The sequence below is a fragment of the Nuphar pumila genome, chromosome 7 (genome assembly GCF_984573655.1).
Source record: "Nuphar pumila chromosome 7, dmNupPumi1.hap1.1, whole genome shotgun sequence".
Classification (NCBI taxonomy): domain Eukaryota; kingdom Viridiplantae; phylum Streptophyta; class Magnoliopsida; order Nymphaeales; family Nymphaeaceae; genus Nuphar; species Nuphar pumila.
Window position 1 is genome coordinate 130,344,165 of NC_143255.1, and position 144,179 is coordinate 130,488,343.

Genomic DNA, 144,179 nt, shown 5'->3' on the forward strand with positions numbered 1-144,179 from the left:
TAAGCATATTTTAATTTGGTAATGCAAATTTAGTGGGATTTTCGACTCCAACAAGTAGTTTTATTTTAAGTTGCATTAGAAAAGGGTATGTGAAAAGATATAAATTCAATGACTACAAAGTTTTGGGGTAGGAAGACAAAACTACCCGTGAAATAAATTTGTATGTTGATGCATATATGGTGTCGTGTTCAATAAGGTGGTGTGGAAATGTGAATCAAAAGATAAGATGTTCAACAAATAGTACTCTTCTGATGGCTACAATAAGAATTTGTCCATATGAAATAAGAAAAATAGGAGAGCTACACGATTGCGGGGTAGAAAGACAAACCTACCCTTACGTGAGAAAACAACATGATATTCATAATATCATATTGAACAAGATGAAATATGAAACTATGAGTGACAAGATACAATGTTCATTTAGTTATTGTCCTTAAAAATTTAACTATAATGTGTTTCTGGGTTTTCACTAAACTTTAATTATCATTAGCGAACCTAGTGGGTCTCTCGTCTCCAACAAAGACTATACGATTGTCGGGGTAAAAAGGCCAAACTACTTCTGAATTTGATTTCTATGTCGATGTATACATGGTGTTGTGTTCAACAAGAACAAGTTTGAAAATGTGGATGACACAATATGATATTAACCAACAAGAACATTAGTGGTGTAGAAAGACAAACCCACCCTTATGGTGGTGGTGTAAAAAGACAAAACTACCCCTCAAGTAGATATCTATTTCGATGTATACAAGGCATTGTGGTCAACAAGAACAAGTTTGAAAATGTGGATGACACGACATGATGTTAAGCAACACGTACGTTGGTTATGAATATTGTTAGAGATTGATAAGATGAAATGAGAGAAATTGAAAAAGTAAACGGTAGTAGGGTAAAAAGAAAAACCTATCCTTGTATGACAAAACAATAAGAAAGGCATTCATAATCCCATGTAAAACGAGATGAAATCTAGAAGTGTCATTGGCAAGGTACGATGTTCACTTACCTATTACTTGAAACATTAGCAATATAACCCATGTGGGTATTAACCATACTTTAATTTTGATGCGATTATTTTCTATGAGTACTTTTATTGATGGCTAGTTTGCAAAAAGTGATAAATAGCAAGTCTACACACCGGTGGGGTAATAACATAAAACTACCCTCGAACTGAAAAATGATGCTCATGTTTATATGGCGCCATGCTTAACAAGATAATGCCTAAAATTGTGAATGGTAGGAGGTGATGTTCAAGAACAATTATTATGGTGATAGCTGCTCTTAGTGATTAATCAGGCGAAATGAGAGGAATAAGGTGGCTACACGAAGGCGGGGTTGAAAGACAAACCTACCCTTATGTGAGAAAACAATGATAGGGTATTCATGATGCTATCTTTAACAAGCAACAACAACAACAACAACAACTACGCCTTCATCCCAAAACAATTGGGGTCAGCGATATGAACCAAAAAAGAAATTCATTTTGGGTCTTCCACATGAATCCTTTTCCTCCAATCATTTCTATCCAACGCCATGTCCTCGGTGAGGTTCAAAGCATTCATATCCTTTCCTATCATCTCCATCCAAGTCTTCCTAGGCCTACCCCGACCTCTTTTAACTAATATATTTTCCCATTTCTCCAACCTTCTAACTGGAGCATCATTAGGCCTTCGCCGAATATGTCCAAACCACCGTAAACGATTCTCTCGCATCTTATTTTCAATTGGTGCAACACCTACCTTCTTACGTATCTCTTCGTTCCGAATCTTATCTTTTATTGTATTTCCACACATCCATCTAAGCATCCGCATCTCAGCTACACTCATTTTTTGAATATGATGTCTCTTGGCAGCCCAACATTCCGTACCATATAGTAAAGCGGGTCTAATAGTCGTCTTATAAAACTTTCCCTTCAACCGCAATGGCATTCTACGATCGCACAGCACTCCAGTAGCACTTTTCCATTTCATCCACCCAACCTTTATCCTATGATTTACATCTCCATCAATTTCTCCATACTTTTGAATGATGGATCCCAAATATTTGAAATAATCATTCACCGGTATATCTTGCTCACCAAGCTTCACTACACTCCCATCACTACTTCGTTGCTTACTAAACCGACATTCCATATATTCAGTCTTACTCTTACTCAACTTAAAACCTCTAGCTTCCAATGTCTGTCTCCATAATTCTAACTTAGCATTAACCCCAGTTCTAGACTCATCAATCAAAACAATATCATCAGCAAACAACATACACCACGGTACATTTTCTTGGATTGATCTCGTAAGCTCATCCATCACTATCGCAAATAGGAAAGGGCTTAAAGCAGATCCTTGATGTAACCCAACCGTTATCGGAAAATTGGTTGTCACCCCTCCACAAGTGCGGACATTGGTTACTACTCCTTCATACATATCTTTAATTATACTAATGTACTTGAGAGAAACACCTTTCTTCATCATTGTCCACCAGAGAACGTCCCTAGGTACTCTATCGTATGCCTTCTCTAAATCAATAAAAACCATATGCAAATCTTTGTTCCTCTTTCTATATCTTTCAATAAGTTGTCTAAGAAGATGTATAGCTTCCATAGTTGATCTTCCAGGCATAAAACCAAATTGATTCTCCGATATCATGACAACCTTCCTCAACCTAGACTCAATCACCCTCTCCCAAAGTTTCATAGTATGACTCATGAGTTTTATACCACGATAGTTTGTGCAATCTTGTATATCACCCTTATTCTTATATAAAGGCACCAAAGTACTCTTCCTCCACTCATTAGGCATCTTATTTGTTCGCCAAATCAAGTTAAAAAGATTTGTCAACCATTCTAAACCTTTCTCTCCCAAGCATTTCCAAGCCTCGATAGGTATACCATCTGGGCCAACTGCCCTTCTTGATTTCATTTTCTTCAAAGCCTCTGCAATTTCTTTCTTTTGAATCTTGCGCATGAAGTCACGATTTATCTCATGAAAAGGAATGGAGAAGTCTCCAAGATCTTGAGCATGACTATCATTAAATAGCTTATCAAAATAATCTTTCCATCTTTCCTTAATCTCCTCATCTTTGACTAAAACCCTTTGCGTTTCATCTTTGATACATCTAACCATACCCAAATCCTTCGATTTCCTATCTCTCATCTTTGCAAGCCTATAAATATCCTTCTCGCCTTCTTTGGTATCCAACTTGTCATAAACCTCCTTATATACCTTAGCCCTCGCGTTTCGAACAACTTTTTTAGCTTCCTTCTTTGCTATCATATACTTCTCCAAATTCTCATTATCACGACTCTTACTTAGATTTCTATAACACTCTCTTTTAACCTTAATAGCTAATTTGACATCCTCGTTCCACCATGATGTATCCTTACCTAGTGGTGCACCGCCTTTAGACTCACCCAATACCTCCTTAGCTACTTTTCTCATACCACCTGCTATCTTTAACAAGACAAAATATTAAATCGTGTGTGACCAAACACGATGTTCTGTTAATGGAATGTGAAATTGTTTGTAACAAGAAATAATATTCTGTTTGTTATAATCAATGCAACTCTATCAACATAACCCATATTGGTTTTGAGCTTACTTTAATCTGGTAGTGCGAATTGAGTTGGACTTTCGACTTCAACAAGTACTTTTGTAATACTTTAATGAGAAAAGGGTCTAGAGAAAGATATAAATATCACGACTACAAAGTGGAGGGGTAGAAAGACAAAGCTACCCTTAAAATAGATATCTATGCTGATGTATACATGGTGTCGTATTCAACAAGATCATATTGAAGTATGAATCACAAGGTATGATGTTCAACGTTTATTACTCTCGTGATGACTACAATAAGAGGATACAACAACAACTACGCCTTCATCCCAAAACAATTGGGGTCGGCGATATGAACCAAAAAAGAAAATCATTCTGGGTCTTCCACATGAATCCTTCTCCTCCAATCATTTCTATCCAATGCCATGTCCTCGGTGAGGTTCAAAGCATTCATATCCTTTTATATCTCCTCCATCCATGTCTTCCTAGGCCTACCCCGACCTCTTTTAACTAATATATTTTCCCATTTCTCCATCCTTCTAACTGGAGCATCATTAGGCCTTCGCCGAATATGTCCAAACCACCGTAAACGATTCTCTCTCATCTTATTTTCAATGGGTGCAACGCCTACCTTCTTACGTATCTCCTCGTTTCGAATCTTATCTTTTATTGTATTTCCACACATCCATCTCAGCGTACGCATCTCAGCTACACTCATTTTTTGAATATGATGTCTCTTGGCAGCCCAACATTCCGTACCATATAGTAAAGCGGGCCTAATAGTCGTCCTATAAAACTTTTCCTTCAACCGCAATGGCATTCTACGATCGCACAACACTCTAGTTGCACTTTTCCATTTCATCCACCCAACCTTTGTCCTATGATTTACATCTCCATCAATTTCTCTATACTTTTGAATGATAGATCCCAAATATTTGAAACAATCATCCACCAGTATTTCTTGCTCACCAAGCTTCACTACACTCCCATCACTACTTCGTTGCTTACTAAACCGACATTCCATGTATTCTGTCTTACTCTTACTCAACTTAAAACCTCTTGCTTCCAATGTCTGTCTCCATAATTCTAACTTAGCATTAACCCCAGCTCTAGACTCATCAATCAAAACAATATCATCAGCAAACAACATACACCACGACACATTTTCTTGAATTGGTCTCGTAAGCTCATCCATCACTATAGCAAATAGGAAAGGGCTTAAAGCAGATCCTTGATGTAACCCAACCGTTATAGGAAAATTGGTTGTCACCCCTCCACAAGTGCGGACATTGGTTACTACTCCTTCATACATATCTTTAATTATACTAATGTACTTGAGAGAAACACCTTTCTTCATCATTGTCCACCAGAGAACGTCCTTAGGTACTCTATCGTATGCCTTCTCTAAATCAATAAAAACCATATGCAAATCTTTGTTCCTCTCTCTATTTCTCTCAATAAGTTGTCTAAGAAGATGTATAGCTTCCATAGTTGATCTTCCAGGCATAAAACCAAATTGATTCTCCGATATCATGACAATCTTCCTCAACCTAGACTCAATCACCCTCTCCCAAAGTTTCATAGTATGACTTATGGTTTTATACCACGATAGTTTGTGCAATCTTGTATATCACCCTTATTCTTATATAGAGGCACAAAAGTACTCTTCCTACACTCATTAGGCATCTTATTTGTCCACCATATCTTGGTAAAAAGATTTGTCAACCATTCTAAACCTTTCTCTCCCAAGCATTTCCAAGCCTCGATAGGTATACCATCTGGGCCAACTGCCCTTCTTGATTTCATTTTCTTCAAAGCCTCTGCAATTTCTTTCTTTTGAATCTTGCACATGAAGTCACAATTCATCTCATGAAAAGGAATTGAGAAGTCTCCAAGATCTTGAGCATGACTTTCATTAAATAGCTTATCAAAATAATTTTTTCATCTCTCCTTAATCTCCTCATCTTTGACTAAAACCCTTTGCATTTCATCTTTAATACATCTAATCATACCCAGATCCCTCGATTTCCTATCTCTTATCTTTGCAAACCTATAAATATCCTTCGCGCCCTCTTTGGTATCCAACTTGTCATAAACCTCCTTATATACCTTATCCCTCGCGTTTCGAACTATTTTTTTAGCTTCCTTCTTTGCTATCATATACTTCTCCAAATTCTCATGATCACGACTCTTACTTAGATTTCTATAACACTCTCTTTTAACCTTAATAGCTAATTTGACATCCTCGTTCCACCACGATGTATCCTTACCTAGCGGTGCACCGCCTTTAGACTCACCCAATACCTCCTTAGCCACCTTTCTCATGCCACCCGCTATCTTATTCCACATTGATTCTGAATCCTCCTCGAGACACCAATCAACTTCCTTAACTACCTGCTCTACAAACATTCCTTGTTTAGCTTCTTTCAGTGCCCACTACTTAATTCTAGGATCTATCCTATGTCTATCCCTTTTGCGGCATTGTCTAATTCTAAGATCTAAAATTAAGACTCTATGTTGTCTAGCTACACTTTCTCCCGGTATAACCTTACAATCAATGCAACAACCCCTATCTCTCTTTCTAAGCAGGAAAAAATCTATATGACTCGTATTAACCCCACTTTTAAATGTTACTAGGTGAGACTCCCTCTTCCTAAACCAAGTGTTTGCTAAGATCATATCATAGGACAAACCAAAATCTAAAATCCTTTCTCCACTTTCGTTTCTTTCTCCTATACCATAGCCTCCATGGATACTCTCAAATCCATCCCTACTAATGCCTACATGCCCATTAAGGTCACCGCTGATGAAAAACTTTTCTCCATAAGATATCCCTTGTACTACTTCATCTAAATCTTCCCAAAATTGATGCTTAATGGAATAATCTAAACCTACTTGAGGTGCATAAACATTAATAATATTAATAATATCCGAACCTAATACTAATTTAATAAGTAAAATCCTATCACCCTTCCTATGGACCTCAACTACATTATCTATAAACTCACGACTCATAACAATCCCTGCTCCATTCCTATTCCTATTTATTCCTGTATACCAAATCTTATATCCCCAAGGTTCTATCACTTTTGCTTTCTCACCTACCCATTTGGTCTCTTGTAGACATAAAATATCAAATTTTCTCCTACACATAACATCTACTAACTCTACCAACTTACCAGTTAAAGATCCTATGTTCCAAGTGGTTAACCTAATTTTATGGTCTTGGACTAACTTCTTTACCTCCACCCGTCCAACAAAGTGAGGGAACCCTTGCCTATTTGACACTACACCCAGGCGCCGGTGTGACGCGTCGCTTCCCTGCGACGACCTAGCAACCCTTGCCCATTTATCACTTCCTCCGGGCCTATAGAGTACAGCGGGTCGCTCAGTAGGGAGCGCCCCAACGAAATTCTCATATTGGTTCATATTCATAGGGTATGACTAAGTTTTTATGCTGGCTGTCACAGGCCTACCGCAACCCTCCTCCTTTATCCGGGCTTGGGACCGGCAGTGTATAACTAAACAGTTATACACAGGCGGAGTTGACTACAATAAGAGGATGACCATATGAAATAAGAAAAATAAAAGATCGACACGATGGCCGGGTATAAAGACAAACCTACCCTTACGTGAGAAAACAACAATAAGACTTTCATAATTCTATCTTCAACATGATGGAATTTGAAGTTGTGAGTGTCAAGATAGGATGTTCGATTAATTATTATTGCTAAACACATTAACTATATAATGCTTATGGGTTTTCACCGAATTTTAATTATCATTAGTGAACCTGTAGGGTCTCTCGTCTCCAACAAGGACTACACGATGGTCTGCGTAAAAAGATAAAACTACCCCAAAAGTAGATTTCTATTTCGATGTATACATGGTGTTATGGTCAGTAAGAACCAGTTTGAAAATGTTGATGACACGATATAATGTTAAACAACAATTACGTGGTTGTTGGATATTGTTAGAGATTGGCTCCATCAAATTAGAGAAATTGGAAAGCTACATGTTGGCTCGGTAAGAAGACAAACATATCCCGGTGTGATACACAATAACAAAAAGCAACACGTATTGGGTGATGTCATGTTCAATAAGATAAAGCGTAAAAGTGTGAATGATAGGAGATGATGTTCGAAAACAAGTATTATGATGATGGTTGTTGTTAGTGATTGATCGGGCGAAACGAGAGAAATAAGGTGGCTACACAAACCTATCCCTGTATGAAAAAATAATAACGTGCTTTCATATTGCAGTTTACGACAAGATGAAATGCAGATGTCATTGACAATTATGTGACCATATAAAATAAGAAAAATAGGAGAGCTATATGGTGGTGGTGTAAAATGATAAGCCTACCCTTACGTAAGAAAACAACAAGCCACTCGTAATGTCATCTTCAACAATATGAAATATAAAAGTGTGAATGACAGGTTTTGATGTTAAGTTACTTGTTATCCTTGAAACATTATCTATATGATGTTTGTGGGTTTTCACATCATTACCAAACTTAGTGGGTCTCTCGTCTCGAATAAAGTTTACATTACCACGACTACCGAGTTTTGGGGTAGAAAGACAAAACTACCCTTGAAATAAATATGTATGTTGATGCATAGATGGTGTCATGTTCAACAAGATGGTGTGGAAGTGTGAATTAGAAGATCAGATGTTCAATAGCTAGTACTTTCGTGATGGCTACAATAAGAGTTTGTCCATATGAAATAAGTAAAATAGGAGAGCAACACGATGGCGGGGTAGAAAGACGAACCTACCCTTACGTGAGAAAACAACAAGACGTCCATGATACCTTCTTCAACAAGATGGAATATGAAACTGTGAGTGACAAGATACGATGTTCATTTAGTTATTGTCCTTAAAACTTTAACTATATAATAACTGTGGGTTTTGACTAAACTTTAATTATCATTAGCGAATCTAGTGGGTCTCTCGTCTCCAACAAGGATTATACGATGGTTTGTGTAAAAAGACAAAACTATCCCTAAATTTGATTTCTGTGTCGATGTATACATGGTGTTGTGTTCAACAAGAAAAAAGTTTGAAAATGTGGATAACACGATATGATGTTAAGCCACACGTACGTGGGTGATGAATGTTGTTAGGGATTGATCACATGAAATCAGAGAAATTGGAAAAGTACACGATGGCAGGGTAAAAAGTCAAACCTATCCTTGTATGACAAAACGTTAAGGTAGGCATTCATAATCCCATGTACAACAAGATGAAATGTGGAAGTGTCATTGACAAGGTACACTGTTCAGTTACCTATAACTTGAAACTTTAACAATATAACGCATGTGGGTTTTCACGATCCTTTAATTTTTATGCTATCATTTCCAACGAGTACTTTTATTGATGGCTAGTATGCAAAAAGTTATAAATAGCAAGTCTACATACCGTGGGTAATAATACAAAACCGCCCTGAACTGAAAAATGATGGTCATGTTTATATGATGCCATGTTCAACAAGATAAAGCGTAAAAGTGTGAATGGCAGGAGATGATGTTCAAGAACAAGTATTATGGTGATGGCTGCTGTTAGTGATTAATCGGGCGAAATGAGAGAAATAATGTGGCTACACGAGTCTGATGTAGAAAAACAAATGTACCCTTATCTATGAAAACAATGATATGGTATTGATGATATCATCTTCAATAAGACAAAGTGTGAAATTGTGAGTGAAAATACACAATGTTTTATTGACGGAATGTGAAATTGTGTGTGACATGAAACAATGTTCTGTTAGTTATAATCAATAAAACTCTGACAATATAACCCATGTGGGTTTTGAACATACTTTAATCTGGTAGTGCGAATTGAGTGAGACTTTCAACTTCAACAAGTATTTTTATAATAAGTTTTATGAGTAAATGGTCTACATAAAGATATAAATACCACATCTACAAAGTGGAGGGGTAGGAAGTGAAAACTACCCTTGAAATAGATATATATGTTGATATATACATGGTGTCGTGTTCTACAAGATCATGTGGAAATCTGAATCACAGGGTATGATGTTCAATAACTAGAACTCTCATGATGACTACAATAAGATGATGACCATATGAAATAAGAAAAATAAGATATCTACGCGATGGTGGGTTATAAAAACAAACTTACCCTTACATGAGAAAACAACCATAAAACATTCATAATTCTATCTTCAATAAGATGGAATATGAAGCGCTGAGTCTGAAGATAGGATGTTCAATTAGTTATTATCCTTAACACATTAACTATATAATGTTTGTGGGTTTTCACCAAACTTTAATTATCATTAGCAAACCTCCAAGGTCTGTCGTCTTTAACAAGGACTACACGATGGTTTGGGCAAAAAGACGAAACAACCCCAAAAGTAGATTTCTATTTTGATGTATACATGGTGTTGTGGTTAGTAAGAACCATTTTGAAAATGTGGATGACATGATATAATGTTAAACAACAATTATGTGGTTGTTGGATATTGTTATAGATTGACCCGATGAAATTAGAGAAATTGGAAAGCTACATGTTAGCTGGGTAAGAAGACAAACCTATCTCGGTATGACAATACAATAACATGGCAACAAGTATTGGGTGACGTGATGGTCAACAAGGTAATGCGTAAAAGTGTGAATGATAGGAGATGATGTTCGAAAACAAGTATTTTGGTGATGCCGAAACGAGAGAAATAAGGTAGCTACACGAAGGTAGGCTAGAAAGGCAAACATACCCCTGTGTGGGAAAACAATAATAGGGTATTCATGATGTCATCTTCAACAATACGGAATGTGAAATTGTGTGTGACAAGACACGATGTTCTGTTAGTTATAATCAATGAAACTCTAACAACATAAACCATGTGGGTTTTGAGCATACTTTAATTTGGTAATGTGAATTGTGTGTGACTTTCGATTCTTACAAGTACTTTTATAATAAGTTGCATGCGAAAAGGGTCTGCGAAAATATATAAATACCATGACTACAGCGTGGCGGTGTAGGTAGACAAAACTACCCCTGAAATAAATATGTATGTTCATGCATACGTGATGTCGTGTTCAACAAGATCGTGTGGAAGTGTGAATCATAAGATAAGATGTTCATTTGAAGTGTGAATCACAAGATAAGATGTTGAAAGGCTAGTAATTTATTGTTGACTACAATAAGAGCTTGACCATATGAAATAAAAAAATAGGAGAGCTACATGATGGCAGTGTAGAATGACAAACCTACCCTTATGTGAGAAAACAATAAGACATTCATAATGCCATCTTCAACAGGATGAAATATGAAACTGTGAGTGACAATGTTCAGTAAGAGAAATTGAAAACCTACATGATTGGGGATGATGTTCGAGAAGAAATCTTTTGGTGATCACTGTAGTTAGTGATTGACCATGCGAAATAAGAGAAATAAGTTGGCTACACGAAGGCGGGGTAGAAATACAAACGTACCCCTGTGAGAAAACAGTGATAGGGGTATTCATGATGTCATCTTCACCACGACCAAAATTGTTGGCAACAAGAACAATTGTGAAAATGTTGATGACACAATATGATTTTAAGCAACAAGACATTGACAAACCTAACCTTATGGTGGTAGTGTAAAAAGACGAACCTATCCTTATATGAGAAATCAACATAAAGCCATTCATAGTGCCATCTTCAACTAGATGGAATGTGAAAGTGTGAGTGACAAGATACGATGTTCAATTACTTATTATCGGTGTAACTCTAACTATACGATGTTTGTGGGTTTTCACCAACTTTAATTATCATTAGCGAACTAAGCAGGTCTATTGTCTCCAACAAGGACTTCACGATGGTGGGGGTAAAAAGCAAAAATTACCCTTGAAGTAGATATCTATGTCGAGGTATACAAGGCGTTGTGGTCGACAAGAACAAGTTTGAAAATATGGATGGCACAATATGATGTTGACCAACACGTACATTGGTGATGGATATTGTTAGAGTTTGACTGAATCAATTGAGCGAAATTAGAATGGTACATGGTGCCAGGGTAAAAACACAAACCTATCCCTGTATGACAAAACAATAAGAAAGGCATTCATAATGCCATGTACGAGTAGATGAAATATGGAAGTGTCATTGACAAGGTACCATGTTAAGTTACTTATAACTTGAAACTTTAACAATATAACACATGTGGGTATTCATCATACTTTAATTTTGATGCGATCGTTTGCAACGAGTACTCTTATTGTTGACTAGCATGTGAAAAAACATGTAAAAAGTGATAAAGAGCAAGTCTATACATCGATGGGGTAAAAATACAAAACTTCCCCCAAACTGAAAAACGATGCTGATGTTTACATGACTCCATGTTCAACAATATAAAGTGTAAAAGTGTGAATGATAGGAGATGATGTTCGAGAACAAGTATTTTGTTGATGGTTGGTGTTAGTGATTGACCGGGCGAAATGATAGAAATAAAGTGGCTACACGAATGCGGGGTAGAAAGACAAACCTAAACCTACGTAAGAAAACAATGATACGGTATTCATGATATCATCGTCTACACGTAGATTGTGAAATTGTGTGCTACAAGACACGATGTTCTATTGACGGAATATGAAATTGTGTGTGACAAGACACAATGTTTTGTGAGTTATAATCAGTGAAACTCAAACTGCATAATGCATGTGGGTTTTTAACATACTTTAATTTGGTAGTGCCAATTGCGTGGTACTTTCGACTCGAACAACTACTTTTATAATAAGTTGCTTGAGAGAAGGAATTGCAGAAGGATATAAATACCATGATTACATTGTGGTGGGATAGGAACACAAAACTACCCCTGTAATTGTGTGTTAGAAGACATGATGTTCTGTTGACGAAAACTGAAATTGTGACAAAGCACAATGTTCTGTTAGTTATAATCGACGAAACTCTAACAACATAAACCGTGTGGATTTTGTGCATATTTTAATTTGGTAATGCGAATTGAGTGTGACTTTCGACTCCAACAAGTACTTTTATAATAAGTTGTATGAGAAAAGGGTCTGCGAAAAGGTATAAATACCACAACTACAGAGTTGAGGTATAGGAAGACAAAACTACCCCTAAAATAAATATATATGTTGATGCATACATGGTGTCGTGTTCATTAAGATTGTGTGGAAGTGTTAATCACAAGATACAATGTTCAACGACCAATACTCTAGTGATGGCTACAATAAGAAGTTGATCATATGAAATTAAAAAAAATGGAAAGTTACACGATGGCGGGGTAGAAAGACAAACCTATACTTATGTGATAAAACAACAAGACATTCATAATGCCATCTTCAATAAGAAGGAATATGAAACTGTGAGTGACAATGCTCAGTAAGAGAAATTGGAAAACTATATGATATGAGATGTTTGGAAAAAAATCTTTTGGTGATGTCTGCTGTTAGTGATTGACCAGGGGAAATAAGAAAAATAAGTTGGCTACACTAAGGCAGGAAAAAAAAAATGTAACCGTGTGTGAGAAAACAATGATAGAGTATTCATGATGTCATCTTCAACAAGACCGAAGTTGTGGTCAACAAGACCGAAGTATTCATGGATCTGCCCATAGAATCATGGTTTATGTGTTTACATTCGATTTATGCTACGCGTAGGAAGAATCCTACCTGAAACATATTTTTGGAACTACCAAGACCTTCGTCTCCTGTCCTAGCACCTCAAAGCAGCTTCAATGGCTGTTGGAAAAACCCTAAGAAGAAGAAAGAAAGAGAATAAGATAGAGAATTCTAATGAGAATAGGAGATGAAGAGAGAACTAATCTTCTTAATCCTCCTCATGAGAGCCTATATTTATAGATGGGCTTAGGCAAAAGTCCCATCTATAACATAAGAAGTTATTATCTATTAATTTTATTTATTAATAAAACAAGTAAATAAATTATGTGTCTTAATTTATTAGATTTCAAAATTACTTAAGCTATAAAAGAAAAGTGAAAACTTCTTAGCCTCGCTTGGGTTTCAGTGACAAGGTTACCTTTCGGGAGGCCTACAGACCAAAAAATTCAACAGAATTTGATGTTTAAATAGTCGATTTGATAGCCCTCAAAACGTAGATCATTGTGGTGGTCTTAGATTTAATCATATATATACGAATTGACAAGAAAATTTAGTCGACCCTAAAAAATGTTCATTTTTGACGCATAATTAGGCATGAACTTCGGTTGATGACAAAACACTCAAATCAACATCAATATGAAAGTATTGATAGTCGATTTCGATGCCCTCAAAATGAGGAACGTTAAGGTCAATTCTGATTTATTAGGTGATGCATCGATAGGCTAAATTTTTTGTCATAATAATAATGACATTGTTTAGAGTGTCCGACCCTATGGGTATAATCCAATGAGATTGAATCAAAAAATCCTAAGTTATATCCAATTCAATCCATCCCTAATTAGATCCAAATGTCATGAATTATATCCAAATGTCATGAATTATATCCAACCTATTATTGATGGCTAGTATGCGAAAAAACATTTGAAAAGTAATATATAACAAGTCTACACATCGGTGGGGTAAAAAGACAGTCACTCCCGAACTGAAAAAGGATGTTGATGTTTACATGATGCCATGTTCAACAAGATAAAGCGTAAAAGTGTGAATGATAGGAGATGATGTTCGTGAACAAGTATTTTGGTGATTGACTAGGTGAAATGAGAAGAATAAGGTGGCTATATGAATGCGAGGTAGAAAGACAAACATAACCTTATGTGAGAAAACAATGATATGGTATTCATGATGTCATCTTCAACAAGATGGAATGTGAAATTGTGTGTGACAAGACACGGTGTTCTGTTGACTGAATGTGAAATTGTGTGTGACAATACACAATGTTCAGTTACTTATAATCAATGAAATTCTAACAACAATACCTGTGGGGCTATTCACCATGCTTTAATATTGATGGGATCGTTTCAAAGGAGTACTTTTATTGATGGCTATTATGCGAAAAAACATGCGAATAGTAATAAATAGCAAGTCTACGCATCGGTGGGGTAAAAACACAAAACTATCCTCAAACTGAAAAAGGTTGTTGATGTTTATTTGACGTCATGTTCAACAAGATAAAACGTACAAGTGTGAATAGTAGGAGATGATGTTTCATGGCTGATGTTGATGGTTGATCAACCGAAATGAGAGAAATAAGTTGGCTATACGAAGGCGGAGTAGAAAAACAAACATACCCCTTTGTGAGAAAACAATGATAGGGTATTCATGATGTCATCTTCAACAAGACATAATGTAAAATTGTGTGTGACCAGTCAGGATGTTCCGTTGATGGAATGTAAAATTGTGTATGACAAGACACATTGTTCTGTTTGTTATAGTCAATGAAACTCTAACAACGTAACCCATGTGGGTTTTGAGTATACTTTAATCTGGTAGTGCAAATTGAGTGGGGCTTTTGACTCCAAAAGTACTTTGATAATGAGTTGCATGATAAAAGGGTTTGCTAAAAGATATAAATACCACGACGACACAGTGGAGGGGTGGGAAGACAAAACTACCCCTGAAATACATATGTTTTTTGTTGATGTATACTCAGTGTTGTGTTCAACAAGATTGTGAGGAAGTGTGAAACGCTCGATAGGATGTTCAACGACTATTTGTCTGGTCATGTCTACAATAAGAGCTTGACCATGGTTGCCAGTTGAGGAAGCGAGAGCGAGAAGCGATACGGGAAGCGGGAGCAGAAAGCGAGGCACTTTCAAAATTTTAGGAAGCGGGAAGCGTGGGACCACTTAGGAGCGAGTCGAGAATCATATCGGAAGCGAACTAGGAAGTGAGGGGGAAGCGAAAAAAATAAAAATAAAAAATACAAAAAAAAATTAAAAAAATTGGGGAAGCGTGATGGGAAGCGTGCTTCCCATTTAAAAGTGGCGGTTCCTCGCACACTTCGGAAGCGCGACGTTTTGCGATTCCGAAACACGCTTCGAGGAAGCGCGCTTCCCCTTTTACCTAGGCGCTTCCGGTAACTCTGAGCTTGACCATATGAAATAAAAACAATAAGAAAGCTACACGATGGCGGGGTAGAAAGACAAACCTATGCTTACGTGAGAAAACAACAAGACATATCTAATTCTATCTTCAACCATATGGAATATGAAACTGTGAGTGTCAAGATAGGATGTTCAATTAGTTATTGTCCTTAACACTTTAACTATATAATGTTTGTGGGTTTTTACTAAACTTTAATTATCATTCGCGAATCTAACAGGTCTCTCGTCTCCAACTAGGACTATACGATGGTCGGGGTAAAAAGACAAAACTTCTCCTGAATTTGGTTTATGTGTCGATGTATACATGGTGTAGTGGTCAATAAGAACAAATTTGAAATTGTGGATGACATGATATAATGTTAAGCAACAATTTAGTGGTTGATGGATATTGTTAAAGATCGACTTGATGAAATGAGAGAAATTGAAAAGCTACACGTTGGCAGGGTAAGAAGACAAACCTATCCCGGTATGGCAAGACAATAGCAAGCTAACAATTATTAGGTGACGCCATGTTCAACAGGATAAAGCGTAAAAGTGTGAATGATAGGAGTTGATGTTCGAGAACAAGTATTTTGGTGATAATTAAAATTTGTTGAAAACCCACAAACATCGTTTAGTTAAAGTCACAAGGATCATAAGTAATTGATCATCGTATCCTGTCACACATTTTCATATTCTATCTGGTTGGAGATAGCACTATGAATGACTTGTTATTTTTTCATGTAATGATAGGTTGGTCTTTTTACACCACCACATGGAATATGAAAATGTGTGATAAGATACAATATTCAATTACTTATGATCCTTGTAACTCTAACTAAACGATGTTTGTAGGTTTTCACCAAATTTTAATAATCATTAGCGAACTAAGCGGGTCTATCGTCTCTAACTGAGACTTCAAGATAGTGAGGGTAAAAAGTCAAAACTACCTCTAAAGTAGATATTTATTTCGATGTATACAAGGCATGGTGGTCAACAACAACTAGTTTGAAAATCTTGATGACACGATATGATGTTAAGCAAGATGTACGTTGGTGATGAATATTGTTAGAGATTGATGAGATGAACTTAGAGAAATTGGAAAAGTATACGGTGGTAGGGTAAAAAGCCGAACCTATCCCTGTATGACAAAAGAATAAGAAAGTTATTCATAATCCCATGTACAACAAGATGAAATGTGGAAGTGTCATTGACAATGTACGATGTTCAGTTACCTATAACTTGAAACTCTAACAATATAACGCATGTCGGTACTCACCATACTTTAATTTTGATGCGATTGTTTCCAATGAGTACTTTTATTGATGGCTAGTATGCGAAAAAACATGTCAAAAGTAATAAATAACTAGTCTACACATCGGTGGGGTAAAAAGACAAAACCACTCCCGAACTGAAAAAGGATGTTGATGTTTACATGCCGCCATGTTCAACAAGATAAAACATAAAAGTGAATGATAATAGATGATGTTCGTGAACAAGTATTTTGGTGATGGTCCTTTTTGGTGATTGACTAGGTGAAATGAGAAGAATAAGGTGGTTACACGAAGGCGGTGTAGAAAGACAAACATAACCCTATGTGAGAAAACAATGATAGGGTATTCATGATGTCATCTTTAGCAAGATGAAATGTGAAATTGTGTGTGACAAGACACGGTGTTCTGTTGACTGAATGTGAATTTGTGTGTGACAATACACAATATTCAATTGCTTATAATCAATGAAATTCTAACAACAATACCCATGGGGGTATTCACCATACTTTAATTTTGATGGGATCGTTTCGAACTGTTCTTTTATTGATGGCTATTATGCGAAAAAACATGCGAACAGTAATAAATAGCAAGTCTACACATCGGTGGGGTAAAAACACAAAACTACTCTCAAACTGAAAAAGGTTTTTGATGTTTGTTTGACGTCTTGTTCAACAAGATAAAACGTACAAGTGTGGTCGTTGGATATTGTTATAGATTGACCGATGAAATTAGAGAAATTCTAAAGCTACATGTTAGTAGGGTAAGAAGACAAACCTATCCCGGTATGAAAACGCAATAACAAGGCAACAAGTATTGGGTGACGTCATGTTCAACAAGATAAAGCGTAAAAGTGTGAATGATATGAGATGATGTTCGAAAACAAGTATTTTGGTGATGACTGTTGTTAGTGATTAACCGAGCGAAACTAGAGAAATAAGGTGGCTACACGAAGGTAGGCTAGAAAGACAAACGTACCCTGTGTGAGAAAACAATAATAGGGTATTCATGATGTCATCTTCAACAAGACAGAATGTGAAATTGTGTGTGAAAAGACACGATGTTTTGTGGATGAAATCTGAAATTGTGCGACAAGACACAATGTTCTCTTAGTTATAATCAATGAAACTCTAACAACATAAACCATGTGGGTTTTGAGCATATTTTAATTTGGTAATGCGAATTGAGTGTAACTTTCGACTCCAACAAGTACTTTTATGATAAGTTGTATGAGAAAAGGGTCTGCGAAAAGGTATAAATACCACGACTACAGAGTGGCGGTATAGGAAGACAAAACTACCCCTGAAATAAATATGTATGTTGATGCATACATGGTGTCATGTTCAACAAGATCGCGTGGAAGTGTGAATCACAAGATAAGATGTTCGTTGGAAGTGTGAATCACAAGATAAGATGTTGAACGGCTAGTAATTTGGTGATGGCTACAATAAGAGCTTGACCATATGAAATAAAAAAATAGGAGAGCTACACGATGGCAGTGTAGAATGACAAACTTACCCTTATGTGAGAAAACAACAAGACATTCATAATGCCATCTTCAGCAAGATGAAATATGAAATATGAAACTATGAGTGGCAATGTTCTGTAAGAGAAATTGAAAATCTACATGATATGGGATGATGTTCGAGAGCAAATCTTTTGGTGATTGCTGTAGTTAATGATTGACCAGGCGAAATAAGTTGGCTACACGAAGGCGGGGTAGAAATACAAACGTACCCCTGTGTGAGAAAACAATGATAAGGTATTAATGATGTCATCTTCAACAAGACCGAAGTTGTGGTCAACAAGAACAAGTGTGAAAATGTGGATGATACCATAGATTGTTGACCATGAAGTGCATTGGTTGTGGATTTTCTTAGAGATTAAACAAATGAAATGAGGGAAATGGGAGGGCTACACAGCGACATGGTAAAATGACAAACCTATTCCTGTATGAAAAAATAATAATGTGCTTTCATAATGCAGTTTACGACGGGATGAAATGCAAATGCCATTGACAATTATTTGACCATATAAAATAAGAAAAATAGGAGAGCTATACGGTGGTGGTGTAAAATGACAAACCTACTCTTACGTAAGAAAACAACAAGCCACTCGTAATGTCATCTTCAATGATATGAAATATAAAATTGTGAATGAAAAGTTTTGATGTTAAGTTACTTGTTATCCTTGAAACTCTATCTATATGATGTTTGTGAGTTTTCACATCATTACCAAACTTAGTGGGTCTCTCGTCTCGAATAAAGTTTACAATACCACGACTCCAAAGTTTTGGGGTAGGAAGACAAAACTACCCTTGAAATAAATATGTATGTTGATGCATAGATGGTGTCGTGTTCAACAAGATGGTGTGGAAGTGTGAACCAGAAGATAAGATGTTCAATAGCTAGTATTCTCGTGATGGCTACAATAAGAGCTTGTCCATATGAAATAAGAAAAATAGGAGAGCCACACGATGGCGGGGTAGAAAGACGAACCTACCCTTACGTGATAAAACAACAAGACATTCATAATGCCTTCTTCAACAAGATGGAATATTAAACTGAGTGCCAAGATACGATGTTCATTTAGTTATTGTCCTTAAAACTTTAACTATATAATTAATGGGGGTTTGCACAAAACTTTAATTATCATTCGCGAACCTAGCAGGTCTCTCGTCTCCAATAAGGACTATACGATGGTCGGGATAAAAAGACAAAGCTACCTTTGAATTTGATTTATATGTCGATGTATACATGGTGTTGTGGTCAATAAGAACAAGTTTGAAAATGTGGATGACATGATATAATGTTAAGCCACAATTCCGTGGTTCATGGGTATTATTAAAGATCAACCTGATGAAATGTGAGAAATTGGAAAGCTACACGTTGGCAGGGTAAGAAGACAAACCTATGCAGGTATGACAACACAATAACAAGGCAACAATTATTGGGTGACGCCGTGTTCAACAAGATAAAGCGTAAAAGTGTGAATGATAGGAGTTGATATTCGAGACCAAGTATTTTGGTGATGGCTGCTGTTAGTGATTGACTGTGCGAAATGAGTGAAATAAGGTATCTACACGAAGGTGGGGTAGAAAGACAAATGTAGTCTTGTGTGAGAAAACAATGATAGGGTATTCATGATGTCATCTTCAACAAGGCGGAATGTGAAATTGTGTGTGATAAGGCACAATGTTTTGTTGATGGTATGTGAAATTGTATATGCCAAGACATTGTTCTGTTAGTTATAATCAATTGAAGTCTAACAACATTACACGTGGGATTTGAGCATATTTTAATTTGGTAATACAAATTGAGTGGGATTTTCGACTCCAACAAGTACTTTTATTATAAGTTGCATGAGAAAAGGGTCTGCGAAAACATATAAATACCACAATTACATAGTTTTGGGGTAAGAAGACAAAACTACCCTTGAAATAAATATGTATGTGGATGCATAGATGGTGTCATGTTCAACAAGATGGTGTGAATGTGTGAATCAGAAGATATGTTCAACAACTTGTGCTCTCGTGATGGCTACAATAAGAGCTTGTCCATATGATATAAGTAAAATAGGAGAGCTATACGATGGTGGGGTAGAAAGACAAACCTACCCTTACGTGATAAAACAACAAGACATTCATAATGTCTTCTTCAACAAGATGAAATATTAAATTGTGAGTGACAAGATACAATGTTCATTTAGTTATTGTCCTTAAAACTTTAACTATATAATATTTGTGGGTTTTCACTAAACTTTAATTATCATTAGCGAACCTAGCGGGTCTCTCGTCTCCAACAAGGACTATACGATGGTCGGTCTAAAAAGACAGAACTACCCTTGAATTTGATTTCTATGTCGATGTATACATGGTGTTGTGTTCAACAAGAACAAGTTTGAAAATGTGAATGACACAATAAGATATTAACCAACAAGAACATTGGTGGTGTAGAAAGACAAACCTACCCTTATGGTGGTGGTGTAAAAAGACAAACCTATCATTACATGAAAAAATAATAAGTCATTCATAGTGTCATCTTCAACCAGATGAAATATGAAAATGTGTGACAAGATACGATGTTCATTTATTTATTATCCTTGTAACTCTAACAAAATGATGTTTGTAGGTTTTCACCAAATTTTAATAATCATTAGCGAACTAAGGGGTCTATCGTCTCCAACAGGGACTTCACGATAGTGACCGTAAAAAGACAAAACTACCTCTAAAGTAGATATCTATTTCGAAAGGCATTGTGGTCAACAAGAACTAGTTTGAAAATTTGGATGACACGATATGATGTTAATCAAGATTTACGTTGGTGGTTAATTTTGTTAGAGATTGATGGGATGAATTAAGAGAAATTAGAAAAGTATACGGTGGTAGTGTAAAAAGACAAACCTATCCCTGTATGTTAAAACAATAAGAAAGACATTCATAATCCCATGTACAACAAGATAAAATGTGGAAGTGTCATTGACAAGGTACGGTGTTCGGTTACCTATAACTTGAACCTCTAAGAATATAACGCATGTTGGCATTCACCATACTTTAATTTTGATGTGATCGTTTCCATGGAGTACTTTTATTGATGGCCAGTATGCAAAAGTGAGAAATAGAAAGTGTACACACCGGTGGGGTAAAAACACAAAACTACAACCAAACTAAAAAAAGGATGTTGATGTTTATATGAGGCCATGTTTAACAAGATAAAGCGTAAAAGTATGAATGATAGAAGATGATGTTCGAGAACAAGTATTTTCATGATGACAAGAACAAGTTTGAAAATGTTGATGACACAATATAATATTAACCAACAAGAACATTGGTGGTGTAGAAAGACAATCTTACCCTTATGGTGGTGGTGTAAAAGATAAACCTATCATCACTTGAAAAAATAACAAGTCATTCATAGTGCCATCTTCTACCAGATGGAATATGAAATTGTGGGATAAGTTACGATGTTCAGTTACTTATTATCCTTCTAACTCTAACCAAACATTGTTTGTGGATTTTCAGCGAATTTTAATTATCATTAGCGAACACGTACGTTGAATGACACTATCCCTCAGTAGATATCTATTTCGATGTATACACGATATGATGTTAACAAGAACAAGTTTGAAAATGTGGATTACACGATATGATGTTAAGCAACACGTACGTTGGTGATGAATATTGTTAGAGATTGATCACATAAAATCAGAGAAATTGGAAAAGTACACGATGGCAGGGTAAAAAGACAAACCTATCCGTGTATGACAAAACATTAAGGAAGGCATTCATAATCCCATGTACAACGACTATTTTTCTGGTCATGTCTATAATATGAGCTTGACCATAAGAAATAAAAAAAATAAGAGAGCTACACGATCGTGGGGTAGAAAGACATATCTAGTTCTATCTTCAACCATATCGAATATGAAACTATGAGTGTCAAGATATGATGTTCAATTAGTTATTATCGTTAACACTTTAACTATATAATGTTTGTGGGTTTTTACTAAACTTTAATTATAATTCGAGAATCTAGCGGGTCTCTCGTCTTCGACTAAGACTATACGATGGTCGGGGTAAAAAGACAAAACTTCTCGTGAATTTGATTTTTATGTCGATGTATACATGGTGTAGTGGTCAATAAGAAAAAGTTTGAAAATGTGGATGACATGATATAATGTTAAGCAACAATTCCGTGGTTGATGGATATTGTTAAAGATTGATTTGATGAAATGAGAGAAATTGAAAAGCTATACGTTGGTAGGGTAAGAAGACAAACCTATCTCGGTATGACAAGACAATAGCAAGGCAAAAATTATTGGGTGATGCCATGTTCAACAAGATAAAGCGTAAAAGTGTGAATGATAGGAGTTGATGTTCGAGAACAAGTATTTTGGTGATGGTTGCTGTTAGTGATTGACCGGGGGAAACGAGCGAAATAAGGTATCTGCACGAAGGTGGGGTAGAAAGACAAATGTAGTATTGTGTGAGAATACAATGATAGGGTATTTATGATGCCATCTTCAACAAGACGGAATGTGAAATTTGTGTGTGACAAGACACAATGTTTTGTTGATGGAATGTGAAATTATGTATGACAAGACATTGTTGTGTATTTATTATTACTTGAACTCTAACAACATAACACGTGGCTTTTAAAGCATATTTTAATTTCTTAATGTAAATTGAGTGTGGTTTTCGACTCGATGAAGTGCTTTTTTTATAAGTTCCATGACGAAAGGGTCTGCGAAAAAATATGAATACCACGACTACAGAATTTTAGGTTGGAAGACAAAACTACCCTTTAAATAAATATATATGTTGATGCATAGATGGTGTCGTGTTCAATAAGATGGTGTGGATGTGTGAATCAGAAGATAAGGCGTTCAACAGCTAGTACTCTCGTGATGGCTACAATAAGAGCTTGTCCATATGAAATAAGTAAAATAAGAGAGCTACACGATAGCGGGGTAGAAAGACAAACGTACCCTTACGTGGTAAAACAACAAGACAATCATAATGCCTTCTTCAACAAGATGGAATATTAAACTAAGTGACAAGATACGATGTTCATTTAGTTATTGTCCTTAAAACTTTAACTATATAATATTTGTGCGTTTTCAGTAAACTTTAATTATCATTATCGAACCTAGTGGGTCTCTCGTCTCCAACAGGGACTTTACGATAGTGAGGGTAAAAAGACAAAACTACCTCTAATGTAGATATCTATTTCGATGTATACAAGGCATTGTGGTCAACAAGAACAAGTTTGAAAATGTGGATGACACGATGTGATGTTAAGGAAGACGTATGTTGGTGATGAATATTGTTAGAGATTGATCAGATGAAATGAAAGAAATTGGAATAGTATACGGTGCTAGGGTAAAAAGCCAAACCTATCCCTATATGATATAACATCAAGAAAGTTCTTCATAATTCCATGTACAACAAGATGAAATTTGGAAGTGTCATTGACAAGGTACGATGTTCAGTTACCTATAACTTGAAACTCTAACAATATAATGCATGTGGGTATTCACCATACTTTAATTTTGATGCAGTCGTTTCCAACGAGTGCTTTTATTGATGGCTAGTATCCGAAAAAACATGCGAAAAGTAATAAATAACAAGTCTACACATCGGTGGGGTAAAAAGACAAAACCACTCCCGAACTGAAAAAGGATGCTGATGTTTACATAATGCCATGTTCAACAAGATAAAGCGTAAAAGTGTGAATGATAGGGGATGATGTTCGTGAACAAGTATTTTGGTGATGGTCCCTTTTGGTGATTGATCAGGTGAAATGGGAAGAATAAAGTGGCTACACGAAGGCGGGTTGAAAGACAAACGTAACCCTATGCAAGAAAACAATGATAGGGTATTCATGATGTCATCTTCAGCCAGACGGAATGTTAAATTGTGTGTTACAAGGCACGTTGTTCTGTTGACTGGATGTGAAATTGTGTGACAATACACATTGTTCTGTTACTTATAATCATTGAATTTCTAGCGACAATACCCATGGGGGTATTCACCATACTTTAATTTAGATGGGATCGTTTCCAACAAGTACTTTTATTGATGGCTGGTATGGAAAAAACATGTGAAAAGTAATAAATAGCAAGTCTACACATCAATGGGGTAGAAACACAAAACTACCCTCGAACTGAAAATGGATGTTGATGTTTATTTGACACCATATTCAACAAGATAAAACGTTCAAGTGTGAATGGTAGGAGATTGTGTTGGATGGTTGTTGTTGGTGGTTGACCGATCGAAATGGGAGAAATAAAGTGGTTACACGAAGGTAGAGTAGAAAGACAAACATACCCCTTTGTGAGAAAATAATGATAGGGTATTCATGATGCCATCTTCAACAAGATGGAATGTAAAATTGTGTGACAGGTCAGGATGTTCAGATGACGGAATGTGAAATTGTGTATGACAAGACACAATGTTTAGTTAGTTTTAATCAATGAAACTCTAACAACATAACCCATGTGGGTTTTGAGTATACTTTAATCTGGTAGTGAGAATTGAGTTGGGCTTTCGACTCCAAAAGTACTTTTATAATAAGTTTCTCGAGAAAAGGGTCTGCGAAAAGATATAAATATCATGACTACACAGTGGAGGGGTGGGAAGACGAATCTACCCGTGAAATACATATGTATGTTGATGTATACTTGGTGTCGTGTTGAACAGGATTGTGAGGAAGTGTGAATCACTCGATAGGATGTTCAACGACTATTTCTCTGGTCTTGTCTACAATAAGATCTTGACCATGTGAAATAAAAAAAATAAGAGAGCTACACAATGGCGGGGTAGAAAGACAAATCTACCCTTACATGAGAAAAACAACAACAAGACATTCCTAATTCTAATCTTCAAAAAGATGGAATATGAAACTCTCAGTGTCAAGATAGGATGTTCAATTAGTTATTATCCTTAACACTTTAACTATATACTGGTTGTGGGTTTTCACCAAACTTTAATTATTATTAGTGAAACCTCGAGGGTCTCTCATCTCAAACCAGGACTAAACGATTGTTGGTGTAAAATGATAAAACTACCCCTGAAGTAGATTTCTATTTCGATGTATACATCGTGTTGTGGTTAGTAAGAACAAGTCTGAGAATGTGGGTGACACGATAAAATGATAGGAGTTGATGTTCAAGAACAAGTATTTTGGTGATGGGTGTTGTTAGTGATTGACCTAGCGAAACAAGAGAAATAAGGTATCTAAATGAAAGGTGGGGTAGAAAGACAAACATAGCCCTGTGTCAGAAAAGAATGATAGGGCATTCATGATGTCATTTTCAAGAAGACGGAATGTAAAATTGTGTGTGACAAGACACAATGTTTTGTTGACGGAATATGAAATTGGGCATGGCAAGACAATGTTCTAATAGTTATAATCATTGAAACTCTAACAACAAAAAGTTTGAAAATGTCCATGACACGATATGTTGTTAAGCAACACGTACGTTGGTGATGAATATTGTTAGAGATTGATAAGATGAAATGAGAGAAATTTGAAAATATGGATGGCACAATATGATGTTGACCAACACGTACGTTGGTGATGTATATTGTTAGAGTTTGACCGAATCAATTGAGTGAAATTAAAATGGTACATGGTGCCAGGGTAAAAAGACAAACCTATCCTTGTATGACAAAACAATATGAAAGGCATTTATAATCCCATGTACAACAAGATGAAATGTGAAAGTGTCATTGACAAGGTACGATGTTCTGTTACTATAACTTGAAACTCTAACAATATAACGCATGTGGGTATTCTCCATACTTAATTTTGTTGCGATCATTTTCAACGAGTACTTTTATTGATGGCTAATATGCGAAAAAACATGCGAAAAGTAATTAGTAACAAGCCTACACATCGGTGGGGTAGAAACACAGAACCAGCCCCGAACTGAAAAAGGATGTTGATGCTTGCATGATGCCATGCACAACAATATAAAGCGTAAAAGTGTGAATGGTAGGTGATGATGTTCGTGAACAAGTATTTTGGTGATGGTCCCTTTTGGTGATTGACCAGGTGACATGAGAAGAATAAGGTGGTTGCACGAAGGCGGGGTAGACAAACAAACGTACCTCCTTGTGAGAAAACAATGATAGGGTATTCATGATGTGATCTTGAACAAGACGTAATGTTAAATTGTATGTGACAAGATACGATGTTCTGTTTAAAAATGTGAATTTGTGTGTGACGAGACACATTGTTCTGTTAGTTATAATTAATCAAACTCTAACTACTTAACACTTGTGGGTTTTGACCATATTTTAATTTAGTAATGCGAATTTAGTGGGACTTTCGACTCCAACAAGTACTTTTATTATAAGTTGCACGAGAAAAGGGTCTGCGAAAAGATATAAATACCACGACTACACTGTTTTTGGGTAGGAATACAAAACTACCCGTGAAATAAATATTTGTGTTGATGCATAGATGGTGTGTTGAACAAGATGGTGTGGAAGTGTGAATGAAAAGATAAGATGTTCAATAATTAGTACTCTCGTGATGTCTAAAATAAAAGCTTGTCCATATGAAATAAGAAAAATAGGAGAGCAACACGATGATGGTGTAGAAAGACAAACCTACCCTAACGTGAGAAAACAACAAGACATTCATAATGCCATCTTCAACAAGATGGAATATGAAACTGTGAGTGACACGATACGATGTTCATTTAGTTATTGTCCTTAAATCATTAACTATATAATGTTTGTGGGTTTTCACTAAACTTTAATTATCATTTGCAAACCTAACGGGTCTCTCGTCTCCAACAAGGGCTATACGATGGTCGAGGTAAAAAGACAAAACTACCCCTGAATTTGATTTCTTTATTTATGTATACACGGTGTTGTGATCAACAAGAACAAGTTTGAAAATATGGATGACACAATATGATATTAACCAACAAGGCAATTGGTGGTGTAGGTAAACAAACCTACCCTTATGGTGGTGGTGTAAAAAGACAAACCTATCATTACATGAAAAAATAAGAAGTCATTCATAGTGCTATCTCCAATCATATGGAATATGAAAATGTGTGACAGGATACAATGATAAATTACTTATTATCCTTGTGACTTTAACTAAACGATGTTTGTGGGTTTTCACCAAATTTTAATTTTCAATAGGGAACTAGGCGGGTCTATCGTTTCCAACAAGGACTTCACGATAGTGAGTGCAAAAAGACAAAACTATCCCTCAAGTAGATATCTATTTCGATGTATACAAGGCTTTGTTGTCAACAAGAACATGTTTGAAAATGTGGATTACATGATATGATGTTAAGCAACACGTACGTTGGTGATGAATATTGTTAGAGATTGATCACAAGAAATCAGAGAAATTGGAAAAGTACACGATGGCAGGGTAAAAAGACAAACCTATTCGTGTATGACAAAACATTATGGAAGGCATTCATAATCCCATGTACAACAAGATGAAATGTGAAAGTGTCACTGACAAGGTACGATGTTCAGTTACCTATAACTTGAAACTTTAACAATATAATGCATGTGGGTATTCTCGATACTTTAATTTTGATGCGATCATTTCCAACGAGTACTTTTATCGATGACTAGTATGCAAAAAGTGATAAATAACAAGTCTACACACTGGTGGGGTATAAACACAAAACTACCCCCAAAGTCAAAAAGGATGCTGATGTTTATATGATGCCATGTTCAACAAGATAAAGCGTAAAAGTGTGAATGATTGGAGATGAAGTTTGAGAACAAGTATTTTGGTGATGACTGTTGTTAGCGATTGACCAGGCGAAATGAGAGGAATAAGGTGGTTACACGAATGCGGTGTAGAAAGACAAACATACCCTTATATGAGAAAACAATGATAGGGTATTGACGATATGATCTTTAACAAGACAGAATGTTGAATTTTGTGTGACAAGACACGATGTTCTATTGACGAAATGTGAAATTGTGTGACAAGAAACAATGTTCTGTAAGTTATAATCAATAAAACTCTAACAACATAACCTCTGTGGGTTTTGAACATACTTTAATCGGGTTGTGCGAATTGAGTGAGACTTTCGACTTCAACAAGTACTTTTATAATAAGTTTTATTAGTAAACGGTCTGCAGAAAGTTATAAATACCACGACTACAAAGTGGAGGGGTAGGACGACAAAAATACCCTTGAAATAGATATATATGTTGATGTATACATGGTGTTGTGTTCAACAAGATCATGTGGAATTCTTACTCACAAGGTATGATGTTCCACAACTAGTACTCTCATGATGAGTACAATAAGATGATGACCATATGAAATAAAAAAAATAAGAGATCTACATGATGGCCGGGTATACAAATCCTTACATGAGAAAACAACAATAAAACATTCATAATTCTATCTTCAACAAGATGGAATATGAAGCAGTGAGTCTCAAGATAGGATGTTCAATTAGTTATTATCCTTAACACTTTAACTATATAATGTTTGTGGGTTTTCACCAAACTTTAATTATCGTTAGCGAACCTCCAGGGTCTCTCGTCTGTAACAAGGACTACACGATGGTTTGGGCAAAAAGACAAAACTACCCCAAAAGTAGATTTCTATTTTGATGTATACATGGTGTTGTGGTCAGTAAGAACCAGTTTGAAAATGTGGATGACATAATATAATGTTAAACAACAATTACGTGGTTGTTGGATATTGTTAAAGATTGACCCGATGAAATTTGAGAAATTGGAAAGCTACATGTTAGCAGGGTAAGAAGACAAACGTATCCCGGTATGACAACGCAATAACAAGGCAACAAGTATTGGGTGACGTCATGTTCTACAAGATAAAGCGTAAAAGTGTGAATGATAGGAGATGATGTTCGAAAACAAGTATTTTGGTGATGGCTGCTGTTAGTGACTAACCGGGTGAAATGAGAGAAATAAGGTGGCTACTCGAAGGTAGGCTAGAAAGACAAATGTACCCCTGTGTGAGAAAACAATAATAGGGTATTTATGATGTCATCTTCAACAAAACGGAATGTGAAATTGTGTGTGATAAGACACGTTGTTCTGTGGATGAAATCTGAAATTGTGCGACAAGACACATTGTTCTGTTAGTTATAATCAATGAAACTCTAAGAACATAAACCATGTGGGTTGTGAGCATACTTTAATTTGGTAATGCGAATTGTGTGTGACTTTCGATTCTAATAAGTACTTTTATAATAAGTTGCATGAAAAAAGGGTCTGCGGAAATATATAAATACCACGACTACGGAGTGGAGGTATAGGAAGACTAAACTACCCCTGAAATAAATATGTATGTTGATGCATACGTGATGTTGTGTTCAACAAGATCGTGTGGATGTGTGAATCACAAGATAAGATGTTCATTGGAAGTGTGAATCTCATGATAAGATGTTGAGCGACTAGTACTCTGGTGATGGCTACAATAAGAGCTTGACCTTATGAAATAAAAAAAAATAGGAGAGCTACACGAAGGCGGGGTAGAATGACAAACCTACCCTTATGTGAGAAAACAACAAGACATTCATAATGCCATCTTCAACAGGATGAAATATGAAACTGTGAGTGACAATGTTCAGTATGAGAAATTGGAAACCTACATGATCGGGGATGATGTTCGAGAACAAATCTCTTGGTGATCGCTGTAGTTAGTGATTTACCAGGCGAAATAAGATAAATAAGTTGGCTACACGGAGGCGGGGTAGAAATACAAACGTACCCCTGTGTGAGAAAACAATGATAGGGTATTCATGATGTCATCTTCACCACGACCAAAATTGTCTGCAGCAAGAACAATTATGAAAATGCTGATGACACAATATGATTTTAAGCAACAAGACATTGACAAACCTAACCTTATGGTGGTAGTGTAAAAAGACGAACCTATCCTTATATGAGAAATCAACATAAAGCCATTCATAGTGCCATCTTCAACCGGATGGAATTTGAAAGTGTGAGTGACAAGATACGATGTTCAATTACTTATTGTCGTTGTAACTCTAACTATATGATGTTTGTGGGTTTTTACCAACTTTAATTATCATTAGCGAACTAAGCAGGTCTATTGTCTCCAACAAGGACTTCACGTCTATTGTCTCCAACAAGGACTTCACGATGGTGGGGGTAAGAAGAGAAAGTTTCCCTTGAAATAGATATCTATGTTGAGGTATACAAGGCGTTGTGGTCAACAAGAACAAGGTTGAAAATATGGATGGCACGGTATGATATTAACCAACACGTACATGGGTGATCGATATTGTTAGAGATTGACCGAATGAATTGAGCGAAATTAGAATGGTACTCGGTGACAGGGTAAAAACACAAACCTATCCCTGTATGACAAAACAATAAGAAAGGCATTCATAATGCCATGTACGACTAGATGAAATATGGAAGTGTCATTGACCATTCATAATGCCATGTACCATGTTAAGGTCACTTTGTGTTGCGACGTTGCCGGTTCAAAACCCAATGGTATAGTTGTATAACTGGTAGGAGTCTGTCTAACCCCCAACTTGTCTTTAAAAAAAAGTCAGTATCCATCGATTTTCTACTGATATATGATACTTATAATGACAACATTGTGTTTAGGCAGACCCCTTCCAGTTATACAACTATACCAGTGGGTTTTAAACTTGCAACGTCCCAATACAAGGTGACGTGCACTAGCTGCTCCTACCAATAAGCGGAGCCCCCTTGGTCTCTAAGCACACAAATGCTCAGGACCAATGTTGTCAGTATTGGCCCTGAATCGTTTGGCCAACGATTTAGGTGAATCGGCCGGTTCCGTTTCTCAAGTTAATTGTTCTGAATTGGTTAAAATGGCCGATCTTATGAAATAAAAAAGCCTGGTTGCATAAGATAACTTCGCATCTATAGGAGAGTATTTTAACCAACGGATCTCAAGTTAGACATGTGGCTGGTAGCTATTAAAAAAAAGAAAAAATAAAGAAAACGGAAAATTAGTTGTCTGAATCCTTTGGTAGAAGCTATGTGACTAGATTACCAACGGAGTCTCCAGTTGTCTGTTAGGAGCAGTGAGTGCACGTTACCTTTTGTTGGAACGTTGCAAGTTCAAATCCCAATGGTATGGTTGTATAACTGATGGGGCCTGCCTAACCCCAGCTTGCTAAGAAGAAGCCATGAACAAGTTCATGTCTAAACGTCACTTGACAAGCTATGACAAGTAGGAGCATTATTTAGTAAGTTTTAATATACAAAGGCTGAAAGCGCACCAGGTCCAGGCGTATTGTCGAGATCATTTTATTGTGCATTTTGGGATATTATTGGCGAGGAGGTGTCTAAGGTAGTGACAAACTTCTTTCATTCTTGATGAATTCTATTCACATGGTTTCGATTTCAAAAAAGTTGGGTGCTTTTAATTTTAAGAACTTTAGGCCCATTAGTCTGTAATTTTGTTTACAAGTTCATTACCAAAATTATAGTAACTCATATGAAAGCAATTCTTAACAGAATTATTTTTCACAATCAACCTGTTCTTTTAAAATGGCGAAACATTCAATCGATTCTTTAAATTATAAAAAAATCTTCATGTTTCTTGCTTAAGACCAACCTAGCCAATGTCTATGATCCAGTGGATTGGAATTTTGTACAAGGGTTGCTGTTATTTTTTTTTGGCTTTCATGACATACAGGTTCTCATTATGACGTGTTACAACAATCAGTTTCTTAAGACTTGTCAATGTGTAGATAGGAGATATTTTTTATAGTAGTAAGGGCATTCAATGGACCCGTTGTCACCATATGATTTTTCTTATAGTTATGGATAGACTTTCTTATAGTTATGGATAGACTTTCCTGTTACTTTTAGGTGTCACAAAATCATAAAAAAATTATTTTGGGATCCATCAAAAACTTTAGGTAGAGCCATAGTTTTGGGTGATTATGCAATTTTTTAGCAAACATAACTGGAATTCAATCGATTTCCTCGCTTCATAAAAGAGTTTGAGCTCAAATTTGTCCTCCTCGTAAGTGAATTGAAGTCCCTTTTTTCATTTAACGTGATGTCATGAAATTCAGTTTATGGTCATTGTTGAAGACAACTAGGGTTTTACGCAAATCAGAAGAGGGAGAGAGAAAATCGTTAATTTCCATTAGGTCTAATCTCACTTAAATAGAGAGATTAGACAAAAACATACATGTACAAAAATACCCTTAGCTATAATGAGGAAATACGATATACCCAAACTATTAAATAATTATGAGACTACCCCGTACAGTTTCTCAACACTCCCCCTCAAGCTGGAGCATATATAGCAATGATGTTCAGCTTGTCACAACACTTTGAAAAACTTGAACTGGCTAGGGGTTTTGTGAAAACATCAGTAATTTGGTTTTCTTAAGATACGTGCTTGGTACAGATGTTCCCAGTTTGTACCAAGTCACGTACATAGTGAAAATCCACTTCAATGTGCTTTGTCCTCTCATGAAACACTGGGTTATTAGCAATATAAGTAGCAACTCTATTATCACAGATCTTCTCCATAGGTAATGAGACTTTTACATGGAGATCAGTCAACACAGATTTAACCCACATCATTTCTGCAGCAGTCTGAGCCATAGCCCGATACTCTGACTCAGCACTCGACCTAGCAACAACAGTTTGTTTCTTACTTCTCCAAGTAACCAGATTCCCTCAAACAAACACACAGAATCTTGTTGTTGATTTTCTGTCAACAACCGACCCTGCATAATCCGCATCAGAGTAGGCAATAACATCTAGAAAGGGATTTTGTCTAAACCATAGTCCTTTGCCAGGGGATAACTTTAGATATTTAAGGATCATCATTGCAGCCTCCCAATGAGCCTTTGTAGGTTTGTCCATAAACTGACTTATCTTGCTCACGGCTAAAGATATATCCGGTCTAGTTACAGTCACATATAATAGCTTGCCAACTAAGGAACGATAACTGCTATTTTTCACATACTCTGATTTTTCATCAAACAGGTGAGCCTTAGGATCCATAGGAATCCTTGCAGGTTTGGTACCTAACATCCCTGTCTCCTTCAGCAAGTCCAATACATATTTCCGTTGTGACAAAATCAATCCTTCTTTACTCCTTGTAACCTCTATGCCCAAAAAATATCTGAGTTGTCCCAGATCCTTAGTTACAAAGTGTTTCTGCAAGTGGGACTTGGTTTCCGAGATGTCTGTTTCACTGCTACCTGTGAGTATAATATCATCAACATATACTACCATAACCACAATCCTTGTACCAGTCTTTTTAATAAAAAGAGAGTGATCTGAGGCAGATCGAACAAACCCAAATGCTGACATGACCTCAGCCATCTTGGAGAACCACGCACGAGGACTCTGCTTGAGACCATAGATTGCCTTGTTCAACTTGCAAACCTTCTGACACTCCCCCTGAATCTCGAACCCTAGGGGTTGCTGCATGTAAACTGTCTCTTCCAAGTCTCCATATAGAAAGACATTTTTCACATCAAGCTGACAGAGAGACCAACCATGGTGCACGGCGACTGACAAAACAAGATGAATAGTCCCAAGACGAGCAACAGGAGAAAATGTTTCAAAGAAATCCACCCCATAAGTCTGAGTATAGCCTTTTGCAACCAGCCGGGCTTTAAACCTTTCAATCGATCCATATGAGTTATACTTAATAGTATAGACCCATTTACAACCAACAATATCAGCCTCATGCAGAGGATCAATTAAGTCCCATGTTCACCGAGAAAGCAGTGCATCCATTTTTATCCTGCATGGCCTTCACCCATTTGGGATCCAGAAGAGCTTGATGATGATTGAGAGGGACTAAAGTAGCAGATAAGGCTAATACAAAATTCTTCATATTTGCACCGTGTCTGGCCTCAGAAACAAACTGAGAAATAGGATGAAGAGTACATTGCCTTTTCTCTTTTCGAAGAGCAATAGGTAAATCACCATCAACAATAGGCTCGTCAGTAGGGTCAGGAACACTTACCTCTGGAGAAGCAGATGGCAAAGGCACAGAGTTGGGTGGAGCTCGATGTGTGTACACCATAGGAGGATTTTTGTAACGTGATGGAACCGGGCTTGGAACGAGAGGCTCAAGACAGACAAATTCCAGCGAAAATGGAGGGATGGGAAGAGGAAAGGAGTCACCTTGGCTAGCATGTAATCTTGGAGAGGTACTAGAAAAATATGGGATAGACTCAAAAAATGAAACGTCCGCACTGACATACTCTCTCTGGGAAATGGGATCATAACAACGATATCCTTTTTTATGTTTGGGGTACCCAACAAAAACACATTTTATAGATTTGGGTGACAATTTATCTTTGTTGGGATCAAGTTTATGAACGGAGCACACACAACCAAACACCTTTGGAGAGATAGGGAACAGTGGAGCTTCAGGACTAAGAATTTGAATGGGAATACGATCCCCCACAGATGTTGAAGGCATACGATTTATTAGGTATCCCGCAGCTAGAACTGCATCTCCCCAGTAAGGCGCAAGCATATTAGACTGAATCATGAGGCAACGGGCAACGTTTAAAATGTGCCTATGCCTGCGCTCCGCTACTCCATTTTGTTGAGAGGTATGAGGACAGGAAGTTTGAGTTTGGATTCCAAGATTTTTGTAAAATTGTAATAATTCAGAGGATTTGAATTCAAGAGCATTGTCAGTGCGAACTAATTTGACGCAAGAATTAAACTGAGTTTTTATTTCAATAATCAAAGACTTAAGAATAAATGGGGCTTCAGCCGTATCTTTTAACAAGAATACCCAAGATAATCTGGAAAAATCATCGACAATGACTAAATAATAACGACACTTAGAACGACTAGAGATTCTACTTGGACCCCAAACATCCACATGAAGAAGATCAAATAAATTTTGACTTGAAGGACTCTGACTAGAAGAAAATGAACTCCTATGATGCTTTCCAAGCTGACATGCTTCACACAGCAGAGTAGAGGACGGCGAGATATGGGGAATAACTCTACGCAATTTGAGTAATGGAAGATGACCAAGACGATGATGCCAAAGCAGCGGACTAGAGGATGACTCAACTGCCGAATGAACAGAGCCAACAGGTTGGTGTAGATAATAGACTCCACCTTCCTCGTAGCCTCCACCAATCGTCTTCCCCGTCAGCAAGTCCTGAAAAGTGCAACAAGTAGGATCAAATATTACTCTACAATTCAATTATTTTGCAACACGACTAACAGATAACAAATTTTGAGGGAATGAAGGGGCATGAAGAACATTTGATAACTGAAGAGTAGGAGAAATGGAGATATTTCTCTGGCCCACAATGGGAGAAGAACTTCCATCGGCAAGAACTACCTTTTTATGGTTAGCAACACTATTCAAAAATGAAAAATCACATTCATTTCCACACAAATGCCTAGATGCCCCTGAATCAATAATCCACCGACTACCTTGAGAATTTAATCCATCACCTGCAGAACATGCAACATCAGCCACAGAGGAACGATGTGCCATCAAATCATCATACTCAGCACGAGTAAGAGTAACTGAATCACTAGGAGGAACAACGGGAGACTCGGGTTTAGCAACTTGAGCCGTAAGAACAACTTTAGCTGAAGGTGCAGGAGGTCTTCCATTCTTGTCAAAGCATCTATCTTCTAAATGCCCAAATCTCCCGCAGTAGGTACACTGGAGCTTACTTCGTCCTCCTATGCCTCGACCACGTCCACGACCTCGAGTATTAGGAATAAAACCTCTGCCTCGACCATAGGAAACAGACAGAGCAGAAGATTGTGATTCCGATTGGGATGAAGGAAGGGACATGGCAAGCCTACTTAGTCGATTATATGCCTCAGCAAGAGTGGGAACATCTGAGCCTGTCAACATCTGAACTTTAGCAACTGAGAATTCAGCTGACAAGCCAGTAAGAAATCGTGCAACCATGGTGTGCTCCTGATATAGTTTTTGTTTGTCACAGCACAGTGGTCTATGTGCGTTTAGCCTCTCAAAGGCTGCCTTCACAGAGGCATAGTACTGGGCTAGAGTTTGCTCTCCTTGTTGCAATTTATAAATCTCTTGCTCTACTTGAAGAATCCGACTAACATTAGTTTCTAGAGAGTAAGCATCTTGTAAATTATCCCACATTTGTTTTGCGACGGTGTAATAAATAAGCCCATCGGCTATGTGAGGTTGCACACTTTTCATAATCCATGACATGACAATATCATTGTCCTCTTCCCATGTAGCATACTTTCCAGTTTTATCTTTTAGCTCATTTTCCAACAAAATATGTTTTCTACGATGCCTTGATACAGACATCATGAATGTACGAGACCATCTAGCATAGTTGGTCTCATCCAATTTTACCGATGATCCATACGAAAATGGGTTTGCAAAGGCGTTATAATCAGCCACTGTTTCGGACTTCATATCCGACTTCTGTGTTTCAGCCATGGGATAAAATAATGGACTTGATTCAAAACGCAGGTACAATCACACCCGAACACAACCTGCTGAAAGTCCGGATCTGATACACAGCAACAACCAACTAAGAAACCGACTATATCAAGTTTTGACATATTTATTAGACATGAAGCTATAATGACTGAATGCTCATATTACAAAGGCTTTCTGGTAAAAGTCACATGAAAAGAGGAAATGAAAAAAGAAAAGGTTAAAGATTCTAATTTTCTCTTCAATACTGTGACTTACTCCCCTCTCTAATATTGTGAGTTATTGACAAGTCACTTTTCTCAGTTAATCAACCTTCCAGTTATTGATATTTTGGTATTTGATTTTTTATTTTCTAATTATTGCTGTGCATGTGCTATGTTGTATAATCAACAAGAATAATTTTGGATTCCCTCAAAATTTTATTTGCAGCTTTAAGGGCATGTGATGCCTGGACAAGAAATCTAAATTTACAAAATCGTGAAACCCTTGTGTGGTTTCCAACAGGTACATAGGCTATGATATTGAAAGCTTGTTCTTGCAATTACCATATGGATTTCAAGATTGATAACACTTTGATAAACAGGGCACATGAATCAACAATGATGGTGGTCATCATCTGCTTATATTTTATTCACATGCTTATCTTGTAGTTGACTTACATTTGAGATCTGGAAGATTTCCTTGTACCAAGTTCAATGCATCAGATAGTGCAGTTGCTATTCTATTTTTTGAATTGGAATTTGCATGATATGATATTGAGATTGCCTAAACATTGTCATTAATTTCAAAAGAAATTTGGTTACTGATTGTAGTTGTACTAGAAAAAAACATGATCCTGACATGAATGCAAAATGACTATTGAAAAAAATGCTCCCTAAATATATTAGAATTCTATGCAAAGAGCATGAGAATGCATTACAAATATCTGTAAGGTATTTGAAGTTCACAGTTGAGCCTGTTATAGTGTTATTCACTATGTGCATGCACACATGCGCACGGGCAGAGAACCATGCTTCCAAAAACATGCAGACTTTTCAAATTTCTGGGTTGATTTAAACAACGTCTTATGCAAACAGTAGGAGAAATGGCTGAACATCCAATCTCGGGTCTTACATTGAGTGTTGGTTGTAGGTGCAGAAGATAAAAGTAGGGTGTGTCAATGTGTTGGGTTTGATCGAGACAAACCTTGTAAGGTCGTCAAGGTTTGGTGATAAACAAGGTGGTCTGACTAAAATCCGGGTCAAACTCAAAGGGTCCGATTAATACGTGGAGCCGAGTATGATTTGTTAAATTTCATGCCGAACTGGACCCGACCCGAGTTTTGACTTAGGTCTGTAATTTTTTAAGTAAAATAAGTTGAATAAATAAATAAATTTTCCATGTAAACCTTATAGGATCTGGGTATGGTTTCCGGACCAGGCGTCGAGATTCTTCTCGTTCTGTCCGTACCCTTCCCATTGTAAGTGAACCCCGATCCCATCATTTGAAATAGGGTGGGTGGATGGCTAGGATTGAATGTAAATGATGGGATCCGTGTTCCCTCAGGTGAATCGCTGACAAGGAAATTCTCCTTGTCTTCTTTCTCTTCTTCTTGCTGGTTTCGCTCCTCTGTTTCCCTCTCGTTTGATCTCCATTTGTTGAAGCTGAGAATTCCGAGATAACTCGCCGAACAACGGTGTCGCGCAAGGGGAAAAAACGCGGAAAAGAGAGGAAGCGGAGAAAGTTTTTTTCGCTCGATCTCTCGTCGATCTCCTTGCGCTCTTTCGGTTCCCGCCTCTTACCAAAACGAGTCGTCTGAGCGATTTTAGGGCTTCTAACGATTGGTTCTGAGAACGTCGGTCTTCGAACCAAACCCAGAAGAAGAAGAAGAAGAAAACATAGAAGGGAACAAAAAGAGGACGGATTTTTTCCGAAGCGATCTCGCTACGTCCTTGTTCTCCATCATCTCTTATCGATCTTAGGGTTTTGGAATGGATTATCAGAGCGCCGGATCGAGTCCGGGGTTTAGTCTAAACCCTAGCCATGGGGGAAGATACGAGCCGAGTCCCGTGAAGTCCGATTCGTACGAGAACCGGACTCCCGAGACACCGAGGGGCGTATGCTTCATGTGCGGGATGCCGGGGCATTGGTCTCGGGAGTGCCCGACGAGGGCGAAGCAGAGCCCTAGAACGCCCCATCATGGGAACGGAAACGCCTCGGTTCCGGAGAAGCAGTGCCGCTGTGGCAGCGGCCCGTGTTTGGTTCTGACTTCCAAGACGGTCAGAAACCCCTGGAGGAAGTTCTACAGGTGCCCCGTTACGGAGGTGAGTTCTCTGTGTGTGTGTGTGTGTGTGTGTGTGTGTGTGTGTGTGTGTGTGTGTGTGTGTGTGTGTGTGTGTGTGTTCTTGTGCCAATTTTCTATTCGGGCAGCGTTTGGATTCCTTGGCGTTGGGAAGACAGGACGCTGGGGACTTCGACTTCCAACTCCAGGATTTGTAGGGGTTGCGAAGAACGGGGTGTCCATTTGCTGTAGTTTTTGCAGCCATATTAGTTACCAGAAGCTTTTTCAGTCTAACAACTTTAGGTAGTAAGAGTAAGATTAATGGGATAATCTTAACGGTCATTGAGAGATGGCTTGTTGCTGTCAACTCTTGCACATTACCATCGATTGGGACAAGCTTCCCAATTATTGCTCGTCGATTGGCCATGTTCTGCACAAAACCAAGACAATGGTGGTCCTATTGTTCAGTCCCCACAATAGGACCACCATGAAATATCTACCTCTTCGTGTAAGACCCAAAAAATAAAGCGGAGAGAGAGAGATCAGTGCCGTGGTTAAATGGGGGCAAATTTCCTAGTAACATTTATCTCAACAATAATATGAACAAATCGGTCATTTTATTAAATAACCAACCAAGTCCTTGACAACAACTAATTTAGTAATTTTTGTGTAATTTGCTTAACCCGAGTCAAACCTTTCGAGGGTAATTGAAAATCCTCAAAAGTTTGGTGTGCATATGAATTAGACCAAAATGTTTGGTGGGTATTTGAAAATTTCCCTTCATTTTCCTAACGTTAGATTGAGCTTTATTTGTTGTTAGATTCAGTATTTATTTTTTATGTTAGAAAAAAATAGATTTAATTCTTTAAATACATTAATTTTCTGATACAGACTTACCTTTTACCTAAAATCCCATGTGGTGTACTACCTATTCTGAAATGCCTGATATAGTCTCTAGTTTTTCTGACAATGGCCAAAAAAGGATCTTGAGTTAACCTCCCTCACACACAACAAATGAAATGTTTTAGGTTTGTTTTAGTTTGCTGGGCCACATGAGATTCCAAATCAAATTTGATTTGGAGCATAGTCACCTGTATCGTTCAAGGTAATTTCTGGGCGACCGTTTTTCTCGGAGATATTTTCAAAAAGTATTTTTTCTCTAAAAAAAACTTGAAAGCTTTAAAAATTGAAAGAAAAATATAGTGAATAATAATAAAGACAAGAATAGTTGCTTTTGTAGTGTTTTTCTTACAAAAAATATAAAGAAACAACTAGAAAAGTTTTTTATATATAAAAGAAACAAAAAAAATACTTAAAATATAAAAAGAATATGTTTTTGAATATCTCAGGAATATATCGCTATATTTTCAATTATGATGATATTTTGAAAATATCAGAAGTATCTCAGGAAAACATTGGTTGACCTTGAAATACTGAAAATATTGCGATATTTTCTAAATATTGGCGATATCGGTGAGACTGATTTGGAGTCATATGAATCAGAATCACATGAGACTACTTGCGTTCCTGATTCTCATTTAAATGAGAAAGTAACTCTCATCTATAAAAGGCAAATGAGAGGCTATTTCTCGCCACTCATTTTCTGATGTTTGTTTAGCCAATGCCAATGAGATTCATTCTCTCAATTGCATGATAGTTCAAATCTCATGAGACTCAACCGTTTTAAAATTTCTATCTTACCTTTATTCACTAAAAAGGAACATGATCGCCCTTCCTACACTTTTGAACTTACCTCCACCCACCTTTAAATATTTAGAACTTTCTAATAACCAAAATGGGTCGGAGTTCCAGCCCAAATCAAAAATAGATCTTACCCATCCTTTCAGTTTTGGATAGCATATAGATAAATTTATTTAACTAAAGCATTGAAAAATATTTAACTCAATTTGTTTGAGGATAAAGTAAAAGTTTTTTTGTTTGGTATTTTAAAGCACTTAATCAGGTTAGCAGGTGAGTGTAAGAATAAGTACCTAATGTCAAAAAAACTTAGGACCATGTCAGAAATTTCAGAAATGATGGTCACTAACATGGAATTTCAGATAAAAGATGGGTCTGTATCAGGAAGTTACCCTTTTTTTTGAAATTATGTTCTTTGTTTTAGGCATTTAAGCAAAGCACTGGTTTGATGTACTTTTTCAAGAAATTTTTCATTCAAAAAATACTTTTTGAGATTTTAAATTGCCCCCTCATTTTTTAGCATAATTCGAAAATGGTCATAACATTTGAAATAATTTGTAAAAGACACCAAAGTTTTGTTTATGTAGATCAAAATAAACTTAAGTCAAATTAAATGCATTTTACTGCGAACCAATCATGGGTTAGAACTTAGAACAAAGAGATTACTTTGAACCTTCCAAAAACTAGAATATATTCTTTTCTTATGTGCCAACTTGGGTTTTTGAGGCTGATGGATTAGGTGGATTTCTTCATTATTTTTTATTTTATTGTTCTTGATTTATCCTTAGAATGTATTGATTTTAGAGAATCATCGCCCCCGAGTCCGAACAAATTGGATTCAACTTATAGAAAGGAAAAATCCAACTTTAGAGGATAAGAGAGAAAAGGTGATTGCTAAATTCTTAAAATGTATTAATCTTAGATCATCATCATCCGATGTCACAAGAAGTTGGTTCAACTTATAGAAAAGGCATCCACTTTAGAGAAGATGCAAAAAAGTGATTAGATAAATTCTCAAAGGTCATATTTGAGATTTACAAATTTCATGTCAACTTTTTGCCCCCTAATTTAAAAAATGGGCCTTTCTTGATATGGGTCACAAGTTCATGAAAACTGCTAAATCGCAACCTCTGGTAATGTCCATCTCCTAAACTCTTGTTTCTGAATATTCTGATATGTATACAGTAGGTCATTGTTTGGCAGTTTCCAGAAGACCTGAGGCCCATATCAGGAAATTCAGAAATGTGGGGCCTGTTTGTAGAATAAGGGATAAAAATTTGGCCCCTAAATGAAATATTTCCTTTTAAAAAACGTAGGTGTCCTTGGATTATGCTTAAAAAAACATGTGCCAATTTGAAAATTACCTATTTTTCCCTTTTTTGCTCATTAATGATTTTTTTAATACTCTTTTCTCGATTCATGTTTTGCTCATCGTTTCTCATGCCCAACTCTTTGGTTACCTTTTCAATTTTGTTTGAATGAGATAGCTGAATGGTTAGGTCACACTATCATGATAAAGGGATCTTGGGTTCGAATTTCAGGAAAAAAAAAAGAACCCTTGCAACTCTGGACGCAATCTTTGGCTTCAATTCTGATGCACGTATACAACCAAATCCAATCTAGTTGGATGTTGTATAATAATTCGGCGTCAGATTTGGACTTGAATAATCCTTGCTAGGTATGGGTCCAATCAGCCCCATATGAACTAACTGGATGGGGATATGGATTATATGAGATTTAGATCTGTAAAGCATGCTGCATTCACAGTTGCAAAGTTCATGTCTTCAAAGGGTAATGCTCTTTGGATGGAGTTGCAGCTCCTCCTTTATCCGAATAGGAGATAAAGGATCCACAATGCCCAGTGGTTCAATTCCACTTTGTGGCCAAACACCTGGTTGTGTTTTTTATCCATTTCTGTTCTAATTGCTTGTTGGGAAACAGCCTGGTATGAACTGCAGATTCTTTGAGTGGTGTGACTCGCTGTCACCATCCACTTCTAATTTGCCCGATATTAGTCTTTATCCGATGTGTGCATGTGGAGCTGGAAGAGCTAAACTATCCTTCGCGAGGGAAGGCCCAAATGTAGGTCACCGCATCTTCATATGTCCTATCACAAAGGTATATTTTCATTACCCTTCTACTTATTTACTATAATATTTTTTTTCAGTTTCCTGGTTTTGTTAATGTCTTATGATCACTAACCTTATTGAGATCCTGGTTTCTTGGTAGAATTAAGTTTCTGAACTCTAAAAATTCAGATGAGATACTTTTCAAATCATTATGATGCTACCTGATGTAAAAAAATGGAGTCAAAATGAGATTGCTGGATGGTTAAGTTGCACTGTCATAACCAGGGGTCTTGGGTTCAAACCCCATGGATGTTTTCCTCCAACTGGCCCTTCTAAAAAGGAATAAAAAGACAAACGATTGGTGCATAAATTCTATATAATATGGAGATATGCAAGAACTTGTACCTTTAATTCTAGTTGTGCAATCTATTATAATATCTTTGCTGCAGATGGGCTTGTGTTAAGTTGACCCAAGATACAGCATATCTTCAATAATGGATATGGTTCACCTTGAAACAAGCTGTTGAATTGATCAGTGCCTTTGCTGTCCCACTTTTGATTCAGAAATCTATGTTTCTTTATAAGTTTGTTTCATATCCTATCATGTGAAGGATATGACTTTTATAGCAGTTTACCATTTGTCCAGTCAGTTTCTGTGTGGTGAAATTGTAAATAACCATAAAAGCTAAAACTGTTTTTTTTTTTTTCCGCAATGCCCCATGCTTATGCTATTCTTTTTTCGTTTTCTTTATTGCTAACAAGACACTAAACTGCCCATAAGGGCTCCGCTCGTCTGGTAGGGGTGACTTCTGAATGTCACCAAGTTGATGGGACGTCACATGTTTGAAACTCACAGGTGCCTGCCTTGCTGCAAGGTCGAAGCTGGGTGTACTCTTTGGCAGTCTGGGTGGGGGGACCTCAAGGGTTTTACTAAGCTGTCGAATGGTTTTTTTTCCCTTGGATTATCCAAAAAAAAAGCGAGGCATTAAACTCAATAATTTGTAATGAGATATGCGGAAATACAAAAGGGTTCAATAATGAACCAAATAACACAAGCGCTTAATGTGCAAATTACACAAACCCACTATGGGGTGAAAGTCAAAAGGCAAAAGAATATTATTCAAGAAAGAAAAGAAAACTCCTTGCATTTGAGAGGGGGTAGATCCCTTTTTATACAAGAGGGAGGCTAATAAAAGTACACGGTGAAATGACATATTTTAACACCTCTCCTCAAACTTTACTGGGAGAAAATAGAAAGTTTGTTAAGGAAAAACAAAAAGCGAGGAGTTGAAAGCGCTTTGGTGAAGAAGTCGACTAACTGATATTTTGATGTGACATAAGGCAATGAAATTGTCCCTCTCATATATTCATCTTGAACACAGTGACAGTCCATTTCAATATGCTTAGTGCGCTCATGAAATGTATGATTGCTTGCAATGTAGATCGCACTTTTGTTGTCATTAACACATCTTTGATGGAGTTGAGATGATGACCCCCATATCATAAGGAAGACTTCTGAGCCATACAATCTCCATGGTTGTAGTCGCCATGGCTCGATATTCAGCTTCAGTTGACGATAAAGATATTTTTTGCTGCATCTTGCACCTCAAATAAATAAGCGAATTCCTTAAGAAAATACAAAAACCAGTAGTTGAGATTAGATCATTGGGATTACCCCAAATTTACATCAGTATAAGCAGTCAAATCAAAAGAAGATGAGAAAAACCCTTTTGAGATAGTATTCTTGACGTATCACACAATTCTCACGACAACTGCCATATGAACTATCATAGGAGCATGCTGAAACTGGCTTACTGAATGAACGACATGATCAATATTTGGCCGGGTGATAGACAAGTAAGTAAGTAATCCAATTAATTGTCGATAAGGAGTAGGATCATCAAGTAGAACACCATCGTCAAGTCTTAATTTGACATTTATAACTTCAGGAGATTTTACTTTCTTATCATCTGAAATCCCCGACTTAGCACAAATGTCTACTGCCAGCTTCATTTGGGATAAAATATATCCTCGCTGTGAATAGACCACCTCAATACCTAGAAAATATCTTTGAAAACCTAGGTCTGACACATCAAAAGTTTTCTTTAACATAAATTTAATGACATTTACTCTCTCTTTGTCACTTCCTGTGATGATCATATCATCAACATAAAGGAGCAGAATTACAATAGAATCACTTGTTTTCTTAACAAAGAGAGCAATGTCAGTATAACATGAAACAAAACCCAAGTTAATTAAAATATTACTAAACTTGTCGTACCAAGCCTTGGGAGCTTGTTTAAGACCACACAAAGCTTTCTTTAGTTTCAAAACTTTTTCATTTAAACTCATACAAAGAGGAGGATTCATATAAACCTCTTCACTAAGATCTCCGTTTAAAAAAACATTTTTAACATCAAGTTGATAAATATACCATTTTTTGATAGAAGCAATTGCTATAAGAGCTCAGACACTTGTCATTCGAGCAACCGGGGCAAACGTCTCATCATAATCTACCCCATTATATTGTGCATATTCTTTAGCTACCAATCCAGTTTTATATCTTTCTAAAGATCCATTACTTTTCATTTTTACCTTAAAAACCCATCTACATCCTATGGGTTTCTTTCCTTGAGGAGAATCCACAATTTTCCAAGTTTGGGCTTTCTTAAGTGCATTAAGTTCATGTTTTATGGCTTTATTCTAATGTGCATATTGTTTAGCATCATTATAATGAGATGATTCATAAAAGGAGTGAATGGCTAATAGACAAGTTCTAAAATGTGGTGAAAAAGACTCATAAGATACAAACCGATTTGGTGCTTTAGAGATATGATTTGACCTTCTTTGAGATGATTCTTCCAAAGAAATATTTTGAGAAAATTTATCAAAAGCATATAGATGAGTTTTTTCATTTCTCCTAGTATAAACTTGAGTATTGTTTGTTACCCATCTATACTTTCATGAGATTCATTTCTTTCATTGTCAAAAACTTGATCATTTTGATTTTCAACTTCATAGAGAGGTTCAATATTTTCAATTAAATTTGGTTCATCTTGTCGGGGTAGTAAATCAAATAAGAAAGAATAGTCATTGTATTCTCTTGGCTCAAGATTTGCAAAACCATCTTCTTCTTCAAGGAAAGTAACATCTTTTTAGATATAAAGTTTATTATTTGATAGATCAAAGCATTGATATCTTTTTTGTTTTTTACCGTATCCTAAGAAAACACATTCAATAGCCTTCGGAGAAAGCTTATCATTTTTATGGGTAAGTACATAACATTTACAACAAAAAATTCTTTGCCTTTTGAAATCTAGAGATCTATTATAAAGTTTTTCAAAAGGAGAAACATTTTTTAAAAACGACGAAGGAGTTCTATTAATAAGCTATGTTGAAGTTAAAGCGGCTTCGACCCAAAAAGACTTTGGAATATTTTTAAAAATTAGAAAGGTTCTAGGTGTTTCCATAATGTGCCTATGTTTTCTTTCTGCAAGACCATTTTGTTGCGGTGTATTAGGACAAGATCTTTGATAACAAATTTTATTTTGTCACAAATAAGTTTAAAATTCATTTGACATATATTCTCCTCCGGAATCCGATCTTAGAATAGACAAATTACTTAGAAATTGTTTTTTGATCATTGTATGAAAATCTTTAAAGATGAAAAACACATCGGATTTTCTACAAAATCCATGTGTATCTAGTGAAATCATCCACAAAAATTATATAATATAAGAAATGTCCCTTAGATATGTTAGGAGAAGGACCCCAAACATCGGAATGAACTAATTCAAACGGTCGTCTAGAGACAAAGCTTCTTTGAGGAAAAGAAGTGGCTTTTAATTTACCGAAGATGCAATCTTTACGAGATATAACTTTTTCATTAAAAGAGTTTCCCAAAAAGGAAAAGAGCGACATCTTTGAAAAATTCGGATGACCAAGTCTCTTGTGCTAAACATCTATACTTTTGACATTTACAAAATTACAAAATGACTTGGATGGTAGTGACAAAAAATCCATGAAATACGGATCGCTCCTCCTATGGCCTTGCCCAATCAGCTTGCCTGACTGGAGATCCTGCACGGTACAATCTTTAGGTGAGAAAGGCATTCTTGATCAATAATTTGAGAAACAAAAATTAAGTTTAAATTAATTTTTGGAACCACCCTTACTTTTGGAACAAAATTTTTTTGAGAATATTTTAAATCAAGTGTTCCAATGTTTTCAATTTTCAAAGAAGTCCCATCAGCCGTTGAAACATAAGATGTTATGGGAATGGAATGGACATTGGAAATGATGTGTTTATGAGGTGTCATGTGAAAAGAAGCACCGGAGTCCAAAATCCACATACCTGGATGAGACGAGGAGGTTGCGATAGCAGCACCCGAAGTAGAGGAACACTTGAGAAGATGTTGAAGTGCCTTCGAAATTTGATTTAGGGTGTCTTTAATGTCTCCTCCATTGTTGTTCACTTCTTCTTTACTTTGAACATTTTCACCAACCGCAACCACTTTTCCTTTGAGCTTAAGACAAACCGGTTTGATATGACTCAGTTCATTACAATAGTGACAAATGACACCCTTTCTAAAGCTATTATTTTTGGCAAAGTGGGGAGGCCTACAAGGCTTAACATTGGATCCCGGCTTAGTAACGACCAAAATCTCATCACTTTTATGAGTGATGCCAAGACGAGTTTTCTCTTAGCACACTTCGGCAAGGGCATCTTCAATAGGTAAGGCCTTGCTTCTATGAAGAAGGGATTCCATTTACTTGTTCAAATTCCGGTCTAAGACCGTGGAGAAATTGAAAGAAATGTTCTTTCTCAATTTGTTCTCTTCTTAATTTAACATCTTTCGGAGCCACCCACTTGGGCTCAAGAAGTGCAAGCTCATCCCAAAGGGGAGACAAAACACTAAAGTAATCTCGGACACTCATGTATCCTTTTTTATTAGATCAAATTTTTCTTGACAAAAAAATTGTCTAGCTAAATATTTTTTGGTATATACCCTTAAGAAAGGATATGAATGGGAAAATATATTAGTTAAAAGAGGTCGGGGTAGGCGTAAGAAGACTTGGATGGAGATGATAGGAAAGGATATGAATGCTTTGAATCTCACCGAGGACATGGCATTGGATAGAAATGATTGGAGGAGAAGGATTCATGTAGAAGACCCAGAATGATTTTCTTTTTTGGTTCATATCGCCGACCCCAATTGTTTTGGGATGAAGGCGTGATTGTTGTTGTACCCTTAAAAAAGAACCAAGCTTCATTGGCTCTTCTAAACTTAGCAATGTTGGCACAAATTTTTATGTCAACATTGTTCATGAACCACGTCAAAATTTTAGCGTGGTTACTTTCCCAATCTTCTACCTTAGTTTGATGTTCATTGATTGCTTTAATGTGATCTTCACCATCAAGAGCCTTTTCGATGCCACCTTCAATCTTGGTGAGCTTCAACGTTGGTTCAAGAGTTGTCCCCATCATGAAGCCCCATAGCTTTTTGCCACGAAGGTGATTCTCCATAGCCGATGCCCACATCAAATAATTTGATCCTATAAGATTAAAGGAAAGTTCAACTCTTGTGTCATGCTCCATGATGACAAAGAGAGGTAGAGATGAGAAGGGACTTAGAAAAATACTTCCAAGACTGCAAATAACCCAATTGGCTCTGATACCATGTAATGAGATATGCAGAAATACAAAAAGGTCCAATAATGAACCAAATTACACAAGCACTTAATGTGCAAATTACACAAACCACTATGGGGTGAAAGCCAAAAGACAAAAAAATATTATTCAAGAAAGAAAAAAGGAGAAAACTCCTTACATTTGAGAGGGGGGAGACCCCTTTTTATACAAGAGGGAGGCTACAAAAAAGAGGGGGCCATTGGGGCTCCCATAAGGAACATTGGGGAGCCCCAATGGTCGTAAATATGACCGTTGGGGACTCCAACGTTCCATTATGTGGGGCCCCCAATGATTCCTTACAAAAAAAGAATAAATAAAAAAAGAAAAGAATAAAAAAGGAAAAAATAAAAATAAGAAAAAAACCTAAAAATAAAAGTACATGGTGAAATGACCAAAATATCCCTATTAGGTATTTTGGTATAAAAATAGTAAGATTATATAGATAGATAGATATTTTAACATAATTTACTATCAGTTTTTAATTTACTGTTTTTGAGGATATGTTTGCAGCCAATAAGTATGAGTGTTCTTGGCAGTGTTGTGAAAAGCGTTGAGGCGTAGCGAGGTGCTCCACCAAAAACCGAGGCGAGGCGTAAGCCTCAAATTTTTTTGTTGAAAACTTTAAAAAATATCTAAAAATATAAATAAATAAGGAAATGCTTTATTGATGAAATAACAACCAATAAGAAATAGAAAATCTCAAATAAGTACTAAAAAATATGAGATTAACATATAAAAATAACTAAAAACTGATTATATAATTGGAAAATATATGAGATTAACCAAAAAAAGTTAAAATATACTAAGAAACTTATTACATAACTAAAATAATTGGAAAATATATGAGATTAACCTACAAAAGTTAAAATATATGAGATTATTCTAAAAAATATGAGATTAACATATAAAAGTAACTAAAAAAATGATTACATAACTGGAAAATATATGAGATTAACCTACAAAAGTTAAAATATATGAAATTATTCTAAAAAATATGAGATTAACATATAAAAGTAACTAAAAACTGATTACATAACTGAAAATATATGAGATTAACCAACAAAAGTTAAAATATACTAAGAAACTGATTACGTAACTGAAATAACTGAAAATATATGAGATTAAAATATGAGATTATTCTAAAAAATATGAGATTAACATTTAAAAGTAACTAAAAAACTGATTACATAACTGAAAAATATATAAGATTAACCAACAAAAGTTAAAATATATTAAGAAACTAATTACATGACTGAAATAACTGAAAAATATACGAGATTAACCAACAAAAGTTAAAATATAGGAATATACTAAAAAACTGATTACATAACTGAAATAACTGGAAAATATATGAGATTAATCTACAAAAATCTTTTTTATTACTTCTCAGAAGTCTTGTTGTAAATTTTTTTTTCCTTTTTTTTTTTGTGCCTCAGGCTTGCGCCTTGAGGCACAGAGGGCCGCGCCTCAAGGTGAGGCACGCCTTTTGCACCTCAAGGTGCGCTTTTGATAACACTGGTTCTTGGTAAATTGATCAAAATTCATTATTTTATGTGACAGTGCGTACATTTCAACATTTAACATAAACTTTCTGAAATATAGATCCATAGAATATGTCTTCATTAAATCATTGATATGTTAAATTTATCATAAAGAGCGCTATATTGGATAAAAGTTCTAGTATTTTTTTGTAGTTTTCTATGATTTTAATAGCAATTTAAATTCTAGAAATTGAATCCTTCTAGTCTAGATACAAAGGTTTCATGTTTCTCAAGGTCAAGAAATGTATATTTTGAGCTGATCTTGCAAATGTAAATCTGATTTAACTTCTTTACTGATTTGTTTATGGTTGATTGTGCCTCTTTTTTTTTCAATTAGACTTTAGAAAAACTCCTCCATTTAAAAGGTGTGAGTGCTTCTTCGAGGGTATGATGTCAATTTGAATTTTGATACATTGCGTCCAATATAAAAAGGAAAATGATTTCCTGACTATCAAATCATGGTAAAGAAAAGTTGCAAACATTTCTTGCTTGTGCATGTACAGTTGTGTACTTTCCCCAAGGAATCACCTCAGTCTCTCTATAAGTGTCCTGTCTGCCCCTGGACATTGTGGCAAATCTATGCTTAAAATTTTCCACGGTCAGCTTATATGGACTCTCGGCTATATGTCGTCATTTTGGATCGGATGACATCACATTAACAATATTAGCAAGAGTTTGTGACTTTGTCCTCACGTTTAATAACTTTAGTTTGTTGGTGGGGTTCAATTGCTTTGCTTTTCTCGGTTTGTTTTATTTTTACACCTTTATGCATTCATCATTGTGGAAATTCTACTCTTTCAAATCCTCCATTTCCTTCAAATAACTTTTATGGCATGTTTGCAATGCCCTGCTATTCTTGATTTTTCTCAAGATCCTGTTATTGTGATTTTTCTCAAGGTTAGCGAAACATGAGAAAGTTACCACTTGTGATTGTGATTGCCAGTTGTGATTTGTTCTTGCCTGGAATCTTGTGAAAGTTGGTCACATGATTGACCTTGTGAACAACAATCAGTTTATGCTTTCTCAGCTGTGATTGTTCTTTCCGACCTGTGGCCAAAGCAATTAGTTTCATACTAACCCCCCCAATGCCCGTCCACACCTCCACTCTAAGGAGTAGCCTTTTAGCACTAGGTCATTAGTGCTGGCATTGTGGTAATCGACACAATGAATAAGCATGATGATAATTTGTACCAAGTGTGAGCATGTCAACGCATGTCAGAGTGAACAAAAGTATGTCGGGAACATGCACAAACGCAGGGTGCATGCATAGCTGTGAACTCCTAACAACTCTGAGCATGAATCAAGTCAAAACGAGATTGTCAAGCATCTCAAATTCCATCTTATATTGTTGCATTGTGAACCCTGCAGCGCGTTTAGAAATTGCCTTGCATTTGAACATGTGGTCATGTATACAAAAAACTACACACTGCGCACTACACTCTCTATGCTGCATGTTGCTGGACTATTTGGTTTAATACATGCAAAGATTATGTGTGGTAAGCATAATTGCAGATGGCAGTTCTAGGGGTGGGTGGTTGTGTGTGTGTGGGTGTGAAACAGGGAACATACACTAGGAAGGGAACTTCCTTGAACAATAAACAAAAGGTACAAAACTGGCATGCTTTTCTTCCCTCTCTGTACTTGGTGACCAGAACCTTCATGTGCATGCAGGCAGTGTGAGATTTGTTGAATAAGTGACTACTGCATTTCAACCATGTCCATTGACACTTTCCTTAAAGATTATCTGTAGGTAAATATTTTGTCTCTGAATTTTGGTGACAACCGTTCCCTTCCCTTGATGGGATTCATGTATGCTCTGATGAATGTGCTGCTCATATTGCAAATATGGTTTGCCTCTTGAAAGAGTGGGATTCTTCTTGTGAGTTTTGTTGTTTCATATGTTCAGAGAAAATGGAATACGTTGGTTTGATTAATAGGAGCATTGCTTAGCCGCATAAAAGCTGTTTTACTCTTTAGTTTCTATTTTGCCTTATTATTATTATTTTTATTTATAGTGACGCTGTCTCAGCATTATTTGTTATAGTTAGCAATGTTTGGTGTCAAAGGAGAGTTGCATTTTGCAGTTTCCAGTATTATTCACAGTTCACTGCTACTTGTACACACAGATTAGAGACATGACTTGTAAACTCTTCTTTAATCATTCCATACAGGGCCAAGGTGCATGCAATTTCTCCCAGTGGGTTGATGATCCAACCAAGGACCAAGAAAGATCCAAGCCTCCTAGAGAATCTAGCAAACACGTAGGTTCCAGTATTATTCACAGTTCACTGCTATTTATACATATATGACTTGTAAACTCTTCTTTAATCAATCCATACAGGGCCAAAGTTCGTGCAATTTCGCCCAGTTGGTTGATGATCCAACCAAGGACCAAGAAAGATACCAGCCTCCTAGAGAATCTAGCAAACAAGTAGGTTCATCTGGCTCCCAGAGAGGGATTGGAATTGGTATTGCTTTGGAATCTGGGAATGAAGGTCAGAATGACGAGGGTAAGATTGGACCGATACATGGTTCAGATGTAAATGGATCAATGCACATGTTGCCGAGTATCGATTGTCAACCAAGCACCGGACCTAGGTGCGGACAGCAAAGTGAGGGTCCTCATCATACGGCCGTCCGGAAGCTCAATTTTGAAGACGACGCGACGCCTGTTGCCAGTCCTGCCAGTCCTATAAAGATTAGGCCAAGCAACTGCTATAGGTGTGGGAAACCAGGGCACTGGGCTATGGACTGCCTATCACTCATTTGACCGGTGAGTTTGGTAACAGACTCATGATGGTGATGGGGATTACATGGATCTCAGTCCATGGAAGTAAATCATCTAAGGCTGAAGGGTCTCTCTTGGGGTCCATTGTCTTTGTCAATGCTGTACAGAATAGGGACTTGCTGTATGATTATATGAACTATGCTTTTAAGGCTCACATGTGATGCTGGTAGTGTTTCTAAATGTGGGCCACCTTGAATTGAAGGCATGCGGTCGCCTGGTCTGCTCGCCAACGGCCAAAAAGCCCTGGCCCACCTGTGGGTCTGGTACTCTTGTAGACACAATTTTATCTGTTCTCATGTTTATATTACATTTGAGCCTTGAATTTGAATCTCATAGTTCTACGTGCTAGCTTGGGTTTCAAGTAAAAATCTTATATGTATCTACTTGTTTTGTCCTCATTTTATAAAATTAAATCCAAATTAAACAAATCCATTTATATTGTTTTGTTCATATACTCACTATTTAGAGTTTTTTTTTTCATTTCACATATTACTAACTATGGTTTTGAAAGATTTAAGGCTTTTTGGTGAGCGTGGTGATTAACTCTTTTGATTCCATTAGGCTGGCGTGCCCCCTTTCTCTGTGGTGGGTTGACCTGCCTCGGTGGGGCTCGGGATGCAAAGAAGTCGGGCTTCGATTTAGGAGTTACTGAATCTGTTGCTTGGATCTTAACTAGATTTGGATTTAGATGCGGATTAGAGTTGGATGACAATTCCCAGTCTAGATTTGTTGGCTAATCAAATATGTTTTTACACGTATTTGATAACAGTTGACGTACTCATTAAGTGAGTACGTACCCAGTTCTCCGAGAAAGAGTGTCGCGCTAAGTTGAACATAAAAATAAGATTTTTTAAGTCATTAAATTTTGATACATTGTGAGCCGTTGATTTTTAAAGGTCTTAAAAAGCTACGTGTATGCAAACACATGATCCAAAACTTTTTTTCTACTAAATAATACTTGTAGATCATATATATAGGGTCTGATCAATAAAAAAAATTAAATATAAAAAAAAGTGCTAGTAACTAGTCTTATTTTTTTACAATTAATTACGCATCAATGAGCCTTTTTGAACTTAGTAGAAGAATCATTGAAAACTGATAAGAGGAAAAAGAGAAAGCTTGCTTGGAGGAAGAGATGTTTTGAAATTCGAAGCGTACGCGTCCTCTCTCTCTCTTTTCGGTAGTGATTGGTGAATTGAGCTGATTTCTCCTTGCAGTTTAGCTCGATTTGATCTCATGTATTTGGTTTATAGACCGGATTCTGGGTTTTCGCAGGCGAGTTTCCGGCGGATTTGATGCCTTTCGAGAAGGATTCGGATCCATCGTGCCGGAACTTTTCGGTTGTTTTACAGTTCCAGAGGAATTTGGCGGAGATCGCCCCTCTCTTTCTCTCGCTTGAGAATGTATTATTCCTTGATTCACGTGCTGGGGAAAAACGCTACGAGAATTTGGGCTGTATGGTTCGTCCCAGTGTGAGTCGGTTCTGTTTTGGCGTTTTGAAATGGAAATAGGACCATGAATTTCTTGATTACTTGTTCGCTTTTGATCTAGCTTGGTGGGTGTTCTTTCGCTTCCTGAGAAAGGATCCTTTTTTCTCTTTGCGACGAGTTCTGATGTTGGGTTCTCGATCGCTGGCTGAAGATTCAGTGAGTTCGAGATGTTTCGCAGATGCATTTCCGGGCAATTAATGTGATCTTTGCGGAGAATGTCAGGCGCCGGACAGGCTGTTAAGCGTATTGAGCTCTCTAACAAGAAGAAATCGACGTCGGATCATTTGTCTAAATCCGGCACCCAAGGGAAGCCGGTGGAGAAGACTGGTACGGTGTCCATGGAGCACGTGCTTTTGGCATTGAGGGAGACTGAGGAGGAGAGGGAGCTGAGAATTCGGGGTCTCTTCAACTTCTTTGATGTGTCGAACAGCGGATACCTTGACTACTTGCAGATAGAATCGGGTCTTCGGGGGCTTCGGATACCTGCTGAGTATAAGTATGCGAAGGATCTCTTGAAGGTATGCGATGCCAACAGCGATGGGCGTGTTGATTACCAGGAATTCAAGCGCTACATGGATGATAAAGAGCTCGAGCTTTATCGCATTTTTCAAACCATAGATGTCGAGCACAATGGAAGCATTTCGCCAGAAGAGCTCTGGGACGCTCTTGTTGCGGCAGGTATGTTTTACCTTGCATATTATGAAATTCTGGTTGCTCATGGTGATGGTGTCTTCTTTTTCGTTATCTTATTGTTGATTAGTTGAAATTGCTGTTCCAACAGTTAGAATTTTTATGTATTTCATAGTGTGAAATTATGATTGTTCACGGTATTTTCTTCTTGATTTTCTGATTGCATTGTTTCTTGAACAAGTTGGAGTGTTGAAGTATGGTGTTCCAACAGTTTGAATTTTATATGAATCTGTGACTCATGTTAATCTCAATTGTCTCAGTGTTTGATAATACACTTAGTGTTGTTTCTGAAAAGAAGACGAAAAAGAAGAGGAGGAGGAGGCAGTATGAGCCAATTCATTGACAATGTCAAGATTGCTCAGTCTGATTGATCATTAAACAACTGCTTAACAACTCTTCTGATGGGGCATCTGAAAAATTTCCCCTGGAGAAATCATGGGATGTAAGAATTTTCTAAAATACTAGCAACAATTGTTATACCAAAAACCATAAACCTCCCTTCGGAAACTCCAGCTGTCATGTGGGGTTGCCGTTTTAAATAACAAGGTCTATCACCAATAAAATCAGGAAAATTGATCACCATGGTACCTCCCTAGTGTTGAATTAAACAATCCCTATATTGCGAAGAAGAAAAGGCTTAGTGTCTAGTTTAGGCTACCTTGTCTGTATCCCCAGCTTTGCCTAAAATTTATAATAAGTGTATCTATGGTGCATACTATCCTGCTGAAACTTTGAAGCCAAACTAACTGTTCGTAGTCGATTGCTGCCTTCAATCACCTCATACTAACTGTTCTTCCTATAGAGGCAAGAAAAGAAAATTTGATTTAGAATGATTGTAATTAATCTAGCATTTTCCAACTCACCCAAAAAGCAATTTTTTAGGAGATTCTCAATGAAATCTTGCTTAATAATAAAGTAATCCTTTTATTAGTATCTTCCTATGGATTATCGAACACCTGTGATCTCTGTATATAATCACCCAATTCTTGGGACTCTAATGAGGGCTAAGCCATCCTTTTGTTAATTCATGTCATCGTACTGGACGATTATATCTTCTCCTATTTTAACCAAAAGTTTCTTGGAATTCCTTTCCATAGTCATAATTGTAATGAAATATTGCAAATACAAACAAATGCCTTCTATGAGCAAGTACAACATACACAAATGAAGACCACTTATGGGTCAAGATACAATCACATACACAATGCCACTTATGGGCAAGAGAGACAACATAAAAAACATAAAGAATCTATTGAGAAAGTGCTTGAGAACAAGCATAAAAGAACAAGAGGGGGTTCACCCCTGTTTATACATAAGAGACAATTTCAATATAGCTGTTGGACTGTTCCAACAACTATAAATATAGTTGTTGGACTGTTCCAACAGCTCTATTGACTAGTCAACTCTATGTTGACTAGTTATAAAAGAACCCAACATCTCTATTTGGTATTTATCTCTTATATATATATATATATATATATATATATATATATATATATATATATATATATATATATATATATATATATATACAACTTAACACTCCCCCTCAAACTTATGGTATAATCACCGAAAGTTTGTCAAGCAAAAAATGAAACTGGGAAGAAGGGAGAGCTTTTGTAAAGAAGTCGGCCAACTGAAATTTCGATGCTACATCAGGTACTCTTCATGAACACAATGGCAATCCATTTCGATATGTTTAGTGCACTCATAAAGTGTGCGATTGCCGGCTATGTAGATAGTGCTTTTATTGTCACAATATAATCTTGTGGGTGATTGAATATGCACACTCATATCTTCAAGTAATTTTTGCAACCAAACAATCTCTGATAGTGTAGTAGTCATTACACGGTACTCAACTTTAGTGGATGATAATGATATTTTTTGTTGTTTTTTGCATTTTCACGACACCAGAGAATCACCTAAAAACATGTTAAAATAGTATATATATACTATTTATGGCATGTAATATACTTTTTGAGTAAGGGGTATTTTGTTTTTTTCCCCTTGTAATAAAATAATTACTAGGAACTGCGTGTAGCCCCTTTTTATTTTTATTTTTTTTCCTTGACCAAAAGGCCAAGGGCTCTTTGGTCTTTGACCAAAGAGCTGTTGGGAGGCTGACCAAAGAGCTGTTGGGATGCTGCCCAACAGTCGTATTTATGACCGTTGGGAGCTCCCAACAGCTCTTTGGAGCTCCCAAATGATCTCCCCTCAGTTTGGGTTTTGTGTATAAATAGGGGTCAAACCCCTATTATTTCTTCAACGCTTGTGTTAAGCATTTTGATCAATAAAGGATTATATTTTTTATTGTTGTTGCCTTGTTAGGCTTTTGTATTGTCCAATAGTGGACTTGTGCATATGCACTTGTATGATTGTGATATTGTGAGCTCTTGGTAGCTTGTGTTTTGTGATTTCACATATTTCCTTACGTGATATCAGAGCCATAATATTCTTGGGCTTATGGAAGGTTGCCATCAAGTGATTGTGTTCATGACAAAGTTTCCTAAGGGATCATGGTCTCCTCTTCTGATTTCCATTCTCTTCCTCTCCCTCTCTTGCTCACACAATGGAGGCCAAAATTGACCTCTCTTTCAAGCTCAATGGAAAAAATTACATGATATGGGCTTCTGCTATGGAAAACAATTTCAAAGGTGAAAAGCTTTGGGGGTATGTGTTGGGCACTATCTCGAGCCCCAACTTAAGCTCACAAAATGCTAAAAAGAGGTCAAGAGAAAGCCTTAGAGGGAGATGCTCATGCCAAAGCCATTGAAGATCATTATAAACAAGTGGAAGATTGGGAGAATCATGCAAAATTTTTTGCATAGTTCATGAACAATGTCGAGCTTAAGGTATGTGCAAACATTGAAAAATTTTGAAAAGCCAATGAAGTTTGGTTTTTCATGAAGGGTATGTATAACCAAAAGGTTCTTACTAGAGCATATTTCTTGCTAGAAAATGTTAGAACCACCAAGCAAGGTGAAATGGGTATCCAAGGATTTTATAGTGCTTTGAATCCCCTATGGCAAAAACAAATGGAACTAGAGAGATTTTTTCAATTCTTGTATGAGCTTTATCCCGAATTTGAGCAAGTTAAATCTTTTCTCCTACATAGATCCACTCATCTTCTTCTTGAAGATGGTATTGCCGAAATTGTTCAATAAGAAACTCATGTTGGCATGAGTAAAAGTTGTAATGAAGTGTTGGCAGTATCTAAACTTGGCAACCATGTTAAGACCTGCAAGCCTCCACACTTTGAGAAGCAAAATAACTATAGTAATAATAATAATTATAGTGGTGGAAGAAAAATGATTATTTGTCATTGTTGTAATGAGTCGGTTCACATTAAACCCGCTTGCCCTAAGTTGAATGGAACCTTCAAGTATAAGGTTGTTTCCGTTGAAGAATCTATTCCCAAGAAGGAATAAGAAGGCAAAAGTGGAGCGGATCTGAAAGACACACTTGACCAAATTGTTAAAACTGCTTGGGTTGGCAGTTCTATCGTGAATACCAAGAAGGAGGAGTGGGGAAGAGAGGAGAGGGGATTTCCTTGGAATCGGCAGCCACTTCAATTTCAGCGTGCTGCACTAAAACATCATTAATATAGAATAGGTTTACAATAATATTTTACAATGGCAAGATTGCCCCTGGTTAGTAATGTATAATACATTATAACGTATCAACCACGTGAACCTATTCTATATGGATATGGATCCAGTACTGGATCCATATCCGATCTATATTCTAATACAAATATCCATGGCGCTTCAACAAATTCTTAAAGCAACTTCTCCTACATCGGGTGCTGCCATCGCCTCTTCATCTTTACCCAGTATGTATTCTTGGATTCTAGATTGGGGTGCATCTTTCCATATGACTCTTCATGAGAATGTCTTATCTATTATATGCACCAACTCAAACTTGTTTTGTGTTTCTACTACCGATGAAACCATTTTGAAAATTGAGAGTATAGGAACATTAGATTCTAAAGATTTTCAATTTTTTTTTGTTCCAAAAGTTAGAGTTGTTGCCAAACTAAATTTATATGTTTTTTCAGTTTCTCAAATTGTTGACCATGGATGTGAAATATTTTTTTCATCTAAGGGTTGCTTTGTGCATGATCTTCGGTCCCAGAAGCGGATTGGGCATGGCCATACGAAGGGAGATCTTTATTTTATGGATTCATTGTCTCTTCCTTTAAAATCATTTATATTTATGTCCAAGATAAGGGTATTGAAATTTGGCATAAAAGACTTGGACATCCAAGCAATTCTAAAATATATATATATATATATATATATATATATATATATATATATATATATATATTTTTTTTTTTTGGAGGGGACAAATTTCGTAATGAAAAAGATATGACTTGCTAAGATTGTATTCTTGGAAAACTGAAATCTATCCCATTTCCAAACAGAACCTTTGTTTTCACAAGACCTTTTGAATTTTTGCACTCAGATGTATGGGGTCCTTCTCCGGTCATATCCAAAGTTGGTTACTCGTATTATGTGACTTTTATTCATGACCTTACTAGATATGTGTGGGTTTACTTTCTTAATTTTAAGTCGAAACTCTTTTCCTTTAAAGAATTTCACATAAAAATTAAGAATCAATTTCAAAGCAATATATCTATTCTTAGATCGGATTCGGATGGAGAATATCTATCCAATAAATTTCAAAACTATCTAAAAAAAAATGGAGTTTTTCATCAACGATTTTTCCTTAAGCCACGACAACAAAATGAGCTAGCAGAAAGAAAACATAGGCATATAATAGAAACCGTTAGAACTTTACTTATTTCTAAAAATATTCTCAAAAGTTTTTAGGCTGAAGCCGTTTTAACTTCCACCTATTTGTTAAATCGAATGTCAACATTTTTTGTGTTTTTACACAAAAGAGATAAATGTGTTTTGATTGGATATGGTGAAAATAAAAATGATATAGATGCTTTGATTTCAAAAATAATAAACTTTATATTTCAAAAGATGTGACATTCTTAGAAGATGAAAATGATTTTTAAGAGTATGATAAAAGGGAGGAAATAGATTGTATGTTTTTGTATGATCTCTCTCAAAGAGAAGATATACATACTAGTGATGACTCTTTGAATCATCATGAAATTATAGATGATATCAATCATGAATACTCTAATATTAAGATATCACCGAGTAGTGATGATGTCATTAATAGATCTGCTAAAAATATTAAAGTTTATACCCGGCGTAAGCAAAATAATCCTACTAGTGCCTTAGAAAAATTTTCTCAATATAGTGAGCCTATAGAAGAACCTCCTCTTAAAAGATCTAGTAGAGAATTTATTGCACCCTATAGGTTTATCTCTTATGAGTCATTATCTCCCAACTATAGGACTTGCCTAATGGCATTACATTCATACCATGAACCTTCACATTATAATGAAGCTAAAAATGTTTCTCATTGGATTGAAGCCATGAACATAGAATTAGATGCCCTTAAGAAAACAAAAACTTGGGAAGTAGTTGAGTTACCTTCAAACCAAAACCATTGGATGTAGATGGGTCTTTAAAGTTAAAACCAAGAGTAATGAAACTCTAGAAAGATATAAAACTAAGATAGTAACTAAAAGATACTTTCAAGAATATGAAGTTAACTATGAGGAAACTTTTGTACCCGTAGCTAGAATGACTAGTGTTAGGACTCTAATAGTTGTTGCATTAACTAAAAAATGACCTATATATCAATTAGATGTTAAAAATGTTTTTCTTAATGGAGAACCAAATGAAGAAGTTTATATGGATCCTCTGCTAGGATTCGATATTGAAAAAGAAAAATCTCTTAAACTTTTAAAAGCTTTATATGGTCTTAAACAGGCTACTAAGGCCTAATATGATAGATTCAATAATGTTATGATTAATTTGGGTTTTCATTCATGCTACACTGACACTGCTCTCTATGTGAAAAATACAGGTATTGGCATAGTTATGCTTTTACTTTACGTAGATGATATGATAATAACAGAGAATGACAAACAAAAAGTTAGTAATGTTTTAAAAAATAATATTGATATGTCTGACCTAGGATTCTTAAGATGTTTTTTAGGAATTGAAGTTGCATATTCTCTCAAAGGGTACATACTTTCTCAAATAAAACTTGTTGTAGATATATGTGCTAAATCTGGTATTTCAGATGATAAGTGTTAAAAGTAATATTCATAAATCTGGGGTGGTCATACATAATTTAGAACAATTACGTATGCCTACTTGTAAATCTTCTCTTTACTAATCCCTATTTAAATAGGTGATTAGGGTTAATGAAAGTCGTGCTCTCTCTCTCTCTCTCTCTCTCTCTCTCTCTCTCTCTCTCTCTTTCTGTTAACTCTCTCTTGTTTTTCTAAAATAGATAAAAGTCTGGTAGTATCAACATGGTATCAAAGCGGGTCTCCCTTTTGGGATGACGTTGCTGCTGTTGCTCGTGGATGACGCTGCTGCTGCTGATCGTGGTGATGAGGATGCTGCTGGTCGTGAAGGGTGAAGAAGAAGTGGGTGTAGTGGATCGTGATGTGCTCGTGGACCTTAAAAATCAGATCGTGTCTGATCATCGTGAAGCATAAGGAGAAGCACGCTGATCATCGTGATCTGCTCGTGGATAAAAAAAAAATCAGATCGTGTCTGATCATTGTGACGCATAAGGAGAAGCACACAGATCTGAAGACTGCGATTGGATCTGAAATAAAGAGATCTTGGTTCAGATCTGAGTGGTGTCGTCTTGGGTTAAATTTTTTAATGGAGGATGTTAAACTATGTTGCAGTCAACGATCTGACCGAAAAATAGTGATATAAAAAAAATATAGATCGCTGTTGAATGTCTGCGATCAGATCATTACCGTGGAAATTAAATGGTAAGGATTCTAGTCTTGAAGTTGGTAGTCTTGCTGAAAATTCCAGTCTTAAAGTCGATAGTCTTTCCCTATGTCATAGGGATTCGGCTAGCAGGGTGCCGCACCCGCGTCGACGTGATGCGGGTGCGGCACCGGTCAACCCGACCTTGGGTGCGGTCAACACACCCAGGGTGCCAAGAAATTTTTTTTTGCCCTATATGTCACAGAGATTCTCCAACTAGGTGTCGCACCTGCACCCGATGCGGTCAACCTACCCTGGGTGCAGTCAACACACCCAGGGTCATTTATGTCCAACTTTTGGACTTTATATATATATATATATATATATATATATATATATATATATATATATATATATATATATAATTTTTTATATTTTTGCTGCACCCCCGCACCCAGGTTTTTTGAAAGTGCCGCACCCCCGCACCCGCACCCATGTGACATAGGTCTTTCCTTAAAAAAAATATTATATATTATGTGGTTGTGGTGATGATCTGATCACTATTCAGATCTGGAAGCAAATTGCACAGGAGACTCTTTATTGTGCAGAAATATCTGGGTAGTTGGATTTTTTTTTGTCATGTCTAGTTGCTGTCCTTGGTGAGCAAATAAATTTTTTATGGCTGAGTCACATGCTCAAGATAATGACCAAAAAGCAGAGGTCGTTGGTGAATATAAAGCCTTTGCGAATCCATTTTCGTATGGATCTTCAGTTAAGCTAGATGATACTAATTATGCACGATGGTCTCGCACCTTCATGATGTCGGTTTCTGGTCATCAGAAAAAGCATGTCCTGTTGGAATTAGAGCCCATTGAAAGAACCGAAAAATATGTCATCTGGGATGAAGACAATGACATTGTGATGTCATAGATAATGAACAGTGTACAACCTCATATAGTTGATGGACTGATTTATTATACCTCAGCTAAACAAATGTGGGACAATCTCCGTGATACATATTCTCATGAAACCAATGTGAGTCGTATTCTACAAGTTAAGCAGGAAATTTACCAGTTGCAGCAAGGAGGACAGACTTTGGCCCAATACTATGCCTCTATTAAATCTGCCTTTGAGATGCTAAATGCACACAAACCCTTATGTTGCACCAAGCAGAAGACCCATCAGGAGCAGACTATGGTTGCTCGGTTCCTTACAAGGTTATCATCTGATTTTTCAGTTGCCAAAGTTCAAATGCTAACTAGTTCTGATGTTCCTACTCTTGCAGAAGCCTACAATTGTCTGAGTAGGCTTGCCATCACTCTTCCTCAAACCCAATCTGAATCACAGGCATCAGCCCTAGCAATCACCTCAGGTCGTGGAAGAGGTACTTTCTTGAATTTTCGAGGAAGAGGTCGCGGTCGCAGTATAGGAGGAAGAGGAAGACTTCAATGTACGTATTGTGGTAAACTTGGACATCTTGAAGATAGGTGCTGGGATAAGACTGGTCAACCTCCTATCCCATCACCTAAACCGAATGTGTCCAAGGCTCAAGTTGCTAAACTCGAGGTAGAGACTCCCACTACCTCCTCCAGCGATTCAGTTATCCTTAGTCGTGCAGAGTACGATGAATTGTTGTCTCACCGGCTTCCTAGTTCGAGTGCTCCTATGCCTGTTGCTGATGTTGCATGCTCTACAGGTGATAGCCTGAGTTATCAAGGTAGTAGATGGATTATTGATTCAGGTGCCTCTAGACACTTATGTGGGACTCCCCATAATTTTTCAAAGTTAAATCTTATTGCTGAACCTCGCAATGTTATACTTGCTGATGGGAGATCTTCTCCTGTTGTAGGCCAAGGAAACATCTTTATATCCCTCACACTTCAATTGACTAATGTCCTTCATGCTCCTTCATTTCATCAGAATTTACTGTCTGTTAGTCGTATTGCTAAGGAGCATAACTGTAGGGTGATATTTGATCCTGTGTGTTGTATTTTTCAGGACTTGCTGACGGGGAAGAGGATTGGTGGAGGCCATGAAGAGGGTGGTGTCTATTATCTACATCAGCCAGTTGGATCCATGAATTCTGTGTCTGAGCCATCTTCCAGTACCTACCAGTGGCATCTCCGTCTTGGTCATGTTCCTTTGCCAAAGCTTCGTAGACTTATTCCTTAGATTTCTCCGTCTGACTCATTCCAGTGTTACGTCTGTCAATTGGGTAGACATCACAGAAGCTCCTTTCCTTCTAGTCAGAGTCCATCGAGTCAAGGAATGTTTGAGATTTCGCATGCTGATGTATGAGGACCTAGTAGACTTCCTAGTAGATCTTAGTGTCGTTATTACTTAGTTATTGTTGATGATTTTTCTAGATTGTCATGGGTTTTCTTAATAAATAAAAAAGGTCAGAGGTTGCTTCCATTCTTATGTCTTTTGTCATTGAAATAAAGACTCAGTTTCATTCTATTGTCAAGATTATCCGCATTGATAATGCTCTCGAGTTTAAGTCTAATGAATTGTTACAATTTTATCAAAATCGTGACATTCATCCTCAAACCACTTGTGCCCATACATCTCAGCAAAATGGAGTCGCTGAGAGAAAACATAGACATCTTCTAGATATAGCTCGCACCCTTATGTTGCAATCAAATATGCTGCCCTCATACTAGGGGGATGCCATTCTCACTGCTTGTTATCTCATTAATCGTATGCCTTCTTCATCATTGGAAGAACAAATTCCTTTTCAAATTCTTTATCCTAATGCTTCATTTTTCCCGATTTCTCCCAAAGTATTTGGATGCATCTCCTTTGTTTATAAACTTGGACTTAACCGTGATAAATTATCTACCCAAGCCATCAAGTGTGTCTTCATTGGATATCCAAAGAATAAAAAAGGATATCGGTGTTATGATCCCATCTCCTGTCGAGAGTATGTTAGTGCCGGTGTATCTTTCTTTGAATTTGTTCCTTACTTTTCTACTACTGCATACAGACTACATGTTGCACAAGGTGATGCCATATCTCTTCCCGTTCCTCCTTTTCCCTTGGAGTCGTTTTCACATACTATTCCTCATTCTCAGTCTCCCACATTTGCTTGGTATCGTGATCCTCCGCTGGTGTACACTCGTAGATCACTACCTGAATCAGATCCTACATCATCGCCTTCTTTAGAAGTAAGTTTGCCTGAAAATATTGAGATGTCTAATATTGAGGATGACAGACCTATAGCTCTCAGGAAAGGTACAAGACAATACACATTACATCCTATTTCCAAGTTTGTTACTAAAGAAAGGCTTGGGGTTCACATGAAGAATTTTATCTCGGCTTTATCTGCCACATCTGTTCCACTTAACCATCATCAGGCGTTGTTAGATCCTAAGTGGAAGCAAGCGATGCAGGTTGAGATGGATGCCTTGCTCTCATGTGACACATGGGACTTGGTTGTTCCACCTACTGATGCAGATATCGTTGGATGTAAGTGGGTCTACACCATTAAGTATAGCTCGGATGACTCCATTGAAAGATACAAAGCCCGGTTGGTGGCTAAAGGGTATACTCAAACATATGGGGTTGACTTTTTTTAGAATTTTTCTCCAGTCTCCCGTCTTGGGACTATTCGTCTGGTCATATCTGTAGCTATTCATTGTAGGTGGAGTTTATGCTAGTTAGATGTGAAAAATGCCTTCTTGTATGGGGATCTGTCTGAAACTGTGTACATGTAGCAACCTCCCGGGTTTGAGGTTCAGGGGGGAGTGTAGCAAGGTGTGCAAACTAAAGAAGGCCATATATGGCCTAAAACAGAGTCCCTGTGCATGGTTTCAGAAGTTATTTGAAATTATGTCTGCATTTGGCTTCAACAGGTCAGCATCAGATCACTCCTTGTTTATCAAGAAAACCTCTGCTGGTATTGTGGTCATGGTTGTGTATGTGGATGATATTATTCTTACAGGGAGCAGTGCAAAGGACATCTCAGACACAAAAATTCATCTTCAGAAGCACTTTGTCACAAAAGACCTCGGTTCTCTTAGATACTTCTTGGGCATAGAGGTGGCTAGAAACAGTGAAGGGTTAGTTTTATCATAGAGAAAGTATGTACTTGACCTACTGCAGGAAACAAGGATGTTAGGTGCCAAACCAGCCAATATACCAATGGATCTTAAACTTCATATGTATGATGAACAAGCAGAACCAATTGACAGTAGTAGTTTTAGATCCTTGGTTGGTAAACTTTTATATGTTACTGTAACACGGCCAAATATCTCCTGACTGTGAGTAAGATAAGCCAATTCATGGACAAACCAACCCGAGTGCACTGGCAGACACTTATGATGATTCTCAGGTATTTGAAATCCTCTCCTGGAAAGGGATTGCTATATAAACAAAGCTCCAACCTTGATATACTTGCATACTCAGATGTAGACTATGCTGGGGCCATCGATGATAGAAAGTCCACCATAGGGTTCTGCGTGTTTGTAGGATAAAAAACAGACTATGGTAGCTCGTTCGAGTGCTGAATCAGAATATAGAGCTATGACTCAAACAATTGCTGAAATAATGTGGGTTAGGTCCATTCTAAGAGATCTACAAGTGATGATTCCATCCCCAATGTTGATAATGTGTGATAATAGAGTAACCACCCATATAACTAACAATTCAGTTTTTCATGAGAGAACGAAACACATTGAAGTTGATTGCCACTATATACGTGACTTAGTGCAGTTGGGGCATATTTCACTTATGAGGACCAAGTTGCAGATGTCTTCACCAAGCCTATCACAAGTGCAGGTTTTTTTCAAGATGTTGCAGGAAGCTGAGCATGATAGATATATATGCTCCAGCTTGAGGGGGAGTGTTAAAAGCAATATTCATAAATCTAGGGTGGTCATACGTAATTTAGAACAATTACGTATGCCTACTTGTAAATCTTCTCTTTACTAAATCCCTATTTAAATAGATGATTAGGGTTAATGAAAGTCGTGTTATCTCTCTCTCTGTCTTTCTGTTAACTCTCTCTTGTCTTTCTAAAATAGATAAAAGTTTGGTAGTATCAACAATAAGAAAGTAAAACTCCTGAAGTGGTGAATGCTAATTTAAGATTTGAAGATTAGACTCTTCTTGAAGATCCCACACCTTTCAGACAACTAATTGGGTCTCTCACTTATCTGTTTATCACCAGACAGATATAACTTATACAGTTCACTCTGTTAGTCAGTTTCAACATGCTCCAATAACTGTACACATGAGTATTGTACTAAGGATCATCAGATATATCAAGAATATCATAACTAAAGGGCTCTTTCTATCCTCATCCTCATCTTTAGATTTACTTGCTTATATTGATGTTGATTGGGGAGAAAATCCCAATGATAAAATCTCAACTACTGATTTTTGTGTTTTTCTAAGAGATTCTTTGATTGCCTAGAGATGCAAGCAACAGAAGGTCTCATTATCTTCTACTGAAGTAGAATAAAGAGGTATAGCAACAATTGTGGAACTTGTATGGTTAAAAAATCTTCTTAGAGATATGGGTATTGACATCTTCAAACCTTCGAAGATGTGTTGCGATAATAAAAGTGCAATTTACATTGCCAACAACTACACCTTTCATGAGCGCACCATGCACATTGAGATGAACTACCATTATGTTCATCACAAATTCTTGAGAGGAACTATTGAATTACCTTTTGTCACTTCAGAGTTCCAACTTACAGACTTCTTTACTAAAGCTTTTACTGCTCCACGTTTTTTGTTCTTTCTCAACAAACTTTTGGTGTTTAGGGGATGTTAAAATAGTATACATATACTATTTATGACATATAATTTACTTTTTGAGTTAGGGGTAATTTGTTTTTTTTTCTTGTAATAAAATAATCACAAGGGACTGTGTGTAGCCCCTTTTTATTTTTTTTTATTTTTGTTTTTTGTCCTTGACCAAAAGGTCAAGGGCTCTTTGGTCTTTGTTGGGAGGCTGCCCAATGGTCATATTTATGACGGTTGGGAGCTCCCAAAAGGTCTCTCCTCAATCTGGGTTTTGTGTATAAATAGGGGTCGAACCCCTCTTGTTTCTTCAATGCTTGTGTTAAGCATTTTGATCAATAAAGGATGTTGTTGGGTTTCTAAGGTAGAATAATTTTCTATAATGCTTGATTGTCTATCATTTGCACGTCTTCTATATTGAATTACATTAGGTTCTTCTGATTCAATATTCTCACCATCTTGGAGATTGAGTTGAGGCTCTTCATTACTAACATTCTTTAATAAAATCTCATTACTATTTTGAGGTAATATCTCAAATAAAAAAGAATGCTCAGAGTTCTTAGGCACATTTTGAAAGCAACTTTCATTTTCCAAAAAATAAACATTCCTTGAGATATAAAGTTTGTCATTTTCTGAATCAAAACGTCTAAATCCTTTTTCCCTTGCATTATTAGGTGTCTCTTATATAGGTTGAAGCTTAGCTAATTGATCCCAAAGTTTTGAGGGTACTATAATATTTCCTCACTATTTTATCACCTTGTTTACAACTATGGATTTTGTCTTTAAGATCCCATTTGTGAGCAACATCTTTTTGGGTATATGTTTGTCTAATATATTCTCAAGCTTCATCCGCTCTTTCAAATTCAAGAATATGAGAGCATGATTCCTCATGCATATTACCCATAAAGAGATAAAGAAATTTGACATGACCCACTTCCTACTCTTTATAGTTTTTTTTTATAATCAAGCATAACTTTTTAACTCCCTTAAGATTCTCTTCCTTATATTCACCATAGACTCCAACAATCATTCTTGTGAGAATTGTTTGTAGTTTCAATGTGGAACCATAAAAACATTGTTACATATTTTTACCCATGAGGATTCTTTTACCATCGCGGTCCACATATTGTAGTTTTTCCCATCAAATTTGATAGAAACAACCGTTATAATTTCTTTATCAACCATAGCGGAGAAGAAAAAAGATAGAGAGACAAGGAGAAGAAAGAAGATGAGAAGATTGCAAGAAGAAAGGTGTTGAAAAAGTTGCTCCTGAGGCAACAAACCAACAAACCAATGCTCCACTAGTCTCACGATCCTCCTCTTGATCTTCATGTACAAGTTATAACCCAAGAACACCAAAGTTCTGATACCATGTAATGAAATATGGCAAATACAAATAGATGCCTCTTATGGGCAAGTACAACATACACAAATGGAGACCACTTATGGGTCAAGATACAATCACATACACAATGCCACTTATGGGCAAGAGAAACAAAATAAAAAATATAAAGAATCTATTAAGAGAGTGCTTGAGAACAAGCATAAAAGAACAAAAGGGTGTTCATCCCTATTTATACACAAGAGGCAATCTCCGTAGAGTTGTTGGATTGTTCCAGCCAGTGTTGTGAAAAGCGTTGAGGCATAACGAGGCGCTCCACCAAAAATCGAGGCGAGGCTTAAGCCTCGAGGTGTAAAGCGTAAGCCTTAAATATTTTTTATGAAAATTTTAAAAAAATTATAAAAAAATATCTAAAAATATAAATAAATAAAGAAATGCTTTATTGATGAAATAACAACCAATAAGAAATAGAAAATCTTAAATAAGTACTAAAAAATATGAGATTAACATATAAAAGTAACTAAAAACTGATTACATAACTGAAAAATATATGAGATTAACAAAAAAAAGTTAAAATATACTAAGAAACTGATTACATAACTGAAATAACTGGAAAATATATGAGATTAACCTACAAAAGTTAAAATATATGAGATTATTCTAAAAAATATGAGATTAACATATAAAAGTAACTAAAAAAATGATTACATAACTGGAAAATATATGAGTAGTGTTATCAAAAACACGCCTTGAGGCGCGACCCTCTGTGGCGTAAGCCTGAGGTGATTTTTTTTTTTTTACAACAAGACTTCTAAGAAGTAATCAAAAAGATTTTTGTAGGTTAATCTCATATATTTTCCAGTTATTTTAGTTATGTAATCAGTTTTTTAGTATATTACTATGTTTTAACTTTTGTTGGTTAATCTCGTATATTTTTCAGTTATTTCAGTCATGTAATTAGTTTCTTAATATATTTTAACTTTTGTTGGTTAATCTCATATATTTTCCAGTTATGTAATCATTTTTTAGTTACTTTTATATGTTAATCTCATATTTTTTAGAATAATCTCATATATTTTAACTTTTGTAGGTTAATCTCATATATTTTCCAGTTATTTTAGTTATGTAATCAGTTTCTTAGTATATTTTAACTTTTGTTGGTTAATCTCATATATTTTCCAGTTATGTAATCAGTTTTTTAGTTACTTTTATATGTTAATCTCATATTTTTTAGAATAATCTCATATATTTTAACTTTTGTTGGTTAATCTCATATATTTTCTAGTTATGTAAACGGTTTCTTAGTATATTTTTTCTTTTATTGGTTAATCTCATATATTTTCCAGTTATGTAATCATTTTTTTAGTTACTTTTATATGTTAATCTTATATTTTTTAGAATAATCTCATATATTTTAACTTTTGTAGGTTAATCTCATATATTTTCTAGTTATTTCAGTTATGTAATAAGTTTCTTAGTATATTTTAACTTTTTTTGGTTAATCTCATATATTTTCCAATTATATAATCAGTTTTTAGTTACTTTTATATGTTAATCTCATATTTTTTAGTAGTTATTAGAGATTTTCTATTTCTTATTGGTTGTTATTTCATCAATAAAGCATTTCTTTATTTATTTATATTTTTAGATATTTTTTATAAATTTTTTAAAGTTTTCAAAAAAAAAATTGAGCCTTACGCTTTACACCTCGAGGCTTACGCCTTGCCTTGGTTTTTGGTGGAGCGTCTCGCTATGCCTCAACGCTTTTCACAACACTGTATATGAGATTAACCAACAAAAGATAAAATATACTAAGAAATCGATTACATAACTGGAAAATATATGAGATTAACCGACAAAAGTTAAAATATATGAGATTATTCTAAAAAATATGAGATTAACATATAAAAGTAACTAAAAAACTGATTACATAACTGGAAAATATAAGAGATTAACCTACAAAAGTTAAAATATATGAGATTATTCTAAAAAATATGAGATTAACATATAAAAGTAACTAAAAAACTGATTACATAACTAGAAAATATATGAGATTAACCAACAAAAGTTAAAATATACTAAGAAACTGATTACATAACTGAAATAACTGGAAAATATATGAGATTAACCTACAAAAGTTAAAATATATGAGATTATTCTAAAAAATATGAGATTAACATATAAAAGTAGCTAAAAAACTGATTACATAACTGGAAAATATATGAGATTAACCAACAAAAGTTAAAATATATTAAGAAACTAATTACATAACTGAAATATCTGAAAAATATACAAGATTAACCAACAAAAGTTAAAATATAGTAATATACTAAGAAACTGATTACATAACTGAAATAACTGGAAAATATATGAGATTAACCTACAAAACTCTTGTTGATCATGTCTCAGAAATCTTGTTGTAAAAATAAAAAAAATAAAAAGCTTTTTTTTTTTTTGCGCCTCAGACTTGTGCCTTGAGGCACAGAGTGTTAAAATGTAAAACTGTACATATATGTATATATAATAATATTATATTATTATATATATATATAAATACATTTTTAATTTCTTTCTTTTCTGTATTTTTTTTCCTTTATTTTTATTTTTTGTCTTTATGTCATCTAGTTCAGTTTGAACTAGAATGACTGTTGCTAGTCAAGTCCTGTCCAGACTTGACTAGCAATAGAGCTGTTGGACTGACACAGTCCAACAACTCTTAATAGAGCTGTTAGACTGACACATTCCAACAGCTCTAAATAGAGCTGTTGGACTGTGCCCAACAGCTCTATTGAGTCCTCTTTCAGCTGTGTATATAAAGGGGTGCAGCCCCTCTTGTATTTCACTCCAATGCTTCTTAAGCAATTGGTTTTTCATATCAATAAAGAATACATTTTTATTTTTATTTTGTTTCCAGTTATACCCTTTTTAAGGGTTATGCTTTAGTGTCATTCTTGACACTTGCTCTTGTTAATCAAAGCTCGTGTTTCGAAGATCCCCATTTCATTTCATGGTATCAGAGCTGCGGAAGTACTAAATCTTGAGGAAAAGCTGCCTCGGTTTCCGTGCCCGTTTGCAAAACTGTTCGCCACTTGAAGAGAAGTGTTTTATCACTTCATTGGAGAAGATTTCACATCTTGTTGTATTGTTTTTTTTTTTCTTTCTTTCTCATTTTCCTTCTTGTTTCTCTTCTATCCCTATTCTTTCTCTCCTTGTAATCGATGGATGACAATGATAAAGTCACCATCATGCCTATGAAACTAAGCGATACGAACTATGCAACATGGGCTTCAATCATGAAGCACCATATATGGGGAAAAGGCTTATGGGGGATTGTGGATGGTTCCGATTCGGAACCTAAGCTATCTCTTACTAAAAATGAGGGAGATAAAGACGTCCCTCTATCGGAAGAAGAGAAAATCAAGGCTATTGCCTCATACGAGAAGAAATGGAAAGAATGGAGAATATCTCATGCGAAGATAATGTCATGGCTTATCAATAGCGTTGACATTAAAAAATGCTCAAGTCTTGCCAAATTTGATCATGCCGATAAGGCATGGGAATACCTTAAGAATATGTATTCCCTTAAAGATATTGCACACGTGTGCAACCTCCAAGAAAAAGTTCGAATGATGACACAAGGAGACAAAACTATTCGTGAATATTACAATGGGTTGTCCGAACTTAAGAACTTTCCCTTTTAGAACCAAAGTGGCATTGTGCCGAAGACATCGAGCTTCGTCAGAAACAACTCGATGTTGAACATTTTTACCAGTTTATCACTGGATTAAGGCTGGAATTTGAAACCACTAAATCGGCCCTACTTCACCGGGGGAAAATTCCTTCTATTGTTGAAACTATTGAAGAGTTAACAATGGAAGAAAATCGTCTCCGGAAAGGTTCTTTAAAAATTGAAGATGATTCCGTTTTAGCCGTGTCTAGACCAGGGAATCATGTTCGATCATATAGGCCTCCTCACTTTAACCAACAAAATGGTGACTATGATAAGAAGAAAGTTATTTGTCATCACTGTCATGAACCGGGACACTACAGGCCACAATGTCCCAAACTTAAGGAGCTGAGAGAAAAAAGAGCTGCAATTGCTGGATCGGAGCCTAAAGATCAGGATGCACCAGTTTCCCTGGCCCAACTAATGGAGATCCTTCAGCCTCTCATCAAAGGTGCCTCTTCCTCATCTGAAGCTTCAACCGGCGCAGCAGCCTCATCTTTTTCTGATTTAGGTAAAATTTCTTGGCTTCTTGACTCTGGTGCATCTTTTCATATGACCCCAAATAATCAAAGTCTATCCAAATGTGTTAAAAATAAAACAAGTGTGTCAAAGGTCTTTACTGCTGATGGGACTTCTCTTGAAATAGAAGGAATAGGACATTTTGAAAAAATTTATAAAACAAAAAATTTTTTTATTCCAGAAATTAGACATGTTCCCAAATTAAATTTAAATCTTTTATCTGTATCTCAAATTTCTGATTATGGGTGTAATATTTCTTTTTCTTCTCATGGTTGTTGGGTACAGGATCGCCAGTCAGGCAAGCTGATTGGGGAAGGCCATAGAGAAGGAGGACTCTATTACATGGATTTTTTGGAAATGCCGAAGAAAGCTTTTTGTTATAATATTCAAAAAATAGAGTTGGAACTGTGGCATAAGAGACTTGGTCACCCACATATAGCCAAAATCCAACATTTTCCAAATCTAGGGAAATTTTGTAACTCTGAATCATTTGATTGTAAAGATTGTATTCTCGGCAAAATGAAAAGATTACCATTTCAGAACAGAACCTTTTTTTCTTCAAGACCACTTGAATTAATACACTCGGATGTTTGGGGTCCTGCACCAGTAATTTCTAAAGGAGGATTTGTTTACTATGTTATTTTTGTCGATGATTTCTCCCGACATACGTGGATGTACTTTCTCAAACATAAGTTTGAAGTATTTTCATACTTTCAAACTTTTCATAATATGGTTAAAAACAAATTTCAAAATGATATTACTATTTTTCGCACAGATTCAGGGGGAGAGTTTTTATCCACAGATTTTCAAAATTATCTTAAATTGCATGGCATCACACATCAAAGATCTTGTCCTTATACACCTCAACAAAATAGACTGGCAGAACGAAAACATCGCCATATTATAGAAACCACTAGAACTTTATTAATAGCAAATCAAGTCCCTAAAGACTTTTGGGCAGAAGCTGCCTTAACTGCCACCTATCTCATTAATAGGATGCCATCTTCTTCGTTACAAAATATCACTCCCATTGAAAAACTTATGAACATTTCTCCAGACTACTCTAGATTAAGAATATTTGGGTGCAAATGTTTCATATTTACTGACAAAAATGATAAACTTTCCCCTCGTGCGATTCCCTGTGCCTTTTTAGGATATGCTGAAAACCAGAAAGGTTATAGATGTTTTGACTTCAAAAATAATAAACTATATGTGTCTAGAAATGTTTCCTTTCTTGAAAAGGAGAGCTTCTTTACAACAACTACGCCTTCATCCCAAAACAATTGGGGTCAGCGATATGAACCAAAAAAGAAATTCATTTTGGGTCTTCCACATGAATCCTTTTCCTCTTTGATTTTAGAAAATTAAAAGACGTCACTGAGTACTCCTTTTTGCTAGATCTAACATCAACATCTGATGAATATGACCTTGATTGTAACTTTGATGATGATCCAAGAATTATTGATCTTAATGTTGAAAATGAAGAAGTTCATAGAGATACTAGTATTCAATATTCCAGGCGACAAGAGTCTAATACTCCATGTGCACTTGAGAAATATTTTAACATTCCAACTAGACAATCATCCCGAATCTCGAGGCCTCCAGAAAAGTTTGTATCATACGAGTCTTTCTCACCCACATATAGGGCAGTTATTGCATTAATTCACTCATATGAAGAACCATCCACATATTTTCAAGCAAAAAATGATATCAAATGGATAGAAGCCATGAAAGTTGAATTAGATGCACTTGAAAAGGCTTCTACATGGAATATTCAAGATCTTCCTCCAGGGAAGAAAACTATAGGATGTCGATGGGTTTATAAAATTAAAACCAAGAGTGATGGTACTCTTGAAAGATATAAAGCCCGTTTAGTAGCCAAAGGTTATGCCCAAGAATATGGGATTGATTATGAAGAAACCTTTGCTCCGGTGGCTCGTATGACTACTGTCCGAACCTTAATTGCCTTAGCTTCTATCAAAAAATGGTCTATTTTTCAAATGGATGTCAAAAATGCTTTTTTAAATGGAAAGCTAGTTGAAGAAGTATATATGGAACCCCCTCCTGGTCTAAGTATTCCTAAGGGTAAAGTCCTTCGCTTAGAAAAAGCTCTTTATGGACTTAAACAAGCACCAAAAGCTTTGTATGATAGGTTTAGTCGTGTTATGATTGATATTGGTTTTCAATTCTGTTTAACTGACACTGCTTTGTTTATTAAGAATTCTGATGCAGGGATCATTGTGCTTCTTCTCTATGTGGATGATATGATCATCACCGGAAGCGATAAACAGGGAGTTGAAACAATCAAAACACTTCTTAAATCTCATTTTGAAATGACTGATTTGGGCTTGTTGAGATATTTTTTAGGCATTGAAGTTGCTTATTCTCCTAGAGGATATTTATTATCTCAGACTAAATTTGCTTTTGATATTGTTTTCAGGTCTGGTATTACTGATGATAAGAAAGTTGACACTCCAGAAGTTGTTAATGTTAAAATGAAGATTGATGATGGAGAACTTCTTGCAGACCCTACTCCTTACAGACAGCTTGTCGGGGCACTTTCCTATCTATCCATTACCAGACCAGATATAGCACATGCTGTTCATACAGCAAGTCAATTTCAACATGCTCCTACTTCTGTTCATATGGGAGCAGTCATGCGTATTATCAGATACATCAAGTCCTCTCTTTCACGAGGACTTTTCTTATCTTCCTCCTCTTCTCTTGATTTAATTGCATATACTGATGCTGATTGGGGAGGTGATCCCAATAACAGACACTCAACCACTGGCTTTTGTGTCTTTTTAGGGGAATCATTAATCTCGTGGAGGTGTAAAAAGCAGCAGAAGGTATCTCTCTCATCCACCGAAGCTGAATACAGAGCCATGGCAACCACGACCATGGAAGTAGTTTGGCTCCGACGACTGCTTGCTGACATGGGAGTTGAAGCAACAAAGGCTTCACAAATGTGTTGTGACAACAAAAGTGCGATCTACATTGCCAGTAACAGAACATTCCACGAACGCACCAAACACATCGAAATGGATTGTCACTACGTCAGAGAGGAATATCTACACGGGATAATTGATCTGCCATATGTCACTTCAGAATATCAGTTAGCAGACCTCTTTACAAAGCCTCTCGCTGCTCCCCGATTTCACTTTCTCTTAGACAAACTTTCGCTCATTGTACCGTAAGTTTGAGGGGGAGTGTTAAAATGTAAAACTGTACATATATGTATATATAATAATATTATATTATTATTATATATATATAAATACATTTTAATTTCTTTCTTTTCTGTATTTTTTTTCCTTTGTTTTTATTTTTTGTCTTTATGTCATCTAGTTCAGTTTGAACTAGAATGACTGTTGCTAGTCAAGTCCTGTCCAGACTTGACTAGCAATAGAGCTGTTGGACTGACACAGTCCAACAACTCTTAATAGAGCTGTTGGACTGTGCCCAACAGCTCTATTGAGTCCTCTTTCAGCTGTGTATATAAAGGGGTGCAGCCCCTCTTGTATTTCACTCCAATGCTTCTTAAGCAATTGGTTTTTCATATCAATAAAGAATACATTTTTATTTTTATTTTGTTTCCAGTTATACCCTTTTTAAGGGTTATGCTTTAGTGTCATTCTTGACACTTGCTCTTGTTAATCAAAGCTCGTGTTTCGAAGATCCCCATTTCATGAGGGCCGCGCCTCAAGGCCTGTGCTTCAAGGCGAGGCATGCCTTTTGCGCCTCAAGGCGCATTTTTGATAACACTGGTTCCAACAACTTTATTGACTAGTCAACTCTATGTTGACTAGTCAAAAAAGAACTCAATAACTCTATTTGGTATTTGACCAAATAGTCCTTATAAAAACAGAAAAAGAGAAAAAGAAATAAAGTAAAAGTACTGATGTGCCCCTAATGAGTACAGCTTATTACAAGAATTGAAATGACCAAAATACCCCCAATGGGTATATATATACACCTTAACAATAATATTCTAATTGAAATAGCTGGAAATCTTTACCAAGCCATAAAGAACATGTTGTCATCATGAGCAATAGCTGTGTGTATAGCAGAAGAATGTTATCCTTAAATTAGAATGAATGTAGCATTTGGTTGCATTTATAAATAAGCTACTTTTGTTTATGTTTATTTACAATATTTAAACTGTTGTTTGGGTGTGCTCTTTTTATTTATATTTCATAATGATTTAGAAACATAAATAAGGGAGACCTGTTCTTTTTCTAGTTTTATTTATTTTAGAGGAGGTTCTCAGTGGATACCCTTCTCCACATCTACCACCACCACTGCCACTGTCATTGCCTCCACCCCACCTCCCCCCTCTATCATCATCACCACCACCTACACCATACCATGGCACATCTTCCTCACCTCTACCAAAAATAGGGGGAAAGTTTGATTTTTCATTATTTTGATGCACTTTGATCTTTAGCAAGTTAGATGATAAAACATTGTACATGTTGGTCCTGCAGTGGCACATCTGTTTTTGAAAAGTATAAAAGAATCTCTTTGGGCATCTCAAAGATTGTGTGGTTTAAGTGTGTAGATGTAGGCATTCTTTGCATATAATTATATATCATTTTCATCTATGACTTCTAGGATTTTGCCTTTTTTGAATTGCATAAAGGATGTTCAGATATATCTTGTTTATTCTTTGTTTGAGGGTTGCATATGTTCTGAGATTAACAGCCCAATTGGTGGTCAGTCAGGCCTCCTCAAAGAAAGCATGACATCCTTGGTTACCCTTGGATTACAGAAAAACTACAAAAGGAAAGTTCGCCCAGCCCTTTGGAAATCATGGTCTAAGCATCATGACATAATGTGCTGGAGATACAGATTCCTATGAGATTGATCTAAAATAACAAAAACAAGGAATGTAGGATTTCAGAAAGGGGGTATCAGTTATGAGAAGGCCTTATTTTTTAGTTTGCACTAATTTATTACTATGGAAATGTTCTTCATGTTTTCATTTACTTGTAAATTTCAGATAATGCCATTCTTTAGGTATTCTAAGATTTAAGTGTTAAAACTTATTGCAGTTATTGCATTCTTATTTTGTGTTATTTCTGTACTCAACATACTTCAAAGGAACAATTTGTAGCTGGGGGACAGTTCATTTGTTTGCAACTTTTTTTAGAAAATATTGTTCATGGCCAATATCTGAACCTGAGTTCTCCAACCAATCACCCTTTTTGAGTCTTAACTTTCGGTGCATGTTTATGTTATAATTTATGAACCCTTCCATTTGGTGCATCCAAAGTTTTGAGTTCATTCATTATAAGCTATCCCAGTTTCCATTTTGCAGGAATTGAAATTGATGATCAGGAAATAGCCCGATTTGTGGAGCATGTAGATAAGGATAATAATGGCATAATTACTTTTGAAGAATGGAGGGATTTCCTCTTTCTCTATCCTCATGAAGCAACAATCGAGAACATTTATCAGTACTGGGAAAGAGTCTGCCTTGTGGATATTGGGGAACAGGCAGTCATACCAGAGGGCATTAGTAAACATGTAGATGCAAGCAAATATTTGATAGCAGGAGGTGTAGCAGGTGCAACATCTCGTACTGCGACCGCTCCTCTGGATCGCTTAAAAGTGGTGTTGCAAGTACAAACCACACGTGCCCATATTATGCCAGCGATAAGGGAGATCTGGAGAGAAGGTCATTTTTTGGGATTTTTTCGAGGAAATGGCATTAACGTGATAAAGGTATCACCTGAAAGTGCCATAAAATTTTATACTTATGAAATGCTCAAGAATTTCATGGTCGAAGAAAAGGGAGACAATAGAGCTGATATAGGTACTTCTGGGCGCCTTTTTGCTGGTGGAGTTGCAGGTGCAGTTGCACAGACTGCTGTATATCCAATGGATCTTGTAAAAACACGGTTACAAACCTATGCCTGTGAAGGTGGGAGAGTCCCAAAATTGGGAGCATTGTCAAAAGACATATTGGTTCAGGAAGGACCACGCGCTTTCTATAGAGGTGTTTTTCCATCTCTCCTTGGGATCATACCTTATGCAGGCATTGATCTGGCTGCATATGAGACCTTGAAAGAAATGTCAAGAACTTATATTTTACATGATAGTGGTAAGTGCTATTAGATTGTATCATTTCTAGTAATTTCTTAATTCATTTAAGGGACAAGCAGCCTTTTGATCTTTCCAGTAAAATCTGGTTTGCTAGTACCTATCCATATGTGTGTGTGTGTGTGTATGTGTTTGTGGGCTGTGGATTGATTCACTCATCAACTCGTGTATGACTGCATGATCATCTCTGGCTGCCAATTTTCATGGGAGTCTCATTATGTGTCTATTGTTTTATTCAAGACTATGTGTTATCCAAGCATGGCCTGAGTGAATTTCGCTTGTTATTCAAGTCTTCTTTGTTTTCTTTGTTCGACTTGCATGATGTCCACAAATGCTAAAAGATGTTTTCCAAATCCATAATTACATGTGATACAAGTTGAGAAACGCATGATTATTTTGATGTTGTATGCTGTTATTCACTTGATGAGGTTTGCTATCAGATTAGAATGCATATGATTATTATGCCAAGACCATCACACACTATCCATGCAATTTGATGGAAAATGTACTACTAGTGTGATAAATTATTTGCCCTCTGGTTCAGTTCTTGGCAATAAAGAAGTGGTTATAAACTTATGTTTTTTTATAATCTTTACATTATTCTGAGAAATTGCCATCTGAATCTTTATCCTGTAGAGCCAGGTCCTCTTGTGCAACTCGGCTGTGGAACAATTTCAGGAGCCCTTGGAGCAACATGTGTATATCCTCTGCAGGTTATTAGGACCAGGTATGGTTGAGATGGAATTGCTGTTTGTTAGGCCTTACCCTAGTAATATTTGGAAAGTCACATATTGGCTTGACTGGGCCAGAGCAATTTTAGACTCCCTTGCTGCTGGACTTCACCCATATCCTGATGGATTGAATCACTGAACTTCTTGGCTTCAAAGACTGGTACTTGATGATTCTTTTGAAATGCCTAGATATAATAGTACACTAGAACCCCTAATGTGACCACCACCCATCATGCTCACAATTATTAAATCCACTGGTACTACCAGTACATGACTACATGCAGTTTCTACTATCACCTTCATCATGGATGGCTCATGCTGTTCTACTACCAGGACCATTACTATCACCATCACATTAACTGCTAGCAAGCCCACAACTATCGCCCACTACTGCCTTCACCTTCACCAACCCATGGCTCTCATTATCACCTTCTATTCATGTGGAACCGAACCTACTGCCAGTGTGTAATCTCTGCCACTACTATTATCGCCAACAACGATATTCTCAATGTTATTTACTGATCAATGATTATGTAAAAGATTGGAAGAGAGAGAGAGAGAATGGTGGGCCTTGTTTCTTTTGGACAATACTAATTCCTTTGCTGTATATAGCTGTCCTATTGTAATTTGGACCAACACATTCTACAAGATAGTTTTGTCTTGTCAACCATAAGAATGAAATGTCTGACATTAAAATCCAGAATATCCCAATGTCAACGAATTCTTAACTGGTTGATATTCAAGATTATCTGTTTGTACATCCAAATAAGGCCTAAGTACCCTTTTTGTTTGCTGATGTCTGTTAGAAAATATGAGAAAAGAGAGGCAAAGGAGCTAGGGTTCACAAGGAATTCAAAATGGAGAGAAGAAACAAAGTTTCATTCTAATGCAATATCGTGTGAGGGGGTCCTTACTAACATAAGAAGGGTCGACTTATGTACAGTCAGACCTAATAAAGTGACATTACAGATAACTGTAATACATTATATTACATAGACTTTCAATACTCCCCTTCAAACTCAGATGGATGTAAAAGAATCATTCAAAGTTTGGAAAGTAAAGAACTGAAATGCATGGGAGAAAAACTTTTTGTAAACACATCTGCAATCTGATTCTTTGAGCTGACATGCTCCAAAGCTATAATCCCATCCTCATAAGCCCTTTTTGTATAATGACAGTCTATTTCAATGTGCTTGGTGCACTCATGAAACTCTGGATTCTTGGCAATATGAATAGCACTCATATTGCCATAATATAACTGAGTTTTCTTTTCACATAAATTTTTTAATTCATTTAATAGCCGTCGTATCCAAATAATTTCACCCACAACTTGAGTCATAGCTCTGTATTCTGCTTCTGTAGTAGACAAAGCAACCCTCTGTTGCTTCTTGCTCTTCCACGAAATCAAATAGCTTCTAAGGAAAACACAAAACCTTGTAGTCGAAAGTCTATCTTTAGTATAACCTTCAAAATCGACATCACAAAAAGCTTTCAATTTTGTGTCTGATGAAGATGAAAAAAGCATGCCATACTGCATAGAATCTCTGACATACTTGATAATTTTTAGTACAGCTGCCAAGTGAACTGACCTGAGAGCACTCATAAATTGACTGACTACATGAACTGCATGAGTTATGTCTGGTCTAGATATAGTCAAATATATAAGGTTGCCAACTAATTGCCTGTATATTATAGGATCCTCTAGCTCAACACCATTAATAGCCTTCATCTTCAAATTTTGCTCCATGGAGGATTTAACTTCTTTTGAGTCATCAACTAATTTTGCTTTCACAACCAAATCTATAGCATACTTATGCTGAGACAAGTATAGTTCCCTTGGAGAGTAGGCTATTTCAAGCCCGAGAAAATACTTTAAACGCTCCAAATTTTTCATCTTGAACATGTTGGCCAGTTTCTTTTTGGTCTCTTTAATCTTCTTTATGTCATCTCCAGTGACAATCATATGATCTACATAAAGAAGCAATATACATTTTTCAAGAACAAAGGAAGACACAAGTAAAGCAGGATCATGGTAACTCTGCTCAAAATCAAGTGATCTCACTGCTGAACTAAACTTCTCAAACCAAGCTCGAGGTGCTTGTTTGAGTCCATATAACGCTCTGCGAAGCCTGCAAACTCCACCTTCTGGATCTGAGTATCCCTATGGCAGTTTCATATACACTTCTTCTTGCAAATCCCCATTCAAGATTGCATTCTTGACATCTAATTGCCAAAGATCACATTGTTGTATGACAATTACTGCTAGTAGTGTACGAATTGTGGTCATATGAGCCATAAGAGAAAAAGTTTCAGCAAAATCAATTTCAAAACGTTTATTGTATCCCTTAGCTACCAACCCGACTTTATACCTCTTCACCAACCTATCTCTCTTTGTCTTTATCTTGTGCACCCATTTGCTATCAATAATATTTTTTTTGGAAGAGGTTTTAGTAGTTCCCATGCCTGCATTCTTTCAAGTGCATTCATTTCATCAACCATGACTATTTTTCACTCCTTTTTTCTTGCTGCCTCTGCATAGGACTCAGGCTCAACATAAGAATAAATTAAGGCTAAAAATGTACGATGATAATGAGCAAAATACTCATAAGAGTAGGTTTAACCAAACTTATTTTTTCTAGCCAAGACTTGCTCCTCTTTCTCCCCTTGACTCTCCATTGTCTCTCTCCCACCCTTTTCTTCAAAAGGAACAAAAAATGACAAGTCAGCCTCATTTTCTGCCTTTTTCCTATACTGACTAAAATATAGAACACTCATAAAAAACATACCGAGATATTCACACTTTCCTTCCAACAGGATCATAGCACTTGTATCCTTTTTTACCATCAGTGAAACCAAGAAAGCAATACTTGACAACCTTAGGAGATAACTTATCTTTGTATCTGTTAGCTAGCAAAACAAAATATACACAACTAAATACCTTCAACAGATCATAGTTTGAAACTTTTTCATACAGTTTTTGAAAATGATATATGCCTTTAAGTACTCTAGAAGGCATACGATTTATCTGATAAATGCTCAGTTAGACTACATTTGGCCAGAATACTTTAAGTACTTCTCCTTCAAATAGAAGAGCTCTTGATGTCTTCAAGACATGTCAGTTTTTTCTCTCAGCTGTACCATTTTGCTCAGGAGTATAGGGATAGGGTTTTTTATGAACCACACATTTCTCTTGCATGAACCTTTCAAACACGTAGCTAATATATTTACCACTAGAGTCAGTTCGAAGAGTTTTAATCTTAAGTGCAAATTGATTTTCAATCATAGCACAAAAGCTCTTAAATATTTTAAAAAAGGTCACTTCTATTTTTCATAAAATATATGTGTAAATCTTTAATAATCATCTATGAAAGTCACAAAATAGGATGATCTTCCTTTTGACACAACAGAAGAAGGACCCCATACATCTTAATGTACCAGATCAAAAGGACTCTTTGACTCCCTATCACTAGACTTGAATGTTCGAGCATGACTCTTAGCCAATCTACAACTTACACAATCTTTGACATCATTTGATACAACTAACTTAGATTTTTCAAAACCTCCCGAGGACACTAAGCTTTGCAACCTAGAGCTGGAAATATGCGCCAGTCTCTAGTGTCACAAAATAGACTCATCTAAAATTGAAGCTCCATATCTTGTTTCAACTTTTCAAGAAACACTAAAAAACAAATGGAAGACACAAGGCACAAATGGAAGTCACAAAACACTCTCTACATACAAGAGATGCTGAACCAACACAAACACAGCCCAAACTCGGCTGATAGGGGCAGCCGACACTTTGAAATCCTCAAATATAGCTTACCGCAAGCTATAAACACCTCAAAACTTGCTCAAATTTCTTCCAAAACCGCAAAATAGCTGACCCAATCAGTTTCTCTAACCTTTCTGAATAGGATTGATTTGAGCCTCCAAAAACCAAAAACTGAAACTGATTCAATGTTTTCCTCAATCTGGACTGAACTTTTTAAGAAACTCAGAAAATCTAAAAAAAAAACACCAAAAATTCAAAACAACTCCAAATCAAATGGGGTTCGATTTGTAAATCTTCTAAAATCAAACCTTAGCAAGTAGAGGAATCAAACTAACCAAAACTGGTCTGAACAGACCTGTCATTTCTCGCTATATGACGTCAATCCTGTACCGATCTTCTTTCTTCTCCTCCTTCCAGAATCAGCTACTCATCTTCCCTGCACCCTCTAGCTCCGATACCATGTTAGAAAATATGAGAAAAGAGAGGGAAAGGAGCTAGGGTTTACAAGGAGTTCAAAATGGAGAGAAGAAACAAAGTTTCATTCTAATGCAATATCGTGTGAGGGGTCCTCACTAACATAAAAGGGTCGAGCCCTTTAGTGTACAACATAAAGAAGAAGTAAAAAGTCTAATATACCCCCTTTAATAGGGTATGTATAATAAGACCTAATAAAGTGACATTACACATAACTGTAATACATTATATTACATAGACTTTCAATAATGTCTACATTTGTTTTCAGAATGCAAGCACAACGTTCTACCACAACTGCTGGTTACGAAGGGATGTCTGATGTTTTCTGGAGGACACTAAAGCATGAAGGTTTTTCGGGGTTCTACAAAGGAATCTTTCCTAACTTGCTCAAAGTGGTTCCATCTGCTAGCATAACATACCTTGTTTATGAAGCAATGAAGAAGAATCTTGATCTTAAATAAGGTTATGTCTTTATTTTGCTGGCAAGACTAATTATCTCCTCGCTGGCTATTGGATTGATGGTGACAATAACCTAACTGCCATGATTATGACTACACTGATGACGATGATAGTCTCACAGGTCTTTTAATGTCTCAAAACATGGGTAACTGTGAACTTTATTTCAGGCTATCAAACAAATTACAAAGGAGTTCTTATAAACTTGAGAAGCTATATAAGAGCAATCCTTGAACTTAAAAATTTCAATATCTGCATCAAGTTTTTGGGTGAACCATCAGATAAATGCTCATTGGCTGGAGGTCATCCCTCACAAATGGTTAATTACATTTTGCTTAAACTGTGCAAACTATGCCAGCTCAGATTCATTCTTCAGTTTGCAGCATTTCTTAGGGTGGTTGTGCAGGCGAATCCATAAAAATACCAGCACATCAAGGACCAAGACAGTTGTTTTTTTTCCTTGTGTATTCTAGTGTATAACTTGTTATGTTGTGTGAATACGATTCATTAATGAGTTAACATGAAAAACTGGAGTTTCAGCTTTTGGGCTGCAGGTATTTTGGACAGCAAAGGGAAAGTGTAAGTTTCACTTTGGGTATTTGAGCAAGCAAGGTGTGTGTGTGTGTGTGTGTGTGTGTGTGTGTGTGTGTGTGTGTGTGTGTGTGTGTGTGTGTGTGTGTGTGTGCACGATAACTGTCCTGATCAGCTTGAGGATCTAAGTTCAGTAATTTGAAATTCAGCTTCGTGTGTGTGCATGCATGTGTGTGTATGCGTGCACGACGACTGTCCTGATCAGCTTGAGGATCTAAGTTCAGTAATTTAAAATTCAGCTTCGTGCGTGCGTGCGCGTGCATGCATCCTGATCAGCTTGAGGATCTAAGTTCAGTAATTTGACCTCATTGGCTGGAGGTCATCCCTCACAAATGGTTAATTACGTTTTGCTTAAACTGTGCAAACTATGCCAGCTCAGATTCATTCTTCAGTTTGCAGCATTTCTTAGGGTGGTTGTGCAGGTGAATCCATAAAAACACCAGCACATCAAGGACCAAGACAGTTGCTCTTTTATCCTTGTGTATTCTAGGGTGTGACTTGTTATGTTGTGTGAATACGATTCATTAATGAGTTGACATGAAAAACTGGAGTTTCAGCTTTTGGGCTGCAGGTATTTTGGACAGCAAAGGGAAAGTGTAAGTTTCACTTTGGGCATTTGAGCAAGCAAGGTGTGTGCGTGCGTGTGGGCATGCGGGCGTGCACGTGTGTGTGTGTGTGTGGCGACTGTCCTGATCAGCTTGAGGATCTAAGTTCAGTAATTTAAAATTCAGCTTCGCGTGCATGTGTGTGTGTGCATGCGTGCGTGCGTGCGCGATGACTGTCCCGATCAGCTTGATGATCTAAGTTCAGTAATTTGAAATTCATCTTCGCGAGCAAGCGTGCGTGCACGTCCTGATCATCTTGAGGATCTAAGTTCAGTAATTTGAAATTCTGCTTCAGTGAACCTGATATTGTATCCTGGACACAGGTAAATCTTAGGCTTGGTTTCTTTGGCATGACTAGTCATAGCATCCTATCTCCTTCTTGACTTGAAATGGGGAGACTTGGTTCATTCTTCTTGTTTATGCTTAATTGCGAAAAGGTATAATAGATTTGCCAGAATTTTTATGTGCTTATTTGTGTTCTGTAAATTTTTGTTGTTTGACTGCCAAGTTTCGATTGGTTTTAGATAGTGTTGTAGTTCCGTCATGGTAGTTGCAAGTCAGTGCAATGACCAGTTACTGCTGCTTACAATGGATAATAACTTATAAAAAATTTCAAATGTCAATGTATAAATGCCAAGAAGGTGTATAGAGGGGAAGTAGGGAAAATAATGTTACTCATTTTATTAATCACAAGTTATTATGAAAGGCCATTGAGTTGAAATCTCAATGATATGGTAGTGCCATCTACTATATCGTTTATCTTCATTTCTTCTTGAAATTTTTAGTTTGGAAATGGTTGGTTTCCATGAAACTTATCTCCAACTGTTATGTGATCAAACTTTGGTTCATTGAAAGGAATTTCTTGGCGTTCTGATATCTGTAAGCTGGAAGTACTTTGATTCACCTGCTAGGTTAAACCATTTTCCTATGGAAAATTTACATCAAATGGTATAGGGCTGAAATATTGCCTCAAAATCTTCTTTCTATGTCTAGAACTAGATTGTGACATTTGAAGGGCATCCATAAACAAATACGAGTACTACAACATAATGAATTGTGCATAAAGTTTCTGATGAAAATCTCTGAGTTATAGAATGGCATAGTGCAGAAATCTTCATTCCATGTCCACAGTGATTGTGGATAGAAATGATTTAGAAATGATGTGGATTATCCAGTGAATTTCTGTAAGCATCAAGAGTTTACTGTGTTTACCTTTGGGAGTACCTGATCAAGATTATGAAGTTTAACATGTAACATCTTGTTAAAGCTACTTGCTACATTTACTATTGGCAGCATTCAGTATTTGGAATTGTTAACAGAACCAACCATATAGAGGTCTACTTGACACTTTTATGCACTCAGAATAAAAGCTCAGGTCAATAACTTTATTCCAAATTCATAAAATTGTTTCTTGATACACTGGTAGCTTCAAATTCTTGGGACTGGATAAATAATTCATTTCAGAACAAGAATAACTTTTGGCTTTTTCGGTCATCTTGCTTACCTTTTGTTCGGAAAAGGCTGTTTAGTTTACTCATTTTTCGAAAAAGAGGCAAATATGTTTTCTGGGTTTTGTCTGACGAGAGCATTTTTCATAGAAATGTGATCTTTCTCCAGCTCTGCTAACCGCATTCTCATTCTGCTCAACTCAAGCTTAAGTTCTCTGTTTTCTCCTTACTGATGCATAGCTGTCTCTTGGAGAATTTACTGCACTTGAGCCTATGATATTTAGATATATGGAGCCTGTCAAAATGACTTGATCCGATGCATAAATCACGGTCCTCAATTGATTTTCGTAGCCTGATTTGCTCATGATGCAAAATTTGAATTGCCATTTGCACTGGAAGCCGTTCATTCTGTGCTGCACGGGTAGAAGCTTCACGAGACAGCTTCTTGGAGTCAATGATTTTGCAAAGTCTGCAGCGTTCAGATTCTTTAATGCTGTGGTGCACCTGCATGTATTGAGATCAATGTCAGATAATCTTGTTATCGGGAAAATCTTGGCGAGAGGAACTCTCACTATATTTTGAAAAGAATTTAATCTTTTCAGCAAAAATTTCAAGAAAATTTTGGCATATGTAAAAATAAAAAAAAAATATGAAAAATGTAAGAATCTAAAAATATTACAAAATTGTTTTATTGCATTAAGATTGTGGTAAAAATGCGACATACCAATATTAGCAATAATTTGAAAATATCATGTTTTTCTGTGTAATGTATCAGCCGATATTTTCAAAATATCAGTGATGTATGTAACATGGACTGAGTGTGATTGCACATATTATATGCTTAGCAACTAGCAACCACATTCACAGGTAAAAAAACACGATTGCACCTTAGCAGCAAAATGGTACATGTGCCTTAAACTCTCAAAAAAAAAGTACATGGGCTTTAAGCAGGTTAGGAGATGATACCTTCAGAAAGATGTCAATTGCCCGATAAAGTGCGTCATGTAATGTTCGCGCATGGCTCGGCAGCAGTTCAGCCAAGGCCATGAACTTTGACAGAGAAAGATTTGGATCTCCTGCAACCTCTGTGAGATAGTAATCCACCAGCTTTGATACTTTCGTGATGGAGCTGTGTTCTACATCCATGAAGCTGTCAGATTCATCACATAGTTTATTGTTTCCCTCGTCTTCCTCATTCAAACCAAGGAAGATTGTGAAAATCCTTTGAGCGGCATCTGTATCGAACCGCGGTGACTTATTGCTATTAAGATTTGCAGGGATGAGTATGTCATTGAGTATTGCATGTTGTAATTGCATTCCCATTCTTTTTTCTAGATGCATCCTGGATGCAGCAGTTGCATCCATTGCTAGACATGTTTTGAGCAATCCCGACAAGAAACCTACAGGAATCATGTTGGTCCTTGAAGGTGCAGGAAGCAAGCCCACAATGGCTTCAAACAGATTTCTCTGTTTCTGTAACTCTGCCTCACTGAACCTTTCTTTACTGTTAAAGGAAGCTCTGAGGGGAAACAGAGAGCTGTGTGCATAATGCATTAAGATTTTGTTGATTGTGTCTTGTTTTAGTCCCTTGGACTTCATTGTAATTAGAAGTCTTTGAAAGATACCCATGCTAAGTCCTGTGAGGCCCTTTCCCCACCAGTCTGATTGATTGGTAGGAACAGTCATCTGCTTCTCATTCATTTTCTTGGTCAAGCTGTTTCGTTCCAGTTTCGATAATCCTGAGTTTAGCTCTTCTTTACAAGCTTTTGAAGCAATGCTGTTTATGCATCTGCTGATGAGTTTGGCATCATCTGCAGCTGGTAGCAGAGCCTCACATTGATGGAGGACAGTGATAGAAGCTTGTATGCTTGTGACGACAGCCTCATTGATGTACCTCTCAGTTCTTGAATCCAGGTTATCTTTCCCAATTTCTTCTGTCATTTCTAGATATGCCGCCGCACACTTGAGCATTGCTACATTTGATGAAGTGATCTCCAGGCTCACCCCATAGCAGAATTTTGCTGCCAATTCAAATGCATCTGCTCCACCAGGGATGTCTGAGAGATCAATCCTTGATACTTTTGTATCTTTTTGTTGAGCAAGTGCTCTACGAATCCACCCGCTTTGAGATGCAAGTGGAAACTGTCGGAGGATATATTAACACCAATGTTTTGCAAAAATAGACAAAGTAGTTGCATAAACAGGTCAATGTTAACTTGAACTGAAACTACAAATATGGTGTTCTCTCTCTCTTCCCCTGCTTTGAATTCCTTTCATGAAAACCCAAGAGAACTAGTGTTTCAATACTGGGTCACATGGCTAGGGGCTCGTCCTACCTTGACATAACAAGTGGCTGGAGCCACTGTCAAGGCACACCAGGCCTGCCCGTGATCCAGCCTGTTTCGAGGCCTATACTTGCACCAATTCCCAAGTGAGATTACATATAAGCATGGGTTAGGATAATTCACCTTGTGTAGATTGAAGCTTCTTCCCCTTATGTCTACTGCAAGATCGCTTGGAACATCTGTTATGAGCCTGCATACAATAGAAGTGATGAAACATCATAGCTCTACCTGGTCTACCTTTCTTCTGTCGTTATTTGCCAAGAAACTTCAAAGTCATCAGTTAAAATGAAAACATTTGTTTTGTTTTGTTTTCTCTTTTTTGGGTTTTCTGTGCACGTGGAAGTGGAACAGGGTGGGGGAGGAACGTGCTAATGCAATCAATGAATCAAAGTTTCTTTGTTTAAATGGTTGTTTTAGATCTGGCTGCAGACCAGTTAATGCCTTTTGTGCTCCACCTGGGATTCCGGCTCTCAATTGTAAAGATTGTTAAAATCTGGTACCATTAGATGGTGTTTCATATGTCACTATGTTTCTGGAGGTTCATCTTTGACAATCAGAAGGCAGACTATCTATCATTTTGTTAGAGAATGACATGCCATAACAGGACGGTTTCATTACTGATTAGTTAAAGAAAAACGTGAAAAAGAAAAGATTAGCTCAAGAAACTTGAATAAAAATTCCTGGATATAGTCAACTTTAAACCCATCAAACAAATTTGGGGCGTAACTGTCCAACAAAGTTAGACTCCAAGAACTCATAAGCTGATGACTATCCTCATCCATTTAATTCCAACTCCAAAGGCCTAGAATATGCATGGTCTCATGAAGCAAACTTGGGTTGAATTCTGATCCAAAACTGCCTACAGTTTCCTATATTCTCTTCAGAGAACTTGGTGAAGTGGGAGGTGCGCAGCTAAAACTACACAAATCGGCACTGCATGGGAAACTCGGTTATTGATGCTGCATTCAAGCAGGGAAGACAGAAAAGTGGCACAAAAAAGATAAAACCTGCAATAATGCGAGTCTCTGAAACAGTGAAGCAGCTGGTCTCCATGGAGTGTTGTTTATTTCATGGACAGGAAAAACGAAGGAAAACTAACCACTGATTGCTGTGTTTTATGGCAAGGCTTGAATGGGCAGATCGCTTCAATGCAGTTACTGTTATGGCACCCATGCTGTTGCTTTTACCTGTGTTCTAAAGGAGGAGATTGTCATACGTCATCTGTCAAGTTTTCTAAGAGATGACATGAATTATTCCCAACATTGATTTGTCCAATCGAAGTTCTTTGATTTTGCGGGTATAAAATGAAGTAATTCAGATAACGTAGGAATGAATTCACTTAATCAGCCTCTGGACTAAGAAGGAACTACTAGGTTCGGCAAGGAGATGTGGGGTGCCTATGTTTTTCACATAAGATTGATCTGGTTATCTGTCTCAACCCAAGGCATCCATACATGTATATATATGTTTAGACGAAGGCTCTGATGATTAACTATATTTAGTAATCTAGAAGTGCAGTACAGGTTGTTAGTATAATCAACATTACACTGTCGGAATCTCTCATGTCATCATCATTACTATTATGCAAGTGTCAACTAGCTTTTGAAGTGAACTGCTATCTTTCAAACTCACTTTAGATGGCAGGAAGATCCTTTGTACTTGCTTCTGTCCCCTATTTTTTTCCTTCAAATTTCCTCATCTAAGACCAACAGTATGTTTGTCTGGAGAGAGAGAGAGAGAGAGAGAGTTATGAGTTCAAAACACTAATTTATGTGGAATGAATTTTGTAACTTGGGTAGAGAAACTTATGATACAGAAGTATCATTTCTACGTAGACGTTTTGTTTTGGGACTCTATTAAAGTTGCTACTTTTGCATTTTATTTCCTTCCCACTATTAGTAGCTGTTGTTACATAAGAATAAATGAGCATATGATGTGGCAATCCCTGATCCTAGCAGTAGGTCAGTCCCACAGTTAAGTAGATTCCACAATGTCCAGCCTGTATTTTATTGATTCTGGACTCAGACTAGTGGCTTTGAGTATCAATTCATTAAAGGCAGATCAGTAATTTAGTTATCAATTCATTAAGGGCAGATTAGTAATTTAGTAGCCAACAATGTGTTAAAGCAAATGATTAGTTTGTACACCACTAACTTCATCCTAATCTTTCTAAAATGCTAGTGGCTGAAAGAGCTAATAGTTTAAGATTGACAACTGAAAGAACACAACCAGTGGGGGAAAATCATGGAAGTGATGCAGAGCAAGCCCATGTTAATCAAAACTGTTTGCTGTCATGCAACTCTATTTTATGTTTGGCTTTTTGATGACTATCATTTTGTCACAAAGTAAGCGGCATACCACTCATTTTCAACTCGGCCTGGGCCATATCACACCTTGAGTGGGTCTCAGCTTAGACTCAGTTAGTGGCTTCAGTCCTTTATGGGGCTTGGGCCAATATGACCTGCAATCTTAGTCCAGTTAGGCCAATAAACATGGTCTTCCATAGTCGACGACTCAATCATGCTTGACTGAAGTTTCGAGTGTTGAACTTAACCAACTAAACCGACTTCTGCCCATGTTGGAACCATAGTCACAAATTTAATTCTTGTAACTTCTCAGCAGGGAAAATCCCATCATAAATTAAAGTTTTTTTTACTTTGAAGAATATCAAGAAAATGGAAACTTAAAAAAGTTATTTATTATAAAAAGTTCCATTAAACTACTGATAAAAATCACAGCAAAGCAACAACATAGTTAAAAGGACGATGTATTGAATCTATTTTGATATTGTCAAGCTTTTTATAATTTTCAAATTTATTGTGATAAAATTCCATTTTTTAAATATATTTTGAACATGGTTGAAAACCACATCTTTGAGTCCAAGGGCAGCTTCATAAGCAGCCAATGGACTCAAATAAGCAAAGAGGTAGACTCAAGCAAGTTCATTCATGTTGGATGCAAGGAAAATCCTGATTTTTTGGAAATTTTGGGAACTGGCAATTTTAGTAAACGGTAATGACATTATTTTGATAACCATTTCATTGTTAAGTGTTGAACTCTAAATTTTTAGTGTATCATGCCATTAAGCTAATAAACGAGTTAATAGCTCGTAAAAGTCTACTGACTCTGTTTAAACAATATTATGTATAACTTGGAATTTTATGATAAATGTTCCTGTCCATGATTGTAATTTTCTACTATTATGCCATGGTTGTTTTGATGTCATTAATGCATTAACAAAATTTCATTGCTAGAAGCTGTTGGATTATTTGGTTACTGTGCAAAAATGGAAGACAGCAATCAGGTAAACACAACCCAGCTCGAACTCCATGGGACCATGAATTCATGGTCCAATAAGTAGACATGAGCCCAAGTTTGGTCAAGTTGTTCTAGTTGTGAACAGCCATGACCAAGTCTTTGATGATTGATGCAGAGCACGAATAGGACATGACCGGGATCCACAGGGTCCAATTGGATCTAATATTATACTGTGAACATTTTTTATTTTTAGGTCATGGCATGTATTTGGGTATCAAATCTATATTGGATCTATATTTATTTAGAATGTTTATCATATTATAGTGTTTATCAAATTAGGTAGATTTTATCAGTTACTATTGTAGTTCCTCCATCTATAAAAAGATGAGAGGGGGCAGGAGGATGAATCTCGAACGGTGGCAGAGGAGGAGGAACAACGAAGAGGATGAAAAGGGTTTCCAATAAACGGCCTGCGTCAAGGGAGATAACGCACCTGTATTTTCTCACCTTGGCTTGTGTGCAGGTGCTGGGCGCTTATAGCTTTACTTGGAGTAGCCGTTACCTTTTCAGCATAACAAACCCCAAGTTATGGGTTAAGCCCTCAAACAGAAGCCCACTTAGTTCATGCGTGAGACCCTATGATCACAGAAAAACTGGATCCTACACTAGATCCCATTCTTGTACTGAATCCAATATTTGGATCCAACACATAATAGTTCAGATTGGAGCAGTTTATTTTTAGTTTTCTCTTATTTCCTTGTTATTTCCTGTTTTCGTAGATTATCATAAATAATTTAACTTATTAGATGTGCCAGTGTGCTGATTCTTGAGGGGTTCAAGAGCGATCCTCCTGATTACTGCACCAATGATTTTATATGAGTCGAATCAAGCCCTGTTGGTTTTAAATGAGACCAGAAGACTCTCAGCATCAGAGCCGGACCTGTAAAGAGGCCAATGAGGCTTGAGCCTTAGGGCCCTTGGGCCCAAAAAAATTATAGGGGCCCATTGTTTAGGTAGTTTATATAAATATTTTATACATTTTTATTTAATATGATATAAATATTTGAAATATTATATTTGTTTAATGTGAATGCAAATTTTATTGTTATTTTGATTCTTTAAAAAAAATTTGGAGGCGCTGCCCCCGAACTCCTACTATTAATAGGGGGCCCATTTTTTCCCTCGGCCTCAGGCCCCATAAAACACAGGTACGGCTCTGCTCAGCATGATACCGTGAGACAGGATGAATGGCTCCATTTTGGGCCGAGTGTTAACCGTCATACAAGGCCTGACATCGGGACATGAGCCCAAGGATAAGGTTCTGACCTTCAAATGACTGATGACCATAATCACAAATTGTGTTATTGGGATCTTTTAGCCTCAAGGAAAAAAAAAAAACTCATGTTGGGAAATATCAGCAAAATCCATGAACATTTAAAAATAAAAATAAAATGCATCTAAAAATAAAAAAAAAATCACAAAAGCTAACAAATTACAGGAAATGGTGTCTTGTAATTTTTTGATATTTTGAATTTAGCAGAGTGGTTTTCTAGGGATTTTTTATTTATCACAACAATATCATGATAAAGTCATAACAAAAGTTAGGTTTATGATATGGCAGAGTGGATAGTGTCCTTTTTTTTTAGAGAGACAACGAAACAACTCAATATTATTGATTTAAAGCAAGATTACAGAAATTAGGTCGACGAGGCATCGGCCCAATGTTGTCAGTATCAGCAGAAAATCGATATGATACTAACCTGAAAAGCTATGAAAGATAGGCAAAATCCAAATATCATAACCTGTCCTTAAATTGCTTATTCTCCTTAACTTATTTACCATTTGGATGGTGTCATAGTCATCCATCATAAGTTATATCACACTTAGGAAAATTAATTCAATGACTCGTTATGTAAGAACCCAGATCAACTGTCTAATTGAGGACAAGTAAAAATTCAATCCTACTTCATATTGGATCTATCTAGTTGGTTCTTTTAAGACCAACACTATATTTAAATTGGTATGCTCAAGTCATGTTTAGACCGAATTTGGATACTGGTTTTCTCTTTTTAAACTAACACTTATTTTTGAACTATTTTTGTTTAGCAAATTTCATTTTATTGTAATGCAAATATAATCCAAACTTAAGTTACCATTTTAGATCCAACACTGGTTCAAACAAAGTCTACATTTATGCAATACTAACATTCGTGCCCAAATATGAATTAGATTTGTTCGAAGTTTGTTCTAAATGCATGCTAAAAGTTGAGGCTTCAATATAGTGTACCAATATGTAGATCCATTGGTGGACATGAATATAGGTCCAAATATGGATGACATTTGGATTCAAATAGGGATCCTACCCTTACAAAAGGCTGGGCAGTTTGCAGACCAGAAAGGATCCTACCCATCAACATTAGGGATGCAAACGGATCGGATCCGGAAAGCTAAATACATGGGAAAGCGGATCCAGATCGGGCCGGAATAACCAAAAATCATGAAACCTCCATCCTGGATCCGACCCATTTGCATCCCTATACGACATATGATGTCAAATCTTGGCTGTCCAACTGATGCATCTGGACGGCTAAATTAGACCATATTTTAGGCAAGAATGCGGGCTAATCCTAACCATCGGTTAGACAGCTAGGATCGACATATGCTGGAAGACATAATATATCATATGATGGGATCCATGTTCGGCTGCCTGTGATTTAGATCTGGAGTTTTGAGCTGGCCTAGATTAGGCTGCAGCTCATTAACCGCCCCAAGCCAGCCTGTTGTCCACATTAATCTAGCAAGTGCCTGACCCAGATAGGGTTCAATACTGATTCTGGACCTGACCCACTGAAAGTAGGCCTGTCAAAGGGTCGGACATGTGACAGACCCAGGTCTCTCGTGACTCGGTCTGTTAATCAGGTCCTGATAATGGATCCAGGTCCAGTTCCGACCAAGCAGAACCAAACCCAGGTCTGGATATAGATAACATATATCAGACCCAATGAAATTTAAAATAGCGAAATAGCGGATTTAGAAACCAAACCCGATTCCATGCACTAGTCGGTGAAAGAATTTGAGATAGCCAAAGTTCTATCACACGAGAAGAGTAGAGGACACTAAGGAAATAAGAAGTTGCAGCAGAAACCCACGATTCCTCAACCCAGGAATCAGCACATAAGCTTTCATTATATGTTATAACTAATACAAAGTTTAGGGTACTAAAATACCCTTTTACAACATAACTAAGTTACAAGAACACCATTAATGAGAGTGTGTCAGCCCTATACAAAATAACTTAATAAAACACAGGTTGGATCCATACCCGATTTGGACCCAAATATAAACATGACTTCTTTTCACCCTCCCTCAAGTTGTATATGATTTTGAACCATGAACAACTTGTCTTAATTTTAACATCCAAAATCTGTTCTTGGTTGATCCCTTTATGAACAGATCAACAACTGAATCAATAGTTCAAACAAATTCCAGTTCAATCTCCTTCTCTTCTACCTTCGGCCTTACAAAGTGTTGATCAATCTCGATGTATTTGGTACGATTGTGGTAAATAGGATTGAAATGACATATTGATGGCACTTTGATTATCACATAAGAGGAGAGACTGATTCTCCTACCTCTGTCAGTAGGTGCCTAATCCATGTAGCCTCAATAGTGATAGTTGCCATTGATCTATATTCGACCTCTGTACTTGACCTAGCAATTGCTTTTTGTTTCCTACTACTCTAGTATACCAGATTCATCCCAACAAAGACACAATAGACTGAGATTAACCTGCGTTCATCTAGGCCTCCTGCCCAGTTTGCATCAGTGTAAACAATGAGCTCATATACGTTTTGCCCATTCATCCTCTTTTTATACAGAAGACCATCCCCGATGGTTTCCTTCAAATACTAAAGTATTCTTTTAACAACTTCCATATGCCCAACGTGCGGCTCATGCATGAACTAGGATACCTGATTAACTGAGTAAACAATATCAGGCCGAGTGAAAGTGAGATATTGCAGCATGCCGACTATGTTGCGATACCTCGTAGGATCCTCATATAAATCTCCATCTTGGGAATTGAGTTTCTGGTGAAGAACACTTGGAGTTCCTAAAGGTTTGCACTCTTGCATACCTGCCATGCTGAGAACATCAATGGTGTACTTATGCTGAGTGAGGGTCATTCCTTCAGTTGTTCTGTTAACTTCAACTCCAAAAAAATATCGTAGTTTTCCAAGATCCTTCATTTTAAATCTTTGATTCAAGAGCTGCTTGACCTCTTCAATATGATCATTAGAGTTATCTGTAATGATAATATCATCTACATATATCAATAACAGAGTAATTACATATTGGCTTTTGAATATAAACAGAGAGTGGCCAAAAAGGGGTCGACTAAAATCATATTTTTGTATTTTAAGAGAAAAACTATCAAACCAAGAATGGGAAGCCTGTTTCAACTAATATATTGCTCTTCTTAGTCTGCACATGTATTTCTTAGGATCTCCTTTTGCATATCCAGTGGGCTGCTCCATGCATATTTCCTCTTTTAGTTATCTATGTAGAAAAATGTTTTTGACATCAAGTTGACTAAGTGTCCACTGATGTTCAATAGCTAAGAATAATATGACTCTGATTATCTTCATTTCTACAACTGGACTGAAAGTCTCACCATAGTTCTGTCCTTGCTCCTGTGTGAAACCCTTTGTAACAAGTCACTCCTTGTATCGTTCGATAGTATCATCCGGTTTGTATTTTATTTTGTACACCCACTTGGACCCAACTACATTTCTATCACGTGGTCTAGGAATAATATCCTAAGTACCACACTCATGAACGGCCTCCATTTCTTCATTAATCGCTTCAATCCATCTTCTGAAATTTGCGGCTTGATAAAATGTTGTGGGTTGATCTTCCTTACCCAAGGAGGTTAGAAAGAGTTGAAAATCCATCGAAATTTTTTCATAATTGACTCATCTTTTAATCGGATGACAAGAGCGAGTGGATCTTCTAACATCGATGGTTGGGGTAGAAGTAGAAGGGGCATCCATCTCCTGATTAAAAATGGAGGGCAACTCTCTTTCTCGTCACGTATAAACGATACCTTTATATCTTTCTGGTTCCAACGATAGTTCTGATCTCGTACTCTCCTGGGTAGTCAACCTGTCAACAAGCATAGTTCTCCCATCTCTTTGAATACAATATGAAGGACAAACATCATTAGTACTAGAAAAAAGCTCAGAATTCAACCAGGGGTAGTAGACCTCAACTTTAGAGTCTAATTCAAAGAAAGTGGTATATTGATGATCAAAGTTTAGTTCATCAAAGACAATGTTTTTGGATATCTTGATGTGCTTACTCATAGAATCATAACACTTGTATCCCTTATAATCATTTGCATATCCTATAAATCTGCATTTCAAGGCTTTGTCTTGAAACTTATGTCTCATTGAACTGTCAATATGGACATAACATAAACAACCAAACATGCGCAAATCATGATAATCTGGATGAACTCCATATAGAGAAAAATAAGAAGATTTGTTTTCCAAAATAGTCATGGGCAATTGGTTTATCATATGAACTTCCGAATGAAAAGCTTCAGCCCACAAAGCAATTGGAATATTGCTATTATGCACCATATTCATTGCACTTTCGACAATATGGCAATGTGGTGTAAGTTTTATGAAATAGATTTTAAATATGTATTTTTGATAAAACGTTTTGTGAAAGCCAGACACAAAATAATAAAAACCGGCTTACACTAGGGTGAGATCCGGGTCGAACTCAGGGAACGGAATGAACAACTTTATATTCCATAGAATTGTAGTCTTTATTGCCTTAAAAGAAAAACAATTAACTAATTAAAAGGAGTTACCCTCTGCAATGGGCTCAAAAAAAATAAGCAGGCCTTATTACAATTTTGCTTAAAATAAATGGTCCTAAAACTAAAAGAAAAGAAAAGAAAAGAAAAAAATGATCGTCTTTTGCTTGTGATCTAGTCCCTTGCAATGCACTTCTTCAGGTGAATCCAAGAGCTACCGATATTTGATGTTTAAATGTCTTGCATTCATTGACTTACATTTCTAAGGGCTCTTTCTGAAGGGCTCGAGGGGCCTTTTGAAGGGCCTTCACACACGCAAATGCTTTCTTGCAAAACACAAAAAGACAAAGCACAAAACATGCAATAACTATACCAAAATCTAATGTTAGTTATAAGAAAAACAAGAAGAAAGAATTAAAGCTAACAAACTTGTAACAAACTAACTACTTGAAACAAATTTGAAACAAAATAACTAACTAATTGAATTAAAGAAAATAAAACATTAATCTAATGTTAGTTATAAGAAAAACAAGAAGAAAGAATTAACGCTAACAAACTTGTAACAACCTAATGTAACAAACTATTTAACAAACTAACTACTTGAAACAAATTTGAAACAAAATAACTAACTATTTGAATTAAAGAAAAGGAAACATTAGATCAAGCTAAACAAATTAACAAACTCATTAAATCTAACTAATTACAAATCAAACTGATTCTAACTAAATTAAAAGAACGTGGATTCAAAACTAACTAAGCATTTTGTTTACTAATCTAAGAAATCAAACTAGAACTAATTAACAATTCTAATAAACCTATCTACTAATCCTAAAAAAGGAAGTGAATTGAGTTATGACTAATCAACCATAGAAATTAAACAAAAATCTAAAACAACTAATTAGACAAGAACGCTATGATATAAACGACTTGACTAAGCACATAGGATCACACATCAAACTATGCGGGTCTGAAGAGTTATCAGCGTCAATCAGGCCAAACATCAGATCAGTGTGATTGACGCTGATCTCTGGATATGCGTAGGCTAGAAAATATGAGTACTGTGTGAAGCACGCAACGAGTGGACGTTCCAATGTGTGTTTATTCAGTAAAGATGGGTTGTTCTAGCAGGCTTTTATAACAGATCTGGACTGTACTTCACGACTTGCTGAATTAGCAATTGTGTCGTCTCCAGAAGAATGCTATTCAGCGTGTGGATCCGGTTGTTGTTCACTCTAAGATGCAGAAAACAAACTGCGTGATTACAAAAGTCACGCAGATTGCTTTCTGTCTGCGGTTTAATAGAACTTTGATGAATAAATGAGTTCACGCATGCTGCTGCAACATACAGATATCCACGTTGATCTGCATGATGAAGGAAATCACGCATTTAAAATACTCAATCCTAAACTAATTAAAATATGAATAAAAAACTCCTAAACTATTTAAAATACTATAAAACACATAGGAAAGGTTGAAATTGGCATATTTATCTTTATTTTTTTTAAGTAGTTTCTCGAAAAACATTGACAAGAATGAGTTTTTGATGCATTTTTTTTATAGATCATGCATAATATATATATATATATATATATATATATATATATATATATATATATATATAATACAAAAATTATGCGTGATCATGATGCTTTTTTTCAACAATCTCATTTTGTTGAGGTGTATGAGGACAATATACCCTTCTACTGATTCTATTATTTTGGAGAAAATTAATAAAGTCATTTGAAGAGAACTTACCCCCTCCATCACATTGAAAACAAAGAATATTTTCAGAGAAATGGTTATTGACAAAGGAATGAAAATTTTGAAACAACTTGAAAGTCTCAGACTTGCATTTCATAAAGAAAATCCAGGTGTAACGAGAATAACTATTAACAAATATAAAATAATATCTAATTCCAGATCCAGAGGCAATTGAGGCAAGCCCCCAAACATCAGAACAGATAATTTCAAAATGTTTTGAAGCTCTTTTATTAATAGAATGAAAAGATAGAACATGACTCTTACATAAAAGACACCTAGAACATTTTTTGTCATCGACATTTAACCCTAAACTAGACTTGGGAATGAAACTATCTGAGACAAGCTTCTCAATTAAATAATTACCGTAATGACCTAAACGACCATGCTAAAGATTTGGCTTATTACATTCAAAGACACTAAAGATACATTTAAGAATCACTAAAGGAGACGATAAGGAGAGCTTCAAGTTGTGATCAACAGGACGAACACGAGTAGAAGGATCTTTTTGAAAGACATACATATTGCCCTATCGTTTTCCTTTAACGAATATCTCCCTTATGCGAAGATCCTTGACATGAACAAAAAAAGAAGTAAATTGAACTAAAACATTAATATCATCAACAAGCTTAGAAACAAAAATAATATTTTTCTTGATATTAGGAGCATAAAGGACATTTGGAAGACTAAGAGATGACTTTGACATAAGAATAACATAGTTTCCAATATGAGAAATAAAATGGTGCGATCTATCTCCAGTGACAATGCTATTCCTGCCAACATAAGGAACAAGATTTATGAGCTTACCAACATCACCAATAACATGAGTCACTGCTCTGGAGTCAACATACCAAGTACCCTGATCATTCTGTTTTAGATTTAATCCCGCCAAAACTGACAATAGCAACTCATTTACTTCTCCACTGGCCTTTAGACTATCTGTTCATTTCTTCACTTCTGTCTACGATGATTTTCTTCTATTTTGAGGATTGAACCAACAATTAGCCTTGATATGCCTCATTTTATTACACAGAAAATAAGTGAGAATTGACCTTTGTTCCTGTGAATTGAGAGGTATGTTGGGCGTAGGTAATATTCCACGGCCTCCTTGCGCATTCCTTCCTTGACCTCCCCTTCCCCAGAAATCATAACTTCTTCATCCTTGCCTATAAGCTATCCCTGTGGCAAGAACATCTTGTGTGCCTGGGTGTACATGAGACTCTTTAGAGAATCCTTTCAAGGTCATCTAATATTGAAATAGTTTTGTACGCAAATCTTCAAATGTGGGTAGATCAGGTAAACACGATAAAGAGGTAACAATCATGTGATAGTCAGACCCCAACCCGCTCAGAGTTTGTTGCACCATGTCTTTGTCACTTACTATACAACCAACAATGGCTAGTTGATCTGTAATGATTTTCATTTTGTTCAAGTACTCCATGATAGTCATGGAGTCCTTTCTCAACATTTGAAATTTCTTTTTAAGAAACACCACCCTGGCCTGAGAAACCTGTGAATATGTCTGAACCAATCTATCCCACAATTGCATAGCCGAAAAGTCAGCTGGAATTGCCACAAGTATCTCTTGTGACAGTGTAAAAGTGATATAAGCAACCAACACCTGGTCCCTTTTCATCCAGGTTACATACTTTGAATTTCTGACATACACCGTGGTAGATGCTCCTTTACTGTCTTTTTCTTCCTGTGATATAAACTCTAAAGGGATTGGAATATAGCCATCCAAATGTGCAAAAAGACCCTGACTCCTTATGAAAGGAATGATATGTCTCTTCTAAGTCAAGAAATTAGAGTTGTTCAACTTTTCATACATGAGTTAACTAAGAAAACTTGAAGAAAGATCAAACTGGGAAAAGAACGAGTCTATGTTTCAAAGAAAAAGGAATTCAAGAATAGATGAAGAATACGTTCAACACAATTTTTAGTCTCAAAGGAAATTTTGTTGCCTCCTCTTTTTGTTTTTTAATCACTGTCAATACTCAAACTAAATGCAACAAATCAGACGCTACTGTGAAAATAAGTCTAAAAAATAGTTAATCAATATTTTGCACCTCTCCATGTGTTGACACAATGCAACCTTGAATCTCGATGGTGTGTGAAAAAAAACTAAATGGACTAAGAGGAAAATCGATTAAGGAAGAAGGTGTGAGGTCACGATTCCAAGAGAATAAGAATGACAAAACGAGAGAGCAATATTAAATCAATATGAAAAAACCCAAATAGAATAACGAGAAGAACGATTATGAAAAAAAAAAGATGAGATCATGATTTCAAAAGCAGGTCACGATTTCAAGAAAATAACTATGACAAAATTGATTGAAATTTCAGCCTTATCGAAACACAAATCGAAATCAAGAGAAGAAAAGAAAGAGAAGAAAATGTGGACAAAATAGATGAGAAGAAAAAAAGAATAAGAAAGTAAGAATATATATTACCTTAGAAAGAAGCAGAAATATCAATCTCGATGTTTATAAAGAGATCACAATCACCAAACCCTAGATCTTATGGTTTGATACTAATCACCAAACCCTAGATCTTATGTTTTGATACTATGAAAGAACTATCACACAAGAAAAGTAGAGGACACCAAGAAAAGAAGAAGTTACTGAGAAACCCACGATTCCTCAACCCAAGAATCAGGACATAAGCCTTAATAACCAATACAAAGTTTAGGGTACTAAAATACCCTTTTACAACCTACCTAAATTACAAGAAGACCAGAGAGTGTGTCACCCCTGTACAAAATAACTTAATAAAACATGAGTCCGATCCAGACCCGATTTGTACCCAAATATAAACACGACTTCTTTTCAGTCCGGCTTTGTGAATCCGACCTTGAATATGTAATTGGATCCATTTTATTGAATTTAGCCCGAACCCGGTATCAAGAGGGCCCACTGCCCTCCCGCGTACGGCAAACTAGGTCTAAGAGCGGGGAATAAGAACGAACGGCCAAGATCAAAACTGGGCGTGATCGGGCGGATAGGCACCCTCCCTCTTCTTCCTATAAATACCTTTGGAGTTCCCTCTTCTACCCTTCTCCGTTTCGAGAGGGTGGAATTCCTGAGAATTGCGGCAGAAGAAAAACCCTAGGATTTCTGCGATCTCTCGCCTCCCACCCAAAATGGTGCGTTCCCCCCTCTCTCTCTAGAGATTCAATCCTTTCTCTGCGCTATTCGATTCATCGTCTTGATATTTTCCTTCTGTTTTCTCGGTTCTTAGGTGCTCTCAAACGATATCGATTTGCTTCACCCACCGGCGGATTTGGAGAAGAGGAAGCACAAGCTCAAGCGCCTCGTTCAATCTCCGAACTCTTTCTTCATGGTAACGATTTCACTTTGATTTGTCTTTCTTCATTGTTCTTAAAGAATCGGAAAGACAGACGTTGTAAAGATTCTCTGGGGTTTCTTCTATGGAAGAGGAATAAGAGTTTGTTGGGTTTCATTTTTCTCTGATTTTGATTCGATCTTTTGTTGTTGTAGGATGTCAAATGTCAAGGATGCTTCAACATGTAAGTTTTGATCTTCTAGTTTACTGCTTAATTTTACTTACGTTTATCTGGGTTTGTGGTTATTTTTTCCCTTGATTGTATTTTGTGGGTTTTCATGGGATTATGGTGATGTCTTTGGGTTGGAATTGCAGAACGACCGTGTTCAGTCACTCGCAGACTGTCGTGGTATGTGGGAATTGCCAGACGGTGTTGTGTCAGCCGACCGGAGGACGGGCGAGGCTCACAGAAGGATGCTCTTTTAGGAAGAAGGGGGATTGAGACTTGAATATGTAGTTTTTTCTTTTTGTCTTTCCGTAGCCAACCTGAGATAATGCGGGATTTGAAGGAGAAGTTATATGGGTTTGGTTTCGTTTATGTTCTTGTAAGGCGTACTTCTCTTGTTTAGCTTGTGTGTGTGACTCCTATTCCTTTCAACTTTAGGTTTTATAGGTACAGGAACTCTGCTAAGTGTCCATTTCTTATTTTCAGCCATGATTGGAAATTTTCTGCAGCTTATGTGACCGTACTTTCTATATCAAATTTTGGATATTATCATTGCTGTTAACAAGAAATTTTGCATCTTATTCATTTTATGATTATCTTGTCTTCCTGCATGTCGAAATTTTATTAGAACTAATAGGTTGCACATTGTTTGTGGAATGCATCTTTTTGGATGGTGGGACATATTTTTGGAACACCCTCGTTTGATTATTCATTGTTCTAGGTTTTATCTATATTGTTTATGAATGACGTGGGATTTGGCTAATGTCAACATTTTCAAGATTGTACAGAAGATTTTTTGTTGCATTTCTGTTCTTGAGAAGCCTTTGAGAGACTTTTTTTGGGTCAATGGCAGTCATTTTATTGGCTTTGGCATATGAATCCCCATCTGGTAGTAGTGAAGGTACCCTGTTGTCCATTCTTTGGTAATCCCAAGATTGCCTGCTATCCTTTACATCAAATTACACTCGGAAGAAAACATTGTTTTTATGATCTCAGTAGCCTTCTGGAATTTTACAAGATGTCTCACACAAATTGTTTGTTTATTGGTTGAATGAATGAAAAATCATCCAAAAAAATCTAGCTGGCAAGGCATCTTGGTCATGTAGATCACAGTGTAGTTTGTACATCTGCTTACATTGAATTTAGTGTTTGTTTAACATTGTGGTGGAACTTTACATAAAATTGCTACCTGGGGTTAGGTCTTAGTAACATATCCAAACATTATTAGATGATAGCTGATAGTTTCTTTATTATTTAATAAGAGTTTGTTGCAATGTCCAAACATTATAAGATCCTGCATTCCTGCCTGTTGGGCTCTTCGGGTAGTTTTACCCAAACAATGCGTAAATCTTTTTTGCCTCAGGCACAAGCCTGGGTCATTGCCTGCTCATTGAGCTGCTAGACCAGGTAATCAGGCTAGCGTGAGCCAAACCTTGTCATTTTTCTAATCTTTTTGCATCCTGGAGCTGAAGGCTTGCTTCTATCTGATACTGACAGGATTTCTAGCTATTGTCTGTTCCTAATTGTAGTTAAATCACATAAGCAGGTTATGATTTTAGGTTTTATAATTAACGCTTCATTTGGAATCATTGACAAGTGGGCATGGATGTATGCTTATGTCTCTTATCTGGTATTTTCTGGAGTACTATATGATCTTTCCATGCCTATTATTGGCACTTCCTGACATCTAGATGGCAAGAAAATACATATGTTTTTTTTATTGATCTGGAGGAAGTACATGGAAGGATACCATGTTAGCTAGTGTGGTGAGCATTAAGTCTGAATTACATCTGTAATGGAATTTCTAAATTTATTCTGAGCATGTTTTCTAGCTTCAGAGGACTGGAGCTACTGTTAGGACCTGGGATTTGGTGTAAAGTAGCATGCTTCTGTTTATGGTTGGGTCACGTCAAAAGCCTACTCTAGGCATGTCCTTTAATTGATGTAGTTATAGATGAAGTTGCCTCTTTATAATGGAGGTGATTAACTGATGTATATGGCTTGCAAATAAAGGTGCCCAGTGAGGATGGAATGAAAGCGGTATTAACCTTGTCCCTTATGCACAATGTGGTTGCTTTAGGAGTCAAACCTGCATTTCCACACTCACAGCCTCAGCACTTTGCCATTGCACCAAGCATTGGTCCTCATGTTTCCTGAAATAATGTGGTACTTGCTATAGCCAAAATAAGGAAGTGTCTTAACAGGAAATTGTAAATGTAAACCACTAGAAAAAAGTTATAAAAAGCGAATGAATGGAGACCACAAACAAAAGTCTCAGAAAAAAGTCACCAAAGATCCAGGGGCTATGTTATGCAAGCTACAGCCCTTCTGAATGAAAGATGAAAGTAGGGGGAGTTAGAGGGGAGTACTAGTCTAGTAAGATGATAAACAAGGGTGGAGTTATTTTTTGCATATATTACCCTGTACTTCTGCAATTCAGTAAGTTCATATTTTCAATACTTGTCCTATTGTGTAACAAGATGGTTGGCTTGAGGAAGATATCACTAGTAGCTTTGTCGCCGAAAGGAGCCAATCTATAGCTGCATTATGTGATGCTTTTGTAAGACTGCAGTAAGATTTGCACATGATTAAGTAAAGGTTAAAGCAGTTGCAATGCATATGTTATATATATTATATATTGATGATGTCAAAGAACAGTAGAATATTTGTTGTTAGTTCGATGAATCTTGGATGTGATTATGAAAAGTGGCATGGGTTGAGCTATTTGGTTGGAAGGAGCCAATTACAGACTTGACCCAATCATAGGCAGATGAATTTTGTAGATTGACATAGATTTAGCTTTATGTAGGAATAGCTGGTGAAATAAGATCTATGGGATTGCCTAGTTGGAAATAGGCCTCATAATGATGATGATGATGATGGTTATAATGATGATGTTCTTTAAGTTTTTACATGATTTCTTATTTTTAATCATAAAGGAGTTCAATCTTTAAATAGCTTAATGATTGCATAGGTAACATGGCTATTGCTTCTACATTGTCAGTTCTTCAGATCGACAATGATGCCAACAGTTTTTGTTTGGACAAGTGGTGGAGACAACTTCAGAAACTTAGCACCCTAGATCCTTGGTGAAATAAGATTTATGGGATTGCATAGTTGGAAATATGCCTCATGATGCTGATGGTTATAATGATCTTTAAGTTTTTACACAATTTCTTATTTTTAATCATAAAGGAGTTTGATCATTAAATAAGCTTAATGGTTGCATAGGTAATGTGGCTATTGCTTCTACATTCAGTTCAGATCGACAATGATGCCAACAGATTTTTTTTTTGGATAAGTGGTGGAGACAACTTCAGAAACTTAGCACCCTAGATCCTTGGTGGAATGATATTTGTATCCTTGGTTGTTAAGCCTTAGGATAATTACCAGACGGAAACAGAGTTGGACCGCCCTCCCCATGGGAAGTGATTCTGCTGAAAGGGGGGTGGTCGCGTTGATTTTGGGGTTCTCTTTCCGTGAGGAAATGAGCTCTCTGTTTGCATTGCCATGGTGGGGAATGCAGATTCGTGCTTTGTGTTTCCGTGGGAACCCCACTGTTTCTGTGACACAAAAACACATTGTTCGTGAAGAAAAGATGTATTTTCAAAGTTTTATCGAATGTGTTTTGGATATATGGGTAGTGGAAGGTGCTGCCGATTTTTGTCATATTCGTTCCTTGTCTGATCACAGATAAGTACGAGATATTGTGAGAGGTCTTTACCACAGCTCAAGCTGTACAAAAACAAAAAATAGAGAAGAGGGAGATTCACAGTGGCTGACAGAAAATAGAGAAGAGAGAGAGGGAGATGCAGAGTGCCTGGGGCGGCAAAAGTGTATCCACCTCCAAGCCCAGAGTGGCTGGGGCGGCAAAAGTGTTTCCACCTCCAAGCCCTAATCGTTTTATATTAAAACACTTTTACAATGGGGACTGAATTATCACATCACAACTATATTACAGAAATGCCATTATTGAAAAAGATGTCAACAATATAGTTAAAAGGATTGACGTGCGTATGGATTTGGATCCAGACCCATACACATGCTTTATTTTAACGCCCTCCCTCAAGTTGTGCATGGTTTTGGAGCATGTACAACTTGCTCTTCAATAGCCAAAATTGATGTCCTGTGAACCCTTTGGTTAACAAGTCTGCCACTTGATCTTCTGTTCGAACATGACATAGTTTTAGCTCATTCATCTCGACTTTCTGCCGTATAAAATGTTGATCAATCTCAATATGCTTTGTTCTGCTATGACGAATAGGGTTACATGCAATATTTATTGCGCTTTGATTGTCGCATAGAAGAATTGATCGAATAATTATTTCTCCAAGATCACTCAATAAGTGTCTAATCCATGTAACTTCTGCCGTGCCTGCAGTCATCGACCTGTATTCTGCCTCTGTACTCGATTGTGCCATTGCCTTTTGTTTTCTATTGCCCCAAGACACTAAATTGTGTCCAATGTATACACAATATCTAGAGACAAATTGTCTCTCATCTAGATCCTCTGCCCAATCTGCGTCTGTATAAGTGATGAGTTCATGTCCTTTATGTAGGTTATCGTTCTTGCGATAAACAAGTTCGTCTCTTATAGTTTCTTTTAAATAGCGTAGAATATGCTTCACAACTTTCATATGACCTTTCGTTGGAGCATGCATAAACTGAGATACCTGATTGACAACATAAACTATATCAGGTTTGGTAAAAGTCAAATATTGCAACATGCCTACAAGATTTTGATACGTTGTAGGGTTGACACAAAGGTGACCATCTTCAGAGCTCAGCCTTTGATGTAACACACTCGGAGTGTTGACTCGTTTGCAATTCGTCATCCTGGCTCTTTCCAGAAGATCAAGAGTGTACTTCTGTTGCATGAGTGTCAATATGTCTTTTTGTCTGTCAACCTCCACACTAAGGAAGTACCTCAACTCCCCTAAATCTTTTATCATGAAAGTTTTCATAAAAATCGCTTCAGTTCTTGCATATGATTGTCTGAACTCCCAGTGATCACAATATCATCAACATATATAAGAAGTGTAACGATGTCCGTCTTCTGGTAAATAAAGAGCGAGTGGTCCAGAGAGCATCTTCTAAAACCATAGCCTTGAATTTGCATGGAGAAACTTTCAAACCAAGAGCGAGACACCTGTTTTAACCCATATAGAGATTTTCTTAGCTTGCACACCCATGCAGTATGATACTTCTTGGCATACCCAGGAGGTTGCTCCATATATACTTTCTCCTTTAAAACCCCATGCAAGAATGCATTTTTAACATCCATCTGGCTAAGCTTCCATCCTCGATCGATTGCTAAGGATATGATGACACGAATTGTGCTCATTTTGACTACCGGACTAAATGTTTCATCGTAATCTTCACCATATTGTTGCGTGAATCCCCGAGCAACAAGTCGTGCCTTATATCTGTCAATACTTTCTTCGAGCTTATATTTTGTTTTATAAACCCATTTTGAGCCAACTACATTCTTTCCTTCTGGTCGAGGTACTATTTCCCAAGTTTGGCACTCATGAAGAGCTTCCATTTCTTCATTCATAGTCTCAATCCAATGACGGGATTGAAGAGCTTGATTAAAGCAAGTGAGTTTATTCTGCTTTGTGAGCTGAGACATAAACAACTGAAAATCAAGAGAAAAGGTCTCATGATTCACCCGTCGTTGAATATGATGCCTGATGCGTGACGATCTTTGAGCCAGATCACTAGAGATGATTTTCACATCCCTCGGCATTGTATTTCTGTCCCTTCTAGTGTAGATCTGTCCAGAGAAGCGTTCAACTGAAGGTGGCTCAACTGAAGATGGCTCGACATGCATCTGTGAGTCACTCAACTCCCTACTCAAGTCGAGGGAAGGACAAGTCGCCTGACATGTCTCTCCTGTATTAGCAAAAAGATCTGCGCTCATCCATGGATCATATACCTCTACTTCTCGAGATGACAACTTTTCAGAGTCATTGATCTGAAAATTCTGTTAATAAAAAACAACATTCTTGGAGGTCCTAATACGTTTTGTAGCAGAGTTATAACATCGATAGCCTTTGTATTCATCTACATACCCAACAAATCTGCACTTAACGGCCTTGTCCTAAAACTTATTTCGCAAAGATGAATCAATATGCACATAACATACACAAAAAAAAACACGCAGCCCATCATAAGAGGGATGTTGCCCAAATAAAGTATAATAAGAGGATTTTTGATCCAGAAGTGCCATAGGAAGACGATTTATGACATGAATAGATATGTGAAAACTTCTGTCCAGAGACTAATGGGCACGTTGCTGTCATGTAACATACTCATCACACTTTCAACAATATGCCTGTGTTTCCTGCCCGCAACCCCATTTTGTTGAGGGGTACGAGGGCAAGAAACCTGTCGACTTATTCCTTTATTCCGAAGAAAGGCAATAAACTCATTCAATGAATACTCTCTTCCACCATCACATTGTAAATGCACAATATCACAGGAAAACTTTGTTTTGACCATCGAATGAAATGATCAAAATATTTGGAAAACTTCGTGCTTATGTTTCAAAAAATATATCCAAGTATAGCGGGAATAGGAATCAATAAATATAACATAGTAACGACTGGCAGAGAGAAGGAATACGTGCGGTTCTCCAAACATCGGAACAAACAATCTTAAATGGCTTTGAAGCTCTTTTATTAATAATATGAAAAGGAAGAACATGGTTTTTGCAGAGTTCACAAGATGAACATTTTTTATTCTCTAAAAAGGAACATAAACTAGACTCTGGAAGAAGACCATCATATACAAGATTTTCAATGAAACACTGACTACAATGTCCCAAGCGACTGTGCCAGATATCTGGCTTATTGCAATGAGATTAATCAAAAACTTCCAATGGAATGAAAGACAGACTCTGAAGACGAAGACACTGAAGAATGCTTGGACGACTCCAACTGGAGAACTGAAATTGAGGGAATCTCCTTGAAGATGTACATGTTTTCTTGTCGCTCTCCATTAGCGAACGTCTCCTTCGTTTGTAGATCCTTAATATAAACAGATAAAGGAGTAAATTCGACTGAAGAATTCATATCCTCAACAAGTTTAGCCATAGAGACAATGTTCTTTTTAATATTAGTAGCAAGAAGGACATTCGACAAGTGAAGTGAGGACATTGACATAGAAATATGTGCACTGTCGATATGACTAATGGAGGGATAAGTTTCATCTTCCGTAACTATACTACGTTTTTCAAGATAAGGCAATAAGTGAGATAACTTACCCGCATTACCCGTGGCATGTGTGGTAGCACCAAAATCAACATATAATGCGGATAACAAAAGTTGTTGCACATCTGCAGATGGCGCTTTCGTGTCTGCTTATTCTCAATTTTGTTTATTTTTTCTTTGTCTGCCGTAATCAAAGTTGTTTAACAAAAGTTGTTGCACATCTGCAGATGGCGCTTTGCTCTGCAGATTAAACCAACAATTAGCTTTCACATGTCATCTTTTGTTACATAAGAAACAAGTGGGCACTCTCTTATGATTCCTTGCATTAAAATCACTCAAAATATGCAAGATATCACGTTCTCCATGCCCAAAACGTCCTCTGCCTCTGCCTCCTTGATTCCCTCGTCCAAAACCTACAGAAGTGTCCATGGCCAAAACTGAATGAGAACGAGCTGATTCATTTCATTCTGCCCTTTGTTTCAGAATTGAGAATGTAAACTGTTACAGTTTGCCTATAGACGTTGCACAGAGAAGCACAAAACTGATTTTATTGCTGATTGAAAAGAAGGAAGACAAATACAAGTTCGGAAATGTGAAAATATGAAATAATAATGAATGCTAGACTACGACAACAATATATAAAAATCTGATATGAACGTCCAGCAATAAAAAAAAAAACTTCAACAATACGGGGAACAAAAGAAACGGTTCGGAGGAGAGATGTATATTAAATGAATCACAACTTAGTTTGGGATGTAGATTACGGCCAGAACTTATTGATTTAGGGAAAAGAATCAGATAGCACGAAGCTAACAAAGTCAGAATAGAGGAACGTTAATGAAGCACGTCAGAAAGAAAAAGAATCAAAGAGGATTCACAGCAGAGATTTAAGAAAAAAAGAATTCCAGAAATTTTACTGACAGGGATTTAAAGGATAGATTGACAGGAGAAGATGAATCAAAAACCTCCTTCAGATCTCGTTGAGTATCCTTCTGGTAGGGTTCTGCAGCCGTAGCTATGATACCATATGAGATATCGTGAGAGGTCTTTACCACAGCTCAAGCTGCACAGAAAATAGAGAAGAGAGAGGGGAAGAAGGAGATGCACAGTGGCTGACACAAAATAGAGAAGAGAGAGAGAGAGAGAGAGAGAGAGAGAGAGAGAGGGAGACGCACAGTGGCTGGGGGCGCCAAAAGTGTATCCACCTCCAAGCTCTAATCTTTTTATATTAAAACACTTTTACAATGGGGACTGAATTATCACATCACAACAACTGTATTACAGAAATGCCATTAATGAAAAAGACGTCAACAGTATAGTTAAAAGGATTGACATGCGTATGGATCTGGATCCAGACCCATACGCATGCTCTATTTTAACAATAAGCTGCAGTACTCCATTTTAAGTGGCAGTGGACCGGGGAAAGCAGAGCCCCGCCTTGCCTCATTTGGACCGGGGATGTAGGGCATGAAATCCATCGCCGTGCGGGGATGGACTTATGCTTTCCCCCATCCCTGCCCCGCCCCGCCCCCAATCCTTCTAAGGGATGACAACCGAGGGGAAATGGGGCCCCGCCCCGCCTCACCCCTGTTTGGACCAGGGATGGAGGACATGAAACGGTGATGGAGGCGGGGTGGAGGTTCGGATTTTGTGAGGGGGCGAGGGTGGATACCTTGTCCCCCGCCCCAGTCCATTGCCATCCCTAGGTAGGGGTTATCATGTATGGGATACATGGTTGATGGTATTTGGCTTCCCATTGACCATGGGCGCCACAGATGGCGTGTCCGTTTCACATTCATGAGAAAGGCCGTATTAAAATGACCTGTTTTCCTACGAAAGGTGTGTGAAGCGAACCTGGGTAAGACCACTCATTGATGGGGACCAATGCTGTGGCATCTACGTGATTGTCGTGTGTTAACTGAGTAAATGGTTGAACGCATGGGAGCAGAGGGATCTACTGATTCTACTCACTCAACACAGAGGGCTAGTTCAAATTGCAAGAAATTGTTAATCTTAATAGTAGATGTACATGAGATTTCCCATAGCAATTTTTTTTTTCTTTGGGACAATCAAGCTGGGGTCCTGCAGTACCCTACCAAGAAACCAAATTCAAGAGATATTACATCATCAAGCTCTCAAAGTTTCAGTATGCATATTTTCAGACACGGTCCACTTTCAAAGAGGCTAGCTTAGCTAAAGCTCTAAGGAATATAATTGCTCGATCAAGGCGACCAGTTGCATGTCACCCTTCAGATGTACATGAGATTGCTCGATCTAGCGATAGGTGCTCATTTTATTGCTATAGAAAAACCCTGATAGGTAAATATTAGGGTAATTTATAAACAGTCGATAGCAGGATATACACACACATGAACACGGGCTAAGCCTGAGCCAAGTTAATTAGAAGTTAGAAAAAAGAAGCGCATTTGTAATCTTTGTTAAAAGGAGGCAATGGCATTTCTATCTGTCACCTAGTGACTTGTCGGGCTTGGACCTGGCTCGGGTCGTGCTGAAGTCTCATGTCAGTCAACTTGGCCCCTTCAAGAAGCCTTAACATGTAATTTGAGATTGAAATTTTTTTTTTTGAAAGGCAAGCTGGGGTTAGGTAGACCTCTACCAGTTATATAACTATACCATTGGGTTTTGAACACAAGGTGACATGCACTAGCTGCTCCTACCAGACAAGAGGAGCCCCAGTTGGTAATTTGAGATTGTAATTGCTGTCACATTAACATGGAATTTCGTTCCACATACGTCGCATTGCTAGGCTTTATGTAGTTTTCAGCCACCTTGTCCAGCTTATGCTCTTACACCATGTGAAATGAACTGAAGTGACAATTTGCAAAGGGTCGCTGAAACTTCATTGAGGTTGAGCTTTTCATGATCTGGCTGCTTGGAAAGTGTAGTAGCATCTTGGTGGAAATCAGCTCTGAGTTAGGCAATGATTTTGTCTTCATACTCTTTACCTCTTGTTATGTTCTCAGATTCTCAAGCCCTTGTCCTGGCCTCAGTGCAGGTTATGTTATCTTTCTTGTATAGCCTAATGGAAAGCCACGATTGTTGGGGGTGGACCTCAAAGGTTTTAGCCACCGAACGTGGTTATATTTGTGCATTAAGCACCTGATCACCCTCCATCTTGGGGGCTGGAGCTGTCAGTTGTGGGGCCCAAAGCCTGATGGAGGGCAATCAGGTACTTAATGCACAAATATTTGTGCAATCATATTGCACCTGATCCTGACTCACCAATGTGCCGTTATTTTTCCATCCACCAAAAGGTACACTTGTGCCTAATTCATGTGTCCTTTGACATAAATCTAAGGTTCTCTTCAATAGAGAGTACACCCAACTTCAGCCTAGCTACCAGAAACATGCAACCTGCTTTCAAACTTATGATGTCATTGGGGGCAGGGGTCCTAGCCAGTTTTATGCTACTGTAGGTATGGCAAGCTGAGCCAGCACGATCAGGTCTTTGTATTGGGTGCAGTTTCTTTGGGTTATAAATCCAAACAAAAACTTATGATGCCCCTTCATCTTGAGACGTGCCAAACTGCTCCCCTAGTCACATGAGTGGAGCCCTCTGGGCTTGCTTGGGTGCAGGCTAAACAATGCAAACTATGTCACAAGGGTCTAAACAGTGTAGGCAATGACATATAACATGCACCTAAGGAGACTGTTTTTCGCATCCAATATTATTTGATACTTTTAGTAGTTTTTTAATAATATTTTCATAATAAATATGTCTTGTCCTAGTTTTCCATTGAATGTTAAAATGTCACAATACATATCCCAAAGACTGAATACGCACAAAGAGGCATTGATTCCTGGATAGTTTAACACAAATCAATTGGTTCAGATTTCAAAACCTTGGGCCTGATTCTCAGTCCCAGGATGGCTCAGGTTTGGGGACCTGGGCTGGGCTGGGCCGGGCCTGGAGAGGCTTAGATCCTAATGCATCATCTCCCAAATGGAGCCTTGGACCAACTTGAGCCCTACAAGACCTGAGCCTGTCCAAACCCTATTACTTCCATCCCTGATCCGAAAGTGGGATCTGGTCCAGATTCCTAGATAGGTTGGTAAAACCCTTGTAAACATTGTGAACTATGAAACAGGTCAAACACTAGTAGGTAAATGTATGTGCAACCAACCGGTGGCTCTGACAGGATCTGTTAGTGCACGTCACCTTGTGTTGGGACGTTGCAAGTTCGATTCCCAATGGTATATGGTTGTATAACTGGTAGGGGTCTGCCTAACCCCAGCTTTCTCTGTAGAAAAGAAAAGAAAAGAAAATCATTAAGTATCCATCCTCATTGATTTTCTTACACTTGGTTTGCATGTTGATAAATTAGATAAGAAGACGTGGGCATGGTATGTCCATATAAGATTGACATTAAAAATATGTGGTGACCATAGCCGGCCACGATCAAATTGCACCTTGCACCTTTTTATTTAATTTTTATTCTCCGCTGAAGCGGGTAATCTTCGGGCGAGGTCACAAGACACCTGCACACCCAGTGAGGGTCGAACTTCCAACTTGAACATTATTATTATTAAGGGTAAGGGTGCAGAGTTGTGACTTCTAACTTGAGCGTTTGAGGTGTCTAATTATTTAAAACATTCTCAAGTGTGTCCACTTCCTAATCAATCATTTCAAAGTGCCTTCATGGTTAGGCCACGCATCGTATCGGCAAAATTTCTATCGACATGCTGCAGTCCTGAATTGGTTATTTTTTAATAAATGTAAATTTTTTTTTTAAAAATATGTTTTATTTTATTTTAAAAATATTTTAATAACTTTAACACATGCCGCACTATGATTGACACAATAATTTATTATTATTTTTGGTCTGAAACAGAACGATTCAGCTGAGTATCAAATTAGCTGATGCAGCATGTCAAGGAAAAAAAAGGATTTTCATGAAAATGCATAAGCGCCCATGCCATTTCGGTGGGCTGGACAATGTAACACAAACATGGGAGCTGCTTTCAGTGCGGAAAGAAGTTTTCATTTTATACGCTGGAGACATTCATAATGCCAATGCACGACAAGAAATGTAAAAGTGTAGGTATTCACAATACTTTAATTTTGAAACTCTATAGTTATAACACATGTAGGTATTTACTATACTTTAATTTTGATATGATTGTTTTCAACGAGTACTTTTATTGATTGTTAGTACGTGAAAAAAATGCAAAAAATAATAAATAGCAAGTCTACACACCCATGGGGGGTAAAAACACAAAACTACTTCAAACTGAAAAACTAACTATGCTGATATTTATATGACACCATGTTCAACAAGATAAAGTATAAAAGTGTAAATGTTAGGAGATAATGTTCAAAAATAAGTATTTTGATGATGACTGTTGTTAGTGATTGATCAGACGAAATGAGAGAAATAAGGTGGCTACACGAATGCCAGGTATAAAGACAAACATACTCCTATGTGAGAAAACAATGATAGGGTATTCATGATGTCTTCTTCAATAAGACAGAATGTGAAATTGTGTTTGACAAGATACGATGTTCTATTGACAGAATGTGAAATTGTGTCTCACAAGACACAATGTTCTGTTAGTTATAATAAATAAAACTCTAACAATAAAACACATGTGGGTTTTGAGCATACTTTAATTTGTTAATACGAATTGAGTCTCCACTGATTCAGTTCTCATGGGAGGTGGTTCGATTTCTCTTCTTCCATGACATGCAAAAAGACCGAATCAAGAACAGTAAAAAAATTACAAAACTTATATCTTAGATCCAACCCATTTGCATCTCTAATTTTGCTTGTTGAGGGTACACCTATCTTCGTAATATCCCTCATGAGATTCTCTTATTGGAGGTAGTTTTCATCAAATCTAAAGCTATAGATGAATTCAACATGGCCAATTTAATACGAACTGATCTTTAGATCAAGTTTTTTCAATAAAAAAATGTGATTTTCCAATCGTATGATTTTTATAATAATTGATTTTTTAATCACCCAACATAAAAAAATTTACACGGTTAAATTTCAGCAATTAAAATGCCAACCCCCACTAAAAAAATCATGTAGATCACATCTAAATTCTCACATGGTGCTTGATATTAGGTGTGAAGATAAGGATGAGTGAGCCCCATAATTTTGATGAGAACAGGAGGGAGTTGATGCATTTGAAAAAATGGCAGCTGCCAATTCTTGAATTAGCTAGAAGAGTTTGGTAGTTAACTAAATCAAGTTTTTAGTGCAAATACAAAAAAGAGACGCTTCTTTCCCAAACCTTCTCAATGACTTCTTTTTCCGAATGCACAAACTACCTCCTCAATGACATTCAATCAACATGTTTTACCAAATGCATAAACTCTCATCCCAATGATATTTGTCATGTAGCTTCGTGAATAGGTGGTGCTGTTCAGCTCATTTTTGAAAAAGATCACATCCTATCCATAGTCACAACTATGGGGAGGTTATTTCTTGCAATATTATAGGTTTGATGATAAATCTCAGGGCTTACAAAATATCAAAAATATAAAAAATAAGTAAGAAAATATCATGTTTAGATAAAAATACATAAATAATAAAAAAATAACTAAAAATTATAAAAAACCATATTTAAAATGTAAAAAATAAATAAAAATAATAAAACTAATTGATAATATCACAAGAATATCATGATATTATCAAATTGATGACATTTTTTAAATATTAGGTTAGTTTACCTATATTATCGTTTGCTGAATTTATAGTGATAATATCATAATATTTTAAAAATATCATTGATATCTGTGACTATGATCCTATCACATATGTCGCTCAATCATAATAGACTAACCGAATGCATCTAAACCGCTAGAATCATATATATGAACGGGTGTGAATGTGGTCTAATCCTAACCTTCCAAATGCATTTAATTGGATGGCTGAGATGGACATATCACGTGCAACATCATATGTCATAGGATACCAACATTTCGAGTACACTTTTTGTATCTTAATATTTTACCAAGACAAACCAACATTTGTGACGTTGGTAGGTAGATTGGAAATGCGGATTAGAATGAACTCATGCATGGTTCCAAGTTGTATAACTGATACGGCCCAAAAAATTCTAACTTATGAAATTTAGAAAAAGTTTAAAATTTTTAGTTAGTTTTTTTTTTAGTGTTAAAATGATAGTTCAATGTAATAGTAGTTTGAAAAGATCAAGTTAGCGAATCCTGATCAGGTTACAAGCAAAATCCTCAACAAATGGATTGGGTCTCCAAATGTCTTGGATATGGGCTTGCATTTTCATACATCCATTCAAAACCATGAAGATTCAAACCAAGAATTTAGATAGAAATAGTTTTATACAAAAGTTCTTATACAAAATATCAAAATGTGCTCAGGAGCGAATAACAAAGAAAGTTGATTCTTGAAATTGTCGCGTTATTGCGCAATTGCCTGTAACAGCAGTCTACTCGTCACCTGGATCCCATGAAAAGGGCCAGACTCATGAAAGTCTGGTAGGTATAATGATGTTACACAATTGTAAAGAACTAATACAAGTATTAATCATGGTTCAAAATATTGTATCTCATGTAACTAAACGATTCACAAATTTGTATAAGCAGGGTATCATTTTTATTTTGAATAATTAGTGTGTGCATCATATCTTTGTTTCGATATTTACCTACTTGTGGGTACTCTTAAGATGAAATTGTAGAAATAATTAAGACAATTCAGAGGTTTATTATTTTATGTAAATTGATAGCCCGAATGACTAGCTGAGTCTGATCCAAAGAAAATAGTATAACAACCGAGAGAGAATTTTCCAAAGGCAAAACTAAACGAGGATGCATCATAACTTTTGCAGAAGTTGTGAGATTTACTACCTAGGATAATAATTGCTAACTCTGTTTCCTAACTCCAATGATCAGAGATGCCGAGTCATTGCCACTTGAGGAGCATAGTTGTTAATAACATTGTCCATAAGAGCTTGTACCTTTTACCCTATTTTTTAATAGAAATCGAGGATGAATGGATCTATCAAGTCTTCTTTTATTAAAGAGAACTACACATTCGTATATGCCTTACTTGTAAGCATCATCTACCCGTTCTTGGTAGGCTCCCTAGTTTATTTATTAAAGCAACTCATTAACTTTGGTCTTTTAAACCGAATCAAGCATCTTGCTTGTGAAGGTGATTCCTGAATTTGCGTGTGATTTTTCTATAATACTGTGTATTGTTACATAAAGAGGTTTGTTATAAACCTCAACTCATTTACCGGTGTACGAGTATGTCTCGCATGTTTGATAGTACCATCATGATAAAAATTAACCCATTTTTTTTAAAAAGAAAACCAATCAGAGTAATATAGGAATTTATGTTTTTTTGAACCTCAAGTCGGGGTAAATCTAAGTTATTCTCATATGCAAATTAAAAAGAGTTGGCGTAAGTCCGACCTGAGTCTACATAGTCAAAGTCTTGTGTTTGCCTGTCCAAAGAATAAACTAAGTTGCATATTTCTGAATCATAACTATCTTATTCTTCAAATAACCTTTTAAAATTTGAATCTCCCAGGAACAATGTTTCGAAGAAAAATCAAATAATTAGAGGATGCCCGATGCAGAAAAACGTAAGATCTTTGATGCATGCGAGCATGAGAGTGCTATTTTATTTGCGGGATAGGCAACACATGTGGTCGCCAAATATCATGTGCATGCAAATGTGAAACTCTTGTTTAATTTGCAAAACATCAGAGGCATGCAGACAAAAACCTTGCATGAGAATGGATGAAAATCTCTTGTTTGTTTTACAGGAGTATCGGGGGCATGCAGACTTAAAGTCTTGTATGTAAGTCTTTTGAAAATGAATTAAAGCAAAAGTACACAAAACAAAGTAGTTTAAATAAATGCTTAAAGAAAGCAAGACTATGCAAAACTGCGTATTCTAAATAAATGTATGCATAATTTAAATAAAGCATGAATATCGTAAAACTGTGCACTTTAAATAAATTGTTTGTATATATATATATATATATAATAAAGCAATGTCCGCTAAAAAATAATCGTAAATAAAATAAAAGTACGCAAAACTGTATACTTTAAATAAATGCATGCATAATTTAAATAAAGCATGAGTATTACAAAACCACGTACCCTAAATAAGTCGTGCATATACATGTGTATATATTTACACATATAATAAAGCAATGTCTGCCAATAGGTCATCATAAATAATGCAGAAGTTTACAAAATTGCATAATATATATATATATATATATATATATATATATATATATATATATATATATATATATATATATATATATATATATATATATATATATTAGAAGTGCACAACCATTGTTATCATATGTATTTTTCCAACCTCGGAGAAAGTTTGATCTTTTGGCGATTCCAAGCGTAAGTGATATCTTGCTCGCCTCTCACCTTAGTATTCATGCTGGAGGTACAATTTTTGTAGTTTGCACAAATTTGAAGTGCTCAAAAGATTTTCGTGAAACTACTGAAAGAACAAAGTTAGAAATCAATTTTTGGAGGAAGAGGCAACTATCACATTGCTGGGGCTGAACTCGAACCCTGTTTGAGTTGACAGGACCAAGCCGGGCTTGTTGCGGCTAATTTGAGGTGGCTCAGTTTGGAACAAACCGAGTTGGCTTGGTTGAGCTTGAGCCAATTTAAAAATAAAGCGTGGCTTGGTTGAGTTAACTGAGCCGATCTCGGCTTAATAGGCTTGGGCTTAAACCAAGAAAAGCAAGGTGTGTGGCTCGGCTCGGTTGAGCTTGCGTTGAGCTGAGACCAATACCTTTGGTTTTGGAAGGAGCATTAACCGAGCAGAGGCTTGGTTTGGATTTAGTCGAGCTCAGCACGACTGCAAAGACAGCTAAAAAGGGGGGGGGAGTTGATCGAGACCGAGCTGGGCCTGGTTTTAGCCTAGTTCTGCTCGGCTGAAAGGCAGCAGGGGGCGACCCTGACCATGCCGGGCTCGGTTTTAATTGAGCTCAGTTTAGCCGAGCTATGCACGAGAGGCAGCATCAGCAGGCGCTGCTACTGCCAGGAAAAACAGAGGTGGAGGGGGGAGGCACAGCGACACCGCCATGAGAGCGGCTCCGGCCCTGCCCCCTGTCGGAGGCAGTGGAGGGCAATAGCTGCTGTGGGCAGCCCCAAGAACAGAAGGAAGAGAGGAGGGCGGCGGCGGAGGGTAGCATCAGCCAGCCCCTCTAGTCGGCTTCCTTGGTAGCAGTAGAGAGAAAATCGGATGGCCACGATGTCATTATGAGCAAAAACGCTCATTTTCAGCATGACCTGATCTGCTTCCCTCCTGAAGTCGGTTGGGGTGTTTGGGTTGGATCTGGTTAGATCCAACCCAAAACCTAAAACACTTAAAAGTGTTGGGTCATTGGATTTGCTTGGGTCCATTCGTACCCAACTCAATCTATTATCCACTATATATATATATATAATTTGAAATATAGTGGATTGTGTTTTTGGATTGGGTTGGATATTTATACACACACATTATGTGATTTGGATTTGGATTTAAAATCCAATCCAAATCCAATACCACATTCACAAATCTAAATCTAAGATATATGGATTTGGATTGGGTCTATTTTGGATCCAATCAAATTTCAATGTGTTTGAAAATATTATAGTAATACATTTTATCGGGTTGGGTCCGAATGGATCCAATCCTTATGTTATATCAAAATAAGACCCATTTTGGGTCTTATTTGGATCTTGGATGCAAATAGACATTATTTCATATATATATATTAGACTAATTGTTTTAAAGTTGGTTCCTCTATTTGGATTCGATTCTAGACCTGTTTAAAACAACAATTCGGATTTCTCTTGGACCCAACTTGTTTTGAGATTAGTCCCTTGATTTAAAGGTTCCAAATTTCTGTTGAGATCCAACTCGAAACCATTCTATACATGGACTGGGTCCAGTGAATGGATCCGAGTTCTTCTTGCTCCTTGTTTACAATTTCGGATCACTCTCTGGATCCAAACTCATTTAACTAAGAGATCCAGTGGATCCTAGGCATCTCAATTGCATATTTTGAACTGGGTTCATGGGGTTGTTCCTCATGGATCATCCATCAAGATCCAAATCCGAAGGTGTTTAAAATTAAAAGCTCGCAATCAGTTAATTAATTTGATAGAAAATAAAAAAATCTCATTGATAATTTAAGTGTTGATGAATTACTGGTAGAAATACAGGGATAATCCCTTATTATTTTCTAAAAAGTTCAGAAAATTCACGGGTTTTACATAACCCCAGCTTGCCTTTAAAAAAAAATCACAAATATCTCTGGGATTTTCAAAATCGTGTTATATTATCATAAGATATTTGTGGGTCATGAAAATCTCGGTAATGTCAATAGCTTTTCATTATCCTGCCTATTTTCAAATCATTCTTTTTTTGTCATGACATTTTTATGATTTTTCTAATTTGTAACTGAAGAGATCCAAATAAATACCTTTCAAGTTGTTGCGGAAGCGGAAAAATAGCGGATCGATGATGCTTGCTTTTGCTCAACAGATGTGTGCTCTCACTTGGAGAGAACAATGATTCCACGAGTCCAAATGCTAATCACGTAGATTCACCACAAAACGCACTTCCTTCTTCTTCTTACTGTTTCTTTTCTCTGTGCACAAATCTCTCTGTTGAGATTTCTCTCTCTCAAAAAGACACAATGCACTGTAACTCACTGTGTATATCAGCGTACTTAGTGCTTCCTAGCCTTTCTTCTCTATTTACGCCCAAATGAGAGAGCCACAGTAAATGGGGAGTGGGTGGTTTCCAAAACCGTCCCCTCCTCAAATGGTGGGCCGGGTCCGGATCTCGCCCATCATGGGCGGACCCAGTACCCAACCCAACATTCTCCCACTCGCACATGATGGGAAGAGATCTTAGAAGAAGGAACACCAAACGTGCTCATATGGTGAATAACATCGTGTATTCATACTGGCAAATGGACCGTGCGACCCGTGAACTTAGGGAGTGGAGGCATATTATGTACCGGTTAGTGTAACATAATAGCCTAAACCTGCAAATAATAAGATAACACAAGGTATACCTGCACAAGCCAAGTAAGAAGCTCACTGTGTCCTAGATCAAATACATTTTTCATATTCTAGCATACTGAATCCCTCTGCACATATTATAGTGTTAAGCTATGCTAGACAAGGCTTTTCATTATGCCACATGTTTCATCATAAACTCAAACATCCCCAGGATGCAGTAAAATAAGCTAGCTTTTAACATGTGCATAATCTGAAAATGTTAAATGATCTTCCTTTTCAACTCTTATTCTTTGAATCAAGATAAGTTGCTTTCCCAGACATGTTCTTTTAGACCGAATCATACATGGCCGTAAGCAACATGCTAAAGTAGCAACACTCATCTTTCTTCTTCAAATAAGGTTAAAAGTCAATAAGGACATCAATATATATCTATATATATATATATATATATATATATATATATATATATTAAGGACTCACACAATGAAGAAGCAGGGATCATTCTTCATTTCCTTTTGTGGCGACTTATAGTCATGGTGCGACATACGTGGTATGACTCACGTATTATGGCAAGACTTTCTCACTCCAGTGAATGTATGCATACACCATAAATTCTTTGCCGTACAGATTTTTATTAGTTCAGTTCCTCCCCGAGAAACTAACTTGAGTCCTTCAGGATGCACATTCCCATGCAATGTCTATCCAAGTCCTCAGATCTGGTCAACCAGGTTACCCTTGATATTTAGATATCAAGGTCGGTCTCTCCATATAGTTAAATATACACAAGACCTCATCCTAACCCGGTTAGAGCGATGCATCCCATATACGTATATATGGCGGATATCATAACTCATTGTACACCCACTCTTTTGAGTTATAATCACATGATATCCCCAAAATCCGACATGCTTCTTAATTCAGCAATCCTGGATTTTGTTACATCTCATCTCAGCCCGCCCACAAGCAGCGTCTGAGGCGATAAATCCGTGTGAGAAGATTTATCTCAAACCTGGTAGCATACTCATATAGATGTGCAACATGCTATACAATGATCATAGAAAGAAAAATATGAATAACATTAGCATATCAAATCTTACAAATACCCATAGATTTTACATGTTTAACATAAGAATCCCTATAGATAGGCTTATTAAAGGGATCTGCCACCATATCTTGGGTATTAACATATGCCAAGGCAACCTTGCCTTTAGATACAATATCGCGCATATTCTTGCATCTCGTATCAATATATTTGGTTCTATTGTGAAACTTGGGATCCTTAGCAAACGCAATTGCCGCTTGATTATCACAAAATAAAGTCACTGGTAGTTTTGCTTCAGAAGAGAGTCCCAAATGTTTGATGAATCTCCTTAACCAAACACATTCCTGCACTGCGAACGATCCTGCAACAAATTCAGCTTCCATTGTGGACAAGGCTACACACGTCTTCTTCTTGCTACACCAAGATATAGCACAATTGTTCATCAAGAACACATAGCCAGACGTAGACTTACGCTCATCAGGGTCCCCACCCCAATCTGCGTCAGTATAGCCTACCACACGCATGTTACCACCATGGTAACAAAGAACTGAATCCGATGTGCCTTTAAGATATCTCATAATCCTCTTGACAACCTTCCAATGGGCTTGTCCTGGATTAACTTGATATCTACTCACAACCCTACTGCATAACATATGTCAGGTCGGGTGCACATCATAAGGTACATAAGGCTGCCTACTGCACTGGAGTAAGGGACTTTGGACATAGCTTCTATTTCTTTAGATTCCTTTGGACACATCTTAAGACTTAAATCATTCCCTTTTGCAACAGGAGTATCTATGGGTTTACTATCTTGCATATGAAATCGTTCTAAGACCTTCTTTATATATGACTCTTGTGAAAGAGAAAGAAGTCTTTTTGAACGGTCTCTTTTTATCTCTATGCCCAGCATAAAGCATGCTTCACCCATGTCTTTCATTTCAAAATGAATGAACAACCATTCTTTAATGGTTTTTAGAAACTCTAAATGATTACTAGCCAATAAAATATCATCCACATATAGAGTTAGAATCACAAATTTTGGACCTTGACGCTTAAGATAAACACAGTGGTCCTCATCAATCATAGCAAAATTATTGCTCATGATAGTTTCATGAAACCTTAAATACCACTGTCTGGATGACTGCTTTAATCCATAAATGGATCGTTTGAGCTTGCACACTTTGCGCTCAAAACCAATGTAACAAACCCCTCGGGTTGTTCCATATATATTTCTTCATCCAGTTTTCCATTAAGGAATGCAGTTTTAACGTCCATCTGATGTAATTCTAAATCCATATGTGACACTATGGCTAACAAAAGGCGAATAGAGGTCAATTTGACCACAGGTGAGAATGTTTCATTATAGTCTATCCCTGCCATTTGTGTGTATCCTTTAGCAACCAAATGAGCTTTATATCGCTCGATAGATCCATCAGCATTTCTTTTAATATTGAGAACCCATTTGCTCCCAATAGGTTTTCTTCCTTTTGCAAGATTAACAAGATCCCAGACCTCGTTGGATGCCATGGATTTCATTTCCTCTTCCATTGCCTTGTGCCATTCATTCCTTTTAGGACAAGATAGAGCATCTCTAACACTCTTAGGTATATTATCATCTTGGGGCAAAACCACAAAGGCTTCCCCTTCGATTTGGAATCTTCGATGAGGAATTCTCTTCCTCAGACTCTTTTGAGTTGTCAGATCTTCATCAAAATCAATATTCACTTGAGTGTTACTCTCACTATCCAATAGTGGTATAGACACATCCTCTTGTGTCTCTAAAACATGATGATCAATCTCTTTAGATTGATCTTCATCATCCAATTCATAGAACTGGAAGTGACGCTCTATCTCTCCCCTTTTAGGAAATTCACTTTCAATAAATATGGCATCTCTAGAATCTATTTCAGAAATACTCCCATCAGTATTCTCTCCTAAGAATACATATCATTTTGAATGTTCACAGTATCTTATAAAGATACACTTCTTTCCCCTAGGACCCAATTTTCCATATTGATGGGAAAGATTATGGACATATGCAACAGACCCCCAGGGCCTGAGATAAGCCAATTCTGGCTTTCTGCCTTTCCACAATTCATAGGGAGTTGAAGAAATAGATTTTGATGGTACACTATTTAATACATGAGTGGCAGTTAATAAGCAATCACCCCAAAAGGAAATAGTAAATTTGCCTGCGCCATCATGGACCTGACCATCTCTAAGAGGGTCATATTTCTCCTTTCTGCAACACCATTTTGTTGCAGAGTTCGAGGAGTAGTTAATTGTCTATCTATCCCTTTATCATCACACAATTCCTTGAATTGTTCAGATAGATATTCACGTCCACGATCTGTTCTCAAAGCCTTGATCCTACGATCAAGTTGATTCTCTACCATGTTCATAAAAGATCTAAAGCAATCCAATGCTTCAGATTTATGCGTAATTAAATACACATGGCTAAATCGTGTATAATCATCAATAAAAGTGATGAAATATGAAGCTCCATGCCTCGTTGCCACATTCATTGGCCCACATATATCTGAATGAATTAATTGAAGAGGATAGGTTGCTCTAATTGCCTTTCCAAAAGGTAATCGAGTTGCTTTTCCAGCAAGACAATGCTCACATATAGGCATTTCAATCTTCGCATGAGATCCCAAAAGACCCTCTCGTGCGAGCCTATCCATTTTCTTTTGCCCTATATGTCCAAGCCGAGCATACCATACAGATACATCCACATCCATATTATTAGCAGTTGAAACAAGTGAAAAACATTCATCATTAACATTCAAATTAATAAGTTTTGTGTCCAACACATAGAAACCATTCATCAAGAAACCAGAAGCAACTAAAGTTTGTTCACAAATGATGTCAACATTGACATCCCCAAACACAAGTTTATAGTTTAACATTGACAAAGCAGAAACTGAAATCAAATTTCGTCGAATCTCTGGAACATGCAGAACATCATATAATAATAAAGATCGTCTTCCTCGCAAATCCAATTTGCAAGTCCCGATTCCCTTGACTTCTGCTCTAGTGTTATTCCCCAGGAACAACCACTTCGAACCAGATGGCATCTTCCTATATTCGATGAAGTTTGTGCGGTCTTTGGTCACATGGTCAGTGGCTCCTGAGTCTACAATCCACATAGAATTAGATTCAATAATTAGTGCACAACTACAAACATTTGCACAAAAAACAGGAGTCATAAGAAAATGTACCTTCTCCTGCTCATGACATTCACGAGCATAGTGACCCAAATTTCCACACTTAAAGCATTTTGCATTTGCCTTATTTTTCTTGCTTCCACGCTTCCCAGAGCGTTGATAAGGCTTCTTTTCTTGCTCTTTGTCTTGTCCCTTCTTATTACCCTTCTTGAACCTTCTTGGTCCATAGAATTTCTTCTTAAAAGATTTTTGCTTTTTCGAACTTTCTGCCACATATGCCCTCATGCCAGATTGTTGAGTCGCTTCAAGGCGATCATTTTCCAGCTCTACATGACGAGCGATATCATCAAAAGTTTTAATACTTTCATTATGAGTCATATTAATTTTCATATGTTCCCAACTGTGTGGCAGAGAACGAATCACAGCCTGGACCTGTTGTTCATCTGTAAGGGTATGCTCTGCACTATTGAGCTCTCTAATCATGTTTGCCATCTCCCTGAGATGCTGGCTCATAGTGTGCTGAGGGGACTTTCTGTATGAATCGAACCTGATGGTCAGCCTCCTTAGTTTTGTGGCTGATGTTCCCCCAAACTTATCTTTAAGGGCCATCCACATCTGTTGAGCAGTCTTATAATGCTCAAATTGGCACATGATGTCATCCTGCATAGAACATAGCATGGTGACACGCGCAACAGTATTCATGCGCTTCCATTTCTCATAGGTTTCCATATCCTTACGAGATTGTGCCCCAGTACCAATTTCAGGTCGTTCCACAGTATGGTTGAGTGCCTCCAAGGCCTCAGCCTCCTCCAGTGTAAACTGAATCTTTCTATGCCATATATCATAATTATCACCATTCAGTTTTTCAATTCGTGCCAAATCCATTATTGATTTACTTGGTGCAGCCATGTCCTTTTAGATAAGAGTAAAACAATGCGCAAAAAATGTTATTCAAGCATGTTATGATCTAATCATTAGCACATCTATATGCAGTCATAATCACACGATTAGATAACATATAATTTTCACAGGGCGTGGAATCGAAAGCTCACTACGTTCACAATCATCTCCCACTTCCCCTAAGATAATTATATTTACCTAAACTGTATTATGACTGTTTTAAAAAATAACACATAGAGTAAGTACTTCCAAAGTACTTAAAAAATTTATCGTATAATCAATATGATTATATCATATTCATTCACATACATGAATAAAATATATAATAAAATGGATTCATGAATCCCAGGCTTATCCGTAGCATAAACAAAATATGGCTCCAACTACTAGTCAACATGCCTCAACCCACATGGACCCTGGTCCTGCCGGGGTTCAGCCAAATTTTTTTTTTCAGTCCGCATTGTAGTTCCAAGAACTCGGTCTGCGGCCTGTGCCGCAAGGCCGGTCAGGCCGGGCTAGGCCGGCGGCCTATGCCGCAGGGCCAGGAGCAAACAAGCCTGCGGCTCGAGCCGCAAAAACTGGGTCAGGCCGGATGAGAAAGCCTGCAGCCTATGCCGCAAGTCAAGAAGCATAAGAGCCTGCGGCCTGTGCCACAGGGCCGGGTAAGGCCGGACTGAGCCTGTGGCATATGCCGCAGGCTGGGAGCAAAAAATGGCGGCCATTGCCGCCACAGGTCCTGGGCAGGCCTGCGGCCTGTGCTGCAGGGCCAAGGCATGACCTGCGGCCTGTGCTTCAACATTTGGTCCAAAATCGGGTCTGAGTTTTAGCATCCCTTCTGGCTGCAGGTCAGACCCATCATGTGGGGCTGGCTCATGCCCAGCCCATGCCCTGGCCTAAAAACGTTAGCCCTAACCTGTCCCATGGCAAGCCGAGTAGGCTTGGTCGGCACTAGGGATGTAGACAATCTCCCATAGCATGCGTCCACCATGAACCTCTTTTGTTCTGGCCATGAATCAACAAAAAAATATATATTCGCAAGCAAAAACGAGCATCTAAAACCCGTTGCTCTGATACCAATGAAGAGATCCGAATACATACCTTTCAGGTTGTTGCGGAAGCGGAAAAACAGCAGATCGATGATGCTTGCTTTTGCTCAACGGATGTGTGCTCTCACTTGGAGAGAACAATGATTCCACGAGTCCAAATGCTAATCACGTAGATTCACCACAAAACACACTTCCTTCTTCTTCTTACTGTTTCTTTTCTCTGTGCACAAATCTCTCTGTTGAGATTTCTCTCTCTCAAAAAGACACAATGCACTGTAACTCACTATGTATATCAGCGTACTTAGTGCTTCCTAGCCTTTCTTCTCTATTTACGCCCAAATGAGAGAGCCACAGTAAATGGGGAGTGGGTGGTTTCCAAAACCGTCCCCTCCTCAAATGGTGGGCCGGGTCCGGATCTCGCCCATCATGGGCGGACCCAGTACCCAACCCAACAGTAACAATTTTATTTTACATATATTTATTTCATTTTTCAAACATTTTTAAAAATTGTATTTATAGTGAGATTTTGTTTTTGGATATGTTCCTCAAAAACCTCATACTCAGATCGATGAGGCAAGGTTGATTCCGTATCTGAACTACATGTGGTAATACTGTATCTGGGAAAAAATAGAATAAAAACAAGAGTTTTACATGTAAAAAGTGCAATGGGATTGGATTTTGATAAAGACCCAAAACCATATATATCCGGCTTAAACTAACAATTCAAAACTACCGCCATTTAACAGATCCAGATTCAGTTGGAATGTACATTCAGATTTTACTCAATGGATCCAAAATCTGAAAATAGCAAGTCAGACTCAGATTGGATATCAAACATATCCGATCCATTTGCACCCCTAGCTGTATTGCATCAAGCCCTGCACATGGTTGGCTTAGAGGAAGTGGGGCTGTGCAAGCCAACGCGTAGCTTTGGCTCCCGGGGGTCCTAGCCTCGGAGTTTTAGGTATGGCAGGTTGAGTCAGCGTGATCAGGTCTTCTCGGGTGCAGTTTCTTCTTGTTATAAAAAAAATTTAGTCCTCCATGTAATTAACGCTTTCACACATCCATAGGATATGGCTGATAACCCCTCCCACGGTTGGATATTATCTGGAATTTTGGATCCAATTCACACGATCCATCTCACTTTTAAAACAGGTTTAGGTCCAAGTCATATCACATATACTTGTGACACCAACAAATTCTTCTTTGTAGTGCTGCTAGTTCGGCTGTATTTGATCACAGTCTTGCTTGGTGGATCTTTGTAAGATTGGGTTTAATTCTTTTGGACCCTCCTGCTGTATACTCAAATTGTAGACTTTTTGTGGCATGATTTTGGATAAGAAATACAATATATACTCAATTTGGTTTCTTGGTGTCAATTTATTTTGAGGGACAGGTACCAAATACCAACCCCTTAATGGCCATGGTCCTGGGCCTCACCAAATCATATGGGCTGTCTCCTTTTGAAAGCCTAGTGTCCCACGCAGCTTCTGCAGTGGTTGGTGGACTCACATGGATGACTGGACCTTGGTAATCCTACACCATCAAACGGGGAACCAAACTGAAGATCTTGGTCATTTCATGCTGCTCAGTTCACCAAGAAAACGTTGATCTCTCTCTCTCTGCATATCGGTTCACCCCTGAATCGGCAATTTTTTAATAAATGTAAAAAAAATACTTAAAATTACTTTTTTTAATATTATTTTAAAGTTCTGATTGACACATAAATAATTTTAATTATTTTTTTTCCGATTCAGAATGATTCACTCGTGTATCGGTATTGGCCAAATTCATCTGAATCGTTGGATAAACGATACCGATACTGAGAACATTGGGTAAAACCTTTCAGCCCCCCCTGCTCACCAAGAAGTACAATCAGCTTCCGCAAGGGACGTCCCCCTGAGTTTCGAACAGTGGTCGATCGACCCATGCCAGGTGACAAAACATGGCCACTCATAACCAGAAATGCAGAGCCCGCATGGACTTGGAATTCCAATTTGCTCTCGAGGACGTGTTTGGATTCGTGAAGTAGGGTGGAATTGGAACCCAAATTACATCAAAAATTCCTTCATTAGAAACACGAAAAAAACAGAGTTATATTAATAATTTCATCACTCCTGAACGATCAAGTAATGAGCTGCAGCATAGTGGCATGCTGAGAATAGTGGAGTGGAAATTGAAATTGAATCCTACTCAATTACAATGCTGAATAAGTTTTCAAGAAAGCTACTTTGTTGAAAATTATGCATAATACATCCATTTTTAGGTCACAATATCATAATAAACAACATTAATGTAGTTGAATATATAAGATGTCTGGATGATTAGGTCACACTATCATAACCAAATGGTATTGGGTTAGAATTACCTCATTGGGGTTTAATGAAAAAGAAATTAAATACAAAAAATCTTTATTATTTTATAATCATTGATAGGCAAGCTGTGGCTACCAGTTTATATTTTATAATCTCGGCGCCGAGATTGAACAAGGGTTTTTCTGAGTGAGCCGAGTTTGAACAACCTAGGATCGGCTCGTGTGCACCCCCACGCATGCCTAAAATGAAGGGGAAAGAGTTGGGCAACTTCTTTTAACGAACCATTAAACACGCGCTCGAGTGGCAAAATTTTCAAAAGTTTGCAAACATGCGATTTGTCATAATAAAATGATCCAAAAGGATACATGATTCTGACAGGTGAAAATCTTTTCCTGCAAAAGTTTTTCTCCATCTCCCTTTTCCCATGGTTAAAACAAAATGCATGAAAAGGTCCTTAACAACTCTCTATGATATATACCGAGACACGTTTTAGTGATGAGAAAACACTTTCCTTGACTTTCCTGTAGCTTTCTTGTGCTTTGTCTCATTGAAAAGGGACGTGATGATGAGGGCAACATATCTCATCCACTCGCCGTTTTAGGGAACGAAAATGACTCATTTGTCAGACATAGAAATCTTAAAAATCAGAAAGAATCCCACACTCTATTTCCTGCATCCTCTTCTTTGTTTTGTTTCTCATATTTTCTTTGGTTTTAATTGGGATTTGGATGAGTTTTTTTTTTTTTTTTAAGGAAAGGATTTGGATGATGAGTTCAGACCAATTTTCTACTGTGCTACATCAATTTAAACTTGAACATACTTTACATGGGAATTGGAATTTAGCAAAAAAATCTAGGGCATAGGATTTTCTTAGAGATAAATGAGAAACAATTATGTTTTTGAGAAGATCACAAGAAAATACCAAATAAAAGGAAAATTGTATGATTTAATATCGTGATTTTATTGTAAAATTCTTGTCAAAAAAACATCGTGATTTATTTTGTGATATTTGTAAAAAGCGGTATTTTGTAAATATCGTGATTTTATTCAGGATTACATTGGCTTTGAAAAATAGCGGGATCATGATATTGCTCAAATTAAATATCACTCGCACTATGATGTCAAACTGACTCAAACTTGGATGTGCTCGCTTCAAGAGGATCCGGATCATTCATGTTGCATAATTTGGGAAATGAGGATCCAATTGGATTCACCTTGATATTGGATTGCACAAAAAAGGTGAAATGTAGACAACCACTTGTGTAAAAAATGCAATGCATTTCTCATTTAAGGCTACGTGTTTATATATATATATATATATATAAAAGCAAAAACTAGCATTTGAATCATGCCTGACATGGTTCCCCTTGCTGTCCTCGTGTTTGGAGTCCAATATCATGTTTTGGGCTATTCACAAGCCATGCCTGATGCTTGTCTTCAAGAATCGAATGTCGATCCTTGATTTTTATCGGGTCACCTTCAATGCTATAACGTAAAAACGAACTAGCAAAAAAAACTTTGTCCACACACATGGTAAGTTAAGATGGTGTATACGATGATCCAACTTAAAAAGGCACGTTGATCTCATGTTTGTCCCCTACGAACCGTCCATCTCGCCAAGTGGGTATATTGGTCAAGGAGGGTGGCCAACCACCCAGCCACCGCCATGCATAGAAAGGCTGGTCAACGTGCTCATCCCAACTGGTATAGCACACCATGTTATATTGCTATGCACATTAATCAGGTGTGCCAGTGAGTCCACTTTCAACATAGACTCATAGATTATGGTCTCAAAGAAGGTGGCTTTACGTATGAATTAGTTACACTCTGAATTGAATGGGTTTTCATGTTTTTCTCAAACCCTACTGTACACATTTTTTTTATATGTTTGATTTTGTAGAAATCGACTCTTGAATATGATCCCATTTTGACGTGTGGGTAGGTCTTTACAAAGTTTATTCAAGGCTTACAATTATTTTATTTTATTTTTTGTAGTAGTGTCATTTCCTAACAAATACACGATTTGAAACATATATGAAGAGTCAAATTTATGAAAAATGCTTCAAAAGCTTGTTTGCACCTACACATAATACGGTCTAGCTGCCAAGCTACACCCTACAACTATCACATATATATATATATATATATATATATATATATATATATATATATATATATATATATATATATATATATATAGAGTAGATCATGACCTACAAATATAATAAACATTTTTTTTTTATTTATAACCCCCAAAACTGCACTCCCCACGAAAACCTAGTTGTGCTGGCTCAGTCTGTCATACCTATATATGGTCGTTGCGTAAAATTTTGAGGTTAGAACACAATATGGTGGTTGCACCAGCCACATAAAATTTTGAGGCTAGGACACCTGCCCAAGAAGGCTATGCTGGGCAACAGCTTGCACAACAAGTCACAACCATGAGAATTGAACCTTGACTGCCTGTCTAGCAGCCAAGGCCCCCCCACCCAACTACTCCATGCCCCCTTGGGTTTAATATAATAAACATGATTTGTTTAATAGAAAACGTGTTTTCTCGATGCACATCTAGAAGTTCTAAAATTTAATAGTCCATTACTATGTAAAGGACACGCCATTTTGGCCACATTCATGTGACATGGCATTGACACACTATGAAGTTCTAAAATTTAATATTCATATTTTTTAATTTACTTAATATTCTAATGTTTTTAACAATATTTCAGTAACCATGCATTTTAAACACTAAAATATCAAAAAAAAGTTTTTTACTGACTAAAAAAAACAAAAAAATCTTTGTCCTTGTGTCTTATTTTTGCAAAAAAGTCTTCGAACTCGTACGTGTCTAGAGCTCATCTCGCGAGTCCAGTCGTACAGTGACTTTGTGACATCGGTTTACAATGACTGGTAGTTTTTTTTTTTTTTGTGGGTTAGCCAGACCCCTACCAGATATCTCTTAAGCCCCTTGTGTCAGAGGGATTCGAACGTGAGCCTTCAGCTTGGCACAGGACCCCGCTTACCACATGGGATACCACCTCGGTGGTAATGACTGATAGTTGTTATTGGAGTGCAATAGGGTAATTTCCATATAGACACCTAATGTATAGTAGTGACTTTATGATTAAGCACCGTAATTTTCATGAAACTTTTAAGATAAGCGCTTATATTTCCATGAAATTTATTATATAACCAGCTCTATTAAATTTATCTTCTAAAAATTACATATTTATCCTTAATTGTAGATAAGAAATGAAAGCTATCAAACTGGCATTCAAAAATTAAAAAGTAGGTGACATAATTGAGCAATTCACCTGAGAAATTTCTTAAAAAAATAGACAGTTATCTTGAATATTCGAAAACTAAGGCAGCGATATGTAAATTTGTTATATCTTGTGTGCTTAATGTAAATTATCCAAAATAACAAATTTTCCACTAGAACCATTCGATCCAAAAGTAAATCATAATAATCCAACCATGCTGAACACATCCACGTGGTCCGATTGATTAGACATATGGAAGAAGGATTCAATCTTTTTTATTACAATTTTGGTTTGATTTTATTGTTGGATTGGATGTGAGACTTCACATTAGTGAGATGATAGCCTATTTGGTTATTGCTCAACATAGTTTAGCAAGGAACATTTTCTTTATGCAATCCTCAGCTCAAATCATTGTCTTCTTTAAGATGTAGGGAAGTGTACGGTAGCAATCTTTGACAATATGAAAATGATTGTACAAATATAAAGCAAGATCTTCTGTTATAATTTTTTAAAGATTTGACAATGGATTATATGGGATTTCATCCATCAGTATCTCATCTTGATTGTATAAAATTATTTTTGGCATTTGTTGTATATATATATATATATATTATTTGGATCATACTAAAGAAGGAGCGTAAGCTTTTTCTCATAGATGTCCTTTGATCTAACCATGTATATTTATTGTTTTTTTTCCTTCATAATTTCTGATTTTATTTTTATTCTGTCTGTTATTGTTATTTTTTTTACAGAAATCATCCAAGTTAAACGATGTCGCAAGTTTGATACTGGAGAGTGCAGGTTTTGTTACAAAATCAAAGCTGGGAGTACTATTGGAGCCACAATGAACCATAGAAGTGTTTTTTTTTTTTATAGGCAAGCTGGGGTTAGGCATACCTACCCCTACCAGATATATCTTAAGCCCTATGTGGCAGAGGGATTCGAACCTGGGCCTTCAATTTAGCAGAGGACCCCGCTTAGCACAGGACCACAATGAACCATAGAGGTTTTTATTAGTGGAGGCCTGCACTAGGACTGACTCGATTCACACCCATCTCAGCTCGGTTGATGAGAACTGGGTTTCCCCTTGGCTTAGCCAAGAAAGAGAGAGAGACTTAAAAGAGTTGTGTTTGGCCAAGGCCATGGCTATTAACCGGCAAGTTAACTCGTCTAAAATGGATCTGGACCGTGCCAACGTACCCCACCATCTGACTGTTCTTTCAAATAAGATGGTGCCTAAATGCTGCCCCTGGTTCGGCCTGGGATTTGGAGCTAGGGCTGGACTGGACTTGGACCTGGTCTGTCCTTTTGATGGATCGGGTGGTTGCCTACGACTACTGATTACCACATAAAACTTGAAGACGATCCTCAAATTACCACTGTAAAAAGATGGGAACCGTATTGTATTTATAGTGAAGTACCCAAACTGGTTTGTATAATTACTCGGATCCGAACTTGATCTGCACCCAACACGTTACACGTATCTGAAACACATTTATACATGATGCTAGGGCTGTCAACGGGTTGGGTTTGTATCGGGTATTCAGGTATGGGCATGAAAAATGCCGATCTGAATAATATTCTGGTCGACCTGAACCCGACCCGAGCAATATGCAGGCCAGGTTTGGGTCATGATTTTTTTTTCCGGTACTTGACTCGACCCAGATTTTTTTCCGGTTAGTCAACCAGACCTGAGTATTTTATATATATTTTTAATACAAAAAATTCTGAAATTATGCAAGTTTGAGTCTGGAATTTCATTTTGGTAGCTTGACAAAACCCGAACCCGGTGATTTGTTATTTGAGAGGGTTCAGATATACCCTAATAGGTTGGGTACCAAACCTGTTGATAGCCCTAATTTGCAAGAAAAAAAAAGCATGTAACTTAAAAATAGGAAACATTTTGAATTATAACACAATTTATTAGCATTTTACTTTTTTTATTAATGTCGACAAAATTTGTGGCTACTTTTTCCAGTAATTGGAAAAAGGTCAAGCTTAGGGTTGAACTGCATCATCATCCATCTAAGATGGAACTGATATGGATAACATGGATCGGATATAGGTTGGAAAACGTAGGGTCCTACTATGTGGAAGGTGAAGATGTCAAATCACTAATCACCTAAATGGACGATGAAGATGTCAAATCACTTTCTTAAAATGATTTGATCGATCACCTGGTCTGATCTTGTCATGGATTGTGTCGATGCCGATGCCGGCACGGTTAGTGAGCTTTGTCGACAAGGCATTTAATTTGTGCATGGTCAACCTGGTCAAAGTCATTCTGGGTCTATGCACAAGTCTTCTTCTTAAAATCTAACCGTTTGACACGGCAAGTAGATTGTTATGGGTATAGAATTTTTTGCAAACCCGTAATAAGCCAGGCTGTCCAGTCTAGTCAGCCCAATGGTCAAAGACTGCGCAATAACACTTTCCTATGTGCTGAATAATTTCCATTGGCCCTGCGCAACTGCTTAGCGAAAGCTGATCAAGCATATCTTCAAATGCGAATTTCATCTAGTCCATGCCGCTTAGTACATAACCGTCTCATACCGGCTATCACTATCAAAAGGGACACAAACTTTCCTTAGCCCTGCGTGCCATGAAACATATTGTGACTCTATGCGCATAACATGACAAAACCTCGCCACTGAAGGAACAAGACTTTATGGACCCCAATCTGAAGACTAATTGATTATTGAACACCATAGCGAAAAACATCACCATAACTCATTCGCCGGCACCTAGGCATTCAATCGCCTAGCCCCGATTCACCATACTCGGTTGGAACCACCTAAGGTGATTCTTGGGAGAATTAGCCCTAACCCACACGCACCCCCATGCTACGCATGGAAAACTCTTGCAAGCCAAGAGATTCTTAATAAAATCTCCAAAAGCAACATTCTCTAATCCGCTGACACTACTTAACCAAACAATGCTCCACGTCTGTGCCGTCACACAACGATGCATTAGCGCTAATATCATTGCTTATCACGTATGGCACTATCATCGCGCATCACCAATCAAGCCAATGCATACCGCACACTCCTACCCTCGATGCGTTTCTCACTTCGTAGAGCTTCGCACTGCACATGCCCCATTTCGAAGGCCCGGTTCGGGACATTCTCTCCCACCCAAACCATTGTCGTCCTTGACAATGCCTGTGCAAGTGAGAACACAGTCTTAACTAATATGTCAATTTCTTTTTGCAAATATCTTTGGTTTACTTCTTTTATTTACCCTACTAAACTTGTTCTGGATTTTATCCTTCATCGCCGCAACCTTCAATACGCCAAGTCTCATTCCATAACGCGCCTCTGATCACTTAGACAATGGTCTTCTGCTTTATTAACAACGAGCATCATTTGTTCGTGGGACCCCAGTGCAGTCCTAAACACAAGTAGGTCATCCTCGCTTGCACGACAAACTTTTCGTCTTCATGAACATGACTGAGGTACCTTCTAAAACCAGCAAGGGCAATTCTAAGCCCTTTGTGGTCCTCGTGGAGAAAGACAACTACCAACGCATGTCACAGGGATATCAATTCCCTTAAGCACCAACTTGCGGTTTTCCAACGGTCCAAACTAGTCCTCAATTGAGGGATGCCTATTTGTATATCACCCCAAAGCGGTCCTTCAAAGCGTCTTCCTAAACACTCATCCACACAAGGGACAACACAGCTCAATGCTGCAACTCTCATCCGGAGCAAGCATGTTGCAACTCTCATCCGAAGCCAGCAAAATATTTTCGCAGAAACCAAACCACTGAGCTACGAACAATAATTTTTTCTGCACACACAATCCACAGAAGAACTGCCAACTCAAGGAACCAAAACAATGTGCATTCTGCTCAAAATGGGCACTTCGCTAACCCACAATCTTGGGAGAGAATCTAAAAGTTTAGTTGAGTCTCCCATACCCAAAGATGCAAATCCATCTAGCCGAATCCAACGTGCATTATCTGCATGCACAAGACAAACATCACGCTCCACCTGTGAGCCTAACACACAACTGGTAAGAATCTTTGGCTTATCTACGTTCCCTTAGCTAATTGAATAGTAACCTTACACTTCTGCTTATCATCGACAAGATGTCCCATACCATCCTGCCAACATCTTGCATTTGTGCTTGGTCAACCACACATCAGTTGCACAAAATTACGTAATCAAGATAAACTATTGTTGTCCTCTACAGTGTCGCACACAATAAAAAACAAGATCTCCATAAATCTTTCTGCTCTGATGTCAATTTGTCACAGGCATAAAATTTTTCGCAAACCTACAATGCGCCAGACTGCCCAGCCCAACGGCCAAAGACCGTGCAACAATACTTTTTCATGTGCTGAATCATTTTCATTGGTTCTACACACCACTTTATACGCAGCCGCCTAGCGAAAGCTGATCAATCACATCTTCAAATGTGAATTCCATCTAGTCCATGACGCTTAGTGCATGACCATCCCATGCCGACTATCTCTATCGAAAGGGGTACAAACTTGGCTTAGCCCTGCGTGCCATGGAGCGTATTGCGACTCCATGCATACAATATGGCAAAACCTCACCACTGAAGGAACACGATTTTGCAGTCCAAATTCGAGGACCAGTTGATGATTGAATACCATAGTGAAGAGCACCACCTAAACTCATTCATCAATACCTAGGCACTCACTCGCCTAGCCCCAAGTCACCATACTCGGTTGAAACCACCTAAGGTGATTCCTGGAGAAATTAACCCTAACCCAAACAAACCTCCGAGCATCCAATCGTTACGCGTGAAAAACTCTTGCAAGCCGAGTGGTTCTTAACAAAATCCTCTGATCCACTACACTGCTTAACCAAACAATGCTTCACATATGTGTCATCACACAATGATGCACTAGCATCAATATCATTGTTTATCGCGTGTGACACTATCATCATGCGTCATCGATCAAGCCAATACATACCGTACGCTCCTACGTACCTTTGATACATTTCTCAGTTCGTAGAGCTTCGCACTCACATGCCCCATTTCGAAGGCCCGGTCAGAGACACAGACGACCCTCCCTTTAAAATTTTAGAAACCCCTCACTTAATGCACCCATGTGCAAAACACAGTAAGGTAATAAAAAAACATAGTCCCTCTGCACCTTTGCAGAAGATAGCTACGCATGGTAACTCAATTTCACACCCTCACACAACACTCCTAATGGTATGTAATTTTCTTAGTGTACATAGGAGGGCCACGTAAGGCAGGGTAGTCGTGGGTCCCCCCCCACTCGGGGTTTTTTCATAAAAAGAAAATTCTTAGTTTTACCAATTATGAATAAAATATACAAGGAATACATTGGTACCCTATTGAAAATTTGTAATTTTTTTGACCTTGTGCATATTAATTATTACTCACATGGGTCATGTTGATGATGAAGGATTCATTTAGATGTGTTTTTATTAATTAGGCATTTGTGTATTTATTTAGTTTGGATCTTAATTTAGAATCATGTTTTGGATATTAGATATTTCTCTTTTTCATAGTTTCTTACTTTTGTAGCTGTGTTAGGGTGCCGATTATGGCAGGGTTCATGAGTGATCTTCTTGATCACTGAATCCCATGATAAGTTGGTCCACTAAACCCACTAATTTAGGAAAATCTCAATAAGTTACCTACATTGTCTTGGTTTTACATTGAAGATGTCTCTTCTTACTTCGAGTTCGAATCTCCATGTAGGTGCCTGGAGTTTTACAAATTACACTACGGTAACGGCAATCACGTGTGTATGGCAAGCTAAGACCAGTGTGATCAGTTTTGCTATCATGGATGCGGTTTTCGTTGCAGCAAGGAGACAGAAGAAAAGAAAAACATTAGTTTAATCATTGATTTTTTTAATTTGTATGACTAAGAACCCTCATCGAATCGAAACGAGAAAAACCCCAGGTGGGCCCCACAACTTGCACCGTGCCTTACGTGACCCACCTCTGAAAGCAACTGACATGCACACCGTTGCGCTAACAGGTTTTGATTTGGCGTCTTCATCTCAATGCCCTCGGAACCACCCAGCTGGCCACGGGGGCGACCCCGGGGTGGTAGTGTTTATCATTGAAAAACTTGAAATTGATAGACAATTCATTGGATTGAGGTTTATCCTCATTTTAAACCCCGAAATACTTTTGCTCATGATCCAGGGAGAATATTTAATCAACATTTTTCTTCTGTTTTTTTTTTTTAGTGGAAACAAATGAAATCATTTGAAGTATCATGGACCATTCGTGGCTTGGATGAGATGGCCTTGTGGTTGACCGTTGACTTGACTCAATAATTCTCAGAAAACATATGGAGAGCCACTCATCCATGGATAGCCAAATGTGGTTTATCACTTTGGCATCGATGAGCACGTACGTAGAAGATAAGGTTTGAAGCTTAAAATAGTAAAAATAGGTTATGTACCGCACAAAGAGTGTTCAGACTCAGCTTGTTTCTTGTATCTAGCCAAATCTCATAAAAATTCCAGTTAAACAAGCCGAGCACGAGCTAACTCATTTAAATATATACATATATATATATATATATATATTACAGTTGAAATAATAGAATTTGGACTATATACACCTAGCAAACCAAGCTCAAACTGGTTCATTTTATAAAATAAATAATTGTTTCAAACTTGCAAGCACCAGGATTTGAAGTCTAAACTTATTTCTTGCAAGCCAATCACGATCCCCCATCTTCACATAAAATATATATGTAAAATATAGTTATAATTAATTAACCAACCTATACAAGCCAAGCTTAGATTAATATTGGTTATTCATGCTCGAGCATGCTGAGCTTTTTTTTGATAGACAAGCTGGGATTAAGCTTCATGTGGCAGAGGGATTCAAACTTGGGCCTTCAGCTTGACACAGGACGAGTTGGAACGACTCATCTTGTTTCCCAGCCATACCACCAGTATGATTGAAAAATGCTAATAATACCCATTTTCACATTTTTTTGGGGATGATAAAGCCGCTGAATCCAGTAATTAAAATATGGAGACCTAAAACGTTTTTAGTACCTGCTCTGTGTGGGACCCGCAGCTACCTTTTAGGTACAAACAGGATTACGCGTGTCACCTGTTGTGTTTGTGTTTTACATTAACATTGCAACTCACCGTTTTACCTAGGGTGCCCTCTAAGATATGCCCTAATCTTTTCCTGATTAATATAGCCATTCTTGACGAAGGTAGATCAAACTCTGCTGGCGCAAGAATGTGTCCATAGCTTTTAGAGGTGGCCAGTGGGTGGACCAAGCAAGGCAGGGTGGATGTTGTCCATTTAGAGAGTGAACAACATGAAAATTTTTTTGTGGGGCCCATCTAGGTAAAAACCGACCCTTTTGGGTGCCATCCATCTTAATTTCAGGAAGGTTCCTTGGACCTAATCTGCTCACTTTTTTTGATATTTACACTGGGAAACTACCCCACGGGATCAAAGACCTAGCTGCGCTGGCTTTTCCTATCCTACTTACCATCACTGTCCTGGCAAAGTAAAATTATGTGAGCTTACCTCTTGCCCTCAGGGAGTTGTCAGGCTTCGTCATGCGCAAGGGGTTAACACTCACGAGATTTGAACTTAGATCACCTGCCTAGCAGCCTAAGTCCCAACCCACTTTCGGGCGATCTACTCACTTGAAACCGGGATTTAAGGTAATCAAAGACTCATGTATCTTTGATCTGGCATTCCATAGGGCTAGAGATTCATGAATCTTTACTAGAAAATGTATCTTAATGCCCATTTTATTGATGATTTGAAATTTATTCAAATGTAGGTACCTTAAGGTAGACATGCACATTAAATATCCTAAGTTCATAATTGATGGTCCATGATACTCGTACCATCATAGTGACAAAAATGGGCCACACTTTTCTAAAATTGCATAGATGGGCCAAACTTTTTTTTTTGAAAACAGTCAAATAGGCCCCACATGTCGATGTCTATCATTTTGGAAAATGTGATTACTTTTAAGGGTGTCCGATCGGGTTTGGTTACCAAACTTGGACCCAGTTTTTTGGGTATGGTATCAGGTCTAATCAGGTTCACTGTAAGAGAAATCATACCCGATAAGAATTACATCAACCAGAACGGTAGAATAATAATTTTTTTTTTTATCATTTTTACATTGAAAATTGCAGGTCGGCCCGGGTCTTGTTATTTTCCAGAAAAAAAGCGACATTTGTTACTATGATACTCTCTCATCATGTTTCTTTTGATACTTGTCATAATGTTCATTTATGTATTATTTTTTATCTTTTTATGACGAAATTCCTCGCGGAAACAGATAATCTTCGAATGGAGTCACCGACGTCCAAGCTCTAATTAAGAAACCCATCTGTGAAAGGAAACCGCACCCCCTGGTGAGAGTCGAACCTGGAGGGGGTCAGCACCTTCTCCCCAGGCCTGCTACCACTGGGACTACGTGGCCAGGTGTTCATTTATGTATTAATTAAGAATAGATTGATTCAAATTAAACATTTGAGGTTAAATTTCCAATAAGGCATTTGTGGAGGTGCAACGTAATAATTCTTTAGTGTTCACCATGACTGAATGGTGGGAATGCAGCGACCTGCTTGACAGCTACCAATCTTGGCATTTGTCCAGATGGGTGTGGTGTCCCCCGGCCCCCCTCCAAAAAATCTTTGCATAAAAAAAAAAACGATCTATTTCATATGATAACAAGAAATATCTTGCTCACCGAGTTCATCAAGCATCAAATCTTGGGTCCCACTTGCCCATCCGATAGTGTACAAGCCGACTTTGCCACACAAAATGCACACCTGTAGGTTTCGAACTCGTGACATCTTATCAACCATATATATATATATATATATATATATATATATATACCTGTGGCTGTGGGTTACGAACTCGTGACATCTCATCTTATCAACTATGTTATTTTGTTTTACCTTGCTATAAAATATACGTTTTGATTTTTGAGCCCTCCACTTTGTATTTTTAGAAGATTGGAGATCCATCATCAGTGCGTGGGGTCACAACCTACCTTGGATTAATAATTGGCTGGTACTTTGTGACAAGCAAAAGAGACCCAGAACCATGCATGATTAATGGTTGAAAGTTACACAAATGCAGTTACACTTGATACAGGTAACAAAAATGCCCTATTTAGGCCTTCCTCTTTGTTTATTTGATCCAACTGGCATGGGGAAAT

General features: G+C 37.1%; 4 protein-coding genes and 1 pseudogene across 4 annotated transcripts; 3 read left to right on the forward strand and 2 right to left on the reverse strand.

Moving 5' to 3' along the window:
- Positions 1-32,708: 32,708 nt before the first annotated feature.
- On the reverse strand, positions 32,709-36,759 carry LOC149833534 (uncharacterized). Its single transcript, XM_090013451.1, has 7 exons — positions 35,757-36,759; positions 35,542-35,657; positions 35,272-35,475; positions 34,607-34,836; positions 34,233-34,501; positions 33,055-33,850; positions 32,709-32,958 (listed from the first exon to the last, which is right to left on the reverse strand). The coding sequence occupies exons 1-7, from the start codon at positions 36,757-36,759 to the stop codon at positions 32,709-32,711; spliced, it is 2,868 nt and encodes a 955-aa protein (XP_089869577.1).
- Positions 36,760-38,276: 1,517 nt separating this feature from the next.
- Positions 38,277-53,226, forward strand: LOC149833535 (uncharacterized). Its single transcript, XM_090012883.1, has 4 exons — positions 38,277-39,062; positions 42,659-42,835; positions 52,191-52,280; positions 52,361-53,226. The coding sequence occupies exons 1-4, from the start codon at positions 38,730-38,732 to the stop codon at positions 52,787-52,789; spliced, it is 1,029 nt and encodes a 342-aa protein (XP_089869009.1). The 5' UTR covers positions 38,277-38,729; the 3' UTR covers positions 52,790-53,226.
- A 700-nt stretch (positions 53,227-53,926) lies between these two features.
- Positions 53,927-85,236, forward strand: LOC149833536 (calcium-dependent mitochondrial ATP-magnesium/phosphate carrier protein 2-like). The gene is made up of 4 exons (XM_090012882.1): positions 53,927-54,975; positions 78,474-79,259; positions 79,895-79,985; positions 84,504-85,236. Exons 1-4 carry the CDS (start codon positions 54,513-54,515, stop codon positions 84,694-84,696), a joined length of 1,533 nt encoding a protein of 510 aa, XP_089869008.1. The 5' UTR covers positions 53,927-54,512; the 3' UTR covers positions 84,697-85,236.
- Positions 85,237-87,001: 1,765 nt separating this feature from the next.
- LOC149833537 (BTB/POZ domain-containing protein At1g03010-like) lies at positions 87,002-97,122 on the reverse strand (annotated as a pseudogene).
- Positions 97,123-103,575: 6,453 nt separating this feature from the next.
- LOC149833538 (small ribosomal subunit protein eS27y-like) lies at positions 103,576-104,621 on the forward strand. The gene is made up of 4 exons (XM_090012884.1): positions 103,576-103,665; positions 103,761-103,862; positions 104,021-104,049; positions 104,181-104,621. The coding sequence occupies exons 1-4, from the start codon at positions 103,663-103,665 to the stop codon at positions 104,305-104,307; spliced, it is 261 nt and encodes an 86-aa protein (XP_089869010.1). The 5' UTR covers positions 103,576-103,662; the 3' UTR covers positions 104,308-104,621.
- The last annotated feature ends 39,558 nt before the right edge of the window (positions 104,622-144,179 follow it).

What these genes read in the sequence shown, in the direction of transcription:
- LOC149833538 (XM_090012884.1), top strand. An exon ending in CTCCGAACTCTTTCTTCATG is followed by an intron (nt 103,863 to 104,020) that starts GTAACGATTTCA and finishes TTGTTGTTGTAG; the next exon opens with GATGTCAAATGTCAAGGATG. An exon ending in TGTCAAGGATGCTTCAACAT is followed by an intron (nt 104,050 to 104,180) that starts GTAAGTTTTGAT and finishes TTGGAATTGCAG; the next exon opens with AACGACCGTGTTCAGTCACT.
- LOC149833534 (XM_090013451.1), bottom strand. Translation starts at nt 36,759, where the DNA reads ATGGCTGAAACACAGAAGTCGGATATGAAGTCCGAAACAGTGGCTGAT. An exon ending in CCTCTACTCTGCTGTGTGAA is followed by an intron (nt 34,837 to 35,271) that starts GCATGTCAGCTT and finishes CTCATGATTCAG; the next exon opens with TCTAATATGCTTGCGCCTTA. An exon ending in ATAAAATGTGTTTTTGTTGG is followed by an intron (nt 34,502 to 34,606) that starts GTACCCCAAACA and finishes ATATTTTTCTAG; the next exon opens with TACCTCTCCAAGATTACATG.
- LOC149833536 (XM_090012882.1), top strand. Translation starts at nt 54,513, where the DNA reads ATGTCAGGCGCCGGACAGGCTGTTAAGCGTATTGAGCTCTCTAACAAG. An exon ending in GGACGCTCTTGTTGCGGCAG is followed by an intron (nt 54,976 to 78,473) that starts GTATGTTTTACC and finishes TCCATTTTGCAG; the next exon opens with GAATTGAAATTGATGATCAG. An exon ending in CTGCAGGTTATTAGGACCAG is followed by an intron (nt 79,986 to 84,503) that starts GTATGGTTGAGA and finishes ATTTGTTTTCAG; the next exon opens with AATGCAAGCACAACGTTCTA.
- LOC149833535 (XM_090012883.1), top strand. Translation starts at nt 38,730, where the DNA reads ATGGATTATCAGAGCGCCGGATCGAGTCCGGGGTTTAGTCTAAACCCT. An exon ending in ACAGGTGCCCCGTTACGGAG is followed by an intron (nt 39,063 to 42,658) that starts GTGAGTTCTCTG and finishes GTTGGGAAACAG; the next exon opens with CCTGGTATGAACTGCAGATT. An exon ending in CTAGAGAATCTAGCAAACAC is followed by an intron (nt 52,281 to 52,360) that starts GTAGGTTCCAGT and finishes CAATCCATACAG; the next exon opens with GGCCAAAGTTCGTGCAATTT.